At 37.7% G+C, this 144,179-nt stretch overlaps 2 protein-coding genes and 1 pseudogene across 5 annotated transcripts; 2 read left to right on the forward strand and 1 right to left on the reverse strand.

Moving 5' to 3' along the window:
- The first annotated feature begins 36,186 nt into the window (after positions 1 to 36,186).
- Positions 36,187 to 103,560, forward strand: KIF2A (kinesin family member 2A). Of its 3 annotated transcripts, XM_065874715.1 has the most exons (21): positions 36,223 to 36,286; positions 70,539 to 70,633; positions 71,026 to 71,145; positions 78,674 to 78,728; positions 79,714 to 79,836; positions 80,402 to 80,502; positions 82,263 to 82,358; positions 84,051 to 84,105; positions 84,495 to 84,657; positions 86,734 to 86,824; positions 86,924 to 86,987; positions 87,569 to 87,660; positions 88,026 to 88,168; positions 88,472 to 88,676; positions 89,418 to 89,528; positions 90,555 to 90,622; positions 93,928 to 94,041; positions 95,025 to 95,175; positions 98,421 to 98,522; positions 100,961 to 101,096; positions 103,381 to 103,560. In XM_065874715.1, exons 1-21 carry the CDS (start codon positions 36,223 to 36,225, stop codon positions 103,464 to 103,466), a joined length of 2,235 nt encoding a protein of 744 aa, XP_065730787.1. In that variant the 3' UTR covers positions 103,467 to 103,560. The 3 variants fall into 3 exon arrangements, with proteins under 3 accessions (XP_065730789.1, XP_065730787.1, XP_065730788.1); XM_065874717.1 differs by lacking the exon at positions 93,928 to 94,041 and having other exon boundaries at positions 36,187 to 36,286; positions 79,714 to 79,779; XM_065874716.1 differs by lacking the exon at positions 93,928 to 94,041.
- LOC136120488 (poly(A) polymerase alpha-like) lies at positions 73,773 to 75,913 on the forward strand (annotated as a pseudogene).
- Positions 103,561 to 106,061: 2,501 nt separating the features above from the next.
- Positions 106,062 to 117,309, reverse strand: DIMT1 (DIM1 rRNA methyltransferase and ribosome maturation factor). Of its 2 annotated transcripts, XM_065873293.1 has the most exons (12): positions 117,109 to 117,309; positions 116,681 to 116,754; positions 115,455 to 115,541; positions 113,636 to 113,697; positions 113,456 to 113,549; positions 113,317 to 113,366; positions 111,565 to 111,688; positions 111,336 to 111,428; positions 110,404 to 110,468; positions 109,477 to 109,540; positions 108,117 to 108,223; positions 106,062 to 106,597 (listed from the first exon to the last, which is right to left on the reverse strand). In XM_065873293.1, the coding sequence occupies exons 1-12, from the start codon at positions 117,185 to 117,187 to the stop codon at positions 106,555 to 106,557; spliced, it is 942 nt and encodes a 313-aa protein (XP_065729365.1). In that variant the 5' UTR covers positions 117,188 to 117,309; the 3' UTR covers positions 106,062 to 106,554. The 2 variants fall into 2 exon arrangements, with proteins under 2 accessions (XP_065729365.1, XP_065729366.1); XM_065873294.1 differs by lacking the exons at positions 106,062 to 106,597; positions 108,117 to 108,223 and adding an exon at positions 109,269 to 109,304 and having other exon boundaries at positions 117,109 to 117,187.
- Positions 117,310 to 144,179: the final 26,870 nt, after the last annotated feature.

Here is a 144,179-nt window from a genome sequence, read left to right on the forward strand (position 1 = left end):
TACTATACATAGAGAATCCTAAAGATGCTACCAGAAAACTACTAGAGCTAATCAATGAATTTGGGGGGGGGGGGGAGGGGGACCTTGAAGATGGCGGAAGAGTAAGACGCGGAGATCGCCTTCCTCCCCACGGATACACCAGAAATACATCCACACGTGGAACAACTCCTACAGAACTCCTACTGAAGGCTGGCAGAAGACCTCAGACCTCCCAAAAGGCAAGAAACTCCCCACGTAACTGGGTAGGGCAAAAGAAAAAACAGAGACAAAAGAATAAGGACGGCACCTGCACCAGTGGGAGGGAGCTGTGAAGGAGGAAAAGTTTCCACACACTAGGAAGCCCCTCCGCGGGCGGAGACTGCGGGAGGCAGAGGGGGGAGTTTCGGGACCGCGGAATAGTGCACAGCGACGGGTGCGGAGGGCAAAGCGGGGAGATTCCTGCACAGACGATCGGTGCCGACCAGCACTCACCAACCCGAGAGGCTTGTCTGCTCACCCGCCGGGGCGGGCGGGGCTGCGAGCTGAGGCTCGGGTTTTGGTTTTGGACGGAGCTCAGGGAGAGGACTGGGGTTGGCGGCTTGAACATAGCCTGAAGGGGTTAGTGCACCACGACTAGCCGGGAGGGAGTTCGGGGAAAAGCCTGCACCGGCCGAAGAGGCAAGAGACTTTTTCTTCCCTCTTTGTTTCCTGGTGCGCGAGGAGAGGGGTTTAAGAGCGCTGCTTAAAGGAACTCCAGAGACGGGCGCGAGCCGCGGCTGAAAGCGCAAACCCCAGAGACGGGCGCGAGCCGCGGCTAAAACCGCGGACCCCAGAGACGGGCGGGAGACGCTAAGGCTGCTGCTGCCGCCACCAAGGGGCCTGTGTGCGAGCACAGGTCACTCTCCACACCCCTCTTCCGCGGAGCCTGTGCAGCCCGCCACTGCCAGGTTCCCGGGATCCAGGGACAACTTCCCCGGGACAGCACACGGCGGGCCTCAGGCTGGTGCAACGTCATGCCGGCCTCTGCCGCAACGTCATGCTGCCTCTGCCGCCGCAGGCCGGCCCCGCACGCAGTGCCCCTCCTTCCCCCATCCCCCAACCCCCGGCCTGAGTGAGCAGGAGGCCCCGAATCAGCGGCTCCTTTAACCCCGTCCTGTCTGAGAGAAAAAACAGACGCCCTCCAGCGACCTACACGCAGAGGCAGGGCCAAATCCAAAGCTGAGCTCCTGTGAGCTGTGAGAACAAAGAAGAGAAAGGGAAATCTCTCCCAGCAGCCACAGAAGCAGCGGATTAAAGCTCCACAATCAACTTGATATACCCTGCATCTGTGAAATACCTGAATAGACAAGGAATGATCCCAAATTGAAGAGGTGGAATTTAGGAGCGAGATCTATGATTTTTTTCCCTTTTCCTCTTTTTGTGAATGTGTACGTGTATGCTTCTGTGTGACATCTAGTCTGTATACTCTAGCTTCCACCATTTGTCCTAGGGCTCGATCCGTCCATGACTTTTTTTTAAAAAAATTCTTTTTCTTAATAATTAAGTTTAATTGTAATAACTTTATTATACTTTACCTTCGTTCTTTATTTCTTTCCTTCCTTCCCTCCCTCCTTTAGACAACGAATCACCCCAAATTGAGGAGGTGGTCTCAGGGAGCAGGATTTATGATTTTTCCCCCTTTACCTCTTTTTGTGAAGGTGTATGTGTATGCTCCTGTGTAAGATTTTCTCTGTATAGCTTTGCTTCCAACATTTGTCCTAAGGTTCCATCCGTCCCTTTTTTTTTTTTCTAAATATTTTTTAATTCAATAACTATATTATACTTTATTTTATTTTTACTGTATCATCTTTCTTTCTGTCTTTTTTTCCTTCTTTCCCTCCTTCCTTCCTTCCTCCCTCCCTCCCTCCCTCCCTCCTTTCTTTCCTTCTTTGCTTCTTTCTTCCTTCCTTCCTTTCCTCCTTTCCCTCTTTCTTTACTCATACTTCTAGTAATTCTCCCTACTTTTTCTCCCTTTTATTCTGAGCTGTGTGGATGAAAGGCTCTTGGTGCTCCAGCCAGGAGTCAGGGCTCTGCCTCTGAGGTAGGAGAGCCAACTTCAGGACACTGGTCAACAAGAGACCTCCCAGCTCCACATAATATTAAACGGTGGAAATATCCCAGAGACCTCCATCTTAACACCAGCACCCAGCTTCACTCAACGACCAGCAAGCCACAGTGCTGGACAACCTATGCCAAACAACTAGCAAAACAGGAACACAACCCCACCCATTAGCAGAGAGGCTGCCTAAAATCATAATAAGGCCACAGACACCCCAAAACACACCACCAGACGTGAACCTGCCCACTAGAGAGACAAGATCCAGCCTCATCCAGCACAACACAGGCACTAGTCCCCTCCACCAGGAAGCCTACACAACCCACTGAAACAACCTTAGCCACTGGAGACAGACATCAAAAACAACGGGAACTACGAACGTGCAGCCTGCAAAAAGGAGACCCCAAACACAGTAAGATAAGCAAAATGAGAAGACAGAAAAACACACAGCAGATGAAGGAGCAAGATAAAAACCCACCAGACCTAACAAATGAAGAGGAAATAGGCAATCTACCTGAAAAAGAATTCAGAATAATGATAGTAAGGATGATCCAAAATCTTGGAAGTAGAATGGACAAAATGCAAGAAACAGTTAACAAGGACCTACAAGAACTAAAGATGAAACAAGCAACGATGAACAATGCAATAAATGAAATTAAAATCACTCTAGATAGGATCAATAGCAGAATAACTGAGGCAGAAGAACGGATAAGTGACCTGGAAGATAAAGTAGTGGAAATAACTACTGCAGAGCAGAATAAAGAAAAAAGAATGAAAAGAACTGAGGACAGTCTCAGAGACCTCTGGGACAACATGAAACGCACCAACATTCGAATTATAGGGGTTCCTGAAGAAGAAGAAAGAAAGAAAGGGACTGAGAAAATATTTGAAGAGATTATAGTTGAAAACTTCCCTAATATGGGAAAGGAAATAGTTAATCAAGTCCAGGAAGCACAGAGGGTCCCATACAGGATAAATACAAGGAGAAACACGCCAAGACACATATTAATCAAACTGTCAAAAATTAAATACAAAGAAAGCATATTAAAAGCAGCAAGGGAAAAACAACAAATAACACACAAGGGAATCCCCATAAGGTTAACAGCTGATCTCTCAGCAGAAACCCTACAAGCCAGAAGGGAGTGGCAGGACATACTGAAAGTGATGAAGGAGAATAGCCTGAAACCAAGACTACTCTACCCAGCAAGGATCTCATTCACATTTGATGGAGAAATTAAAACCTTTACAGACAAGCAAAAGCTGAGAGAGTTCAGCACCACCAAACCAGCTTTACAACAAATGCTAAAGGAACTTCTCTAGACACGAAACACAAGAGAAGGAAATGACCTATAGTAGCGAACCCAAAACAATATATAAAATGGAAATAGGAACATATATATCAATAATTACCTTAAATGTAAATGGACTAAATGCTCCCACCAAAAGACACAGATTGGCTGAATGGATACAAAAACAAGACCCTTATATATGCTGTCTACAAGAGACCCACTTCAGAACTAGAGACACATACAGACTGAAAGTAAGGGGATGGAAAAAGATATTCCATGCAAATGGAAACCAAAAGAAAGCTGGAGTAGCAATTCTCATATGAGACAAAATAGACTTTAAAATAAGGACTATTAAAAGGGACAAAGAAAGACACTACATAATGATCAAGGGATCGATCCAAGAAGAAGATATAACAATTGTAAATATTTATGCACCCAACATAGGAGCACCTCAATACATAAGGCAAATACTAACAACCATAAAAGGGGAGATCAACAGTAACACATTCATAGTAGGGGACTTTAACACCCCACTTTCACCCATGGACAGATCATCCAAAATGAAAATAAATAAGGAAACACAAGCTTTAAATGATACATTAAACAAGATGGACTTAATTGATATTTATAGGACACTCCATCCAAAAACAACAGAATACACATTTTTCTCAAGTGCTCATGGAACATTCTCCAGGATAGATCATATCTTGGGTCACAAATCAAGCCTTGGTAAATTTAAGAAAACTGAAATTGTATCAAGTATCTTTTCCGACCACAACGCCATGAGACTAGATATCAATTACAGGAAAAGATCGGTAAAAAATACAAACACATGGAGGCTAAACAATACACTACTTAATAATGAAGTGATCACTGAAGAAATCAAAGAGGAAATAAAAAAATACCTAGAAACAAATGACAATGGAGACACAACGACCCAAAACCTATGGGATGCAGCAAAAGCAGTTCTAAGGGGGAAGTTTATAGCAATACAAGCCCACCTTAAGAAGCAGGAAACATCTCGAATAAACAACCTAACCTTGCACCTCAAGCAATTAGAGAAAGAAGAACAAAAAAACCCCAAAGCTAGCAGAAGGAAAGAAATCATAAAAATCAGATCAGAAATAAATGAAAAAGAAATGAAGGAAACGATAGCAAATATCAATAAAACTAAAAGCTGGTTCTTTGAGAAGATAAACAAAATAGATAAACCACTAGCCAGACTCATCAAGAAAAAAAGGGAGAAGACTCAAATCAATAGAATTAGAAATGAAAGGAGAAGTAACAACTGACACTGCAGAAATAAAAAAAATCATGAGAGATTACTACAAGCAACTCTATGCCAATAAAATGGACAATCTGGAAGAAATGGACAAATTCTTAGAAATGCACAACCTGCCAAGACTGAATCAGGAAGAAATAGAAAAGATGAACAGACCAATCACAAGCACTGAAATTGAAACTGTGATTAAAAACCTTCCAACAAACAAAAGCCCAGGACCAGATGGCTTCACAGGTGAATTCTATCAAACGTTTAGAGAAGAGCTAACACCTATCCTTCTCAAACTCTTCCAAAATATAGCAGAGCGAGGAACACTCCCAAATTCCTTCTACGAAGCCACCATCACCTTGATACCAAAACCAGACAAGGATGTCACAAAGAAAGAAAACTACAGGCCAATATCACTGATGAACATAGATGCAAAAATCCTCAACAAAATACTAGCAAACAGAATCCAACAGCACATTAAAAGGATCATACACCATGATCAAGTGGGGTTTATTCCAGGAATGCAAGGATTCTTCAATATACGCAAATCTATCAACGTGATAAACCATATTAACAAATTGAAGGAGAAAAACCATATGATCATCTCAATAGATGCAGAGAAAGCTTTTGACAAAATTCAACACCCATTTATGATAAAAACCCTCCAGAAAGTAGGCATAGAGGGAACTTTCCTAAACATAATAAAAGCCATATATGACAAGCCCACAGCAAACATCATCCTCAATGGTGAAAAACTGAAAGCATTTCCACTAAGATCAGGAAGAAGACAAGGTTGCCCACTCTCACCACTCTTATTCAACATAGTTTTGGAAGTTTTAGCCACAGCAATCAGAGAAGAAAAGGAAATAAAAGGAATCCAAATCGGAAAAGAAGAAGTAAAGCTGTCACTGTTTGCAGATGACATGATACTATACATAGAGAATCCTAAAGATGCTACCAGAAAACTACTAGAGCTAATCAATGAATTTGGTAAAGTAGCAGGATACAAAATTAATGCACAGAAATCTCTGGCATTCCTATATACTAATGATGAAAAATCTGAAAGTGAAATCAAGAAAACACTCCCATTTACCATTGCAACAAAAAGAATAAAATATCTAGGAATAAACCTACCTAAGGATACGAAAGACCTGTATGTAGAAAATTATAAGACACTGATGAAAGAAATTAAAGATGATACAAATAGATGGAGAGATATACCATGTTCTTGGATGGGAAGAATCAACATTGTGAAAATGACTCTACTACCCAAAGCAATCTACAGATTCAATGCAATCCCTATCAAACTACCACTGGCATTTTTCACAGAACTAGAACAAAAAATTTCGCAATTTGTATGGAAACACAAAAGACCCCGAATAGCCAAAGCAATCTTTAGAACGAAAAAAGGAGCTGGAGGAATAAGGCTCCCTGACTTCAGACTATATTACAAAGCAACAGTAATCAAGACAGTATGGTACTGGCACAAAAACAGAAAGATAGATCAGTGGAACAGGATAGAAAGCCCAGAGATAAACCCACGCACATATGGACACCTTATCTTTGATAAAGGAGGCAGGAATGTACAGTGGAGAAAGGACAGCCTCTTCAATAAATGGTGCTGGGAAAACTGGACAGGTACATGTAAAAGTATGAGATTAGATCACTCCCTAACACCATACACAAAAATAAGCTCAAAATGGATTAAAGACCTAAATGTAAGGCCAGAAACTATCAAACTCTTAGAAGAAAACACAGGAAGAACACTCTATGACATAAATCACAGCAAGATCCTTTCTGACCCACCTCCTAGAGTAATGGAAATAAAAACAAAAATAAACAAATGGGACCTAATGAAACTTCAAAGCTTTTGCACAGCAAAGGAAACCATAACCAAGACCAAAAGACAACCCTCAGAATGGGAGAAAACATTTGCAAATGAAGCAACTGACAAAGGATTAATCTCCAAAATTTACAAGCAGCTCATGCAGCTCAATAACAAAAAAACAAACAACCCCATCCAAAAATGGGCAGAAGACCTAAATAGACATTTCTCCAAAGAAGATATACAGAATGCCAACAAACACATGAAAGAATGCTCAACATCATTAATCATTAGAGAAATGCAAATCAAAACTACAATGAGATATCATCTCACACCAGTCAGAATGGCCATCATCAAAAAATCTACAAACAATAAATGCTGGAGAGGGTGTGGAGAAAAGGGGACACTCTTGCACTGCTGGTGGGAATGTGAATTGGTTCAGCCACTGTGGAGAACAGTATGGAGGTTCCTTAAAAAACTACAAATAGAATTACCATATGACCCAGCAATCCCACTACTTGGCATATACCCTGAGAAAACCAAAATTCAAAGAGAGTCATGTACCAAAATGTTCATTGCAGCTCTATTTACAATAGCCAGGACATGGAAACAACCTAAGCGCCCATCATCGGATGAATGGATAAAGAAGATGTGGCACATATACACAATGGAATATTACTCAGCCTTAAAAAGAAATGAAATTGAGCTATTTGTAATGAGATGGATAGACCTAGAGTCTGTCATACAGAGTGAAGTAAGTCAGAAAGAAAAAGACAAATACCGTATGCTAACACATATATATGGAATTTAAGGGAAAAAAATGTCATGAAGAACCTAGGGGTAAGATAGGAATAAAGACACAGACCTACTGGAGAACGGACTTAAGGATATGGGGAGGGGGAAGGGTGAGTTTTGACAGGGCGAGAGAGAGTCATGGACATATACACACTAACAAACGTAGTAAGGTAGATAGCTGGGGGGAAGCAGCCGCAAGGCACAGGGATATTAGCTCGGTGCTTTGTGACAGCCTGGAAGGGTGGGATGGGGAGAGTGGGAGGGAGGGAGACGCAAGAGGGAAGACATATGGGAACATATGTATATGTATAGCTGATTCACTTTGTTGTAAAGCAGAAGCTAACACACCATTGTAAAGCAATTATACCCCAATAAAGATGTTTAAAAAAAAAAAAAAATCAATGAATTTGGTAAAGTAGCAGGATACAAAATTAATGCACAGAAATCTCTTGCTTTCCTATACACTAATGATGACAAATTTGAAAGTGAAATTAAGAAAACACTCCCACTTACCATTGCAAAAAAAGGATAAAATACCTAGGAATAAACCTATCTAAGGAGGGCTTCTCTGGTGGCACAGTGGTTGAGAGTCCGCCTGCCGATGCAGGGGACATGGGTTCGTGCCCCGGTCCAGGAAGATGCCACATGCAGCAGAGCGGTTGGGCCTGTGAGCCATGGCCGCTGAACCTGCACGTCCAGAGCCTGTGCTCCGCAACGGGAGAGGCCACAACAGTGAGAGGCCCGTGTACCGCAAAAAAAAAAAAAAAAAAAAAAAACCTACCTAAGGAGACAAAAGACCTGTATGCAGAAGATTATGACACCGATGAAAGAAATTAAAGATGATACAAATAGATGGAGAGATATACCATGTTCTTGGATTGGAAGAATCAACATTTTGAAAATGACTATACTACCCAAAGCAATCTACAGATTCAGTGCAATCCCTATCAAACTACCAATGGCATTTTTCACAGAGCTAGAATAAAAAATTTTACAATTTCTATGGACACACAAAAGACCCCGAATAGCCAAAGCAATCTTGAGAAAGAAAAACGGAGCTGGAGGAATCAGGCTCCCTGACTTCAGACTTTACTACAAAGCTACAGTAATCAAGATGGTATGGTACTGGCACAAAAACAGAAATATAGATCAATATAACACGTTAGAAAGTCCAGAGATAAACCCACGCACATATGGTCACCTTATCTTTGATAAAGGAGGCAAGAATATACAGTGGAGAAAAGACAGTCTCTTCAATAAGTGGTGCTGGGAAAACTGGACAGCTACATGTAAAAGAATGAAATTAGAACACTCCCTAACACCATACACAAAAATAAACTCAAAATGGATTAAAGACCTAAATGTAAGGCCAGACACTGTAAAACTCTTAGAGGAAAACGAAGGCAGAACATTCAATGACATAAATCACAGCAAGATCCTTTTTGACCCACCTCCTAGAGAAATGGAAATAAAAACAAAAATAAACAAATGGGACCTAATGAAACTTAAAAGCTTTTGCACAGCAAAGGAAACCATAATCAAGACCAGAAGACAACCCTCAGAATGGGAGAAATTATTTGCAAATGAAGCAACTGGCAAAGGATTAATCTCCAAAACTTACCAGCATCTCATGCAGCTCAATATCAAAAAAACAAACAACCCAATCCAAAAATGGGCAGAAGACCTAAAGAAACATTTCTCCAAAGAAGATATACAGATTGCCAACAAACACATGAAAGAATGCTCAACATCACTAATCATTAGAGAAATGCAAATCAAAACTACAGTGAGGTGTCACCTCATACCAGTCAGAATGACCATCATCAAAAAATCTAGAAACAATAAATACTGGAGAGGGTGTGGAGAAAAGGGAACCCTCTTGCACTGTTGGTAGGAATGTCAATTGATACAGCCACTATGGAGAACAGTATGGAGTTCCTTAAAAAACTAAAAATAGAACTACCACACGACCCAGCGATCCCACTACTGGGCATATACCTTGAGAAAACCATAATTCACAAAAAGTCATGTACCAAAATGTTCATTGCAGCTCTATTTACAATAGCCAGGACATGGAAGCAACCTAAGTGTCCATCGACAGATGAATGGATAAAGAAGATGTGATACATATATACAATGGAATATTATTCAGCCATAAAAACAAACGAAATTGAGTTATTTGTAGTGAGGTGGATGGACCTAGAGTCTGTCATACAGAGTGAAAGAAAGAGGCAAAACAAATATTGTATGCTAACACATATATATGGAATCTAAAAAAAAAAAAAAAAACGTCATGAAGAACCTAGGGGCAAGATGGGAATAAAGACGCAGACCTACTAGAGAATGGACTTGAGGTTACAGGGAGTGGGAAGGGTAAGCTGGGACAAAGTGAGAGAGTGGCATGGACATATATACACTACCAAACGTAAAATAGATAGCTAGTGGGAAGCAGCCGCATAGCACAGGGAGATCAGCTCGGTGCTTTGTGACCACCTAGAGGGGTGAGATAGGGAGGGAGACGCAAGAGGGAGGAGATATGGGAATATATGTGTATGTATAGCTGATTCACTTTGTTATAAAGCAGAAACTAACACACCATTGTAAAGCAATCATACTCCAATAAAGATGTTAAAAAGTAAAATAAAAATAGGGCTTCCCTTGCGGTGCAGTGGTTGAGAGTCCGCCTGCCATGCAGGGGACATGGGTTCGTGCCCCGGTCCGGGAAGATCCCACATGCCGCGGAGCGGCTAGGCCCGTGAGCCATGGCCACGGAGCCTGCGCGTCTGGAGTCTGTGCTCCGCAACGGGAGAGGCCACAACAGTGAGAGGCCCGCGTACCACAAAAAAAATAATAATAATAAATAATAAAATAAAATAAAATAAAAATAAATGAATAAAAGAGACCCTGAAAGCTTCCTTGCCCCTTCTGCCATGTGAGGTTATGACAAAAAGACAGCCATCAAAGACGCCAGCTCTCACCAGACACTGAATCTGCTAGTGCCTTGATCTTGGACTTCCCATCCTTCAGAAATGTGAAATTTCTGTTGTTTATAAGCTACCAGTCTCTGGTACTTTGTTATAACAGTACAAACAGACTAAGAAAGTAATGTATTACAGAGGTAACTTCACTCTGATAATAACTTCTCTTCCTTTTAAAAACTAGATCAAGAACATATTCTTCCATACTTTTCACATTCAATAGTCTTATATTTTCTATTTTTACTATAATAACCACATTTGTAATGGCAGTCTTAAAACCTTTTAGAGACACTTTCTTTTTTGCCAAAGTACACGAAACAAAAAAGATTAGGTAGCATCAAAAAACATTTGCGTTTAAACATAGGCATTAAACTCTCTGATGCTGAAGTCAGTTATTAGCAAATCTACTACTGTTGTCACCAAAATCTTAGAAGGAAGTACGTGTTATAAAAGCCATCTGAATCCTCCATTATGGCTAAATAATGTAGTTAAAGCTGTAATCTATAGTTAATCTCTTCCTACGCCTTCCTCAATACGTCAGCAAAGGAAATTAAAATCTTAATTAAACCCTTTTCATTACATGTAGCAATGCAGACAATGCTTTCACCCTGGCCAGGACAATGTTGTAATAATGACCAGAACATGAGAAATGTTACCCTGCCTCAGACCAAGATTCCAGCCAATCATTTCTCACAATGACACTGAAACTATCTTGTGATTTCATATCAAGCTCCAGAGACTGTGTTGGACCTTGAACAAACTTCGTGTTTTAGAATGAATATGTCATCTCTTAACATTTAAATCTTCATGGAACAGATACCTATTGTTTTGTATACCCAGGAGCTATTTTCCAGGAACTGCCCCCACCCCATTGTCCAACCTCTAGGGTTACAGTAGGTTTTGCAATATTTTTATAACGTGACACTGCCCCCCAAGCATGATCAGTTAGCTTTGGGAGTGGTCACTTGAACTTAAATGAGTCTATTGGTCACTTCCCAGGAATTTTAAAACTGAAACCGAGAGGAACAGATCATCTCTCTCTAGTGGCTGCACTATAAATGCTAACTTGAGAACTTTTCCTACTGGCATGTGGTTTGCAAACAAGAAAACTGGTCTACACTGAGAAAGTGAAGCAGATGTAGAGAGAGAGTAGAGATAAGGGTCACAAGGAGAAGAATTTCTGGGTTTCCTTTTGTGCTACAGTTAGTGTTTCTATTCTTGAGGATCTGGTGCCTCTTGGATTCCATTAACTACTCCAGTTACTTTCCAATAAATCCACCCTCTTTTTATTGTTAAGCTAGTTTGAGCTGGCTTCTGTTCCTGGCACCAAGAAATAAAAGTCCCAACTAATGTTCATTTATTCAATAAATTGTATTTATTTAATATTTAACATAAATTATTCATACCTTGGCTGTTCTACCTTTTGAATATACAAGTTTCAAAAACTTTTAACTCATTTCATCTAAAGAGCATGTCTTTAAATTGTCAGGAAATGCCTTCTAATTTGAGATTTGATGTTAATTTTGTGCTCACCCTAACCATATCTTTAATTATTTAAGAACTTTGCTCATGTCCTCATCTGTTTAGTTCAGTTCAGTTCACATATATTTGGTCATCTACTTTGTGCCAGACAATGTACATGGTGATGTAAACTCAAAGATGAAGGAAGAGATCTCATAATCTAGTAGTAAAGAAATATTTGTAAATTCATGATTGGGATGTACTATGCCAAGTGGTACCACAGAGGTGCATTCAAAAACTCTCTTGTTCAAGGGAGTTTTCAACACTGTGACTAGTAATCGACACATCTTTTTCCCAGCATTGTTCCCCCAATTTTTCTAGATATTTCTTCTTCACCTTCTCCATCCACATAGTGCCTCTTTTCTTCCCTCAAAGGAGTTGAATGTTTTCACATGATCTCATATTTTATCTTCATTCTGGCCATATAGACTAGGAACCTAATGCAAGCTGTGAAAATTACAATGCCCTTGGGATCCAGCCCCCCAGATTACCCCCAGTGAATTTCACCTCCTGTCATTCACACACTTGTGTAGTCTCCTCCCACACCAAATGAGGATGACCTATATAACTATTAGGATATTAAGGAAAAACAGAGTATGACTTCTATGTCTAGGTCATAAAAATATTACAGCTTTATAATATATATTATTATATATATTATACCTCAATAAAAATAAATAAAAAATAAATTAAAAAAATGAAAGTGTTACAGTTTCTGTCTTGCTCCTTTAGATCATTAACTCTGGGGGAAACCAGATACCATGTCATGAGAACATATATATACATATATATATATGTATATATATATATATATATATATATAGAGAGAGAGAGAGAGAGAGAGAGAGAGAGAGTGAGAGAGAAAGTAATAAGATTTTGAAGGATAAAAAGGTTTTCATGAGGTGGAAGAGAGGTGAGCGAGGAAAATGCTCCAATCCAAGGAACTAGCATATTCAAAAACAAAGAAGTATGAATCGGCTTATTAGGAAACATGTGTTTCCTAGACCACAAATGGCAGAGGTGGTGGTAGGACAAAAAAATTAAAGAGACAATAGAAGCCAAATGTTAAAGAGCCTTGTATACCCTGAAAAGGATTTTAGACTTATCTTACAGACTAGCATTCACACAAAAAATTTGTGCATAAAAACCACTTTCTAAAAATACAAGTTAAAAATGCAGACTTCAGGGTTCCATCCCCAGAGATTCTAAGTCTTCAATAAGGCCTAAGAATTTGTATTTCTAATATGCCATCCAAGTGATTCTAGTCAAACGTGTTCTAAGGACCACATTTGATAAACACCATAGTATAGTGGGGAGCTGCTGGAGGGTTTTAGGCAGGAGTATCACTTCATGAGGTCTGAATTTTGGAAAGATTATGCTAGATGCAGTATGCAAAATGGATTTGAGGAAGGTAAATCTGGATATAAAGAGATTTATTAGAAAGTTGTTATAATAATCCAAATAAGAGGTAGTAGTAGCCTCAACTAAAGCAATAGAAATAGTGATGAGATTCTGGAGAGAAGTAAAATCTAAAACATAAAATCTGGTGATTGGGACAGTGGGGAGGCCAAGGAGAATCCAAGATGATTCCCAGATTTTTTTTCCCTGAGTAATTAGGTGGATGGTAGATTTTAAAAAAATACAGTTGGAAATACAGATTATGAGATTGGAATGTATTTGAAAATAATGAGTTCAGTATGATAGATTTTTAAGTTCAATATGCCTATGTGGGCTTCCCTGGGGGCGCAGTGGTTGAGAGTCCGCCTGCTGATGCAGGGTACACGGGTTCGTGCCCCAGTCTGGGAAGATTCCACATGCCGTGGAGCGGCTGGGCCCGTGAGCCATGGCCGCTGAGCCTGCGCGTCCGGAGCGTGTGCTCCGCAACGGGAGAGGCCACAACAGTGAGAGGCCGGCGTACCACAAAAAAAAAAAAAAAAAAAAAAAAAGCCTATGTGACACATTTAAGTGAAGTTGTATAGTAAGTAGATAGTTACATGTAAACTATTAATCAGGAACATTTTTCCCCCACACTTGACGTTTCCATGCCATGGAAGTTCCATTAGAGTAACACTTCAGTCCTCCTTTTTCCTCATCACTCACTGCCTTCCACAGAGGAGAGAGGCACCTGATCAATGAATTTGGAGGAAGAAATTAAAGTATGTGCAATTCAACCCTTCTTTCCTCTTCCTCTGAGATCTGCCTGCCTGTAGAATGCAAATGTTGTACGAATGTTCAATTAACATGTAGAAAATGTAATATTGAAGGAGCCTTGAAGACAGAAGCTATAAGGCTGTCCAGGCAGCCACCAGCTAAAACAGGTGATGTTCTTTCAGAGACAGTCTTGGGAGTTATCCTATTCTGCTCAGACTGCTGTAACAGAATACTATGGACTGGGTGGCATGTGAACAACAAAAATTTCCCACAGTTCTGGAGGCTGGGAGATCTTGGGAGGTCCAAGATCAAGGCACTGGTAGATTTGGTGTCTGGTGAGGACCTGCTTCCTGGTCCATAGCTGGCCATCTTCACATTACATCCTCACATGGTGGAAGGGATGAGGGAGCTCTCTGGACTGTCTTTTATAACAGCACTAATCCCACTCATGACTGCTCCACTTTCAAGACTGAATCACTTCTCAAAGGCCCAACCTCCTAATGCCATCACACTGGGGGTTAGGATTTCAACATATAAATTGGGGGTGGGGGACATAAACATTCAGCCCTTAACAGGAGTAGAGGATGAAAGAGGTCCTTACCATCAGAGGGGGCCAAGATGACTCTGAGAAGTACCCAGAGAAAATCTTACCATTTACAAAGCAGAAGCCATTATCTGGCAGAGTCCAGCTACAGAGAACAAGTCCAGACAGAGCCAGAGGAAGACCAGCTTATACAAGCCAATCCTACCTTTCCTCCTAGAGAACTCCCACCCAGTGAATGAGAAGAGAGAGGGGAGGAAGAGTCAAAGAGCCGACTTTGATGGAACTTAGACCATGGGTCAAGCCTCAGTTGGTGGAAAAGTGGAAATGTGGTTAGAGTTTTAAGTGGAGTCCACTGCTGTTTAATAACTGAAACAGCCTAGCAAGCTGTGGGCTCTTCCTGACACACCATGAAGGACCTATCTAGCAAGGGAGAGTTGATATAACATAGCTGAAGACAGAGATGGGAGAAAAATAACATCTGTAATGTTTGTATTCCATTAAGTTACTCTATTCAGTAAATTGGTGATGTTTATATGGACATTTTTCTGGGGTTTAAGGTCATCATATTCTCAAAGAGTTATATGAACCAATAAAGGAAAAGAATGCACAATGATTCATTGTGAAAAGAGAAGAAGACTAAGGGCAGAACCCAGGAAGAATCTCAACTTTAAAGAGTCAAGAATGGGGGGCTTCCCTGGTGGCGCAGTGGTTGGGGGTCCACCTGCCGATGCAGGGGACGCAGGTTTGTGCCCTGGTCCGGGAAGATCCCACATGCCGCGGAGCGGCTGGGCCTGTGAGCCATGGCCGCTGAGCCTGTGCGTCCGGAGCCTGTGCTCGGCAACAGGAGAGGCCACAGCAGTGAGAGGCCCGCGTACCACCAAAAAAAAAAAAAAAAAAAAGAGTCAAGAATGGGAAGAAGAGCCAGTAAAGAAGATTGAAAAGTCAGGAGAGGCAAGCCAAGGGAGGGGATCCAGAAGGAATTAGTTCTATAGTAATTTATGCTGTATTAATACCTCCCGACTGAACCCAAGCCCCACCAGCCCACGGATACAAATCTTTTCACATTCATTCCCAGACTTCACAGGCCTGATCCTTTATCTGTATAGCTGCTATCACCCTTCTCCCCTAAAGTCTTCTTTTCTATGAGCTCTTCAAGATAATATTGTCTCTTTGCTGCCTCACAATTCCCCAATACCCCAGATCATGAAATCCCAAATAAGCTAAAAGGACTGCATTTCATTTACTCTTCCATGAGGTGAAGCCACATTCTCTTCCCTACAAAAATGGGGAGTATGATAGTAGCAGAGACTGCTAATTGTACTTTGATATCCCTTTTGCCTGTTTGTTTGCTGTCCTAGTCCACCAAGAATAAAGGCTACATAACCTAGCTTTCCTTGAAGCTAGATGTGGCAGTGTGTTTAGATTCTTTCAACAGACTGAGCAGAAGTAGCACATGCAACTACCGGGATATTTCCTTTTCATTCTCTCCCTTTTCCCAGCTGGTTGGAATACTGGAATTACATCAGCCGTCATGGACCACAGGTGACCTTGGGAATGAGGAGGCCACGGAGACTGATACTGAGATGTACCTCCCAGCAACTTCTTCAATGAATGCTGCTAGGAGTGATGGCAGTAGATAGCCCACAACTCTCAGCCCCCTCAGCTGCAGAGAGCCACCTTGCTCAAGGTCACAGCCATTCCAGGGTGGCCCACATCCATTGACAGATCACTGTGGGAGTATAAAGGCCTGACCATTTTGGCCTAACTCAAGACATCTCTGAGGGATTGGCCACAGCTGCATCACAGCTGGACTTGTTCCTCTGCTCACTCCTGCTCTTCCTCAAACCAACCAGACAGGCCTTCGTGTGGCTGCTCCCTCAGGCTGCGGTGCTCTTCGCCCACGTAGTCACAGAGCTAAATTCCTTAATGTCTTTCTGGTCTTTGTTCACAACCTACTATCCCAATGAGCCTTGCCCTGACTCTCCTACTTAATCCTGTAGACTATCTGCCCCACCAACACTTCTGATCCTTTTCATCCTGCTCTACTTTTTCTTTTTTCCGTATACCTATCACCCTCTAATATACTATATCACTTAGTTATTTATTATGTTTTTATCTATTTTCTTTACAGTAGGATGTAAGATCCCAACAGCATGAGGACAAGGATCTTGGTTTTGTACCATAATGTGTCCCATGCACCTACAATAACGCCTGGCACAGAGCAGGCATTCAGTAAATATTTGTTGAATAAGTGAATAATTCTCAAGGAGAATTTTTCAGAATTCACTCTTCAGGACCCCCAATTCCAGAAATAGTTTGAAAAGAATTCCTTGGCAGCAGATTCACTAATATTATATATTCTATACAATCCAATAAGAAAAAATTGGTCATGTATTTTTATGGAGTACCCTAAATCACTCCTTTTATAGTTTACATTCATTAGCATTTCATATACACACACACACACTATCTCTCTCTCAACACACACACACACACATCTATAAAGATTATAATGCTTTATTTAATATGTAAGGCCTGTGATTTCTGTTCCAATGAGATGACCATTGAAAAAGATTGATTTTCCCGAGAATAGGAAACTTAGAAAAAGCAAACCTGAATTTCTCAAGTGTGGTAATCCAGGACAGTTTGCTGGGCTACATGATAGGGTATAGTTACTTCTAACAGGAACCGTCTGTTCTCAAGTACAATTCATTGCAGCTGAGTTTGGAAACTTTGTTTTGCTTCATATTACCAGCTTCTGAAAGAGGTCAGTATTTGTGAGGTTTCAGGAAGTTTACTTTGAAGTCAGCACTCCAATAGAAACATGAACTAGATCAACTGAGCACCCATGGAGTTGGCCTGAGGATTTATTTCTGTAGCTCTGAACTCTTAGGGGGCTTTCCTCTCATGGGCAAGTTCCCACTTTTTCATTTGTCTTAACAGTTAGCAAAGGTTATCTAAATGTCATTGTGTGAATTAGAAAGATAGTAATGGGGTTATGATTGAGTATAATTTAAACCAATCATTTTTATAAAAAAATAAAGAACAATTTTAAAACATTTGCAAGTAAAAAAGATCTTTGACTATGAATAAAATACTAATTGTTATTATTTACTAATTATTAGTTATTAATAAGTGGTGGTGAGTGTTAATTATATTCTCTTTTTGTTTGGGGTGGGTATGTTAATAACTGAGGAAAAAGGTAGATACTCCAACACGGCAGTTCTTTTGTTACCCCTGGAGTAATGTTGCCCTCGATCAATCTAGCCCTCACTCATTCTGGCTTTGTGAAGCAAGTAGAGATTGTAATTTTAAAACATGAGACTTAACGCTCTAAATGGAGTTTATCTTTGGGCAACTTTTCTACCCTTTCAAGACACTGTTCTGCAACAAATAATAAAGATTCATTAAGAGAAAGATTGCCTTCTTTAAAAATGTATTATGAATCAAGATTTAAAGACCTCACTGAACCCCTGTTTTGATCATTTTAATAGCCTCCAACTGGTTTTCAATGAGACTTGATAATTATCATCAAATAGATAATCAGAAAGTCAGTGGAGGGTAACAATTAGAAGCTGTATTTTAGTTCATGCAGTTATCTTTAGCCTGGTCTCTCTCTTGGTTAAAACCGCCAGGAAGATTCTCTTACTTCCTCCATCTACCATCTTCTGGCATCTTAATATTATTTTCTCAAACTCCTTGGCATTCCATACAGACTTTACTAATCCCTTGGCCTCAGTAGGTAGTCTTCTTCATAAACAATAAATAGCTCCTTGGCCTATTCATTAAAAGCATATTGCAGGGCTCCCCTGGTGGCGCAGTGGTTAAGAATCTGCCTGCCAACGCGGGAGACATGGGTTCGAGCCCTGGTCTGGGAAGATCCCACATGCCGCAGAGCAACTAAGCCTGCGTGCCACAACTACTTGAAGCCCATGAGCCTAGAGCCTGTGCTCCGCAAAAGACTAAGCCACTGCAATGAGAAGCCCCCACACGGCAACAAAGAGTAGCCCACACTCTCCACAACTAGAGAAGGCCCGCGCACACCAACGAAGACACAACGCAGCCAAAAATAAATTAAATAAATAAATTATTTTTTAAAAAAAGCATATTGCTACTCACAAACCAGCTCCTGGAATATTCCTGAAGTGGGCATGTGTTGCACTGCCCAGACGCATCTTTAAAACCAAGGCATTGGGCTTCCCTGGTGGCACAGTGGTTGAGAGTCCGCCTGCCGATGCAGGGGACGCGGGTTCGTGCCCCGGTCTGGGAAGATCCCACATGCCGTGGAGCGGCTGGGCCCGTGAGCCATGGCTGCTGAGCCTGCGCGTCCGGAGCCTGTGCTCCAAAAACCAAGGCATTAGTTTCCCCAGTTATAGGAGTGTTGGCTACTGAGGACTCACAGCTGAATTCCTCGTCAGGCGCTGCCTCATCTAACATCTACTCCCCTCCCCCAGGAGTACCCATAGGCAAAAATTGGCCCACGTAAAGGGGTACAATTGCTCCCTCATTTCAACTTCAGAAACTTTGAAAGACTATCCTAGCTCTAAAGCTATCCATGCAATTGCAGTGGCCTTTGTTGTCACCGCATCACAGTTCAACTCTCCTTCCACCCAGTTCCGTTTCTTTCACTCCCCCAAAGGTATTGATCCCTAAGCCACTTCCCAGTAAATTTCCTACATGCTAATATCTATTTCAGAGTCTGCTTCCTAGTAAACCTGTGACCTGTGAGAATTCTCTTGGTCATAATCAAACCACCACTTTTAGTTATCATTTAATAAAATAAAATTTTGATGGTGACTTGTGTATTAGTCATAGCAGACTAACTTCTGTAATAAACAATCTCAAAATGTTAGTGGCTTAACCCAATAAAAATTTGCTTCTTACTCATCCCATGGTGCATTGCAGTTCAGTGGGGAGAGGGACAGTCATTCAGGGATCCAGACTCCTTCCAGCTTTTGGCTCCACCCTTTTCTAGGAGTTCTGTCCTTCAGCTGACAGATGAGGAAAGAAAATGAGAAAAATGCATAGAAGGTTTGATGGCTTGAAAGAGTGCACATCAATTCTACTAACATTCCATTGGCCAGAACTCTGTCTTATGGCCACACGAAGACAAGGAAGGCTGAGGATCACTAGCAGCCTCTGCTACTCATTTAAAGAACACCTGTGACTTTCAAATCTTCCATTTTCCATAACATGTGACATTCTTGTACCAACCTCCAACCTGCAAGGACTGAAAATTCCATCTTTATTAAAGATCTTAAAAGATTCATGGTCTCTCCACTTTAATAAAAGTCTCTGGGGCTTCCCTGGTGGCGCAGTGGTTGAGAGTCCGCCTGCCGATGCGGGGAACACGGGTTCGTGCCCTGGTCCGGGGGGGGTCCCACATGCCGCGGAGCGGCTGGGTGCGTGAGCCATGGCCGCTGGGTCTGTGTGTCCGGAGCCTGTGGTCTGCAACGGGAGAGGCCACAACAGTGAGAGGCCCGCATACCGCAAAAAAAAAAAAAAGTCTCTGTAGGGTTGTGTGTGTGTGCGTGTGCATGTGCGTGTGTGTGTGTATCTTTAGCAAATAAGGGATTTTTTAAATATGGGATTTTTAAAAAAACAGAACAGTGATATCATTTTCATACCCAATAAAATTAATGACAATTCTTTAATATATCTAATATCCAGTATGTGTACACATTCTGATTGTTCCTCAAAAGTCTCTTTCTGAAGTTCTTTTAATTCCTGGACAGGTACTGATAGTTATGTCATAGTTCCAGCAACTGACCATGACAACACTCCACCTAAACATTCCTAAAACTCCTGAAGGATCCACTTACTTTTTCTCTTTGAACTGCTCTGACTGCCTTTGTCACAATCACAGCCATGCCTGTTTCAAAACCATAAACTAAACCTTCATGGATTCTCTGACATCAACTGATGTTTTATCAATACTTGTATTTTCTTTTCTTTTCTTCAGATAGTCTTCATTTTCTTAGTTATCACTCTTTTAACCATGGCGCTGGCTAGCCCTTCAACAGCAACTCTTACAAATACCACAAGGCTTGGGGCCACTCCTGCTATCATTTCTTCAGGACTAACATGATTTATAGGAAACTGCTCCTACATTCTGAGAAAAATCATTTCTTTAAAAAGATTTCCCAAATCTTCAAGTTCAATAATAAGGACATATGTTTACTCAATGACTGGTTCAAATAGCACCTTATATCTTCAGACTGTAGTTGGGATCTTATGTAAAACCAAGTGAGTTGATTTCAAAATGAAACCTTAAATTTCTCATTTTTTTACATCTTTTAATGTAGCGCAAATACTTCTTATCAAGAGATTAGAAAATAAACTAAAATTACCCAAACTGCTTTACATCTTTAGCCCCACCTCTTCTAGTACTTGTTTAAATGGTAAGCTGAAGCTTGATAGGAGATTTCTGAAAATAATTTCTAGAAGCCGACTGGTAATAAATCTACTGAGACTATTTTAACTTCTGCTAAAGATTCTATATCCCTTTGGAAATGTGCACCTTAGTGACTTCTGCTTCTGCTATAAACTCTGTCAAAGCACAAATTCAAACCCTAACCTGACATCCATTTCCTGTACATAAGACATGATATTGACAAAGTCCTACAGAGCTCAGAACAAGTACCCAGTTTCTCTCCCTCAAAAGTTTGGCTCTGCTTCGTCAACGTTGACTCCATTTTTACCAGGTCCTCACTTTCTGGTCACAAAGATGGTTGTTAACAACTTTGGAGCTACTTTCTTCAGGTCCATTTTCTAGCAGAAAAGTGAGAGTTTGCTTCCCCAATTACTCAAACCAATTCTGAGAAAGGAGACTCTTTGCACCTTATTGGAATGTTTTCATCTATGAACCAATCATTGAGTCAGGGGGATGAAATACACTGACAGGCTTACGCTAATCAGGGCCTACCCTTGGAACTGTTGGAGGAGGGGTCAATCCCACTCAAACCATATAATTGAGAAATTCAAGGTATTACTAGGAAGAAAGAAGAGATTATTGAGAAGGAAGCAACAAATGCTCACTGCAGTACTGAATCTAAAGTGACTGACTTGGACATTCTATCAAAATAAAATATAAAGTAAATTGTAGCTTTAAATAAATTGCTTTTTGCTTTGTCATACCTGTCCTCAAAGGAATTCCCACCGATGTCCCTACCAAGGGTGAATGTCTCTGCATGGCGTTCAAAGCCCACCATAATGATATCCACCTAAAGATTTTTTTAGTTACTTTCAAGCAGTACATCTCTTATCAGATATGTATCTTCAGTCTCCCTCCCATAAACATTTGTGATCCTACATTTTTGCGAAAAAAATCTTGGTTATAAAAACAGTACATATTGGGACTTCCCTGGTGGCACGGTGGTTAAGAATCCGCCTACCGATGCAGGAGACACGGGTTTGAGCCCTGGTCCAGGAAGACCCCACATGTCGCAGAGCAACTAAGCCTGCGAGCCACCACTACTGAAGCCCATGCACCTAGAGCCTGTGCTCCGCAAGAACAGAAGCCGCCACAATGAGAAGCGTGTGCACTGCAATGAAGAGTAACCCATGCTCACTGCAACTGGAGAAAGCCTGAATGTAGAAACGAAGATCCAACGCAACCAAAACTTAATTAATTAATTAATTAATTTTTTTTTAAGTCTGAAAAAAAAAGAGCAGTACATGCTAACTTAAAGGTCAAGCAATATAAAAGTAACTAAAGTAGAAAATGGAAGTCCACCATATTTAGAGTGAACATTAGAGGTAGAATACAGGTTATAGATGTCTGGTTGCACACATTACTTGGATTTAAAAAGGAAATCGTGACTTTTACATTTTAACTGGGCTGTCCTACCTGGCATCAAAATGGCTTCATCAAAGTGGTCATGTGAAAAATTCCCTACTTCCATTTTGTTTGTTTGTTTGTTTGCCATGTTTGCTTTCTTCTCTGCTAGCTGTCTATTTAGATCTCAGTCATCTTTCAGGGCCTACCTGAAATCACACCTCTTGATCCCTACTCTCTTTTTAAAACTGAACTTCTTCAATGCTTATAAACAAAACATAAAAACAAAAAGAGCATTTAAAAAATCTTTCCTAACTGCTCTAGTTCTCATTGACTTTCCTCTCTACTTGGAGCCTACACCACACAATTAGCACATAACTACAAATTGTTAATATTGTTTGTTATTGTTCCATATGTATAAGAGTAGGTGAGAAGGATGTAGGTGGAATTGTTTTATGGAGTCCTGGGCTGGGGTGGGGACTTACAGAATCATGATATAGCAATGAGTGCAAGGGAGGCATGGAAACAGCTAGCCCTGGAAAATTGGGCTGTGAATTTAGAGCAGGGGTCTGGAGCAACTCCTGAGGCAGGCTTTGTACAAAAGCTAGAAGTCAAAACAAGGCAGTATGTCAAAGCCAAGAATTCGGTTAGAGATCTACAGGAATGAGAGAGGGTATATCAGGGCATGGATTAACAATAAAAATGATGATATACTATGCTTAGTTCAAATAATGTGTGAAATATAATTGATGTGTAACATCAAAAACATCAAAATAACATCAAAACAACAAAAAAATTGCTCAATTTTACCAAAATTGTAAACGTAACTATCCTTTGGCTCAGCAAGTCCACTTCTAGGATGTTATCCTAAAGAAATATTCACACAACTGTACAAAGTGAATGTACTAAATACTGTTGAAAAGAGCAAGAGATAAAAATGGAAGCAACCAAAATAGCTATCTAAATGCCAGTTTGCTTACACTTTCCTCTACTATTCACATATACAGTAGAATAATAACCAGCTATTAAAAGAGAGATAGATCTATGAACACTGGCATGGAAAGAGGTCCAAAATATATTTTAAAAGAAACGTTCAAAATAGTATATACAGCATGATTTCTTTAAAATATAAATTACACAGGTATTATTACATATATTTAATGACATTTTAAAAGAATTTTTTTGAAGCATTATCATCTGACTATTTGTATAAAAATCACCTAGAGTACATGTTAAAAATACATATTCCTGGACTTCATACTAGATCAACTGATCTACTACATCATACAAGATCTGCTACTGAACTAGTATATTAAACCTTACAGAACCACAATCTCTGGTGATTGAACCCCAGACTCTTCATAACAATCAGCCCACATGAATCTTGTGCCCAATACAGTTTGAGGATTATTGGATTAATACAGTATTAACAGGGGTTCCACCCAGGCCAGGGAAATTGAAGGGCAAGCAAGGGTGGGGGAGTGTGTGAGGGGTGGGTTGGTGGAGGACCGGGAGTTTTCCCTTTCATTTTACTTTATACTCTTATGCATTTTAAAACTCTTTATGAGGGAGAGACCTTCAAGATGGTGGAGGAGTAAGACGTGGAGATCACCTTCCTCCCTACAAATACACCAGAAATACATCTACATGTGGAACAACTCCTACAGAAAACCTACTGAACGCTGGCAGAAGAACTCAGACTTCCCAAAAGGCAAGAAACTCCACACACACCTGGCCGTGTGGCTGACAGGGTCTTGGTGCTCTGGCCGGGTTTCAGGCCGGTGCCTCTGAGGTGGGAGAGCCGAGTTCAGGACATTGGTCCACCAGAGACCTCCTGGCTAAACATAATATCAAACGGCGAAAGCTCTCCAAGAGATCTCCATCTCAACGATATGATCCAGCTCCACTCAACAACCAGGAAGCTACAGTGCTGGACACCCAATGCCAAACAACTACCAAGACAGGAACACAATCCCACCCATTAGCAGAGAGGCTGTCTAAAATCATAATAAGGTCACAGACACCCCAAAACACAACACTGGATGTGGTCCCACCCACCAGAAAGACAAGATCCAGCCTCATCCACCAGAACACAGTTACCAGTCCACTCCACCAGAAAGCCTACACAACCAACAGAACCAAACTTAGCCACTGAAGCAGACACCAAAAACAATGGGAAATACGAACTTGCAGCCTGCGAAACGGAGACCCCAAACACAGTAAGTTAAGCAAAATGAGAAAACAGAGAAACACAGAGCAGATGAGGGAGCAAAGTAAAACCCCACCAGAACAAAAAAATGAAGAGGAAATAGGCAGTCTACCTGAAAAAGAATTCAGGGTAATGATAGTAAAAATGATCCAAAATCTTGGAAGTAGAATACAGAAAATACAAGAAACGTTTCACAAGGAGCTAGAAGAACTGAAGAGCAAACAAACAATGATGAACAACAAAATAAATGAAATTTAAAATTCTCTAGAAGGAAACAATAGCAGAATAACTGAGGCAGAAGAATGGATAAGTGACCTGGAAGATAAAATAGTGGAAATAACTACTGCAGAGCAGAATAAAGAGAAAAGAATGAAAAGAATAGAGGACAGTCTCAGAGACTTCTGGGACAACACTAAATGCACCAACATTCGAATTATAGGGTTCCCAGAAGAAGAAAGGGGCTGAGAAAATATTTGAAGAGAATACAGTTGAAAATTTTCCTAATATGGGAAAGGAAATAGTCAATCAAGTCCAGGAAGCACAGCGTCCCATACAGGATAAATCCAAGGAGAATACACCAAGACACATATTAATCAAACTATCAAAAATTAAATATAAAGAAAAAATATTAAAAGCAGCAAGGGAAAAACAACAAATAATATACAAGGGAATCCCCATAAGGTTAACAGCTGATCTTTCAGCAGAAACTCTACAAGCCAGACAGAGTGGTAAGACATATTTAAAGTGATGAAAGGGAAAAACCTACAACCAAGATTACTGTACCCAGCAAGGATCTCATTCAGATTTGATGGAGAAATTAAAACCTTAACAGACAAGCAAAAGCTAAGAGAATTCAGCACGACCAAACCAGCTTTACAACAAATGCTAAAAGAACTTCTTTAGGCAGGAAATACAGAGGAGGAAAACACCTACAACAAACTCAAAATAATTAAGAAAATGGTAATAGGAACATACACATCGATAACTACCCTAAATGTAAATGGATTAAATTCTCCAACCAAAAGATATAGACTGGCTGAAGGTGTACAAAAACAAGACGTGTATATATGCTGTCTACAAGAGACCCACTTCAGTCCTAGGGACACATACAGACTGAAAGTGAGGGGATGGAAAAAGATATTCCATGCAAATAGAAATCAAAAGAAAGCTGGAGTAGCAATTCTCATATCAGACAGAATAGACTTTAAAATAAAGACTATTATAAGAGATAAGGAAGGACACTACATAACGATCAAGTGATCAATCCAAGAAGAAGATATAACAATTTTAAATATTTATGCACCCAATATAGGAGCACCTCAATACATAAGGCAAATGTTAACAGCCATAAAAGGGGAAATTGACAGTAATGCAATAAGAGTAGGGGACTTTAACATGCCACTTTCACCAATGGACAGATCATCCAAAATGAAAATAAGTAAGGAAACACAAGTTTGAAATGATACATTAAACAAGATGGACTTAATTGATATTTATAGGATATTCCATACAAAAACGGCAGATCACATTTTCTTCTCAAGTGCTCATGGAACATTCTCCAGGATAGAGCATTTCTTGGGTCACAAATCAAGCCTTGGTAAATTTAAGAAAATTCAAATCATATCAAGTACCTTTTCCAACCACAACGCTATGAGACTAGATATCAATTACAGGAAAAAATCTGTAAAAAATACAAATACAAACATGGAGGCTAAACAGTACACTACTAAATAACCAAGAAATCACTAAAGAAATCAAAGAGGAAATCAAAGAATACCTAGAAACAAATGACAATGAAAAACAAGATGACCTAAAACCTATGGGATTCAGCAAAAGCCGTTCTAAGAAGGAAGTTTATAGCATTACAATCCTACCTCAAGAAATGAGAAATATCTCAAATAAACAACCTAGCCTTACACCAAAAGCAATTAGAGAAAGTACAAAAAACCCCCAAAGTTAGCAGAAGGAAAGAAATCATAAAGATCAGATCAGAAATAAATGAAAAACAAATGAAGGAAACAATAGCAAGGATCAATAAAACTAAAACCTGTTTCTTTGAGAAGATAAACAAAATTGATAAACCATTAGCCAGACTCATCAAGAAAAAAAAGGGAGAGGACTCAATTCAATAGAATTAGAAATGAAAAAGGAGAAGTAAGAATTGACACTGCAGAAATACAAAGGATCACGAGAGATTACTATGAGCAACTATATGCCAATAAAATGGACAACCTGGAAGAAATGGACAAATTCTTAGAAATGCACAACCTTCTGAGATTGAACCAGGAAGAAAGAGAAAATATAAACAGACCAATAACAAGCGCTGAAATTGAGACTGTGATTAAAAAATCTTCCAACAAACAAAAACCCAGGACCAGATGGCTTCACAGGTGAATTCTATCAAACATTTAGAGAAGAGCTAACACTTATCCTTCTCAAACTCTTCCAAAATATAGCAGAGGGAGGAACACCTGCAAACTCATTCTATGAGGCCACTATCACCCTGATACCAAAACCAGACAAAGATGTCACAAAGAAAGAAAACTACAGACCAATATCACTGATGAACACAGATGCAAAAATCCTCAACAAAATACTAGCAAAAAGAATCCAACAGCACATTAAAAGGATCATACACCATGATCAAGTAGGATTTATCCCAGGGATGCAAGGATTCTTCAGTATACACAAATCAGTCAACGTGATAAACCATATTAACAAATTGAAGGAGGAAAACAATATGATCATCTCAATAGATGCAGAAAAAATTTTCAACAAAATTCAACACCCATTTATAATAAAAACCCTCCAGAAAGTAGGCATAGAGGGAACTTACCTCAACATAATAAAGGCCATATATGACAAACCCACAGCCAACATCATTCTCAATGGCAAAAAACTGAAACCATTTCTTCCAAGATCAGAAACAACACAAGGTTGTCCACTCTCAACACTATTATTCAACACAGTTTTGGATGTTTTAGCCACAGCAATCAAAGAAGAAAAAAAATGAAAGGATTCCAAATCGGAAAAGAAGAAGTAAAGCTGTCACTGTTTGCAGATGACATACTATAGAAAATCTTAAAGATGCTACCAGAAAACTACTAGAGCTAATCAATGAATTTGGTAAAGTAGCAGGATACAAAATTAATGCACAGAAATCTCTTGCATTCCTATACATTAATGATGAAAAATCTGAAAGAGAAGTTAAGAAAACACTCCCATTTACCATTGCAACAAAATGAATAAAATACCTAGGAATAAACCTACCTAAGGAGACAAAAGACCTGTATGCAGAAAACTATAAGACCATGATGAAAGATGAAACAAACAGATGGAGAGATATACCATGTGCTTGGATTGGAAGAATCAACATTGTGAAAATGACTCTACTACCCAAAGCAATCTACAGATTCAATGCAATCCCTATCAAACTACCAATAGCATTTTTCACAGAGCTAGAATAAAAAATTTCACAATTTCTATGGACACACAAAAGATCCCGAATAGCCAAAGCAATCTTGAAAAAGAAAAACAGAGCTGGAGGAATCAGGCTCCTGGACATCAGACTATACTACAAAGCTACAGTAATCAAGACAGTATGGTACTGGCACAGAAACAGAAATATAGATCAATGGAACAGGATAGAAAGCCCAGTGATAAGCCATGCACATATGATCACCATATCTTTGATAAAGGAGGCAAGAATGTACAATGGAGAAAAGACAGCCTCTTCAATAAGTGGTCCTGGGAAAACTGGACAGCTACACGTAAAAGAATGAAATTAGAACACTCCTTAACACCATACACAAAAATAAACTCAAAATGGATTAAAGACCTAAATGTAAGGCCAGATACTATAAAACTCTTAGAGGGAAACATAGGCAGAACACTCTATGACATAAATCACAGCAAGATCCTTTTTGAGTCACCTCCTAGAGAAATGGAAATAAGAACAAAAATAAACAAATGGGACCTAATGAAGGTTAAAACCTTTTGCAAAGCAAAGGAAAGCATAAACAAGACCAAAAGACAACCCTCAGAATGGGAGAAAATATTTGCAAATGAAGCAAGTGACAAAGGATTAATCTCCAAAAATTTACAAGCAGCTCATGCAGCTCAATAACAAAAAATCAAACAACCCAATCGAAAAATGGGCAGAAGACCTAAATAGACATTTCTCCAAAGAAGATATACAGACTGCCAACAAACACATGAAAGGATCCTCAACATCACTAATCGTTAGAGAAATGCAAATCAAAGCTACAATGAGGTATAACCTCACACTGTCAGAATGGCCAACATTAAAACATGTACAAACAATAAATGCTGGAAAGGGTGTGGAGAAAAAGGAACCCTCTTGCACTCTTGGTAGGAATGTAAATTGATACAGCCACTATGGAGAACAGTATGGAGGTTCCTTCAAAAACTAAAAACAGAACTACCATATGACCCAGCAATCCCACTACTGGGCATATACCTGGAGAAAACCATATTTCAAAAAGAGTCATGTACCACAATGTTCATCGCAGTACTATTTACAATAGCCAGGACATAGAAGCAACCTAAATATCCATCGACAGATGAATGGATAAAGAAGATGTGGCACATATATACAATGGAATATTACTCAGCCATAAAAGTAAATGAAACTGAATTACTTGTAGTTAGGTGGATGGACCTAGAGTCCGTCATTCAGAGTGAAGTAAGTCAGAAAGAGAAAAACAAATACCATATGCTAACACATACATATGGAATCTAAAAAAAAAAAACTGTTCTGAGGAACCTAGGGGCAGGACAGGAATAACGATGAAGACATAGAGAATGCACTTGAGGACATAGGGAGTGGGAAGGGCAAGCTGGGACAAAGTGAGAGAGTAGCATGGACATATATATGCTACCAAATGTAATATAGATAGCTAGTGGGAAGCAGTCGTATAGCACAGGGAGATTAGCTCAGTGCTTTGTGACCATATAGGGGGGTGGAATAGGGAGGATGGGAGGGAGACACAAGAGGGAGGAGATATGGGGATATATGTATATGTATAGCTGATTCACTTTGTTATAAAGCGGAAACTAACACACCATTGTAAAGCAATTATACTCCAATAAAGATGTTAAAAAATAAAAAATAAGATGAAAATAATAAAAAAAGGAAATCAGCTATATTTTAAAATGAAATAAAAATTAAATTAAAAAATAATATAAAATTCTTTATGAGAATTTATTACTTATGTAATAATCTATACCTAGTAGAGATTTTGAGATTTAGAAGATGGAAACATTAAATTTTGATTTTCTAGGTCATGTAAATGAGGAAATACATTACCAGTTTACCTCATTCAAGAAAAGACTATCGAATCAAAGAGTATAAATTTGACAACATAAAACAGAGTTAAACTTTCTTAATTTATTCAACAAATATTTGCTGAGCATCTGTGTTCCAAGTACTGTTCTATGTGCTGAAGATGTAACAAAGAACATTAGACAAGGTTCCTACCCTCAGGGAGCTTACTTTAGAATCGGGGAGGAGACAGATGAAAAAGTAAGTAATGGAGCAAGGTAATTGCAGGTGGTGTTAAGTTACAGAGTGATAGAGAGTAAAGTGGGGGTGAGGTGGAGGGTAAGGGAAGACATTTTTCAGGAGGTGCTTTTTGACTAAGACCTGAAAGATAACAAGAAACAATCATATGAAAAGTTGAGCAAGAGCCACAATGTTGATCTGGGGAAGAGCTTGACATATTTAAGGGAAAGAAAAGAACTCAGTGAGGCTAGAGCAGAATGAGCAGGAGTGTGGTACCCGACAAGGGTGGAGAGGTAGCCAAAGCTAGATCATGTATAGTTCTGTAAAGAATTTAGATTTTATTCTAGGAAGCTGGTGATTGATTTTAAGAAGGAAGTGAAGTTATCTCTTTTATGTTTTAAGTATAACTTTCATATCCTTTGACCTGATATTTTCATTTAGAGGAATTTTCCCACAAAAAAGGTTTACAAAGATGTTCATAATTAGAATTTTATATTGAAGATAACCCAACAATACAGTGAATGTGTAAGCAAAAAATGATTTAGAAATATATCAAATAGTATGGGAATTCCCTGGCGGTCCAGTGGTTAGGACTCTGTGCTTCCACTGTAAGGGACATGTTTGGATCCCTGGTTGGGGAACTAAGATTCCGCATGCCATGAAGCAATGTCAAAAATATACATATATATGGAATAGTATATGGCTATTAAAAATTATAAGTATATGGACATATGGACTATAAAAACACACTGAAATAGTCATAAGAAGTGAAGTCAAGCAAAACAATTATAAATCTATAATGAAAAATGTCTTTATTTCCACTGTTGTAAAATGTATTTACTATGGCCTAGCTAGGCTCCACTCACAGTATATAACATATATTTTCAATTTAAAGAAGGAATTCAAACTGCCATAAAAGTAAGTATGCATATTAACAAAGATTAGGGAAATAAGGTATGTTTGGGACCTTAATATTTACTGGAAAATTTGCTTTCTGTTAAGTTGATTACATCAAAACAGCAACCAAAAAATCAAGTGCTGTCCTTTAACAACAAGAAATATTTCAGGGAAACCTGTTCTCTCTAGTTATACTTGACTTAGACTGAATACACTGAAAAAACTAACACCGGCCATAGTTTTTTAAAATAATGAGAATGTGTAGCACACCATCAGTCATTTTGTTTTACATCGCTGATGCTCCATGACAACTCTATAAGAGTTTACTAAGCTCCCGAATTAATAAGAACTATGTAAGAATATATAAATCATTTTCAATTTGGATATATTACTACAAATGGTAAAAAGACCACCTCCTGTTACTTATGAGTTCATACTCATCAAATTACTAAAAATCTGGTGTAAGGGGAAACCTCTACACTTCCTACACTTGAGAGGAATTAGTTATGTAAATGAAAATTAAGGCAAATATTTGATTAATAAGTATAAAGATTAGGAATACCTCAATGTAGACAATGATGGACTATGACACCACATTATTTGATATTTCTATATAGATCTAAATTCAATATGGACCTTAAAAGGCTTTGTAAATTAGCTTTGTACCAAAAGCTTACTGTTAATACAATCCAATACACTATCAAAAGGTATAAGTGAAAGTACACTATCAAAATGAGTTTGATAAGTAGACTTTCAAAAAGTATACATGAGGGCTTCCCTGGTGGGGCAGTGGCTGAGAGTCCGTCTGCCGATGCAGGGGACACGGGTTCGTGCCCCGGTCCGGGAAGATCCCATATGCCGCGAAGGGGCGGGGCCCGTGAGCCATGGCCGCTGAGCCTGCGCGTCTGGAGCCTGTGCTCCGCAACGGGAGAGGCCACAACAGTGAGAGGCCCGCGTACCGCAAAAAAAAAAAAAAAAAGTATACATGAAAGAATTATAATGAAGAAGGTGGACTAGGTAAATAACCAATCAGTGTCTATTCAGTACTCAGTCCCTACATGGGCAATGTATAGAAAATATCAAATTATGGAAATTCAAGGGTAATCAACTGGTTCTCAACCAGTTATATATACACCTCAGAATCTCCTGATGAGTTTTTAAAAAACAGACCACATGGGCTTCCCTGGTGGCGCAGTGGTTGAGAGTCTGCCTGCCAATGCGGGGGACACAGGTTCAAGCCCTGGTCTGGGAAGATCCCACATGCTGTGGAGCAACTGGGCCTGTGAGCCACAAGTACTGAGCCTGTGCGTCTGGAGCCTGTGCTCCGCAACAAGAGAGGCCGCGACAGTGAGAGGCCTGCGCACCGCAATGAAGAGTGGCCCCCGCTCGCCGCAACTAGAGAGAGCCCTCGCACAGAAACGAAGACCCAACACAGCCAAAAAAAACCCAAAAAAACAAAACAAAAAAAAGAGACCACATTAAATTCCCCCCTGGAAATTTTAAACTGTTAGGCCTGGAGTAGAGTTTGTGCTTACATATTTTTAGTAAAATATTTCTTAAGTGCTTCTGATGATCATGGCTGGGGGGGGGAATCACCCAGATAGGACCGTCATTATAAATTAGATCGGGTGGAGAAAGCACCATAAAGAAGGGAGACTACAGCTGTGCCTTGCCACATAGAAAGCCTTTAAATAGAGCAGAGTAAGGGACTTCCCTGGTTGTCTAGTGGTTAGGACTCTGTGCTTCCACTGCAGGGGCCATGGATTCAATCCCTGGTCAGGGAACTAATATCCCCCAAGCCATGTGGCACAGCCAAAAATAAAAATAGAGGTGAGTAAATCACTTACTATATGAGCAGAAACTGAGGCAGGAACGGTATTGTTTGGGAGAGAGCAGGTAGACCGTTCTTCAATGAATTCAAGGCAAATAAAGATTTGCCTTGTAGTGTAGCGGGAAAAGCAGGGCGGGGTGGTGGTGGTGATGGTGGTAGTTGTGGGATGAATTGGGAGATTAGTATTGGCATATATACACTAATGTGTATAAAATAGATAAGAATCTGCTGTATAAAAAATAAATAAATAAAATTCAAAAATAAGATGGTAGTGTATACTGAATGAGGTAATTACAAGTAAATGTTGACTTAAAAAATATAATTCAGTAGAGGATTAAATCCAGATTTAGGGGTTAGGAAATGAATGAGTGATGGGGAATCAAGGTAGTGGGTATTTAAAGCAGTCATTTGAGAATTTGGCAGGGGAAGGAAAGTAAAAAATAGAATGGAATTTAAATAGGAAGAGAAGGATCAAAAGATTTTTTTCCAAGACAAAGGAGCCTGAAAATGTTTGCAGGCAGGAAGAGAAATCCAACAGAGAAGAAAAGAGCAAATATTCAGAGCGGGTAAAATTGGGATTTATATCTCCCAGGTGTTTTTAATGTATTTGTTTAAGGACTAAAATATATTACAATAAAATTACACCAGTTTAATTAGAATTAAAATTTAAGTAAATTTAATGGGAATGGGAAACACTGACAACCGAAAAGTCTCCAAAACAGCACAGGACAGAAAGGAGACAACAAAGTCGAAGAGTTTCTGTCAACTGCATCCATTTTCTTCATTTGATCCTAGATCCACAAACTTTGTGTAATTGAGAATAGACTAAACACTGAATGGAAAACTTCAAGTAAGAAGATGTAGACACGTATGTATAATTTGAGCTAGAACTGGAGCCAAGTCATGCCTCTGCTCTTCCCCAGAGGAGCAGGTAACTGGTTAAGGTGAGTGTTGGCTTCTGCTTCAAATCCTGCTCACTGGCTTAACAGCCTCTTCCTTGGAATAATCTCTTAACGTTTATGTACTAATGACCCCAAAGTAGAGAAAAAAATTTTTTAATCTAGGCCTTATAAAGAGATTGGCTTGGCTCGATGACAATAACTATGATTTTTTTGAAATGGTTTATCAACTCAGGATAGGGTAGGACAACAGCAGCCACTATTAATAGGATATGACTTGATGGAAATTATCCTTAAGCAAGATTATTCTGTCAGTTAAGTTAGGATGGACTCGAGTGGGTAAAAGAATATAGACAGGTCTGTAAAGCTCTTGCTATCCTCTCAAGTGTGAGGTGATGAGGGCCAGAGGCAAATTGCAAAGTGCGTTTAATTTTACATCATTGGATATAAAATTTGAATTAATCATTTGAAGATTACAGTAGAGTACTAGGTTATTTTTTGTAGGGTGGTTTACTTTGTTTTTTAACTTGGTTATAGATATAAAGTACTATCACATTTTATTTCACTTGACCCTCATGAAAACTTCCCACAGGGTGCAAAGTATGTGTCAGCAACCATGATAAAACATAATATTTTATGAAGCAATTTTAAATTTAATAGGTGCATAGCTTGATTTCTTTGTATTCTTTAAAGAATTTGCAAGCAAATAAATAGATGCTGTATACCTCAGTCATCGAGACATCAGGGAATGAGTTCTACTAGACAGAAGCTCAAAGAGTTCAGAAAAAACTCTCAAGATTATTTTTAAAAAAAACCCTGAATCTTGGTCAAATCTTATTTTGAAACAGAGGTCCTGAATTGAGATTTACAATAATGTCATTTCTGGAATGTAAAAGCCGGTTATTTTCTAACTTGTCTACCCAGTGTTTTGTTTTGTTTTGTTTTGTTTTGTTTGTGGTACGCGGGCCTCTCACTGTTGTGGCCTCTCCCCTTGCGGAGCACAGGCTCCGGACGCGCAGGCTCAGTGGCCATGGCTCAGGGGCACAGCCGCTCCGCGGCATGTGGGATCTTCCCGGACCGGGGCACGAACCCGTGTACCCTGCATCGACAGGCGGACTCTCAACCACTGCGCCACCAGGGAATCCCTACCCAGTGTTTTTTTCATAGACATTATTTTTACTTTAGATTGGATCTAAGAAACTTTCTTTTGACAACTATGCCTTTAATATATTCAACTTACAAACGTAGTCTGAATCTTTCAACAATTCTTTTAGGATCTATTTGACTTGATTACTTATATTAGGTTGAAAACTCTAGCCATTTGCATATATCCACACACGCACTTAACACACATATATCCAGTTTCCAATTTTTAAATTTTAAAACTGTTAAGTTTTTAGTTAATATTACAGGGAGATTAACAATGACTAGAGAAAGCAGGGCACGATAAGTGTGTTTCCTCCATATCAAGTCCTAATACTAGAAGCAAAAGTCACACGTTTGGAGGTTTGTTTTACACAGTCCTGTAAACATAGTTTCTATGGTCCCTGTCCACATGGCCTTCCTGCTCTGCCAGGATGAAGAATCCCGCTCTCCACATGCTGATGTGGTCAGACGAATCAAGTGACTGCAGGAAAGGCACCTTCCTTAGTCAACCTTGTGTCTGCCCTCTGTCCTTGAATCATAGTTACTGGTTTTATGGTCCAGTGCAAATAGTCTTGAACCCTACAGCAGAGACAAGACACCAGCATCGGATGCATCATAAACCGAGCAGTCAAGCCCCCCGCCCCCGCCCCCATACCACAGGGTTTCTTTTTGAGTGGCCATGAGCTATAAGTCAAAGCCATGAAAAGAGGACCTTCATTCTGACCTAGGGTGGGTGACTCCTCAAGGGTGTTTCTTCTTTTCTTCCACAACTGGATGGGAAACCTTGGGACGGTTACTTGGACAGGCCACCTCTAAGTAGCAACAGAGGTGACACTCTCAGACTGAACCCATGCTGTCAATGGCCGACCCCTAAATTCATCCCTCAGCCACGCGCTCCAGCCGGAACGCCCAGAAACCACAGGGTCCTTAATCCATTCCAGCAAGAGCGCCAATTTTTGGATGCCAGAGAGGCCGGATGGCACCGGGGCGCGGGTTCCTGCCTCTTCCAGGCCGCACGCCGAAATCAACAGAGACGCAGTCTCGCTGCGACCAGTAGAGCCAGCGTTCCGCTCCCTCTGCCGACCTCACTGCGGGCGGGGCAGTCTCGAGGCAGCGGGGAAAGACAGGCAGACGAGGAAGAGACGCGGGAGGAGCGCTCTGCGCAGGCGCGCGGCGCCCCGCCTCCCCAGCGTCTGCTCCAGGGCGGGCGGCGCGGGCCCTCCCACTTTTGCCCGCGCCGCCTCACGGCCCCGGCCCTCGCTTCACCCCGACGCCCCGGCGTGTGCGTCCTCCCGCCGGCCTGCAGGCCCGGGGCCTCCGCCTGCCAGCCCGCCGCTGCTCTTCGCGGCCCCGGCTCGCGTTCACGCTGTCGCCCGGGCCGGCGCGGCCGCGGGCAACCGCTCCCCCTCCCACACCTACCCCGACCCCTCCCCGCCTTTTCCGCCCTCGCGTCCCCCTCCCTCGGCCAGCCGCCGCTGCTCCAGATGAGGTGATGGCAACGGCCAACTTCGGCAAGATCCAGATCGGGATTTACGTGGAGATCAAGCGGAGCGATGGTGAGTCTCGCCGCCGCCCCTGCCGCCCGGGCCCCGCATTTGGGCGTGCACGGAGGAGACGCGGGCGCCGGCTGCCTCATTGATTACTCCGCCGCGCAGTGGGGGCGGGAAGGCGGCGGCGGCGGCGCTTTTGTGTGTGGCGTGTGTGCGAGTGAGGCCAGCTTGGGGTCCGCCCCGGGTGCCGCTGCAGTGCCGGGGCGGGGAGGGACCCTTCGGGGGGCTGGGCCCGGGGAGGCCGGCGGGGAAGGGCCCGGGTGTAGCGGGCTGCGTCTCTGGGGGCGTCGGGCGGGCGCGCTGGCGGGTCCCGGGCCGGGAGCCCTCGCTCCTCCCGCGATCTCCATCCTCCCCGGGGACGCCAGCCCGGGGGGTGGGGGCAGCGGGCTCCGTTAGGGTTGACCCAGCCTTGCGTCTCACCCCGGCCTTTTCATTTTCCGGCCTCATCTCTGCGGGGGTGGGGAGAGCGTGAAGACCAGAGATTTCAGTATTTAGGGAACCGACTGCTGGTTCCAGGCTGAGGTGGGGGAGAAAGGCCAACCCCGCTGGTTTAAAGTGTCTGGCTGTCACGTTTATTCGTCAGTCGTTTCTCGAGCATGCCTCTTTCTTTTTTGCTAGTTCCTTCCTTGGAAGAAGGATGCGGAGCTTGTCGTGCTCAGGCATGAATAAGGGTGCGGGTATAAATGGGGAGAAGTATTCGATAAGCTTCTCAAAGGTGATGAGGCTGAAAGGGAAGGAGCGGGATGAACCTAGTCAGTGCGAGGCACTACTGGGAGGGTGGGGCTGGGGGACCGTCTGTTGATATTTTCACACCCTCCGGAGAGGTAACCTAGAGGAAAGTGTAAGACGAGGCACGGGCTTAATTAAAAAAGCCTAGAAAGCCCTAGGCTTCTGTATCTTTCTATAGGTTTCTCTTGGGGAAAATGTTTTATGTCACTAGCCAGCCAGGCTTGGAAATAATTTATATTGTAAAGGAGAAACCGCATGGAGGGGGATACATTATTTTCTTTCAATCCACGCATTGAAGAAAGTAGAGGTGTGTTATATCGAGAGGTGTGCGGTGTTCCTTATACCATACCTTTAATTTGTGGCTTATTATCATTTAGCCTAGTCGGTGGTAACTGTCGCTGGTACATCCACACCCTCTTGGTTTCTACCAGGTTTGACCAAGTTATGTGAAGCTGAGATTGACTTTCATGTTATCTATGTGATGTATTGGAAGACCTTGTATAGCTGATGATTTTTTCCCCTTCGTTATATTTGACATAATTTGTGTTAACAACTGGAAGCACTATTATCCTGTATGTGAAAAGATGAATTATACCGCTTAGAGCTTTAGAAGTTACCAGCAACACTAGTGGGAAAGAGATGTCTCTTTTACTTGGGTTGGGGTTTCTTTATATTTTCTCTTCAAATAACTTTTCTTAAGCAGTGCTGTTAACTGCAGTTTCTTTTTGAGGTAAATGCACGTTCACCGTATACTAGCAAAAGTAGGGTTTATATGTTATTTTAAATTTGGGGGAGGGGCATAAAAATGTGTAAGTTCTTTACATTCTAAGCCTTTAACTATGATTATAGATGTTACTGTAGAATCTATCAGAAGTATCATGATATTTGAAAGGTTTGGATAATTTTATATTTTCTGGGGTAACACCTTTTTATTTAAATGTATCGGACTGGAAACAATTTTGGTTTGGGTGGGTGGTTCTAGGATAGAGGCTTTTAATACTCTTTCTGCCTTAACCTTCTGCCTGTACTAGAAACCCAGACATTTAAGAGCTTTGTGTTCTTACATAAGTGCAAGTAACCTAAAATCACATTTCAAAGCAGTTTGTCCTTGAGAAATAATGGAAATCATTACAGTGTATATCATCTCAACTTATAGTACATATTTATGCTCCTCAGATGCATGGTAGAGTTGAAGGTAACAGGTAAGCAGAGAGCTTGAAAAGAAGGGAATGATCATTTGCATTGGGTGGTGGTGTTTCACAGTAGAAATTGATGTCTGGGAGACGCCCCCCCAAGCTTTCCCTTTTTCACTTTAAAGAAGCTGTTTTGTTTCTTCCCATTTCTATAGCGTAAGTGTTTTAGATAAAAACAATAGTGGTCATTGTAACAGAAATAAACTTTGTAGTTTGTTGAGCATGAATGTAATGCCTGAGACAGTGGAAACCACAGGATGAAGAAGGGCTGCTAGACTGCTGTTAACTGGTGACTTGATGTTTTTCTGCATGCTTGCTAATGGTGATCCTTGTCCTTGTTTCCGAGCACGCTTCTCCCATCCGTTATGTTATATTAAAAAATATATATTCCCAGGTAACTAAAATAGACTTGTTACTCTCTTTCAATACCCTGCTCAAAACTAATCCCTGCTAAGTCTTCATTGATTACTAAAGCTGGATGGCCAGTCAGCCACTGAATTCCTAAGTCATTAGGAGACTCGTGAGACAGCATATTTCCTTAAGCATTAATATTTGGGTACATTTTTCTTAATATTATATTTTCAAACTGACCAGACAAGAGGTAGTATGGAGAACGCAATTGAGGGATGGCAGCCTCCCTGTGCTCACTTCAGCCAGAGCCAGAGCATTAAGGAATTTTAAATTCCCTGAATTCATCTGCGTATCCAATCATGTTCCTAGCTGAGGTCCTTGTATTTAGTTTTTGAGCAAATCATTCATTATTGGATTTTGGTTTTCGAACATTATTTTAATTAACCATTAAGATGAAGTCTTACCTGGAAGGGAGACCCTTGCCTCTGTGCTCATCCTGTGAGCCACTTCCCTCTCTACCCCCCATGCCCACCACACCTCATACAGGCCTCTTATTCAAGACTCCCAGAGTTGATTGAAACTGAGTGATCTGTGAAGGCTTGCTGACTTTTTTGGTATTCTAAGATTAGAAGTGACAGAGATTAGGCTTGGACTCCTCAGATTATCCCTAGCCACAGGAGATAACCTGGTGTGAAATTGGACTGGTTTCTGGAAATGAACACTCATGTTTATTTTCTTGCATGTGTCTTCCTATTATCTTTCTGATTCAGTTTCTTTTTGGAATCTAATGACCCTGAAAACTGCAGTCTTAACTGTTGTGTAACTAGGTAGTTTTCACTGGGAGATGCCCCCCCCCAAAAAAAAACAAAACACCGTGCACTGTTAAAACATTCCTTATTCGTTCTACAGTAGCTGTGACTATTGTTTGGGGGCTGGGGGAGTGATGAGATATGTTTTGCATATTTTGAAGCTGCAGCTATGATGGGATTGTTCTTTGGGGTCTCTTAGTTGCAGGATTGATAAATGTGATCTGAAGAGAATCATACACTATTTCAACCAGACAGATCCTTGGAGATGATCTAGTTCTCATTCTTATAGACATGGAAACTGAGTCCCAAGTCACTATAAGTGACCTGTGTAGATTCGTACACCTTCATACAGTGGCAGCCAGGAACCTGGCTTACATAGCATAGAAACCATACTATCAAGAACTGTGACAGTAGAGGAAGAATTCTCTATTATTTGGGAACCATATACAGCTTTCTACAGCCCAGTAAAGACGTAGGAAATTGCTTCTCACTCATGGGAAAGCCACTAGAGAGCAGTATTATAGAGCCCAATTGTAATGATCCAGTAAAAACTGTTATGGTATGTTTACTAGAAGGTCACAAAACTCAGAATTGTGGGAGAAAAAATATTCCTGTGTCTTAATTAAATGCTGAAAAGAGTGCTTTAATTGAGCATCTGAAATCCAGAGGAAAGTGAAGATTTCAAAGGACCCATCAGGAGTCTTTGAGTTTGGGGCAGGCAATCTTTAGAAAAGATTTCAATGACTTAATTCTCTACGTACTTTGCCACATATATTCTTCTGCTAGTTCATCTTTACATGTCGTTATATAGGCTTTTGGAGAACAGACTGAATTTAGGTAATAAAAATGAACCACATAGCAATATAGTTCCTTTTGGTACAGTTATGTGATTTTGATTATGAAGTGGGTAGAATGGAGGAAATTGTGGACTAGTGATTTCTTTTTACACGGTGATTAGCATGATGGTGGTTCCATATATATATATATATATAAATATATATATATATATATATTTTAGGTCTTCATAGTTTTCCAAATAGGTTATCTAATTGGATCCTCACAGAAACCCTGTGAGGTAAGTAGGGTAGGTGGTGGCAGATTCATTGTTTTATAGGTGAAGAATCTGAGGTTGGGTTACTTGCAAGATCACATGGTTAATAAGAGGCATAGCCTGGACCAAAACCGAAGTCCTTTTACTCCTAGCTCTCTTCAAATGCTGGCACATGTTTGCTGATGATGGTATGAAGTTGATCACTTTGTGTACTTTGATTTTCTTTTTTTTTTCTTTTTTGAGATATGAAAGCCCCTTTTGCTCAGATAACCTACAATTAATAATGTTGCTTAAATTTGCCCTATTGGTGAGATCAAATTGATGTCTGATATTTTATTAACTATAAGCATTAAGATTCAGCAATCTAAGGCTTTAAAGCCCTTTCCAATAGTCAATCACTTGTTGCTTCCAGAACTACCACAGAAAGAAATCTATATTCATTGCCTAGTCACTTGATTCTTATGACAGAAATTTTGGAACTGTGGGGAAAGGCACGTTAACAAGGTTAACTTGTTTGTGTGTCAAAAATCTAGAGAAAATAGCAAAGAGCCAGTTAAGCTTGTGTCCCTTCAAATAGGGAAGGAGGCACAAGTGTGGAAAATCCAGAAAACGATTCCTTGAGAGATCATCCAGACCCATTCTTTCTAATCACAAGTATACTTGTTGTTAATATTACATTAAGTTTTTGCGAGGCTTAATTTTTGGAATTAACCACCAACTTTGCTTTTAACACTTCTATCCTGTAACCTAAAATAATCTTTTAAGGTGTTTATTTGTTTTGATATTGTATTTTTGAGCTTGAGAATAGATAAAATTTTTAAGCCCCGAGTAAAACCAATTTTCGCTCTTCTGGTCCAATTGTGGAGCAATTGTGGGAAGGTTGCTCTTCTATCACACAATAGCTCTTTTAATTAAAGTAGTACTAATGGTATTGTAGTGCCTAAGTGAAAATAGACATTAGAACCTCACCATATTAAATATTTAAGTGCTTGATTACACATAGTGGATATTGTGCCATGTATGAGAACTAAATACAAGTTCATGGTGATTGGGATTTGTCTAGTGAAAACTTATGCAAAATGAAATGGAGTATCATTTCATTGTTGGTTTAACTTTTTGCTTCTATCTCCCAAGAGTAAAATGAGGGGAGAGGTGTCCCTTTTAAAAGTTGTGCTTCTAAATCTAGTCCTGGGCTTTCCCATTTTGGGTACTGCTTGTTTTTCTCACCACCTACCTACTGCAATCAAGCTTGCAGTTCAAATGGGCATTTATTAGGGTGTGAGAGTATTTTGGTATATAGACCTTAAGTGATTATGTCATATCACAAAATAATGTGATCTCATAATTCTCTGTTTTCTTATTATAGAGTTAATTAAGTATACTTTTGTTAACAGTCTGTTAAATATAGATCATTCTGATGCATGTTGGAGATAAAAAAAGAATAAGATACACATACTTCCTGCCCTCAGAAACAAATGATTGATAACATAGTGTGATTAGTACTGATAGAACTATGCCATTCTGTGTGTACATCATTACCACTTACCTTTTTAGGTTTAGACTTTTTAGACTCTTGAAGTTATGAGTCTTCTGGATGGAAAATACATGTCATACATGCTGTCCTTTTCACCTCCTCTTCCCATGACCAATATCCATTATCTCTCGTGGCATGCTTTCCTGATAAACCCATATATTCAGTCTCAGAATTCTTCTTAAAAGACAGCACCACCAGTCCTGGTAGCCCTTGTCAGTCAATTGAAACTGGCATTATTTGTCATTACTGGCCTATTTTCTGTTCTCTAATACTCATTTGAGTTTTGACTTTATAACTTTTAACCTTTGTTTTGATACTTAAAGGAATAAGGTTTATTCCATTTTAAATTTCTGGCAGAACAGTCCCTGGCAGCAGATTCCTCTCTAGATATCCTGTGTTGGGGTCTTGGAAACGCAGGGACCAAGGAAGCAGACAGAGCCAGCTGATGGTGCTTCTGTGTAATTTGGGAACAGCCTCTTCACACAGTGTGGCCAAGGGGCTATGAGAATCAGGCACCTCCCTGGGCTATATTTTACTTACTTTCAAAGACTTTTTCTCCAGGTTTCTATTGGTTTTGGCATTAATTTTAACCAGATTTCACCTATATAAAATTTTTTAAAGGAAGGGTTGGATCAGGATGGGATACACTTCTGGTGAAATTTGTTGAGTGTCTACATTATGCAAAGAATGACCCCTTTGATTAGAACTCTTGGCCAGGAGCTATCTACTCAGCCTCATCCAGATAGCTTGTATCTTCCATACTGCCACTTGAGTTTTGTTTCTTTCTTAAAAAGTGAATCCAGGTGTTAATCTTGATACCTGAAGGGATTTAACATTTGTGTCCTTATAAGTCAGTTGCTTTGCTAAATCCAATATCTTGTTTGACTTTCATGACAACCCTATAATGTAGACAGTATCTTCCCATCTTACAAGAGAAACCCTGTGCTCAAGTGTATAAACTACTGTAAAGTGTTTAAGCCTTATGAAGGAGAATTTTAGATATTTACAGTATATATATTGGTCAAGGCTATGTGGTAAGTGTATTTTTGGGATGTGGGATATGGATATATTTAGAGAACATATTGGATAAATGTTATGGGAGTTCTGTTTCTAGCCTGGGTAGGATTAGTGTAGTGGTTCACAGCCCTGACTGCTTATTAGAATCACCTGTGGGGCTTTGGAAACAAACAAACAAACATAAACAACTCCCCACCTATCACTACTGGTATCTGGGTCCTTTGCCTAGAGATTCTATTTTAATTGGTCTGATATGGAGCCAGGGCCTCAGTATTTTATTTTAAAACATCCCATACGCTGGTGAAACTTAACTTCACACACTGGTGATTTCAGTGTGCACCCAGGATTGTGATCCATTATTTTAGAAAAAGTAGCATCTCCTAACAGTAATCTGACAAAACCTCATGGCAAGTGAAGTTTTAATGATGGGAGGAAGATGACCAGTAGATTGCCTTGGGGGGAAGGAGGCATTCTAGGCACAACATGTGAGCTGCAAATGGAGGGCTGTCAGGTAAAGGGCATTTAAAGCAGACATACCAGAGGGTGATAGATGAGGAAAGGTAGGAAGGAGGAGTAATCTGGGACACCTTATTAAAGACTTGGCAACGAAGGTAAGGTAAGGCATCTTGGAATTAATTTCTAGGACACTTGGAAACTACTGTAGGACTTAATCTCCTAAGAGCAGTAATAGGAGTTAGCTAGTGATTAGTGATAGATTAGAGGGAGAAGTACTGAAAATGAGAGCTAGCAAGGATAAGATTGCATTAGTCAAGGAGGGTAAACAGTGGTTAAGGAACAGATGAAATACAGAACACTGTAAAAAGAATTGGTGGTATAGTCAATATATCACTTGTGCTGAATAAAGGGCAGATGTGTTGAAAGGAGTGGACTTAACATTTGGGAAGGCTGAGTGTCGGTTATAAAATTTCTTCAATCTGTTTAATCAAGCTAATCCTATTCACGAATACAGCCTAGAGGACTGCAGAGCCAGTGTACAATGTGCTATCAAATATCAAAGAGCATCCAACTCAAGACTGTTCATAGTTTTTGCTATTAGTATCTTAAAAATAAGTGAGTCTAAGGTATGAGTCATTTCCAATAAATGTTTATATGTAGATCAGGAATTTACTTAAGCTGTAACACTTTGCCTACTTAAGAAGACTCAGTTATAGTATGTTAGCCAAGACCCTCTCAGAACTCCTAGAAGAGAATGGGAAGGAAAAACAGTACTTAAAGGATCTGGCTTCCGGTCTTTAAGGGATGGAGTGTTTTGATTCTTAAAATGCAGCTGCTCTCCTTTACTTCTCCTTTGCTCTTATTTTTGGCCTATTTTTTTCTGCCCTGGCTTTTGCTTTCCCTTTTCATCCTCAAGATTCTGAATGTCATTTCAGCATTTAGAATCTCTTAAGTACTATTTGCAATTTAGGGCTTAAAAATGGGTAAGCAAAGGATGAGTAGACAGAGCCCAGTGGATTTTTAGGGCAGTGAAATTATTCTTTATGATACTGTAATGGTGAATACATGTTGTAAATTTGTCAAAACTCAAAGAAGATACCCCACCAAGTATGCACTGTAATGTAAAATATGTACTTTGAGTATTAATGACGTGTCAGTATAGGTTCGTTGATTGTAATAAGTGTACCCCGTGTGGGATGTTGATAGTATGGGAGGCTGTGGGTATGTGGGGACAAGGGATATATGGGAAATTTCTGTACCTTCTGTCTAATTTTGACACAAACCTAAAACTGCTCTTTAAAAAAATCTACTTTTAAAAGGGAGGGAGGTATGCAAACTTCGGGCGTTAAAAGTCAGAGCTACTCTCAAAATAATGCCAACTAGTGACAAGAATTTATAATATTTTAAGAATCAGGATCAACCCAGTAGGGTTGCAGTTAAGGTAAATTTTTGCTCTTCATTTTTGTTATGCTTAGTCTGTTGGCCAATATGAGATACTTAGGGTTTGCTGACAAAATTTTTAAATGAGCTGTAGTGCAATGAGAGGATTCAGATAAGCTTAGCAACTTTACCTCCATCTCTTTACTTTGGCCCATGGACATTTTGAGTTTATAGCTCAAATAGCATGACAAATGTCCAAGCACTGTATTAGAAGCTTCATCCTTGAAATTGGTCAGGGTTTAATTTAAACAAGAGTTTACCTGTTCTAGTTAAACTATAAGTAATTCTTGATGTAAGATATGCATATGAAATCTAATTATGTCATCCTATGAAAAGTGAGTTGGGAATGCAAACAGCATTAAATTTTGCGGGGTGGGGAAGGTAGTATTTTTAAGCCTGTAGTTTACTATGGACTGCTAAAGAGAAATGGATATAGTGATTTATCTATATGGTTTTTAGGAAATTAGAACCAATTTGAGGTCCTAATTAATGAGGTAAGTCACAGAATTTAACCACAGACAGGTCTCTGATGAAATACTGCTATTGGTCAAAACTTGCTTATATTTCTACAGTGAGGAAATTGACTTGTCCAAGGTCATACATAAAGTAGCAAATATGAGATCAGAACATAGATTATCTGCCTCTAAAGTCCTGTACATTCTAATTCCTTTAGAGTTCTTTGTGTACTACGAATGTTCCAGGCATTGGAAGTCAGGTCATTAATTAAATACTTTCTTTTTTTTTCTATAGTATAGATTGCCCTCAGGTGTTTTTATTAATCATTTGCAGCATGACCATTATTATGAGTCCCTTCATCTGATGCCTTTGAGGGAATAGGTACAGGACTTTCCCCTAGAAAAGGCTACTTTGTCAGTTACAACAGAATATTAAATAGCTATTGTACTCAGTGCAAGTACTCTGGCTATATAATTTCTTTTGAAAAAAAAAGTTCTAGGGAGCTTCCCTGGTGGCGCAGTGGTTGGGAGTCTGCCTGCCGATGCAGGGGACACAGGTTCGTGCCCCGGTCCGGGAAGATCCCACATGCCGCGGAGCGGCTGGGCCCGTGAGCCATGGCCACTGAGCCTGCGCGTCCGGAGCCTGTGCTCCACAACGGGAGAGGCCACAACAGTGAGAGGCCTGCGTACCGCAAAAAAAAAAAAAAAAGTTCTAGGGACTTTCCTGGCGGTCCAGTGGTTAAGATGCTGCGCTTCCAGTGCAAGGGGCATGGGTTTGATCCCTGGTCGGGGGACTAAGATCCTACATGCCGCGCAGCCAAAAAAAAAAGTTCTAGACTATTCGAGTCTGTCTGCATTGCCCAAGTTTAGGCCCTCGCTCCCAGATTTTACAGAGTTTGGACAAGTACGTACGCTAGCATGTGAAAGAATGCTTCTTATTAGATGAGCAACTTTATTGTCAGGAAAATACAATATTAGACCTACTTGCTAGGAGTCCACTGGTATTATTGATTAATTGGGGGGCCTGTCTAGGTTCAGTGATCTTTATTTTTATGAAACTGTTCTTTGAAATTGTTTTGGAATAATATGTGTGTTGCATTTTTACAAATTGTTTTCCAGTTATAGGTGATATTGAGAGTTGATTACAACATGGCCCTAGACGTTGGGATGTAGTTTTATTGAGTGATACACATCAGAAAGTCTACAAACAATAAATGCTGGAGAGGGTGTGGAGAAAATGGAACCCTCCTACACTATTGGTGGGAATGTAAATTGGTGCAGCCACTATGGAAAACAGTATGGAGGTTCCTTAAAAACTAAAAATTAACACAACATTGTAAATCAACTGTACTTCATTTTAAAAAAAACAAAACGAAACTGAAAGTAGAGTTACCATATGACCCAGTAACCCCACTCCTGTGCCTATATCCAGAAAAGGCAAAAACTCTAATTTGATGCATCCCAGTGTTCATAGCAGCACTATTTACAATAGCCAAGACATGGAAGCAATCTAAGTGTCCATAAACAGACGAATGGTTAAAGAAGATGTGTGTGTGTGTGTGTATACACACAATGGAATATTAATCAGCCATAAAAGAGAATGAAATATTGCCATTTGCAGCAACTTGGATGGACCTAGAAATTAACATACTGGGGAATTCCCTGGTGGTCCAGTGGTTGGGACTCAGTGCTTTCACTGTGGTGTCTTGGGTTCAATCCCTGGTTGGGGAACTAAGATCCCACAAGCCATGTGGCACAGCCAAAAAAAGAAATTATCATACTAAGTGAAGTAAGTCAGACAGAGAAAGACAAATATTATATGATATCACTTATATGTGGAATCTAAAAACCAATACAAATTAACTTATTTACAGACTCACAGACATAGAAAAAACTTATGGTTACCACAGGGGAAGGTAGGGGGAGGATAAATTAGGTGTATGGGATTAACAGAAACACATCACTATATATAAAATAGGTAAACAACAAGGATTTACTGTATAGCACAACGAACTATATTCAGTGTCTTGTAATAAGCTATGATGGAAAAGAATCTGAAAAAGAATATATATGTATGTATAACGGAATCACTTTGCTGTATACCTGAAACTAGCACAATGTTGTAAATCACCTATAGTTCAGTTAACAAGAAAAGAAAAATTCTTGGTGTAAAACTAAAATGTCACTACGGTTTAAAAAAAAAAGATACATTTCTTTTAACCTTACATGCTCTTTTGGGTTTAATTAAGAGCCATTTCTTAACTAAATTAAAATTAAATAAAACTTTTTTTCCTCCTACCCCTCATACCTTTCCTTCTTAATCTATGCAGTTGCATCCTTATCTCTCCATTTTCTAAATGTTGGTGTTTTTCAGGACTTGGTCCTAGCCCTGCAGTACTTCTTGCACAGTATTCTCTCTGGGTGAACTAAATGCTTCTCTTCACTTCCGGCTAGTTGAAGACACATACTATTTGTATGTCTAATGTATTACTAATTATCTCCACTTGGATAGCTCATAAATACCTCAAATACAGCATGTCCAAAATTGAACCCATTACCCATTCCCCAAATCTATTTCTTCAGTATCTCTCATTACTTTCATTCACCCTGTTACCCCAATTAGAAACCTAGATGTCTTCCTTGACTCCTTGTTCTGTCTTGACCTCGTTTCCTATCATCAGGTTCTCTTCACTGCTCAAGTACCTCTTCAGTCCTTACATTTTTCCATCCCTCTACTATACTTTGGTCAGGCTAGCATTATGTCTCATCTGTACTGCTGCAATAAATTCCTAATAAATTCTTAAGGTCTCTCTACCTTTGGTTGGTTACTCTTTCAGAATAACCTTTCAAACATGATCACCTGCTTAAAACTTTCTGATAACTTCCTTTACCTCTCTTACCCTTTGGATAAAAAAACCCAGCTCTGTAACATAGGTTACTGTAGACCCTCAACAATCTGACTTTCCTCTCCAGTCTCATTTCTTGCCACTTACCTGAGGCACTCCAGACACTGAGCTCTTAGAACTTGTACCTAACCTGTCTAACTGCTGTTGCACTTTTTTGTGTCTGTTAAACACTTCATCCTTCTTTGATTCCTAGACCAGGATGGGTCCCCTGCTTTCTGTTCTCTGCGTCCCCTCTATTTACTCTGTCAGAACACTCATGGGACAGTATTATGTGTTTAATTGTCTCTGGTCAGACTCAAGTTTCATCATATCCCCAGTGCCTAGCAGAGGATCTCTACACCCTTAATACATTATCTGTTTGCTGAACCAGTGATTAAATGAATATCTAGCTGTGCTGTTCTTTCACTACTCTGTCTATTCAAATTTTGACATTCTGATAAAAATTGATTTGTGTTCATCCTCCAGGCATCAAGAGTATGACATAACAAAGTATGTGTCATTGCTTTTAACATATACTTTCTTTTTAAAATTTAATTACCTGTTTTGAATAGCAACGTGTGTAAATGTGTACCTTTTCCCTACAGACGGCATATTGTACACACTGGTGCTTCTTAATTTCATTTTCACTTAATAACAACAATATCTTGGAGAACCTTTGAGTACATAAATAACAGTCTCATTCTTTTTCTTTTTTTAATTTTTATTTTATATTGGGAGTAGAGTTGATTAACAATATTGTGTTAGTTTCAGGTGTACAGCAGAGTGTTTCAGTTATACATGTACATGTATTATTCTTTTTCAAATTCTTTCCCCATTTAGGTTATTACAGAATATTAAACAGAGTTCCTTGTACTATACAGTAGGTCCTTGTTGGTTATTTGTTTTAAGTATAGCAGTGTGTACATATCAGTCCCAAACTCCCAATCTGTCCCTCCCCCCCTTCCTCCCTGGTAACCGTAAATTCGCTCTCTAAGTCTGTGAGTTTATTTCTGTTTTGTAAATAAGTTCATTTCTATCATTTTTTTAGATTCTGCATATAAACGATATCATATGATATTTGTCTTTATCTGACTTACTTCACTTATTCTTTTTCATAGCTGCATTTTATTAGTGATTATATATGCCACAATTAAGATTATGTCCATTCTGTAGCTACTGTACAGCTAGTACTGTACTGAATAATCTTGAGCTTATGTCATTTTTTACATACATGACTACATCTGTAGGATAAAGTCCTAGAAGGAGAATTGCTGGGTCAGAGAATTGTACATTTTAAATTTTGATAGATCTTGCCAGTTTGCTTCCATAGAGAGTGTGTGAATTTACCGTCCTATCTGCAGAAGTGCCTGTTTCCTCATACACTTGTCCATACAGTGTACAAACATACGTTTTTGAGGTTTGTTAGCTTGGATTATGAAGTTCATACTGTGCCTATAGAATTTTTTTTTTTTTGTTCTGAAGCTAAATGGCCCTTAAAAGATAACAGGTTTGGGGTTCCCTGGTGGCACAGTGGTTAAGAATCTGACTGCCGGGCTTCCCTGGTGGTGCAGTGGTTGAGAGTCCGCCTGCAGATGTAGGGGACACGGGTTCGTGCTCCGGTCTGGGAGGATCCCACATGCTGCGGAGCAGCTAGGCCCGTGAGCCATGGCCGCTGAGCCTGCGCGACCAGAGCCTGTGCTCCGCAACGGGAGAGGCCACAACAGTGAGAGGCCCGCGTACCGCAAAAAAAAATAAAAAAATCAGCCTGCCAATGCAGGGGACACGGGTTCGAGCCCTGGTCCGGGAAGATCCTATGTGATGCGGGGCAACTAAGCCCCTGCACCACAGCTACTGAGCCTGCGCTCTAGGGCCCACATGCTGCAACTACTGAAGCCCTCGTGCCTAAAGCCCGTGCTCTGCAACAAAGAGAAGCCACCACATTGAGAAGCCCGCGCACTGCAGCGAAGAGGAGCCCCAGCTCGCCGCTACTAGAGAAAGCCTGCATGCAGCAAAGACCCAACGCAGCCAAAAATAAATAAGTAAATTTATTTAAAAAAAAAAAGATAACAGGTTTAATTTTTAAAGTGTTTATGAGGTCTGGACATATAATGAAAAACATTCAAGTTCTAGTGTGTGATTATGAGAAGAAAGTGATTTTTTTAATTAAAAAATTTGAAAAATGGACATTATAGTTTTTAACCTAATAAACTTGAACAGCCTTACTAAATAATAGTTTAGATTGGGAGCTTTGAGACTCTGAATACAGTTAAATAGTTTATGCTAATGAAGTACTTGCCTGTATTTCTATCAGTTTGTACTTAGTTAACTCCCTTAAGTAAATTGTCTCGCTATTGAGGGCAGAATCAATAAACTTAATCTCTATAGAGACGGAAAGTAGATTAGTGATTGCTTATGATTGTTAGTGATTATTGGAGGAAGGGGAGGGTAATAGCTCAAGGATAACAGGGTGTCTTTTTGAGGTGATTAAAATGTTATAAAATTGACTATGGTAATGTTGTAAATATCTGAATATGCTAAAAACATTAAATTGTATGCTTTAAGTGATTAATTGTATGTTATGTGAATTATACCTCAATAAAGTTTTTTTTTTAAAACCTTTTCTTAGGTCAAAATGATGAATTGTTACTTAAATTTGCATTATTACTGGTAAAGGTGAAGTTGTTTGTTTGTTTTTTTTTTTTGCAAATTGTAATCTCCTATTTCTAAAATGGTTTTCTTGGGCTTGATTATATGAGTTCTCTTCTTTTTGAACTATTCTTCTCAATCTCCTAAATTCATGCTCCTATCAACTTCTTAAATGTTTATGTTTCCCAGAGTTCTGTCATTGATCATCTCCTATTTCCCTGTGTTCTTTTTAGTTAGTTACCTACTTTTGCAAAAAATTGAGGTGTAATTCACATATCATAAAATTCACCCTTTTTAGGCAACAAAACAAAAGTAAACAAGTGGGACTACATCAAACTAAAAACCTTCTGCACAGCAAAAGAAACCATCAACAAAATGAAATGACAACCTACGGAATGGGAGAAAATATTTACAAACCATATATCTGATAAGGATTTAATATCCAAAATATTTAAAGAATTTAATAGCAAAAAAGAAATCTGTTTAAAAAATGAGCCAAGGATTTGAACAGACGTTTTCCTAAAGAAGACATCTATATAGATGGCCAACAGGTACATGAAAAGATGTTCAGTATCACTAATTATTAGGGAGATGCAAATCAAAACTACAGTGAGATATCACCTCACCTGTTAGCATGACAGTTATCAAAAAGTCAAGAAATAAGTGTTGGTGAGGATGTAGAGAAAAGGAAACCCTCGTGTACTGTTGGTGGGAATGTAAATTGGTGTGGCCACTATGAAAACAGTATGGAGGTTCCTTAAAAAATTAAAAATAAAACTACCATATGATCTAGCAATTCTACTTCTGTGTATTTGTCTGAAGGAAACAAAATTCTATCTCGAAAAAAATATCTGTATCCCTATGTTCATTGCAACATTTTACAATAGCCAAGGCATGGAATCAACTAAAGTGTCCATCAGTGGTTGGATGGATAAAGAAGATACAAGGTGTGTGTGTGTATATATACATAATGCACAATGGAATATTACTCCACCATAAAAAAAGAATGAAGTCTTGCCTTTTGCAACAACATGGATGGACCTTGAGGGCGCTATGCAAAGTGAAATAAGACAGTGAAAGACAAATACCATATGACTCACTTATATGTGAAATCTAAAAACAAAACAAAGCAAAAAACCAAACTCGGGTGCCTAAAACAGATTGTTAGTTGCTAGAAGTGGGAGGTGGTGGAGTATGAGGGGGTAGGTGAAATGGGAGAAGGGGATCAAAAGGTACAAACTTACAGTTATTCAATAAATGTCATAGGATATAATGTACAGCATGGTGACTATAGTTAATAATACTGTATTGTATATTTGAAAGTTGCTAAGACTGTAGATTTAAAAGTTCTCATCACAAGAAAAAAAATTTGTAGCTGTGTGTGGTGGTGGATGTCAACTTATTGTGGTGATCATATCACAATACGTACAGATCATTATGTTGTACACCTGAAACTAATATAGTGTTATATATCAATTATATCTCTGTAAAGAAAAAGAAAAAAATAAAATTCCAGATGAGGGGAAAAAATTCGCCTTTTTAAAGGGTACAATTCAGTGATTTTAAGTATATTCCCAAAGTTGTGTGACTATTATCACTGATCTCAGAACACTTGCATCGCTCCAAAAAGAAACCCATACCCATTAGCAGTCACTCTGCATTCCTCCTTCACTCCAGCCCCTAACATCTACTAATCAACTTTGCCTGTTCTGGACATTACATATAGGTGGAACCATACGATACGTTACCTTTAATGTCTAACTTCTTTCACTTAGCATAGTCTGTGCTCAGAGTTTATCCATGTTGTAGCATGTTTCAGTATTTTATTCTTTTCTGTGCCTGAATAACAATCCATTTTACTTATTCATTCATCAGTTGATATTTGAGTCGTTTACAGTTTTTTTGCTATTGTGAGTAGCATTCACCTACAAATTTTTGTGTGGACATATGTTTTTTAGTTTCCTTGGGTGTATATATATATACCTAGGAGTGGAATTGCTGGGTCATGTAACTCTATGTTTAACATTTTGAGGAACTGTCATACTGTTTTCCATGGCTACACCATTTTACGCTCTAACCAATAATATGTGAGGGTTCCAGTTTCTCCACATCCTTGTCAAAACCTGTTACTGTCTTTTATTATAGCTATTCCCATGGGTGTGAATGTGCTTACTAGCCATTTGTATATCTTCTTTAGAGAAATGTCTCTTCAAATTCTTTGCCCATTTAAAAAATTAGGTTATTTATCTTTTTATTGTTGAGCTGTAAAAATTCTTTAAATATTCTGGAAACTGTTTTATATGCATTGCAGATATTTTCACCCATTGCATGGGTTGTCTTTTCTCTTTCTTGATTAGTATCCTTTGAAGCACAACAGTTTTTAATTTTGATGAAGTCCAATTTATCTTTCTTTTCGTTTGTTGCTCTGCTTTTGTTATATCTAAGAAACCATTGCCTAATTCAAAATGTGATCTACTTTTATGTCCTTTTACTTCTTTAGTCCTTTCCATGACCTATATCACCTAAAATATTTACATATGTTCTTCCTTGATCCTAACACCCATTCTTGACCTTTGAACATAGAGAGCAGATTATTTTAGCATTGTTAGCAAGTATACTGCAGTTTTTTGATAACAGGATTAATAAGGCTTTGGGATGTATTGGAATCCTAGTTGTGAAGTCATCTGTCTTTGTTACAAGAGTTGAAGGATTCCTATTATATGTGTAGGTGTGCATATGTAGTATATGTCTGGGATTTAGAGGAACCATAGTAAGACAGCACAAAATCAAGCATAGAGAGCTACGTGGGAAGTAGAGTTTTAACTTGAATTATGGTAAAGATGATTTATTTTGGTTTGGTTTCTTTCATGATCATATCCTCAATATTATTTTAAAACAGATCAATGGCATGTAGTTCAGTTTATTAAGAACCCTTCCAGCTATACTAAATTGTCTGGGAAAAGAGGAAAATAAATTCATAAGAAGGTATTTCTTCTTAAAAAGAGAATGTAAAAACCCCGTAAAATTACATCTGCATACATACTGAAAAACATGGATGAATTGATATGATATCTGGGATTTGCTTCAAAGTAATACAGTCGTGGTGGGAGGAATGGCAATAAGATTGGCCATGTGTTAAAATTAATGAAACTAAATGAAGAGTATTTGGTATTTATAGTATGTTTGTAATTTTCGTAATAGATTTTAAATTTTTAAATAAAAACTTTTTTAAATGCCCCCTCAAACCTAATCTTTCTCTTTAGTTTCAGATCCACCTTCTAGATATTACCACATGGATTTCCTGCTGGTATTTATAATTAAACTCATCAAAATGGAATCCATTGCCTTTATCTCCAGATTTCTATATTTTCTGTGTTCCTTATATTGGTTAATGGAAGCCCCATATACCTGGTTTCCCAAGATAGAAACTTCAGACATTGCCAACTTCCCTAATTCCTTGAAGATTTTTGCTCCTGACTCACTGTTATTCTCTCCTACCCTATTCCTATCATATTTTTTGGTAATTGCATCATTCATATATAGATGATTTTCTAGTACCCTCTCCTCTCAGTTCTTTGAACTGCTTTCCTCCCTCCCTCCTTCACTCCCTCTCTCCTTCACTCCCTCTCTCCTTCACTCCCTCCCCCTTCCCCCCCCTTCCTTCCTTCCAGTGATCTTACCCTTGGCCTTAATTAGCTCACTATATTCCTGACATCTTCATAATCTCAGTTTCAAGCATCCCAGTTTTCAGTCACCATTCTGTCTTTCCAGCAAATTCCCTCTAGTATCCTGACTCCACTAATCTTTTAACTCCACCAGGATTTATAATCCTACTACTTTTTATTGTTCCTGTCTTTCCCTCATGAACTCACTTTCTAATAAACCCTCCCTTTATATGTGTAACTTGAACTCCCTTGCCACCTCTCTTGATCGGCAAAACCTCAGATCACTCCCTTCTACATGTTTTAAAACTCATTTCCCTTTCTAGGTTGTCTGAAAATGACTGGAGGGAAAAAATCATAATTATGCTTACTGGTCACAATTTAAATTCATGGCTACTTTCCTTGAATGAGCAATCGTATCTCTAGCCCATTCATTCTTTCCTAGCTGACTTTTGTCATAAAATCCTTAGTGTTTATTTACTCACCCACACTCTCAGCAGATGACCTTGCTTCCCTTTTCCCCACTGAGAAATATAAGCAATCAGAAAAGAACTTTTACAAATTTTCTGTATCTAACCAAGTACCAGTATCTGCACCTGTAAATCTGCCTGCCTTACTTTGCCATGGAGAAACTTTTTCTGTTCCCATTTTAGGCCAATTTCCTTTACTTGTTCACTAGATCCTATGCCTTTTCACCTGTCCAAAATTACTACTTCATCAGTTCTCTCTTTGTGCTGTATCAATATTTTCTTTTTTACTGAATTATTTCCATCGGCATATTGGAATGTTATTTCTCTCATCTGAAAAAGTGATAACTCTTAATCGCACTTTCACTTTTAGACATTGCTTTTATTATACTTGATCTGTTAACAGCATTTGACACAGTTGATTCATTCTCTCTTCCTTGAAATACCTTCTTCATTTGACTTTTAGGACTTTACTCTTTGGATTTTTCTTATTTTTCTCTGGCAAGTTCTTGATCTTCTTTGCTGGTATCTCATTAACTCCCTGACTCTATACATTGAAGACCAGGATGTCTACCCTCATTCTCTTGGTGATCACATCCACTCTCCTTGCCTTAAGTACTGTCTATATCAGTGTTTTTTCAAACCTTTTTTCATTATTGCCCTTCTCCAAAGAGCTGTTTTAAATTTTTTCCCCTAATCACACTGTCCCATGAAACTTTGATACTACATATACTCTGTATTTGTTTATGTGTTATGTGCTTCTATGACTCTACTTTTCTTTGTATACCTTTTGCTCTAGCCACACTGAATTTGCTATTTCACATTTTACCTTAGTGGTAAAAGGGTTTAAAGGAGTGATTATCTGTTCTCTTAATCCACACTGGCCAGGCATTAAAAGTAGAAATTTCTCTGGGTTAGAGCCACTACCATCATAGGTTTCCATAGTAGAGTGGAGATTGGTTGTGATGACAGATTCCTGGGAGAAGTAGTGACATTGCAATCATGGACTGAGATTTTGGCACAGGACGGGGAATGTGCCCTGTTTATCTTTGTATTCTTACTTCCTGATTATGTCCTCTACTATTTGAAAGAGGACATATTAGTCTGCATAGGCTGCTATAACAAATAATGTTATAATGCTTTATAATGTTATAATGTTAAATAATGTTATAATGTTTTTGGCAGCTTTCTGAGTTATGTTTAAATTTTGTTAATAAATATATGCACAGATCTACATTACCTGGGTTACTGCTGTTGGAAACGGTTGAAAAACATTCCAAAATACCCCTAGCTCTTGTTAGGATGTATTTAAGCATAACAGAAGATGATATGTACATGTAGATATAAAAAGTTCACAGAAAAATGCAGCTATATTGGTATGGAATTCCCTTTTGAGTAAATAGGAATTTAAGCCAGAGAGCAATTAGATAGCATTGCTCAATGTATGCAGCAGATATCTGAAAAGTAGTTCTTCAAAACATTGGATTAGTGCTTGCTTCGGGAGCATGTATCCTAAAAGACTTTGGACTGTCAGCAGCATGTTATTTTAACACCACCACTATAAAACTTTGCAAATCTTTTATCGTTAAACAAATGAATAAAGGTGTATTTGGGATATTCTGTCACCTAGGAGAATGATCTTTTAATTAAAATGTATTGAGATTTATTTAATTATTAAACTTTAGTTAATAATGAAGTTTTTTTAAGTGCTGTTTTCTAATGTTGGTTGGTTTGTTTACATTTTCACTAGTTCAGCTAGAACCCTAATCAGATAACTTATGATTTTAGAAATTCAGTTTTTATGTTTTCTTTACTAGTGGTTTTGAACACTTTTTAAATCCTCTCTTCCCCCAACCCCAAATATGCATAATAATATCAGGAAACTACAGTGATTTAATACTTTTTAATGGGATCATGGCCCCTTTGTGACATTTTTTTATTATCCGTGTAGGTAAATAAGGATGGAAGTTTTCTTAAAAGCTGCATGATGGGCCCTTCTAAATGATAATTTTACCCAAATTGTTAGCGTGCAGTGTGGTTCAATCATTGCTGTAAAAACCCAACAAGATCTGAAGTTCCCTGTCGGCCCAGAGAAACTGGGCAGTATTGAATTTTCACATCCTTTTTCAAAACAATGGACATACGAGTTAAGACTTCGAAAATGTGTAGTTTGTTTACAGTATTAATGACGTTTGTCCCATTTTTAAGTTGTATTTTCTTCGTGAAAATTCTTAGCCGTACCATTCCCATTTTTCAGAATTCCAGCTTTGTATTTAAAGTGTAAGAAAGGAAATGCTAAAACTTTTAAATTTAGTTATAAACAGTAACATCTTAAATGTGATAAACCAAAACAAAAAGGTCTCTATGTTTGGCAAAGTCACATTCCCCAGGGATTTACTAAACAGCAACAGCACTGTTAACCACTGTCAGCTGAGGCATTATTTGTGCCCTTCTCTAATGGCTCCTTGTTCCACCAGAGCTGTTGAAGAAGGTGTGACGCTTACATAGTCCTCGTTAAGGATTCTTTTCATCACTGCTTAGATTAGCTAACAAAACCTGGATATCAGAGTTCGGGAGTGTGACTTCTACTGGATCTGCTGTAATGATCTCTGAAAAATCACCAGATTATTGTCTGTCCTCATTTATTGGTCAGTGGCATCTAGGAACATGGACATTTACTGTTGTAGAGAATATAAATTATAAACAGCTTTGAGGTAACTGGCAAGACAAAAAATAATGTATGAATATTACTGTGTATTTAACATTTTTCATTTTCCAAAGAATGCTGGTAGTAACATCCTTTGATTGTCATATTCTACTTTAAAGCAGCATTGTGGAAATCTCCATTTTCCCCAGTTTTTTTCCATTGGAATATCTTCATATTCTTGAATGAGCATCCTTTTAATAAGTTGAAGAAAGGAATTGTATGTTTTAAAAGACAGCTTTAAAACAAACCTCCTTAGACAACAAAAGTTAATTAACGTAACACATTTTGCTATGACTCCACTTGGAAAGATGCACTCAAATTTGCATTCTACACTGGCACTGGTTCTTTTTTTTTTTTTTTTTTTTTGCAGTGTGCGGGCCTCTCACGTTGCGGAGCACAGGCTCCGGACGCGCAGGCTCAGCGGCCATGGCTCACAGGCCCAGCCGCTCCACGGCATGTGGGATCCTCCCGGACCGGGGCACGAACCTGTGTCCCCTAGCATCGCAGGCGGACTCTCAACCACTGTGCCACCGGGGAAGCCCGTGGCACTGGTTCTTATAACTATACAGTTGATTTATTTTACTGGAATCAATATTTTATACAAAATTTAAGAAATAATAAGCCTATTTAAGATGGATTTTAATCACATGAAATGAAGTTTTAAGAGTTTTGAGGTTAGTGTGTTTTAAGAAAATTTATCAGGATTCTCTTCTGGTAGGAACTGACTTGGAAGAAAGTGCTTCTTTCAGATATTTATTTACCAACTACTTTGACTTGAGTAAGCATATGTATTTTACTCACCCTCTGGAAGCAACATCATGCCAAGCACTTCTTCTGAATGTGTGATTTTATAATTCAGAGTAATATTTAATTTTTTGTTCTTCCTAGTATGGATGTTTATACTTTTCCTCTTAGTCCCTGTTTGCAGAGAGGAGAAAACTAGTTTTTATTACCGTTTTTTAAAAAGTCAGTTAAAAAAAAAAAAAAGCCTTTCAAATTATGCAGTGGTATTCTGATTGAAAACTGAGGTTACTAAATGTTTTATCAAGAATAGATATACTAGGACTTCCCTGGTGGCACAGTGGTTAAGAGTCCGCCTGCCGATGCAGGGGACACGGGTTCGTGCCACGGTCCAGGAAGATCCCACATGCCTGGAGCGGCTAGGCCCGTGAGCCATGGCTGCTGAGCCTGCGCGTCCAGAGCCTGTGCTCCGCAACGGGAGAGGCCACAACAATGAGAGGCCCACGTACTGCAAAAAAAAAAAAAAAAAAAAAAAAAGAATAGATATACTAGAGAACTATTTATTTTAATTTATTAGCATATAATCTAGATTTGTTTTCCTTGCATGGCTATATGCACATGAATGACCAGTGACTACTGGTTTATCCAAAGTTTGTGTAAAAAATTTTTAATATTTTTAGCTAATGATATTTATAAAGCATTGATTTTTGTCAGTGTCTTTAAATTTATCAAACTTTAAACAAAAATAGATATTAACTTCTAAGGGTTTGTAAATTGCCATTATAAACAATCAATTCAAGTTTTATTTTCACTAATCATTTTAATTGTGTTATTCTTTCATGTTTCAGTTTTGAAAACTTTATTTGCATCTTACTATTTTAGAAATATGAAAAGAAAATTTTATGGAAACAGCTCAAGAGGGACTGATAAAAATAATGTTTACTTTTTAGGAAGACTTGTTGCACGTATGCTTATGTATACCTCAACTCTAGGGTAATTAGAAATAGAAAAAAAACATGGAGTTTGTAATCCTAGATATGTCACAAACAGCTGCAACCTCTGTAAAAACAGCGTGGGTCTGAAAAGAATTGATTGTCACTTTTTCATATTTTTCCTTACCTTCTACCACTATATCCTTTTAATAATGTACATATATTTGTTAGCATTTTAAATATTCCGACTTTTAAATACTTGTAATGATATTTTATTAGTATTCTTGACTGCTTTATTTTAGCTCTTGCATTCTGCATTTGCAGCCAAATTATACTTTATATGCTAGACAAGGTTTATGCCAGCCTAATTGGTTGCTGGCATTTCTTATCCTCACAGCTGCTGTGAATTCAGCTGTGAACTAGGAAACATATAATAGGATCCTGTTTTCAAAGACCAAAGGCAATTGTCAACATGTAAAAGTGTTTTTGACAGCTAAATAAATAGATGAGATTTTATGGCAAGTTAAATAGCACCAATAGCAATCTTAAGTAGCCGTCTTAATTTTAAAGATTAGAAAGTCCTGAAATATAGAATGCATATATTTGTTATTTTTGTTCCCTGGGGCAAAGGTGGCTTGAATTCAGGTGTTTGTTCTCCTGTTCAATCATTTGTGGGGATTTTTCTTTTTAAAAAATCACTTGTCTTACTATTTACTAACAGATTTTTAAAATTTGAGATATGAACTTTCTCCCTTTGATTTCACCATAACGAAAAGTTGAGGCTTAAATGATGTAAAGATATTTCTTAAAGTGAACTAAACATAAATGGCTTTGAAATAAAGATTATGATTTCAAAATATTTTATATATTTACATTATTTGATTTAGTAGATATTATTTTTATAAATTATCTGACATCTAAATTTGGGGTGAAATTTACATTTCTCTTAGGTTTAACCATATGAAATTGTCATTTTTTTTAGGTTATAAATGGTCAAATATAGACTCTTGATTTTTTTCTTCTTATAGTTACGGTGGTTCTCATATGATTTAATTACATGTAAAAGTCTGTTAGTTCTCAATAGTAGAAACCAAGAGGATCCTGTTTTTAAACAATACATTCATCTCCCACTGAGGTCAGGAATCTGTTCCTAAAAATCAGATGTTTTATGTGGAAAATGCTGCCTGGGAATCTGTTTGCCTTTATTTTAAATAGGAAAAAATTGAAACAGTAGTCATCAACCCAAACTTCCTAACCAATTTCAAAAATGTAACAGACACTATAAATTCACCTACATATAAGTAAAATATTGTAATGTTTAACAAACAAAAAATAAGGGTAACAAATCCATTTCATATACAGTAAAATCTTTTCTTCCATTATAATTGCTTTTTACCCATCCTCAATATTTTCCTTCAACATTTTCTTAAATATTTTGGGACTCATTCAACACTGGGGAAAACAGGATGAAATAAATATAAAAGGCTGTAGAAATACATTTAGGACAAGTACACGGTCTCAGGAAGTGGCTGACACTGAGTATTATGCTTGTGTTTTGTATCACTTTGATACTTGGCATGCTTTTTTAATTGTGATTCTGACCATCTATCAGTTATATTTGGAATGTAACTCAGAACTTTTCTTTGCACACTCTTGTTTAAAATGTGAATTGAGTTTTGGCATGGACAAATATAAATCTTTTCCTATTTAAATATTGGCCAAAATATCTTACATTGAGAAATAATTTTTATGAAGTTTGTGTATTAAAAACCAAGAGGTGTTCTACTGGGGAAATGATTGGGGGGATGTTCTGCAGGATTTCTCTGTATTTCTCAAAACTCTTTGCAACTGTTTTTTTATTTCACTCTCAACAGATGACATTTTCTACACTGTAATTTATCTTTACAAGTAGGTTGAAGTAAAGCTGAAAACTTTTAAATCTGTCTCTAGATTTAAGTTTTAAAAAATAGGGTTTTGAAACTAACAGTTATCATTAATTTATATAATAGTGTTGATTTTATATTATAGTGTGAACTTAACAGTTTTCAAATCTCACTTTCATTTTCTGTGAACATGAAATAGGACTTAAAGATGAATTGGCACTTCTGGTCAAAATAGTATAATAAAGTTCATGTATTGGCATCCATCTGCCCCAGACAGATAAGAGAAAACCTTTAAAAAGGAATAGTGAGCTCAAGAACAAGATATAACCATGGAGCAGAAATGGATCAGAAATACTGAGGGATGAGTGAGGCTGAGCAGGCAAGGTTTGACTCCTGAAAAATTTGACTCCTGAAGGATGATGGGGGACTAAAAAACAAAAAGAACCAGAGTCAGGTTCACTCTTTGAAGACAAAGATTTGTGGCTCCTCTTTAAAGATGCTGATCAAAAATTCCTGCTGGTTTGCTTCCCAGAGGTAAGATTATAGGAAATTTTCCTCCATAGGAGGCAGTCCAGTGTCATTAAGGTAGAAATACAGGGGTGATACTCAGCCACTGTGCACTGGGTAAGTCATACCAATTATCTGTGGCTTTATCTGTTCTGATTGGTGATGTATCTCACCTTTAGAAACCAGTAACAGGATACCGAGAGTCAAAGAATAATAAAGAAAATTAGAAAATAATTTGAACTGCACAGTAACAAAAATACTACCTATGAAAATGTTTAAGATGCTACTAAAGCTGTTCTTGGAGAGAAATGTGTAGCTTTAATTGCTTATAAGGAAAAAGATAAAGATGAATGAGCTAAAGCATTCACCTTAAGAATTTAAGAACCAGCAAAATATGCCGATAGTAAGTTGAAAGAAATAAGAAGGACTAAATGCAGTAATTAAGTATTTAATAACATATAGTAAAGGGGCTCAACAAACCCTTGTTGTTCTTGGAAAAAACAAAATTGACAAATCTCAGGTGAGATTTTATCAAGGAAAAAAAGTTGAAAAATTAGGAATAAGAAGTGATTATCATTACAGATGCCACAGACATTCAACATAATTATGAACAACTTTATGCCCCAAATGTGAAAACTTAATATAAATATCCTAGAAAAATATAATTATCAAAACAGTAAAGAATAGAAAACTACAATAATCCTATATTAAGGAAATTGAATCATCTCACAAATAAAACCCTAAGCCAAGATGGTTTTAGCCAGTGTCTACCAAACACTCAAGTTTCAAATAATTCTTATTTTATACCAACTATTCCAGAATAAGGTTGGTATGAGAAAGAAAAACTGCTGGCTAGTATTACTCTTGATAATGATGTAAAAATCGAAAACAAAATATTCAATGCAATTCTAATCAGAATCCTAACAGGTAAGGTTTTTTTATTTTATTTTTGGAACTTGACAAGCTGATTCTAAAATTTATACAGATCTGCAAAAGACTAAGAAGATCAAAGAAAATCTTAAAGAACAATAAGGCGAGGCAGATAAGCAGAAGGAAGGGCTTTTCAGGAAGTGGTGCTGGACAAATTTGTTTTCCATGGAGAAAAAATGGAAATTGTGTTACCATACACAAAGATCAAAATGACAGTGGGTTACAGTCCTGAATATAAAAGGCTTTGGAAAACTTTATTTTAAAAAAACTTTTTATTAGACTATAGTTGATTTACAATGTTGCATTAGTTTCTGCTGTATAGCAAAGTGTATCATTTATACTTATACATATAGCCACTGTTTTTCAGATTCTTTTCTCATACAGGTCATTACACAGGGTATTGAGAACAGTTCCCTGTGATAAACAGTAAGTCCTGTAAAACTTCAGAAGAAAATATAAGAAACTGTCTTAATGACTTGAGTCTCAGGAAGAATGTTATGACATAAAAAGCCATAATTGAGAAATATATATATGTATTTGACTACATTAAAATTAAAAACTCGGGGCTTCCCTGGTGGCCCAGTGGTTGAGAATCTGCCTGCTAATGCAGGGGACACCGGTTCGAGCCCTGGTCTGGGAGGATTCCACATGCCGCGGAGCAGCTAGGCCCGTGAGCCACAACTACTGAGCCTGTGCGTCTGGAGCCTGTGCTCCGCAACAAGAGAGGCCGCGATAGTGAGAGGCCCGTGCACTGCGATGAAGAGTGGCCCCCGCTTGTCACAACTAGAGAAAGCCCTCGCACAGAAACGAAGACCCAACACAGCAAAAATAAATAAATAAATTACTAAACTTCTACCCCCAACATCTTAAAAAAACAAACAAACAAAAACCATCAAAGTCATCAAAAGACACCATAAAGAAGCTGAAAAGATAAGCCACAACTTTGGAGAAAGTATTTGGTACAACATATAACAGAAGATTATTAGCAAGAATATATAGAGAATTTTTGTAGAGAAGTAGTAAAAAAATTAAAAAACACATGAAAGGCCCAAATGGCCAAAGGAACTCAAAATAGGCATAACCTCATTTAGTCAGATAAATTAGAACCACAATATGATATATTAAATCTGACAGATACTAAGTATTATTGTGAATGTGAAGTAATTGCTAGTTGGATTGCAAATCTTTGCAGTTACAATAGGAGACATCATAACACTAACTAGAAAAGTTATAGATGTTCCTACTCTGTATTTCTTCTCATTGTATATTCCAGAAATACTTGTGTATTTGTATCAGTACACATGTATAGGAATGCCTACAGCACCATTTTCCTAACAGCAAAAACATAAAAACAGATGTCCATCAACAGTAGTAGAATAGATAAATTTTGGCATATTCATATATAGTGAAAATGAGTGAACATAAACGAGTAAACATAAATGAGTGAACAGCAACATAAGTGAATCTCGGAAAAATAGTGTTGTCCGAAAGAAAGAGGTCTTACAAGTAGTGTCTATTTATGTACAGTTTAAAAGTAGGCAAACTTTAAATTTTTGTGTGTGTTAACATTTATAAATGAAAAAACTATAGAGAAAAGCCACAGTATGATTATCTCAACTATCAGGGTATTGGTTACTTCTGGTGGAGGGGAAAAGGAGAGGGAGTGGGAGGTTCACTTAGGGAGAGGGACATACGGGGTTTCAAAGGTATTGTTTCTTAATCTGGCTCATGGTGGGTACACAGGTGTTTGCTCTGTTGTTTTTTAAAGTGTAGATGTGTGTATGATATAACTTACAATAAAGTCGATGGAGAATCAGAGTCAAAGGACAACAAATTAGGATGGAGTATAAGAATTTTCTCAAATCAGAGAAATAGGATAGTATTTGGAGGGCCACATGGAAAGATTGTCACAGGTTCTAGGGAAAGGTATTTCTAACACTGATTAGAAATATTTCTAACTCTGAGCTTGTAATTCTGTATCTGTAGTTGTCTTAATAACACCAGTGCATGATTGTAATTAACAGCATAGACTCAGGAGAAAGTATATCATTGTTCCACCACTAGTAGCATCCTTTTCCCAGTCATCCAGGCTCAAAATTTTCCTATAATACCTGTATGTTATTTATCACTAAATCATAATGATTTTTTTCCTTTGAAAAATCTCATATCTGTCCCTTTTTTTATTTTATTAACACCTTTGTTAACAGGTGATTACCATTTGACTTTTGAAAAAATCAAATTGTAAATTTTTACTACAATTAAAAATGAGATATTTGAGTATCTCAACTGAGCCATATATAAAACAAACAAACAAAAACCTTTAAAAGCATATTGGGAAAATTCAGTCTTAGAAATTTTTTTTCAGAGACATCATTTGGTAAAAATAATAAAGCCTTCCATGCTGCATAGGTTCTCCGGATATTTCTAGTTACCTGATCCCCTGGCAAAAAGCAAACACTTAACACTTCATTTGTTCATTCAGATCCAGGCTTTTTATTCATTTCTTATTGCTGGAATTTCACACTCATTTCTTTTTTTAACATCTTTATTGGAGTATAATTGCTTTACAGTGGTGTGTTAGTTTCTGCTTTATAACAAAGTGAATCAGTTATACATATACATATGTTCCCATATCTTTTCCCTCTTGTGTCTCCCTCTCTCCCACCCTCCCTATCCCACCCCTCTAGGTGGTCACAAACCACCTAGCTGATCTCCCTGTGCTATGCGGCTGCTTCCCACTAGCTATCTATTTTACGTTTGGTAGTGTATATATGTCCATGCCACTCTCTCACTTTGTCACAGCTTACCCTTCCCCCTCCCCATATCCTCAAGTCCATGCTCTAGTAGGTCTGTGTCTTTATAATTCCCGTCTTACCCCTAGGTACTTAATGACCTTTTTTTTTTTTTTAGATTCCATATATATATGTGTTAGCATACAGTATTTGTTTTTCTCTTTCTGACTTACTTCACTCTGTATGACAGACTCTAGGTCCATCCACCTCAATTTCACAATCTGTATGGAAACACAAAAGACCCCGAATAGCCAAAGCAATCTTGAGAACGAAAAATGGAGCTGGAGGAATCAGGCTCCCTGACTTCAGACTATACTACAAAGCTACAGTAATCAAGACAGTATGGTACTGGCACAAAAACAGAAATATAGACCAATGGAACAGGATAGAAAGTCCAGAGATAAACCCACGCACATATGGTCACCTTATCTTTGATAAAGGAGGCAAGAATACAGTGGAGAAAAGACAGCCTCTTCAATAAGTGGTGCTGAGAAAACTGGACAGCTACATGTAAAAGAATGAAATTAGAACACTCCCTAACACCATACACAAAAATAAACTCAAAATGGATTAGAGACCTAAATGTAAGGCCCGACACTATCAAACTCTTAGAGGAAAACATAGGGAGAACTCTCTATGACATAAATCACAGCAAGATCCTTTTTGACCCACCTCCTAGAGAAATGGAAATAAAAACAAAAATAAACAAATGGGACCTAATGAAACTTAAAATCTTTTGCACAGCAAAGGAAACCATAGACAACACACTCATTTCTTGTTGGTTGAGTAAACTGGACTATGGTAGAGATAAGCCAACATTTTCTCAGTCCTGCCCTACTAGATGTCTAGAGCTTCATCTTAACTGGTGGATCAGCTGCTTTTGACTCTCCTGACTTGTGGCTTAAGGCTTTCTGGGTGTTTGCATTAGTAATGGAAGTTGTGGAGATACCATTGTTGAGAAGACTGCTGATACTGGGTATTATCTCCGTGATTTTCTTTATCCTTTTCCTTACTGATCTCTCTAAGGCTGTCTTTCGAGATTAAAGTCCCTGTGAAATTGTAATCTGTGATCCTAATACAGACATTGTCCCACTGGTCTGCCTCTCCTCACACACTTAGTATCAGTACACTAAGTCACTTCTCCCTCCTTAGGAATGTTGGAATATTGTGTTAGATGCTTAACGATAAGAATGGTGGTGTTGGTCTTGCCTTTTGAAACATGCATGTGCTTTTCTCTATTCTCATTATTGTGGTAGTTCTGTTGGGAATTGCATGGAGACCTCTACCTGTACTCTTCAACAACCTCAACCACAGCCTCTCCATTTCCTATTGGAAGTTATTCTTTATGGTAGTCCATTGTTCAAATGCATCTTCTTTGGAGTCATTTCCTATTGATGAAATCGTGTCAATGTGTTATATTAAACCACTTCACTTTTCCCAAAACCTTTGTAGCAATAATCTTCTTGTCCCTACTAGTGGGTGTTACTGTTGTGAGGCTGCCAAGGGTGGTGGGGTGGGGGAGGAGTGGCTGTTGGGTCTCAGCCTCACTACTCGTGTTATGGAGATGGTAGCTCCTCTTAGATTGTGATGCTGGATAGCAGGGCAGCTCATGGCTCTCTGGGGTCTACTCTCTGCTTCCATTACCAGTTAAACTCAATCTTTCTCTTGTTCACATCCTGTGGCAATCATAGATACACTGCTTGGATCTCCCTTTGAAAAAAACTTCTTCAGTTTCAGGGAGTACATTTAGCTGACAGCCTCAGCTGTTAATATCGTCAAGGTTCCATAGTTTTTGAGCTGAGGCCTTGTGTTTCCTGGGAAACCTCCAGCTAGTGACTGAGCATGGTGTGAGTACTAGGCCCAGTGTGGCACTCCTCTAATGGTCAGTCTTTGCTCTGGAGCTCCCTGATGGGTTGGCCAAGACTGTCAGATCCGCATCAAGGTCTGAGGCTTTCTTTGCTCAATCCTGCTTTATGTCCCCTTTCTTTCAGAGGTTTCAGATAGGCATCATGGTCTGAAAGTTTTCCATGACCAGTCCTGTTTCCTTCTCCTTTTATCTTTCACAATAAACCTCTTGTCCTCATAGCTGTCTCAACATCTGCTTCCCAGAGGACCCAACTGACATATACTATTTGTACTGGTTATTTACCTGATTTCTGTCCAAATCAAATTTCAGTGAGCATTATCTGATTTCCCTTTTTTTAATCCTCTTCCTTGAATCTTCTCAGTCTTTTCCAGCTCATCGTTTCCCCACCCCCGACACTTGCTTCTCTTCTAAGGTACACTTAATCTGAGTAAATGGCACCGCGAGTTTCTCAGTTGCTTTTACATTTGTCTTTCACATTTTAGTCCTTGACCCACTTAGAACTATTTTGGAGGGAGGGAGAATACTGTGTGAGATAGGGATCAGTCAGTAAAACTGGAGAATTACCATAGTCAGGGATGAACGAGGTCACAGAGGTAATGAGGGGTCAGATCATGTAGGTCTTTGTTATATGACATTAAAAGGCCTTTGGCTTTTACTCTGTGTGAGATGGGGAGCCACTGGAAAGTTTTGAGCAAAGGAATAATCTGACTTAGTTTTTACCAGGAATGTTTAGGCTATTCTATGGAGAATAGGCAGTAGGGCAAATCTGGTAGAAGAGAGAGAGTAGTTGGGAGAGAATTGCAGTAATCCAAGATCAAGGCCTTGGTGGCTTACAACAAGGTGATTTCCGTGGAACTGGTGAGAAATGACAGTATCTGGGGGTAAAACTCGGGCATCATCATTTTATTTTGTAAAAAGTCTCCCTAGGAGTTTCTGGTGCACAGTGAGGGTTGAGAGTCTATGCTACAGTTAATGAATTTTTACAGGGGTATTTGGAATTTTAGCCACACAGGCTTCTTCCTCATCAGCTTGATTTAGGAGAGAAGAGAAGCATAGTAATAATAGCAAGTGCTTTTGCATCTGACTGAGGTTCAAATCCGTGTTAGTTATTAGCTGTATAACCATGAGCTTCAGTTTCTTCATTTTAAAAAGAGAGGTAGCCACTTCATAGGTATGTTTGTTATGTTGAATGAACCAATGTAGATTAAATGAGCCAGTCTCTGACATATATGTGCTCACAAAGTAGTAGCTTAAAGAAAGATCTAGTCTATCATGTTGGTAAAAGTATTTTAAATTGATGATGCTCAGTGTTGATAGGGTATGGAGGAATAGGTCCCATTGTTGATGGGCATATAAATGGAGAGCAATTTTCAAATATCTATCAAAATTTCAATCTCCTTAACCCAGTCTGCTTCTAGAAATTTTATTTATGAAAACAGTCACACCTATGTACATATACTCAGTGCAGCATCTTGTAATGGCAAACAGTTGGAAACAATTTAAATTACTTCTAGTAAAGGAATAAATTATGATGCATTCCTTTTATGGAATGCTATGAAGTTGTTAAAATTAATGTTGATCTGTCATGGAAAGATTGCCAGTACATATTTTAGCTTTTAAAAAAGCATCAGGGCTTCCCTGGTGGCACTGTGGTTAAGAATCTGCCTGCCAATGCAGGGGACATGGGTTCGATCCCTGGTCCGGGAAGATCCCACATGCTGCAGAGCAACTAAGCCCGTGCACCACACCTACTGAGCCTGTGCTCTAGAGCCCACGAGCCACAACTACTGAGCCCATGCACCACAACTACTGAAGTCCACATGCCTAGAGCCCATGTTCCACAACAAGAGAAGCCACTGCAGTGAGAAGCCCGTGCACCACAATGAAGAGTAGTCCCCGCTCACTGCAACTAGAGAAAGCCCACATGCAGCCACGAAGATCCAACTCAGCCAAAACTAACTAAATAAATTAAATTTATAACAAAACAAACAAAAAACATAAAAAAGCACCAGTATTAAAGCTGAGAGTATGTACTTAAATCTTCAAAGTTTGAATTTTTAACAAGATTATATTTATTTCTTCTTCAAATTTTTATATGAGCCCATATAGAAAAAATATTGATTGACAGTAACTTCATACATAGACAGTAATACTTATAAAATTATTAGTATTCATATTTTCTTTAAAGATACCGTATGCCTTGTTATTACAATAACATTGTTTTATATACTATATATCTGGATTTTAAAAAGATTTTAGAGCTGTAAATTATTCTAAGATAAATTATAGATGCCTCAATGATTTCATTTAGGAAATACATATGAAAATTCCATATGTTCAGCATTTTATTATATAATATTGAAGATGCAGATATATAACAAATAGTTCCCATCCTTACTTGACTAATAATCAAATGGGTGGGTAAGATGAAAACAGATGAAATAAGTGAAAAAATACACATATACACGCAGTACTCATACTCCTGTGTGTATATGTTTATATATCTGTTGATCTGTGCGATGACAAGTGCATGACAGCATGTGCAATAGTATTTTTTGCAATGTTTATAATAGTAAAAAAAGTTGCACAAACCTAACTGACCATCAATAGGTATTAAATAAGTTGTGATAAACATAATGGAATATTATGTAAAAATGTAAAATATTTAAATCTATAGTTATTAACAGGTAAGATCCACAGTCTATTAGGAGAGGGAAAACAAGTTTAATACATAATATATAATGTCTTCTCTGTATAGATGGTAAATACTGTAGTCGTCAAAGAAAGTAAGGAGTGGAATGGATTTAGAGAACATTTTTAATTAGTATTTCCCAAACTTTTTGGACTCAGATTCCTTTTCTTAATAATTTTAAAACAATTTGATCAATTGTACAGTATTTGATAGTGAAATTTAAAACTATTTATATCTACATAGTATTAAAAAATTGCTTCATTAATTTTTGTTCTGTGTTCTTCAGAATCACTGTTGGCTCCTAGTGAGTTCCTGGTCTTGACAATTGGCAAATTGATTTATGGTCCCATAGATAAAATCCATTCCCTAATCCTGAGAATCTGTGGAAATCCCTTGTAAGGAAAGTAGTATCATAGTTTTGTAAGTTTGTAAATTATAAAATTGTTTTTGACAGTGTTTAGGAGTACCATAATTTGTGGCATTTTAAAAGTGTATTTTTTATTCTCACTTAGGCCGAATACATCAAGCAATGGTAACATCTTTAAATGAAGATAATGAAAGTGTAACTGTTGAATGGATAGAAAATGGAGATACAAAAGGCAAAGAGGTATGATCACTGGGTTGAATTTTATTTCTAGTCTTATAATCAAGATTCTGAATATGAAACAAAATAGAAAACTGTATAGTTTAATATAGTGCATGTATCCTTTATCATTCTTGAAAAACTTTCAAGTGATTAAAAAATTTCACTGATAAAAAGGTAGATTCCTCCTGCATATCTTATGTGATTGGACATATGATCAAGACAACAAAGTACTAACTTAAGAGAGATTCTTTTAAATATATGTGGGTTATAATTCTAGATAATTTAATTTTCAAGGTAATAATGTTCCTTAGGCTGAAATTGTTTAACATTTATTCTCTGTGTATAAATTTATTTGAAAATGAAAGGTTAATTGTCCAAATTCACTCTCAAAATATATGCATTTTATCAAACAGATTGACCTGGAGAGCATCTTTTCACTTAACCCTGACCTTGTACCAGATGAAGAAATTGAGCCCAGTCCAGAGACACCTCCACCTCCAGCATCCTCAGCCAAAGTAAACAAAATTGTAAAGGTTAGTGATGCAAATTCAGAGCAGGGTGTGTGTGTATTTTGGTTTGAAATGGGACTGTGAAGAGTATGTTTAAGTATTTGTTTGCTTTTTTAGTAAAACAATTCTTTCTGCCATCTACATGCGTGTATATACACACATACTTTCAAGGATCGAACAGTTGTCTAATTCACAATTATGACGATCATTAGGTAAGATCCTAGAAATTCCATGCCTGTTTAGGATTTTTCCTAAGACTAATTGTTTCTTAGGAGACATGGGTCGAAACCATTTGCTTGCTAATAATATTTGTTGAGTGAATACATATGACTTTGATTAAAAAAAATGAGTTTCTTATTCATAATAAATTCCCATTCTAGTAGTCTTTTGAAATAGTAATTCTGCTATTTACATTTATTAAAAAAATGGGAAATGACAGATTGTAGTGTAACTATTTCTGTATTATCTGTGAAGAATAATTTATTTATAAATTTTAAAACCATGCTATGCCCCCCAACAGTTTTATCTTCACAAAAATAAAAGGCATGTGATTTTTATTATTTTAAAAGATAATTCCTCTTCCTCTCTATTGAAATGTCTCTGTGTTAAAACTTTGTATCAGAATACAACTCTTTAAATCAGATAGTCCCTTGCAGTTGTTAAATCTGCAATTCTTTGTGTTCAAAATTCTTACTACATGGACTTCCCTGGTGGTACAGTGGTTAAGAATTCGCCTGCCAATGCAGGGGACATGGGTTCGAGCCCTGGTCTGCGAAGATCCCACATGCTGCGGGGCAACTAAGCCCTTGCACCACAACTCCTGAGTTTGCGCTCTAGAGCCCGAGAGCCACAACTACTGAATCCACATGCCACTACTGAAGCCCGCGCAGCTAGAGCTTGTGCTCTGAAACAAGAGAAGCCACCGCAATGAGAAGCCCACGCACCACAACGAAGAGTAACCCCCACTTGCTGCAACTAGAGAAAGCCCGGGTGCAGCAACGAAGACTCAATGCAGCCAAAAATAAATAAAATAAATTAATCAAAAGTTCTTACTACATTGTTGATTTTATCTTCTACAAAGATTAATATGACATGACTTTAGCCCTATAGGAACTCACTATCTTGCAGGGAAGGCATACATATAAGCATCCACATATAATATGATATAAACTCAACAATATCAACAAAACATTGTGCTTTTTAAACCATGCATATGACCATAAGACAGATTTTCAATGTATATAAATTCAACATATTGAGAGTCACTACTTACAGGTCATTAGTTAGTTACCCCTTGTTAGTGGACTGTTTTTCATACTTGGCTTCACAACCTTGAATGATCATCATAGTTTATCCTTCTTGGAATAAGCAACTTTTGGTGTGCATTAGAATCACCTGGAAATTTTTTAGAATATATTGATTCCTAGACCCACTCGCAGAGATTCAGTTTTATTTTATCTAAAGGGTGGCCCTGGGATTTCCCTGGTGGCTCAGTGGTTAAGAATCCACCTGCCAATGCAGGGGACACGGGTTCGAGCCCTGATCCGGGAAGATCCCACATGCTGTGGAGCAGCTAAGCCCATGCACCACAACTACTGAGCCTACGCTCTAGAGCCCATGAGCCACAACTACTGAAGCCCGTGTTGCTAGAGCCTATGCTGTACAACAAGAGAAGCCACCACAATGAGAAGCCCTGCAGCGAAGAGTAGCCCCCACTCTCTGCAGCTAGAGAAAGCCCACCCGTGCACAGCAATGAAGGCCCAATGCAGCCATAAAATAAATAGATAGATAGATAGATAGATAGTTTAAAAAAAAAAAGGGTGGCCCTAGCATCAATATCCTTTTAGCAGTACCCATCTGATTTGAACGTGCAGTTAGCATTGAGACCCACTGCATTATTTGATATCTTTTTTTTAGGTGAATAAAATAAAGTCTTGGTAAATAAATAATAGAACCAAAAACTTGCTGCCCTATCTATGCAATGTTGAAGTCTTTGAAAGTCTAATGAAACCTTTTAGTAAAAACCGACAGTGTGCATTTCATAGTATTTTGATGTTTCAGTTTAACAATGGGCTGTAAGTTGTCTAAAACTAGTATTTTGTTATTTACCCCTGACATCCAGAGATGAAGTGTATTACATGATTTTGGCAGGATAGCATGATGATTAAAAAACACACACTTTAATGAAATTACTTAATCCTTCTTTGCTTCACTTTCCTCATCTGTGAAACCAGAATAGCAATAATAATGATGTCACAGGGTTGTTGTCAAGATTAAATGGATTAATACATATAAGGTCCTTAGAACAGTGCCTGGCTCGTTTTCATTCCTGAATATTTTGGGGCAGTGGCGGGATACTCATATAAAAAAAACTTGAATATTGATGACATTAGTGATAGTTTATCAGAAGATAATTTTAGTTTTTCATCATTTATTTTTTCCCTTTTTTTCATTTAGTTTTATATTATTGTATGTCTACCCACTTATGTTTAATTAAAGGAAGCTGAGGCCATGTTAGGATGAAGGGGAAGGAGGAGAAGTGCTTAAACATCCCCCCACCCCCCAACCCCGCCTCAGTGGATCTTGCCCAGGATGGCAGCGGTTTCAGGGGGGTGGGGGGGGAGTGACTGGGCGTTGCCACCTCAGGAGACATGCCAGTTCCAGTTACAACACAGGGATCACCGCAAACACAGCCGCCACAGAAGCACTGTGGCATTACCTCTCCCATCAGCTTAGCAGCCCCCAAGGAGACTGACTCCCTACTTACACAGAAACTGTTTGAGACTCTGAAGCCCTCTAGCGTTTTTGAAGAGGAAGAGGAGCTTTCTTTTTGAAGAGGAAGAGGACTTTAATTTTGGGAAAATTAAATAACCTGGTAAAAGAGTGGATATGAGAAATCAGTGAAAGCAAGACTCTTCCACGATCTGTAGTTGAAAAGGTTGGTGGAAAAATTTTTACATTTGGATCTTATAGATTAGGAGTACATACAGAAGGTGCCGATATTGATGCATTGTGTGTTGCACCAAGACATGTTGATCGAAGTGACTTTTTCACCTCATTCTATAAGTTGAAATTACAGGAAGAAGTACAAGATTTAAGAGCTGTTGAAGAGGCACTTGTACCAGTTATCAAACTGTGTTTTGATGGGATAGAGATTGATATTTTGTTTGCAAGATTATCACTGCAGACTATTCTAGAAGACTTGGACTTAAGAGATGACAGTCTGCTTAAAAATTTAGATATAAGATACACAGGAAGTCTTAACGGTTGCAGGGTAACCGATGAAATTTTGCATCTAGTACCAAACATTGACAACTTCAGGTTAACCCTGAGAGCTATCAAACTGTGGGCCAAATGCTACAACATCTATTCCAATATATTAGGTTTCCTCGGTGGTGTTTCCTGGGCTATGCTAGTAGCAAGAACTTGCCAGCTTTATCCAAATGCAATAGCATCAACTCTTGTACATAAATTTTTCTTGATATTTTCTAAATGGGAATGGCCAAATCCAGTCCTATTGAAACAGCCTGAAGAATGCAGTCTTAATTTGCCTATATGGGACACAAGGGTAAATCCCAGTGATAAGTACCATCTTCTGCCTATAATTACACCACCATACCCACAACAGAACTCCACGTACAATGTATGCGTTTCAACACGGATGGTCATGGTTGAGGAATTTAAACAAGGTCTTGCTATCACAGATTAAATATTGCTGAGTAAGGCAGAGTGGTCTAAACTTTTTGAAGCTCCAACTTCTTTCAAAAGAACAAGCATTATATTGTACTTTAGCAAGTGCACCAACTGAAAAACAATGCCTAAAATGGGTGGGCTTGGTGGAATCAAAAATCCAAATCCTGGGCTTCCCTGGTGGCTCAGTGGTTGAGAGTCCACCTGCCGATGCAGGGGACACGGGTTCGTGCCCCGGTCCAGGAAGATCCCACATGCCACGGAGCTGCTAGGCCCGTGAGCCATGGCCGCTGAGCCTGCACGTCCGGATCCTGTGCTCCGCAATGGGAGAGGCCACAACAGTGAGAGGGCCGCGTACCGCAAAAAAAAAAAAATATATATATATATATGAATCCTGGTTGGAAGTTTGGAGAAGAATGAATTTATTACACTGGCTCATGTGAATCCCCAGTTACTTCCAGCACCCAAAGAAAATCCTGACAAGGAAGAATTTCGCACAACGTGGGTGATTGGGTTAGTGTTTTAAAAAAACAGAAAACTCTGAAAATCTCAGTGTTGGTCTCACCTACGATATTCAGTCTTTATAGGCAAGCAATAAACAGCAAGATGTTTGAGGTGGACATGAAAATTGCTGCAATGCATGTAAGAAGAAAGCAACTCCATCAACTACTGCCTAATCATGTGCTTCAGAAAAAGAAAAAGTGTTCAACAAAAGGTGTCAGGTTGACACCTCTGAATGACAGCAGCCTTGACTTGTCTATGGACAGTGATAACAGCATGTCTGTGTCTTCACCTACCAGTGCTATGAAGACCAGTCCATTGAACAGTTATGGCGGTTCTCAGGGCAGAAACAGTCCTGCTCCAGCTGTAACAGCAGCATCTATGACCAACATACAGGCTACTGAAGTTTCTGTGCCACAGGTAAATTCCCGTGAAAGCTCAGGGGGTACATCAAGTGAAAGCATTCCTCAGGCTGCCACACAACCAGCCATTTCTTCACCACCAAAGCCTACGGTCTCCAGAGTTGTTTCTTCAACACATCTGATAAACCCACCACCAAGACCTTCAGAAAATGCAGCAACAAAGACACCTAATCCTATAGTAGGAGTCAAAAGGACATTCTCACCTCATAAAGAAGAGAGTCCCAAGAAAACCAAAACAGAAGAGGATGAGACAAGTGAAGATGCTGTCTTGCTTTGAGTGGGCATGATAAAACAGAAACAAAGGAGAAACTTGATACAGAGACAAGTACAACTCAATCAGAAACCATTCAGATTGGGCTTCCCTGGTGGCACAGTGGTTAAGAATCTGCCTGCCAATGCAGGGGACACCGATTCGAGCCCTGGTCTGGGAAGATCCCACATGCGCAGAGCAGCTAAGCCCGTGCGCCACAACTACTGAGCCTGCGCTGTAGAGCCCACGAGCCACAACTACTAAAGCCTGTGCACCTAGAGCCCGTGCTCCGCAACAAGAGAAGCCACCGCAATGAGAAGCCCATGCACTGCAATGAAGAGTAGCCCCCGCTCACTGCAACTAGAGAGAGCCTGTGCACAGCAACAAAGACCCAACGCAGCCAAAAATAAAAAATAAATTTATTAAAAAAAAAAAAAGGAAACCATTCAGACAGCGGCTTCTCTGTTGGCCTCTCAGAAAGCATCCAGTACAGACCTTTCTGATAGCCCTGCTCTCCCTGCAAATCCTATTCCTGTTATCAGGAATTCAATAAAACTGAGATTGAATTGGTAAAAACAACCTCAGGGGTCCATAAACAATATCTGCCAACTCAACCTGTTGTCTTCAAATGCTAAGAAAGGAGAATGGAGGGTACAAGACTAGACACGACTGAAAATGGATTTAGGTTTTTTTTGTGACCTCCCTTACTGGACTAATCAGCACTTGATCAGAAGTCCAGGTTAGTATGTGAAGCCAGGAGTACTGTGATTATTGTGTTAGCAACAGTTGCATTAACTATTTCAAAAAATTACTGCCTTTAAAAAAAAACCTCAAGCTGTATTTGTATTCATAATTGACATGTGGACTGGGTTTATGTTTGCTGCATTGTTTGGAAAATTTGCAATACAAGCTGGCATAAGAATTCCTTATTCCGATGATGCACTTTTATGTATTTTTTTTTATTAGAAAGTAGAACTAATTTTAGATTTTCAGCTTGACAGATTTTCATTTTTTCCTGAAGAATTTCCTTTACCATTAGTTTTCAAATTGGATGCCATTGTGCAGTGGTGTACTGTTGTACTTCAGAGAAAGGATAAGAGTACATCTAGTTCAGTCCCTATGAGGTAGCTGTAACTTTTAAAAATGAAATGTCAACTCTAGGGTATATATTTGACATTGAAAGAATAATTAGGAGATACTTCGTTTTGATGGGGTCATGATTAAGAGATGCTATATTGGTTTTGTTTATAGAATTGTTTAGAGTGCATCCAAATCAGGCATCAGCCAGCGAATATTTTTCTTTGAGCTTGTTAAAGCTCCACATTCTTTTGCCTTCAGTATCTTGTCTTTGAAACAAAGGTTTTGCTCCCTCCCCGTTCTTTTTCTTTTCCCCTTTTTGCTTGTATGCATAAGGTAGGACTTCTTTCATAAAAAACGAAATGCCAGTATTTTCTTAAGCCATGATGTGAAAGCAGTGACCCTGTGGCCACATGGCACAGAACACTAACTTTTGGTCCCATGGCTGAAATTTTAGGGTGACTAAAAATAATGCCTGTGAAACATGATATCTATCTTGGATGGCCATTTGATCTCTAAATATGAGGAATTTTGTACGCTCCACAAAACTCCTGTCTATAGTAGATTTTCAATTTTAAACATGTGGGCAAAAAGGCATTTTCTCCAAGAATTTTAAACAAATTTTGATTTTTAAATGGTTGACTAAAATTTGTCAGTAAATTTTACATGTAGAAACGTTTAAGAATCATTTCTAGCAAGCACTTGACATCTAGTCAGCTCTCTACTCCTTTTTTCATTTTGTTTTATCCTATCAATAAATAATTCCACATAAGTAAGCAGCAGTGCATTCATCTTTACAGAATATGAGGGATGCCAGATGTTGATAAGCTTAGTTATTCTTTCTTAATCTGGACAAAGCAAACCCAACAGATTTTTCTGATGAGCATGTTTTATGAATCTTCTATTGTGTTCCATTCTATCACCCGTACATTTTTCATGTTAAACTGTAATTACTTAAACTCTTCCCCTATCCTTCTAAATTAACTTTCCAAAGTTGGAGTGTAGTCTTTTCCCCCTTAGACTATGCATTAATTGAGGCTTTCTTTTCACCATACTTTATAATGTCTAGTATACAGTACTTCTACGTCCCACATCTTTGCTCTGCAGTCACCTTGCCCTTCCTCCTACCATCTAAGAAGAAAAGATGGTCAGACTAACAGGTGAAGTCTACAAGGTGTCTGTGTGTTCTGTGTAGCTTCAGAGTTAGATTGAAATTGCCAGGTACAGATTTAGTCTTGTCATTTTGTTCACACATTGGGGAAAAAGAATTCAGTTTATTAAACATTTCATGTAACCGCACCCAAGTTTTGCCAAGCTGGGAACTTGGACCTTTTCTGTGTAGTGACTTTTTAATTCTAGTTTTCATAACCTGGAGATCAGACTGTTGGTTTCGCATGATGTACGTAGTGTCTCATGACTAGAGTTTGCTTTGTTTTATAGTATCTGTACTCCTTGTATTTTTCAAGAGCTATTTTGTGAGCAGATGATGTATTTCTCCATTGAAACCACAATAAAAAAAAACAGCAAAAAATAAATAAAGGAAGCTGATTATGATAGACATATATATGAGGAGTAAAGAGAGAAAGTAAAATGAACATTTTCTTTTCTATAGAATCGACGGACTGTGGCTTCTATTAAGAATGATCCTCCTTCAAGAGATAATAGAGGTAAAAATTTACCTATTAATTTTGCCTATTGCCCTGACAAGGTAAATCAAAAGTGAATATTACCCTTGACGTTATTATTCATTTAAACTTTACATAGCTAATTTTAAGATTGATATCGTCTTGATTTCCCAACACAATAGTGTCAGTGATATAAAAAAAATGATTTATAAAGGTATGTGATGAATGTGAAACTCCATGATATATGCCATTTTGAGGCATCTTATTTACCCAATAATTTTTCAGATTTGAGGAGAGTATTATGAGAAAGAAAGGAATGGGGTAGTAGTTAATTGATTTCACAAGGGTAAGTTTAGTCATTGTGATATTTTTACGTTATTTTCTGGCTAACAAACTTTCAAAAAATGTCATGGGTAACTTAGAAGACAAGTCGAACAGGTATCAATTGCAGTTAATTTCAGGTCTCTCATATGTTTTCAACTAGGTGATATAAAGCACAGTTCATTTCTTTTCTACTATTCAGCAGTTCAGAATGGTCCTTTCTCATAGTGATGTTTCCTCTGTATGTATGGATGCTGAGGCAGGACAGGTGTAGGTATTAGAGGAAAGATTGGAGGTAGAGGGAAAGTCCTGCACTTTCAGCACTATTCTTTGAGTCTTGTGAAAATTTATATTTCTTTGTAAAATGTGATATTTATATTTAACTTAATATTGCTTTTTCCACTTTTGTAACATCCACAGTGGGAAATTCTCTGTTGAGGATTTGCATATTTGACAAGCAAAGAGTGGGATTTAGAACAAAAGGAGGGTTGCAGGACTTTTATGTTTTTACTTGCTGTATTTCTGAATTGTGTAAGTTTTTCAAAATGAGAATATGTATAAAATCTGTATTTTGCACACTTACTTTTTAAAAATTATTATTTAAAATCAAGCTTGGCTTGGTTTTTTACAAATTATTCAGATTGAGTTTTATTTATTGAACATAATTGATTATTACATATATTTTGAAATTTTGTTTCACTTTCAGTGGTTGGTTCTGCACGCGCGCGGCCTAGTCAACTTCCTGAACAGTCTTCCTCTGCACAACAGAATGGTAGTGTTTCAGATATATCTCCAGTTCAAGCTGCAAAAAAGGAATTTGGACCCCCTTGTATGTAAATCATGTATCGAGGATTCAGTCATTTTAGGCATACATGTATTTTCTCTTGGTCAACTTTATAAGTCCCCAAATTACAAACTTAATTGCATATTTTATTTTTACCATTGTGGAAAATTTTTTTTGTTGTTAGTTTAGTCTGTTAATTGGGTTTTTAAATGTATATTTTGGAGGAAACAATTTATAAATATAAAACTATAACAATGTTTCAGTTGCTTTGAATTTAAAATTATGGCCAGATAATTTTGACAGATGTTATAAAAGAAATTCTTATGCTTCTTGATCATTTCCAATTCAAAGATCTTTGATTCTAAACCAAGAGATGACATGTATCAATATGTTAGAGTCATTTTTCATGACTCTTATTTGTATATTGTCCTGTTCCTAGCTTTGTTAAAGCAGCTCATAAGTAAAGTTCACATATTTGTCATAGGCATGTTTTGTCACTGTGTACCTTTTTTTGGTGTGTGTGGTAAAATTTCATACATAAAATTTTTGTGTATAAGTATGGTACTCTAAAAAGAAAACTAGGCTTCTACAGCTCATCTATTTCTTCCAGCACGTAGAAAATCTAATTGTGTGAAAGAAGTAGAGAAATTGCAAGAAAAACGGGAAAAAAGGAGACTACAACAGCAAGAACTTAGAGAAAAAAGAGCCCAGGTTTGTAACAGAAACATATTTTGTTTATGCACCAACCAAAGATTAGACTGTGTCAGTGAAAGTGATTGGCTTATGAAAAAATAATTGAGGCATTCATTTAAAGATTCCAATACAGTTCCTTAAATTGATATTGAGGAATAATATAAACTCTTGGGGAAATAAGTTATCGTAACAGATTTTTTACTACATAAACTTTTCAAGTTTTAGTGGGTATGTGTTAGTCCTAAAGCTTGTTCCATTTTGAATAGTAAGCCATTGTGTTACAGAATTCTAATAGATGTATAACATTGAGAATAATAGGATTTGGGCTTTTTAAAAGGACTAAAAGTACATTCAGAAAAACATCAAGTTAAGGTATATGGTTATACTATCCATTTTATTGTTTTTCCATGGTTAATAAGTTCAGCATATCACAATGAAAGGGTGGAAATTCGTTGTGTGTTGATTTATACTAGATGTTGAGAGTATCTCTTATGTGCCCCTCTTCTCACGTTTCCTTTAGATAGTAGCAAAACTTTACTAGCAACAGAAAAGTTGCTTAGAAGACTGGTCTTTTATCTCTCTACAGGTCTTCACATATTAGAAATTATGCTATTGTACAAATAATTCCTCCATTGTGCTTGCATTGTATCTATTATATTCTCAGAACTTGTTTCCTGTAATAAAATACCAGGATTGTTTCCTTATTTAGGAGTATGTTCAAATGCCCTTAATCATAAAGATGTTGTGTTGTGGAATCAGTATAATATTCAACCTGAATAAATCAACTTATATCTGAAAGTAACCTGAGAATGACCAGTTGGGTTTTGAAATGAATAATACTTGTATCTACTGATACTTAGTACAGATGCCACCTGGTGTTTCCTGTGGGTACTTCATAATATTTTTACATCTCTTTGTGACCTCTTCTTTACATTCTGCTTCTCGGTTGACATAGTTGGTGTTATTTCCCAAAAGGTTAATTGACAGTATGTTACATTAACAGTTTTGAAATTTAGTTGTACTCAAAGCAAGTCTGCATATAGTATATGGGAAAAAGAACCTGACCTAAAATGTTTAACAATTTATACTCATAGCTAGGAGAGGCTGTTAACTGTTGCTATTTGTATCTTAATCTGAATTTTCTCAGTTGTGAAGCAAAATAGTAAATTGCAGTTAGCATGCAGTAGTTTGAATTTTAAAGATTTAAAAAATTATCTTGGCTTTTGATTCCTTTAAATTCTATGTCCTATTGATTTGGGGCTGTATTATACCATGCCTTAGTTATTTTTTAGAGAGTCATTAATAATAGGAAATGAACATAAATGAATCCATAGTTCTACTTTGCTGAAACACTGAATTAGGAATTGGGAAGAAGAATCTGATTAAATGCATTTTTCTAAGAATTTCGGCTTTTCTAGAGTTCTTTATTGATGTTTAGGATGAACACTGTTTTTGTTTTGCTCAGTTTTCTAGGAGAATTAAGGTATACGTATAACATATTTGAAATAGGTCAAAGGTGGTTTTAATAAGGAGTATTTTGTTTGTTGTTAACAGAAGGCATGTAGACTAACAGAATTGTGTTTTTGAATATGAAAGTGATTCCTAGGCATACTATTAATCTTGAACTCTGAAACTATATCACATCTCAGGTTTGAGTTTGGGCTTGGCTGTTATAAATGACACAACCTATTTAATTTTCAAACCATATATAACATAAATGCAACAAATACTACATTATTGTAATTATAATAAATGATGAATTCTCTGTCTTCTTACAGGATGTTGATGCTACAAACCCAAATTATGAAATTATGTGTATGATCAGAGACTTTAGAGGAAGTTTGGATTATAGACCATTAACAACAGCAGATCCTGTAAGATTCTTTATTAACAGTTGCTCTGGAACTTTTTATGCTGTAAATAAAAACATGTTTGATACCCCCTAAGTTAATACTGTATTTAGTTCTGTAATTTTTTCTCTCTTTATGGGTGCTCCTTCTCCTTCTCTATTTTAAGAAGATCAAGAAACCGTTGGGAATTCCCTGGCGGTCCAGTGGTTAGGACTCTGAACTCTTACTGCTAAAGGCCCGGGTTCAGTCGCTGGTCTGGGAACTAAGATCTCACAAGCCACGTGATGCATCCAAAAAAAAAGAAAGAAAGAAACCACTCACACTTACCCTTATTTTCTCATTATTTCCCATAATTTGATACGTTAGACATGCATCTCACAAAGATAATCCACTTCAAAGCAAGCCTCTGTGTCCTTGGTAGGACAGAGCAACAGTCAAGGATGATGTCAGAAGACCCACTTTCCTTTCTGACCATCACTTATACTTTTATCTCAATTCCAAGTTTGTTTCCTCTTGGGTTGGGCTGTAGATCCCACCATCATTCCAACTTACTACTAATTTATTTTAAAATAAATGTTACTCTGGCTTTTAACAATAAGTGATGGCTGTTGAGGACTGCTGTAAACCAGAAATCTAGTGCTTGAAGAATGTTCTGTCTTATGCACCTCCTTTCCTATTGAAGAATGGGAATTTATTGAACAGGGAATACTTTTGTAATTTGTTATTTATGAAAAATAATCCATCTGACCTAGTGTACACAGAATGAATTGGGTACACAAAATACATCTGACCTAGTGTATACGGAATGTATTGGGTACACAAAATACATATAATACACCTGTGTTAAGGCAGGTGTATTATATATGATTTAATAGAGTAGTTCATAACATTTGCATCTCATATATTTTACTCCTTGCTACCCTTTCATTTGTTTAACCTACATCTGAGCTCATACTTTATGATAGTGACTGGAAAACTTTTTCTGAAAAGGGCCTGATATTTTTGGCTTTGAACTATATGGTCTTTGTTACAACTACTCAATTCTGCCTTTGTAGTATGAAAAGCAGCCATAGACAATACATAAATGAATAGGTATGGCTGTTTCAGTAAAACTTTACAAAAGTGGGTAGTGGCTTGGATTAGGCTTTCAGGCCGTACTTTGCCAATTCCTGCTTTATACTAAATATCATTAGAAGGCAAGTATTGGGAACATTAATTTTATGAAAAAATTTAATGTCTAAGAATTGGCATATTCTAAAATTGTTCAAATTATTTTGGCCAATAATCTTCTGAGAACTGTTTCTTGTCTACAGCTAGTTATCTTTGCCTATAATTTTCCCTATAATCAATCTGAAAATATGCCACTTGGTAGGAAATTTTACTTTTGTCGTATACAGCACATCTTGAAGTGAATAAGGTAGTTTCTTAACGTGAACCTATTGCTACTAAGAGTGGTGGTGTCCTCTACAAAGTTATTTCCTAGTGGTTTACCAAATGACAAAATAAGCGAGTTTCCATTATACTTAGAATTTTTGAAATAATTGTGTCTGATGGCTATTAAAATTTCTTCAAGCTAATTTGTTTTTTAAGCTTACTTATCCTATTTATGCTATGCATAAATTGCTAAAACCTCGGGAGGAAATATTACTTTTTAATTAACTTTTCAGTGTTTTATATACCACTGATAATCACTGGAAAAAAATATTTTATTTCTAGATTGATGAACATAGGATATGTGTTTGTGTAAGAAAACGACCACTCAATAAAAAAGGTATGCTTATTGAGTTCTAATCAAGGGTTCATTTTTGTCCTGTTTGCAATTTATTTTGATAATAGCAGAAATCAGATTGGTTTGGAAGAGTTAAATGTAAATCATTTCATTTGTACATAACCATTATACAGATTTCTATGGTTAGGTCTGTTGATGTGATACTGTTCTAAGAATCTTTGCCATTCCTGGCTTTACAGAAATCTTGATTTTTTTTTTTTTTTTTACTTTGTTGTTGAAATATTCTGTTTACTTGAATGGCATATTTATGGATATTTATATTTACAGGACTTACTACTTTTATCGAAATTCTTACTACTTAAAATAATTTTTGTGCATTAATTCAAATACTGTGAAAATTACTGGGCACTGATTTTCATTTATTCTTTTAGAAACTCAAATGAAAGATCTTGATGTAATCACAATCCCTAGTAAAGATGTTGTGATGGTACATGAACCAAAACAAAAAGTTGATTTAACAAGGTACCTAGAAAACCAAACATTTCGTTTTGATTATGCCTTTGATGACTCCGCTCCTAATGAAATGGTTTACAGGTAGGTAAATTTGTTTTAAATCAGAATTTTGTTCTTATACTGTGTGTTTACCACCACCACTGAAACTTATGTTGATCTTGGCATATCTCTCCAGAGGTGTAATATCCTTTTCTTTCCCCCTGAGTTTAAACAAATAAGAATATTTAATAAACATGATAATGAATTTTAACACTTGTTTTCTTTAATGCTCCCCAAATCAGTTTTCATTAATGATTAACTTTATACACTATATAACATACCATATGTATGGATAAGAAATTTCTAGAAAACATTTTCTGTACCTCTAGAGATGGGATGTGGCTATTTTTTACTTTTTGATCTCTGCAGTAGTGAAGAAATTTGAAATAACTATTATACATCCATCACTTATTTGTCTGAATCTTTATTTAGCACATATGGCCACTTAAGGAAAAAAAAGTTCTGTAAATCTACTTGCATTTCCCTAGTTTTATCATTTCTAAGCTTTGGAATAGTTTTAGTACATGAAATTCTTGCATGTTCACATGTTCAACTTACAAACAACTCAAACTTACATGTATTGTGCATTGATATCCCACATCTTTATCCAAATTTAGATTTTTATACATAGTTTGTAAACATTTACTTCTTATTATTTAATAGGTCAGTTTTAGCAGCATTGTTATTTCAGTCTATATTAAATTGTCTTGAGTTACTTGATGCTATGTTTCATTGCCCTTTTATTTTATAAATTTGACTGGAAAACAGAAAGTTAAAGGGTTAATAAGAATCCTAAGAATTGAAGATGTTATAAATGAGATAAGACCAACTCCACTGGTCTTAAGCCAGTAAACTGGGAGTTCAGCTGTAAAGAAAGAGGACAAAACTAAAGAACATGTGAATGCTAGATAGAGGTATTGTGAAAAATTTGTTTTGAAAGGGAATTATAAATTGTATATTTTTTACTTTTTTGAGAACTGAGTCCTGTCCTCCCCCCTCACTCCCTTCTCTGCTTCCATTCCTGTCTCATAAAATGTCTGTCTGACTTTGTAATCATTTTCAAGAAATCACTATAAATAAAAGTATGTTTCTGTGTATGTGCTAGATTTAGTAAACATTTTGTATTTCACCCTGTATTTATGCTTCTTAATTTTGCCAATATTGATTCTCTCCCCTTTCTCTTATCCTTAACTTTTATGGATTGAGAAGTTAGCTTTTTTTTTTTTTTTTTTTTGGTCTGATCACTCTTCGGACTCATTTCCAGTTCTTTTTGATTAGAACATTTTTCTGTTTCTTTTGTTCTGTACTTTCTCCAGTTGTGCCTTTAAAAAAAAAAATCAATAGAGCTGTATAAAGTGTTCTACATATATTCTTTTGAAGACTGTGTAAAAAGTAGATTTGTTTTCTATCATGCTTTTAGGACTCTGCTCAATGAAGTATTTTTTTGTCCCTCCCTACCTTTTTATTTTAACTCCAGCAGTGATTATACCAGTACATAATATTTGGGCATCCTTTTCCTGAATCAAGACTATCAGTTCAGAATTCATTGTCTTATAAGCATAATTTATATTTACTTACATTCAAGGAAATTTTACCACTTTTATACTTGTTTAGATAATGTTTTTGTACTTTTTTCCCCTCTAGCTTTTCTGTATTGAGATTACCACTCTTGATTCTGTTTCTGTTGAAACCATTGATACTTTTTTTGGGTTGGGTTGGGGTTTTTAGTTTTGGTTTTGGTTTTCATATCTGTCCTACTTGTCTGGCTGATATTACCATATTTTGTTGTTATTTTTTAAAACTTTCCTACTGTCTTCTATATATTATGTCTTTAGCTCAGTTACTATCAGGTTTTTTTCCCTGTCCATTATTATTGTGGCCCTTGTTTATTTCGGAATTATTGCTCGAAAATATGCTTTAAAGAGCTTTAAGCAATTCTAGGACATGGGTATTTAAAATTTTAAATCAGTGGTCAATTGTGGCCTCGCAGTTGATCCCACTGGTTTGTTAAAAATCTTGGTAGATTTGCTTATAATAACACTTGATATTAGTTTTATTGTTTATTTGTTTAATTTAAATATTAACTGTATGTTCTGACTGGTACATTTTATTTTTAAGGTTTACAGCTAGACCACTAGTGGAAACTATATTTGAAAGGGGAATGGCTACATGCTTTGCTTATGGGCAGACTGGAAGTGGAAAGACTCATGTAAGTAATTCATTACAGTTACATCCTGGTATGAAGCCAGTTTACTTTCCTTATAGCTTAATTCTAAGACCTAAATTCTATTTTCTTTTTAACATATAGACAATGGGAGGTGACTTTTCAGGAAAGAACCAAGACTGTTCTAAAGGAATTTATGCATTAGCAGGTAACTCCCCTTTTTGCATATTATTTATAATATTTTTCTTGAATATTATTCAGGTGGCTTGGAAATAAGATTTGGAAGTACTGTCCAGAATTTTAAGGGTAACTAATGCTATACTTACTATATATTATGTCAGTTTTAGATTAGCAGACTGTTTTGAAAAGAACTGTGCTTTGGGGGCAAAAATCTTGATTATGTTTGTGTTGTAATCTCGCACATTGTTGGAGCTTAGTGTTTGTTGTTGAATAACTGCTTTGTGAAAAGTTTCCATTTGGTATGATTATGAAAGTAACCTTATTATGACCGCCTATAATTTTATGCTATTTATAAAGATAAGTAGTAGCATTCTCTTCTTGAATATGAAGGAGAGTGGCCTCTAAACTTTAAATGTAGAGAAACTATTGCTACTATTTTTTTTGAAAATTAATATCCACTTTAATCTTCATTTTTCTTATTGATACTGTCATTCTAGGTAAACATTAGTTGATTTGAATTGCTTTTTTAAAACAGAAAATTTGAATTGCTTTTTAAAAACAATATTTATTGCATCTTAATAAATTTTCTCCATATGCAATTATTGACAGCTCGAGATGTTTTTTTAATGCTAAAGAAGCCAAACTATAAGAAGTTAGAACTTCAAGTGTATGCAACCTTTTTTGAAATTTATAGTGGTAAGGTAAGTGGAAACTTAAAAAAATAATTTTTTGTTTTTTAGTTTTTTAAATTATGGTTAAAAAATGCTTAACATAAAATTTACCATTCTAACCATTTTTAAGCGTAGAAGTTCAGCAATATTCACATTGTTGGGCAGTCATTGCCACCACATAATTGTTATATGTATTTGGAATATTATGTTAAAGTTCTGTGATGAGATTTTTTAAAATTCCCTTTGAAACTCTTTAACTTCAGTATCGATCATTATTATTCTAATAACATTATTACTAGAATTCTCTGAAATAATTTTCGGACTCTGAATGACTCATTTTTATAGAACTATTCTTTTTTTATTTTTAAAGCTAGCTTTCTTTCTTTTTTTTTTAGGTTTTTGACTTGCTAAACAGGAAAACAAAATTAAGAGTGCTCGAAGATGGAAAACAGCAGGTTCAAGTGGTGGGATTACAGGAACGGGAGGTCAAATGTGTTGAAGATGTACTGAAACTCATTGACATAGGCAACAGTTGCAGGTAGCTCTCATTTTAATTAAGAAAGCAAAACAGTTTCATGATCAGTTTTAGATACTTTCAAAAGCAAAGCAAGGATGTTATTCAGCGCATTTTGGACGTAAAATCATTACTCATAAAAACTTTTGAAGTATGCCAGATTAAATTGTATTAATCTGGTTATGTTTGTGTTGTTAATTCAAAATGTCTCTTTTGTATTTAAATAATTAAAACTGAATAGTTTTTTCTTTTTTTAATGAAAATATTGTGGTTTGCACATATAAATTGAACTTTTTACATATCAGAATGTTCTTAATTACATTGTAGAACATCCGGTCAAACATCTGCAAATGCACATTCATCTCGGAGCCATGCAGTGTTTCAGATTATTCTTAGAAGGAAAGGAAAACTACATGGCAAATTTTCTCTCATCGATTTGGCTGGAAATGAAAGAGGAGCTGATACTTCCAGTGCAGACAGGCAAACTAGGCTTGAAGGTGCTGAAATTAATAAAAGCCTTTTAGCACTCAAGGTAAATAAAGTGCATTTAATTGTGAAAAGTCTTTTACTTTTGACTTCATTTTTGTTTACTCAGTTACAAAATTATACTATTTGTTTTTCCTCATAAGTAAGAGAGGTATCAAAATTTAGTTGTTTATGTTTGCAGTTATAGATTTATATTGTACCCAGAAATTTTCTTTACACATATTATTTATTCTTTTTAAGGTAGATAAAGATCTGTTAGTCAGCAGGCCAATTCCAATGCTGCTTAGGGAGATTCCAGAGGGCCTTCATCATTAATCAGTCTTTTTTCTTGAAGGAGGGCAAGGAACCATAAAACTGAGCTAAGAAAGTTTCTCAGAAAAATGTGGAATGGCTTTCAAAAAGTTAGGCCACTATTATATATCTTCCTTGACTAGCAAAGCAAAGAAAGCATTCTGTTTTTTTCTTTTGTAGTACCACTTTAAAAGTTTAACTTTTTACAGTTATCCTACTGCCTGTTACTTCTAAACACTAATCATAGTCTCCAGAAGAATCTTTTGGAATTAATAAAGTAGTCCTTTGGATTGGGTTTTTTTGTTTTCCAAATTTCATTTTCTTGAATTAGGATTTATAGGAACATTTCTACTATGCTGTAAATCTCTTAATAGAATTTTCAGAGCTGATCAGATCTTAAGTGTTAGGGTTATGGTAAGAGGTGTTTTAAATATGTTCATTAAGATTACTGTTTATAAGAAGTAAAATCTATGAAATTTGCTTTCTTAATTTTCAGGAGTGCATCAGAGCCTTAGGTAGAAATAAACCTCATACTCCTTTCCGAGCAAGTAAACTCACTCAGGTGTTAAGAGATTCATTCATAGGTGAAAACTCTCGTACCTGCATGGTAAGTTTGTTTGTTTTGTTTTAATCTTAAATGAATAATTATGTAGTATATATGGGAAAATTATAAAATACATTAATGACAGTCATTTAAAGTCTATTGTGAGAGATACAGTGATACTTGGAAATGTGGTCCCTGCCCGTCTGATAGGATTATATTGTAGTTATAATGCATTCTACTAATTCCAACATCTGAGTCTTTGTGAGATTGGTTTTCATTGATTTCTGTTTTCCTTGCATATTGGTCACACTTTTCTATTTCTTCATATATCTAGAATTTTGGATTATATAATTTTCATTACGAATGAATATTTTATGGATACTCTGGATTCTGTTATGTTCTTCTAAAGGTTATTGATTTTGTTATTGTTGTTGTTCTTATTTTAGCTGGAAGTTAACTTAGCTGAACTCCAAACTCTTGTCTCCCCAGCTGTGGGCATCAACTGACCTTGAAATCTCTGTTTAGCTCTTTTAGACTTAGCTATGTTTCTTGCAGTCAACCTTGTGTTCAGGGGTCAGCCAGAGATTTGGGTAGTATAAATATATATGTAGAATATGAGTTTCTTCCTCTGTGGTTATTTCTCTTCTGGGACAAACTTCACTTCCCAGCTGCTATGGTGCCTACCTCCAAACTCCGTCCTTTAGTTTAACCAGTGAAACTCCAGATTTCTATTGAAGTTTTAGTTGTCCTGTGTAACAGCAGCAGAGTTTGCCCTTAGGCAAAAAAAGTTATCAAAAGTAGGGGCGGACAGTCACTCAATGTTACTCCCTTCTTCTAGGTGTTGACCTCCATTTTCTGCCTGATATTTGATCATTTTGTGGTGCCATCAGAGTTGTTTATATTTTAACTGGAGTTTATAATTATTCTTTGATTATGGGTATGAGATAGTGAATTATCTTGGAGCTAAGGTATCATTAATAACTCTTTTTTTAGATGACCATATTAAAATTAGACCTGACTGAGCCATATGTCAGTATTACTTGTCATCATTTATAACATTTTCTTTACCTTTGCATTTTCCCCCCATAGATTGCCACAATCTCTCCAGGCATGGCATCCTGTGAAAATACTCTCAATACATTAAGATATGCAAATAGGTATGAGAAATGGTTATTTATTTTGAAATTTGAAGGGAATAGAACAATATATGGTTTGATTTAATATCTGATAGGGTAAATCTTACTGCATTGCTCTTTACATTTTCAAAAAAAAATTTGCATGTTATTCATTGAAATGATGTCTAGAATCATTTTGTCATATTCTAAAAATAATTGGAAATGTGTTGTGTAATTTAGGAAGACACATTTTTAGTAGAATAGGTCTTAAAATCATAGAACAGGATTGTATTTTTCCATTAACCAAGTTACATTTCATAATATTTTACTATATTTAAATCATGAAAATTCTTATTATTATATTAAGACTCAAAAGTGAGTGAGTATCAGGAGCCAGTCCGTATTTCTTAAATTGTTTTGCATATGCTGAAAATTATTTCTGATAATCTTAAATATTATACATGGGGAAGCTAGGGTTTAAGTAGGGATAGCACAGTTCTTTCTGGTGTTCTGTATGGGTTACATTTTATTATTTATGGCAATAGTGTTACAGACGTTAATAGACAATTGCATTATTACAAATGAGAGGATAAAAAGCGTTACACATTATTAAAGCAGTTTATTCCTTATAGTCACAAAATGCCCTTGGAATTTTGGATTGTAATAGGCATGTTTATATTTGTTCCAGAGATTTGTTCCCATTGCTCTTGTTTTGAATGACTATATATATAGTTTTAAATTTGTATTATCACATATTGCATTTGTGATTTTAACCTAGAGATAAAATTCCTCTTTGTATTCCATTTCTAGTGTGGAGAATCTCTTAATTTTGCTAAACATGAGTATTTGTACTATTTTTTTGTTTTAATCACTATGGAAATTTTATTTTTAATCTTTCATTAAAGTATGAAATACATATGCATACAGAAAAGTACCCAAAACACAAGTGAATAATTTAATGAATATTTACAAAGTGAAAATTCCTGTCATCAGACCAAGAAATAATACATTTCCAGTCCCCCAGAAAATTCCCCATGTGTCCCTTTCTAATCACGAATCCTGAATAACATGCCTAAATCCATTAATTTCTACCCCAAGGTAGCCATTGTCCTGACTTTTGTGGAATAAATTTCTCAATTTTCTTTCTCTCTTTTTAAAAATAGTTTTACTACCTATGAATGTATCCCTGAACAATATAGGTAGCTGTATTTGAACTTCACATAAATGAGATCATACGCTTTGTTCTTTGGTATTTTGCTTTTGCTTCAACTAAAGAGATTTTTAAAAATCATCAGTAAAAACTGTTGGAAAGTATAAACTTATTGACCTTTTGTAAAGATATTAAAAATAATAACTTTTAAAAATAATTGAACTTTATTTTTAAATTTAATACCCTTTAAACTTTGAATTATAAGATTCTAGCTATGAACCTTTATAGTACTTTTTTTTTTTTTTTTTTTTTTTTTTGGGGCGGTACGCGGGCCTCTCACTGTTGTGGCCTCTCCCGTTGCAGAGCAAAGGCTCTGGATGCGCAGTTTCAGCGGCATGGCTCACGGGCCCAGCCGCTCCGCAGCATGTGGGATCTTCCCAGACCAGGGCATGAACCCACGTCCCCTGCATCAGCAGGCGGACTCCCAACCACTGCGGCACCAGGGAAGCCCCTATAGTACTTTTAATCATTCTTTGTAGTGAACATTTTTGGTATGGTGGGGTTTTTTTCATTAATTTAAAATGCTTCTTGTTTCAGAATTGTTCATGGGAGAGATGAGGAACAGCTTAGTGTAGTAAAATGATTGCCGTGTTGTAGAATTAAAACCCTCCATGTCTTCAGACTTCTGGCTGCAAAGGAATCCCCCTAATGTGAAAATGCTGTATCTGGTTATTCCTCTAGTTCATTTAGGTCCAAGTAAAATATTTTAATTTATTATCACGTAATGTGATTCATTTGCAACCATTACTAACCATCTAGGACAAATAATTCTGTCTTTTATTTCCATATCTCTGGGAATAAAGATTTTCAACCTCATTTGATAGCTCATTTGAGGAATATAATTCCTGCGTATAGAATAGTTTAGGTTGGGCAAGAGAGCTTTGAATAGAGGAAAAATGTGTGGTTAGGGGCTAATAGGTATCTAAATTAGGAGATTCTGAAAGAATAAGTAATGGGGTTGGGAGTAAAAAGAGTTATTAAGTCAGTATTAGAAATTTAGGTTTGTCAGCACGTGTGTAAATAAGCTTTCCAAAAGGATAAAGGCAAAGGAATCTGGTATTCAACCTTTCAGAGTAGATATTACCAATAGGTCAAAGAAAGATTCTAAATAAAAGAAATTATTAGTTTGATCTATGTGACTATTTTTGATGTATAACAATAGTAATTTCATTTAGTTCAACCTAAGAGAAGTAATGAGAAAAACAGAGAATATGGTTAGTATATTGAAGTGTTTAAACATAAGGTTCGTACTCACAGCTAGGTTTGAACCTCAGTTATGCCACATTCTCACTGAATGAACTTGGGTAAGATACTTTATTGCTCTGAACCTATTTCTCATCTGTAAAGTGGTGATAATAATATCACAAAATTGTCGTAATGATTAAATAATATAATGTCTAAAAAATATTAATCATAATATCTGATACATAGGAAGTAATTAATAAATATTGCCTACTGTTATGAAATGGGATTGGCCTAAAGAGGACATAGGGAGTCACAAAAATTGGATCATAAAAGCCATGATTTAGTTAAATATAACTGTTAGAGACATTAGCAAAAGCAATTTAAATTCCATTGCTAAAGGATTTTTTTCACCATTGTTCGTCACCTGAATCTCCAAACACAGGAAATTATCTGAGTGACTGTTTTCTCAGTTTGTTCGAGGATTGCTTTATAGCTAATACCATTCTAGGTGCATAGGAAAGAAGTTAATTAATTATAAATGGTGTATGCCATTAGGACTTAATTCTCTTGTGTCCTGTTTGAAAAGACTGCAAGAGTGTTGAGGACTCATTAATGCTAATAAAATATTCATGGTATTGACTACACAAGGAAATTAGACATGAGTGGTCATGTAGCTAAATACAGGGCATTTCAAATTTAGGTGATGGGACTCGTTAAACTTCTAGAAAGATCATGAGAAAAGGAAGGACTATGGAGTAGGGAGTCAATAGAACAGAGGGGTTCAGAAGCCTCTTCACATTGATTATTTTTAAGATAGTGTAAATATATTGTCATAACAACGTTGATCCTTTTCTAAACAAATTAAACTGAGTACTAAATGCAAACTTGAAATGTGCATTGCTGTCTTTACAAGAGCATTTTCTTTTAATTTGTTGCTGTTTTGGTGCTGCAGAGTAAAGGAGTTTGGAATTAGTCCATCAGACATTCCCTTCTCACAGGGTAGTGGCAGTCGCCCTGATCTCTCTCCTTCTTATGAGTATGACGACTTTTCTCCTTCAATTACCAGGTCTACTTCATTCTATACATAAGATGTTTATTTTAATAGTTTCTTTTGGATTGTGCTATGTATACATGTTTTATAGCATTTACTTTCATAGCATATACTTTTGTCCTGAGCCATTTTATTTTTCATTTTCATTTTGTTTGGCAGGTGGTGGTTATACTGCATGATTTTCATTTTTATTTACTTTATTAATTTGCTTTAAAATGTTGATGATTTAGAATTCAGGCTTCCTTTTCCCCTCTCATCTTTTTAAGGATGATGTCATCTTTGCATATTTACCATTGAAGGATAAACTGTCTTATTTAAAATGAATAGTTTACATTCTTTCTGTCTGCAAGGAAATCACAAGGCTCCTCTTGACTTAAAAAGTGTACCCTCTCCCAAATATGTAAATTGAAGTTTAAGGGGTGAACTTTTTTTAATGATAGAACTTTACAGCTTATAATCTTTATAGATTAGAAATATTTCACATGTAGCTATTTTAATTGAGCCTTCTAACTACCAAATCTGCAAAGTGTATTAAATTCTTTGATTTGGGGGGACTTCCCTGGCGGTCCAGTGGTTAAGACTCCACGTGTGACACATGGTGCGGCCAAAAAACAAAAAAAACCCTGATTTTTGACTGTGATTTATTTATTGATCTAAGTGCCACTGTTAGCATTTTTCTATTCAGCAATTTAGTTGCAACAAGTGTCTCTTATTTATTTTGAAATACTGAATCTGCATACTTCGTTGATTCTCAATTTGTAATGCACAGTAATTATGTTTGAAGTAATTGTAAAATTATATACCTAAGTAAATTCCTAAAGCTTCACAGCTAAACATACCTTTAGTATTTCAACAGATTTCAGTTAGATTTGATCTGGAAAGCTGACATCATCAATATTAATATGTTTATTGAATTGCTTTTATATTAAATAGGTTGATATTTCTTGTTCCTCTGCATGAATCTTTGTTAATTATAGATACCTCTTATGTGTTTATAGGGTGAAAGAATTGACTGTGGATCCAACTGCCGCTGGTGATGTCCGTCCAATAATGCACCATCCACCAAATCAGATTGATGATTTAGAGGCACAGTGGGGTGTGGGGAGTTCCCCTCAGAGGGATGATCTAAAACTTCTTTGTGAACAAAATGTAAGTGACATAATATAGTTGTAATTATCTAAGTCATTTCATCCATAGCAGAATAAGTGAAAACTATCATCTAAATCAGGGATCAGCAAACTACAACCTATGGGCCTGCCATCTGTTTTTACAAATAAAGTTTTGTTGAAACATGGCCCTGCTCATTAAGACCAGAGGTGACAAAGATTGTATGGCTCACAGCCCCAAAATATGTACTAAAGTTCACTGACCCCTGATCTAACTATTCTTTTTTCCAGATTTTATACTGATGTTAAAATTTGGGGATTTTTAAAGTAATACAGGGAAAAAAACAAGTTTAAGAATTGTACATACAATATATCACATGTATAAAGCTTAGAAACAAGATTATGGACACATGCACATGCATTAAAAGGATTCATGAACTGTATCAAAAATGGAAAAAATCTGACATTTGTTAAATCTGGTTGCTTTCTGTATTTTTGAATGTTTGGTGACATTTCATAAATTTAAAATTTTGATTCCCCTGTTACTTAAAAATAATAATATGTGCCCACTGCATAAGGACAATGAGGTATAAAGAAAGAACAAAAAAGCACAAACACATTTTCACATAGTTATTTAAATTCATTTTTTAAATGTATAATCTATATAGTTTTATATCATTCTTTTCCCACTAAGAATCCTATAGTGGCATTTTCTTATAATGATAAAGGTAGCATTTATTAGTTGCTTACTTCATGACATATATTTGCTAGGCATCTTATGATCTGGTATAGTCCTCACAATTCAGTGTGGTAGGTGCTATAATTATCCCTGTTTTTAACTTGCCTAAGATCATACAAGTAGTAAGTACTGAAGCCCAGCAGGATTGAAATCTGGGTCTTCCTTATACCAGAGTGAAATCTTAGGTCAGCTAAATTGATTGCTTGCTGCAATAAGATATTCTTTGGAAACAGTATAACTTAAGTTCATGTTTTTATACTTTCCAGCAGGTATTTTAAAGTCCAAAATATTCTAGAGTAAACAAACGGATATCCTACTTTTTGTTATCATGTTTCAAAATACTCTACAAAGTAGGACTCAATGCAGCAGTTCTCAACCAAGAGTGACTTGGCCCCTCTCCAGAGAAAAATGTATGGAGACATTTTTGGTCGTCACAGGTGGGATGGTGTTGCTAACATCCAGTGGGTTGAGGCCAGGGATGATGCTAAACATCATACAATGCACAGGGACAGCCTTCCTCCTCCCCCCAAAAATGTCTGTTAGTGTCCAAGTTAAGAAACCTGGTTTAAAATAAGAGTTCTGGGCTTCCCTGGTGGCGCAGTGGTTGAGAGTCCGCCTGCCGATGCAGGGGACACGGGTTCGTGCCCCGGTCCGGAAAGATCCCACATGCCGCAGAGCGGCTGGGCCCGTGAGCCATGGCCGCTGAGCCTGCGCGACCGGAGCCTGTGCTCCGCAACGGGAGAGGCCACAACAGTGAGAGGCCCGCGTACCGCAAAAAATAAAATGAAATAAAATTTAAAAATAAAATAAAATAAGAGTTCTGAACTTTGAACCATAGAGGATAAAGACCTAAAAATGAAATCCTGGCGTTAGTCTATCCCCGGTCCCCAAAACGTTTGAAAGAGACTGCAGTTGCTTTTTAAATCCTTAAAGCAAAAAAAAAAAAAAAAAAAAAAAAAAAATTCCTTAAAGCAAACCCTGCATTGCTCCTAGATACGGTGCTTCCAAAGATATGGAAAACCAGAACAAGATAGGCACTCCCTATAGCAGATCTCTCACATTTTATTCTTGCATCTATTGGGTCTTTGCAGGACCTTAATTTGGAGAGGTTGGCTAGGTGACCAGAACTAATCCAGAGGCTTTAAGCATGACATCATAGGTTCTTGCAACCTCCCTTATATATGAAAGAGTGTGGATTTCTTTCAACTTTGCCTTCCCCAAGGAACTGTCTTGAGATGGTTCAGCATTAGCCTTTAGTTAAGTATTGGTGCATGTGTACATATTCTTATTGCTATATTAAATTTTAACAAGGTAGATTAAAATGGGATAGTGTCCAGGACATGCCCTGGAGATAAAAGTAATACAGGTAGACAAACTAGAGGATAACCAAGTGCATTAGAATTCCATAAGTAGTTGTATAGACAAAAAGTATTCTGAGTGGGCTGCGTGGAAGTGATAGGAATTTGCATAATATCTTGAAGCAGAGAAAAGACAGGACGTTCTTGGCTTGGCAGGGAAGTGGGCAGACAAAATGAGTAAAGGTGGTTGACTGTGTGTTTACCAGAAGGACAGAGAATATGAGAGAATCATGCCTGCATGTCCTGATTAAAAGCAGATGGCTCTTTTCCCAAAGAAAAAATAAAAAATTCTTTAGCCAACTTGATTATATAAACTTTTAGGGATGGCAGCTTATTGATGAAAGAGTCAAATAAGTCAAAGTCTACTTATAATATTTAATTTAACGAAAATACATACATATATTTAGAATTGTGTATTTTATTTGAAAAATGTTGCTTTTCCTACTGACATTTTATAAAACAATTTTAAGGGTACTTCTCAATCACTACAGCCACATTTTGAGGAAATAAATCATTAGATGTTAGAGTTGGGAAGGAAGCTCAAAAAAGAAAGCAAGGCCAGAGAAGTTTGACTTGATGTAGGACCAAAATATATGTTGCATATACATATGTGAGTTTTTGTTGATAAAGTTGTGAATTGTCCATTAAAATTTCTGTAAAAACCAGTAAGTAAATTGTAGAATGCAATTCAGAAATTAAAATTTAGTAAGAGTTGAATCCTTCAGAATACCAATTTGATAGTCACAGTCATGAAAGATACTATGTTTACGTCTCTCTTCTAGTGAAAAGAAATTTAAGACATATATGTGAATTAAATTGTTAGGGAAAGTAAACAACACTGAGGAAATATTTCAGTATATTTCTAGCCTGTGATAAATGTATTTCTGAAAAGTTGCACTCCAAAAGAGATTGCTTTTTTACAGTAATTCTGCAGTGAAGCTTGGGATAAGTGAAAACTGTCTCTTACTGATGTGTTTAAGTTTGTCTTACTGAGTGTTATGTTAAATATTTTTGACCCATAAAAAGAAATTGTGACTTTGCCTTTCATGTTTTGTTTTAGTTGTCTTTAATATTCAAGCATCCTCAATTTCTAAGTTGCATTTTTGTAGGTGACACAGAAAAACTACTTTTTTATTATAACATTTAAAATATAAACTTATGTCATAATTTTTAAACTATTTTTATTTTAAGGAAGAAGAGGTTTCTCCACAATTGTTTACTTTCCACGAAGCTGTCTCACAAATGGTAGAAATGGAAGAACAAGTTGTAGAAGATCACAGGGCAGTCTTCCAGGTAAAGTAAGACAGAATCTTTAATCAAATGTTTCTCTAGAAAAATTAACTACCAACTCTTGTAATTCTTTGAGTATCACACTAATTTAAAAATAATACTTGTTTATGTGTAAGTATATGTGTATTTGTAGGGCATATGACACAGTACGTTTTAAATAGAATGAATGATCACTACAAACAAACTTTCTTTGCAACTGTGATGGAAAGATCTACTTTATTTCTTCTGTTCTCCCACTTCATTTGCTTTTGTCAGTTGTCCATTTATAGAGGAGTTGAACTTCTACCCTCCACTAGTCGCTTTCTTCATGGTAGGCCAGTTTGTTTGACAGCAGTAGGAAAAACTCTTCTAAAGGGTATCAGAACAATTGAGGAAGAGTCAGTCTTTGTAGAAAAGGAGGAGTATTTCAGGAGAGTTTACTATACTGACTGAGCTGTCAGTGGCAGATGACTGAGGGGTATTATATCCCTTCCTATAGCAGTAACTCCTTAGGTATTTATCCCATTGTGTGTTAAACCTATTTAAAAAAACCTTTTACCATACGATCCTCCCCTCTCCCTTTTTATAAACAAGAAAATATTCTGGGGACTTCGCTGGTGGCCCAGTGGTTAAGAAAACGCCTGCCAATGCAGGGGACACGGGTTTGAGCCCTGTCTGGGAAGATCCCACATGCCGTGGAGCAACTAAGCCCATGCGCCAAAACTACTGAGCCTGCACTCTAGAGCCCATGAGCCACAACTACTGAGCCCGCACAAATAGAGCCCGTGCTCCCCAACAGGAGAAGCCACTGCAATGAGAAGCCCACGCACTGCAACAAAGAGTAGCCCCTGCTTACCCACGCATGTAGCAACGAACACCCAATGCAGCCAAAAATTAAAATAAAATAAATTTATTTTTTTAAAAAAAGGAAATATTCTGGAGGTTGATGCCTTTGAGGAAGTGAAGATAATTTTGAACATATTTATGGAGACTGTATAGTCAGGTTGCCCCCCCACCCCCTTCCCACAGTATATAAATCCTTTGTCCTGTTAACCTATATTCCTTCTCTGATGTTGAAGAAATCTTCATTTATCTGTAAACAGACATTAACATTCCTCAGCTCTCGCCATTCAAGCACTTGGATGAAGGTCTCAAAAACATAAGAGAACTGTTTATAACTTCAGAATAGCGTATACATTGATTAAAACTGTTACAGTTTAAAAAAAAAATTTTTTTTTTAATTTTAAAAAAAAACTGTTACAGTTTTAGTCAAATCCATATTATGGGAATCTCTTCAGAGGCCCAGGTATTTAGATTAAATCAAAAAAGGACACTTGTAATTTAAGAAAATTGTTAGAACCATATGGACAGCCATAAAACTCAGTCAGGTGAGGCTTTCAAACTCGAATTTGTACTTGATGTGTCAGAACTAAATTGGTACATTTATAGAACAGTTGTGTGTGCAGCACAATTGAACTGTCCTGGAATCCAGCAGTAGACTTGTGAATGCCTTGTTACAACGAGGTATGCGCCACAACTGCTGAGCCTGTGTGCTGCAACTACTGAAGCCTGCGCACCTAGAGCCCATGCTCTGCAACACGAGAAGCCACCGCAATGAGAAGCCCGGGCCCTGCAATGAAGAGCAGCCCCCGCTCCCTGCAACTAGAGAAAGCCCGCACACAGCAACGAAGACCCGACGTAGCCAAACATAACTAATTATTTTTTTAAAAAAGGAATGGTTTCCTTGAAGCATTTATGAATAGTAGTAAGTAAGTAGCTACTGTTTAGTGGTTCATTTGACTCTTCTAAAACGGGCTATCCTGGGAATTCCCTGGCAGTCCAGTGGTTAGGACTCTGCGCTTTCACTGTGGAGGGCGCGGGTTCAATACCTGGTCAGGGAGCTGAGATTCTGCAAGCCACACGGTGCGGCCAAAAAAAAAAAAAGGGCTATCCAGTGTTCCCTTACAGTCGATAATATTGAAGAGCTAGTGTGTAGAATTTAGGATTACCTCTTGGCTGAACCACTGTGAGGCCCCAAATAGATATGTTAATTCCAGATGATTTACAAGTTCTGGGCTCCCATAGGCCTCATCAGATTGATCAGTAACTTTATTATTACACCCGTTGTCTCTCTGTTTTAGGTACAGCTGTTGAAGTTTGAGATTTACTATGCTCATTGATGTGTGTGTGTGTGTGTCTGACTGATTCATTCCCTCCCCCAAACCCCAAAGTAGAGTAATAAAAGGAAAATGAAGTCATCTTACTTGGCCTGTCACAGTGGTGTTTGTGTTCAAATTTAAGGAAATATTTCTTAGTTTTACTCTATAATAAAGATGTTTTATGGTTATTAATATTTTAGAGAATACTATCTTGAGTATGTTTGATTAACATGAAATTTATTAATTGGTTTCTGTCTTATAAATAGCCTCATTGGATTATTTTTTTTTTCTTGGTCATTTCAGGAATCTATTCGATGGCTAGAAGATGAAAAGGCTCTCCTAGAGATGACTGAAGAAGTAGACTATGATGTAGATTCATATGCTACACAACTTGAAGCTATTCTTGAGCAAAAAATAGACATTTTAACTGAGCTGCGGGGTAATTCTTTTTTCATTTTAGTGTTTGAAATCTGCCTAATATTTGTATGTAATTAGTGGGAGGATTTCATATTGCAAGAAGACATCTGAAGTGAAAATTATGGGTACATTTAACATCTTTCTAGAGGTATTGAAGACCAACGAACCATTCTGATTTTTCTAAAAATGAAACATGAAAAATCATTTCAAGTGCTCTCTAGTCATCTTTTTTTTAGTCTTTGGAGAAGGTAAAGACATCTTATGATTAAAGAGGGACAATATATTTTAACAAGTTTGTAAATTTTGTATACCCATTCAGAGTTTTAGTTTGGTGGGCCGATGCTTTTCAGAATTATTTTTCTTGGTTTAGGTCTATTACGGGTCATCTTTCTATAGCCTCCTATGTGCATCTCCTTTCTGTGCATATTGTCATGTTTTTCCTTTGAACACTTGTTTTAAAAAATGAAGGGGAATGTTTCAAAACAACTCTTTCTACTTTGCTTATGAAGGGAGGCATGTGGTTTACCTACATGCCATGGCTCCTTTCTTGGCTTTTTAATTAGCTTATCTCTGCAGCTTCAGATAAGCATGTATTGTATGTGCTTTCTTAGGTTTTGGCAAATTAGCTATCTTCATTTATATGCAAGTAGGTTTCTTTGTGTGTGCATGCAGTGCAACATGAAACCAGACTGAAGTTGCTAGTTTTTAGCATCAAACAAGCTGCTTCAAATTTTTTAAACTAGGTTCTTTGTAAAGTTGGTTATTTGAAATCATATCTTATAGAGTCAGCAGTGACCGTTTTGCCAATTTAGAATTGTTTGTGCAGATGCAGGGTTTCTAAAATTTGCTGTTTTTCATGTTCTTCATATTCAAGCCTTGATTTAAAGTGTTTTGATCATTTTTCTAGTCTGTCATAATGCACAAGCAGCTTTTTCGGTATGCATTTTATTCAGAAGACAGATCACAATGCATCCTAATTTTTTTTCTTTGTAAGATGTAGCTTTCAACTTAGTTCCTTTCCTTAATTGTCTCAGGATTCATGTATAAGCAAGCAAACTTTGAAGAAATTACTACCTAGATATTATATTATTCAGTCCTTCCTTAGAAAAAATTTTTTTTACCATCCAGAGATAATTTTGTTATTAACATAAGAAGTTTGAGAGCTATTATCTTGTATTACCAGGCATCAAATCCAGAAGTCCTTAAATTCCTTTCTTATTTTTTATTATTTTTGGCTGTGCTGGGTCTTCATTGCGGCATGCGGGCTTCTCTCTAGTTGCGGTGCAGGCTTAGTTGCCCTATGGCATGTGGGATCTTAGTTCCCCAACCAGAGATCTAACCCGTGTCCCCTGCATTGGAAGCCAGATTCTTAGCCACTGGACCACTGGGGAAGTCCCCTTAAATTCCTTTCTAAATTTCAGAAAAGCCAACTTTTTCAACATCGTTTTACTTAGGAAGAGGGGAAAGAAATTGAGATACCAACTTTATATCTCTCCTTTTTTCTGAAAGCCATAATCTTTGCACATTTTAAGTTGGGAAACTGTTGGAAGGTGCTGTCTCTTGTGCATTGTGCGATGCTTACAAATATCGCTGGTCTCTATTGACTAGATGACAGTAGTACCACCCCAATGTGACAATCAAAAATGTCTGTAGATGTTACCAAATGTCCCCGGGAGGGGAGCGAAAATCACTCCCAAATTGAGAACCACTGTTATAGAAAGATTTCTCATCTTCACACAGCTATTATTTGCCTCCTCCAATTTTTACTTACGTATTTCTTACTCTTAAGTGACTGAATCAGTACACAATAGACAGTAGGACAGAATTGTAAGGCCAAGAAATGTCCTGTAATTTCCCTTCCCCATCATGCCCTTTTGCAATCCCTGATAAGGAAAAAATGACATGTCTTCTTAAAAACTCAAATAATCTTAAAATTTCATAGCTTAAAAAGGTAAAATAGGAATTGGGAATAGACATTTTCTAATATTGAGAGAAGAAATGTCTACTTTACACACATATATAGCCTCTTTACACTGCAAAAAGGAATTCAAATAAATTAAAATTGAATGCTGTAAAATGTGCCAAATAGAACAGAAATCTGTTGAAGATAACAAAAAAAACCCACAAGTATTTCCAGGAATCTAATGAGTCTGTTGCTATAGTTGAGCACTGTTCTGAGTTTCTGGACAACAAAGAAGGAAAAATCCTGAGTTAATTAAGAGAGCTGATTTGATAGGACCCATAAAGTTGTGTGCTGCATTGCATGTAATGCAAAACTTATTTCCTCGTTCTTTTCTTTTTCCAAGATAAAGTGAAGTCTTTTCGTGCAGCTCTACAAGAGGAAGAACAGGCCAGCAAGCAAATCAACCCGAAGAGACCCCGTGCCCTTTAAATCAGCATTTGCTGCTGAAGGATTCCCAGAACCCTCACTACTGTAACATACAATGGTTCAGCTGTAAGGGCCATTCGAAAGTTTGAAATTTTAAGTGTCTGTGGAAAATGTCTTGTCCCTTCAACCTGAATGACATTTCAATTTTGTGAAACACTCCTTTGTCTACAAGATGCTTCTAGTCCAGGAGGCAAAACCAAGGTTTGGGAATAGTGAAGCATTTTGTTTCATTTACCCACATAGTGATTTACTTTTGAAGATCCTTGCCAATTTTATTTTCTGTATGATGAAGTAAGATTGTGGACTTGATCCAGAGGTGAATAGTAGGGGGAAGCCACAGCATTTCCTTTTAACTCAGTTCAATTTTCATAGCAAGACTGAGCAGTTTTAAATCCTTTGCGTGCATGCATACCTCATCAGTGATTGTACATACCTTGCCCACTTCTAGAAACAGCTGTGCTCACCTCTTCCTGCTTTGTGCCTTGACTAAGGCTACTGACCCTAAATTTCTGAAGCACAGCCAAGATAAATTACATTCCTTATTTGTCATTGTAAATTACCTTTACTGTGTGTACATTTTTACTGTAATTGAGACATTTTTTGTGTGTGACTAGATTTGCAGGATGTGCCATATCAATGAATGGAACTAAAGTCTGTGACAGTGGACATAGCTGCTGGACCATTCCATCTTATATGTAAAAAAATCTGGAATTATGATTTTAAAACCATATAACATGTGGTTATAATTTTCTTAGCATTTTCTTTGTAAAGAACTAAAATATAAACTAGTTGGTGTATAATAAAAAGTAATGAAATTCTGAAAAGAGTTTTATCTTAGGATAATACATATATATGCAGTGTGTGTTCCAGTGTGGTATTAACAAGACTAATAGTGCAATTTGATCTTTACCAATACCATTACTTAAGTTGAAGTGTCCATTAGCACCCCAAAATGAACCTTTTAAATGGTACTGTTAAAGGAAATTGGCTTCTGATGCATGAATATGTACATGTACATTGAAAGTAGTCCATAATAGAACTGTTAGTTTAAGCCAAGAATAGACAGTACATAAAGTCTCTTGAAAAAGAATTTAAGCTAAGAAAGAGATGACTTTGCCTTGAAAGGCACATCTGACCCAAGCTCCACCCATTACCTAATGTATGATGTTTCACCATTATTTGATGAGAATCACTAAATTCTCACCGATCAGTTCATCTAGGGCATGCTGCTTTTTAAATGGTGGCACTTATTTTTACAGATTGCTATTCCAAGGAAGAAAACTGGCCACTTTTCATGTAAATATTTTGTTAGATTTATATATCTCTCTAGGAGTTTTCCCTCAGTTCCCAGGATAGTGTCTAGGAGTACGTTAACAACAAAAAAGTCTACCAAGGGTGGTTTGTTTTGATTTACTCTAGGGAACTACCAGCTCATTCATATGGGCTAATGGGAAGCTATGAATAGAGTCACATGAGCCAGATTCCCTACTTCACTGTCCACAGAACACAGAAGGCCGCCGTGGGAAATCCTAACACCATGGTGAAAAGCTCCTCTGTAAACTTGAAATCTAGAACAAGTGTAGATTTTCACAGTGTGCTTATTATTAAATCTATGGAATGATCTTCAAAGGACATAGAGATATGTGAATTTACTCATTTTAAAGCACAACAGATAAGTCTTAATTTATTATTTAAATTAGAAGGGTACTATCTCTGGAAGGTCTCCTCAATTTGAAATGTACTGCCTTATACTATAATGGCTTCATTCTGATTAGTATTCAAGGTATATTAAAAATCAGTACCAGAAAAGATCTTGGTAGTATAATCCATTCCCTCAGTTTTACAGATAGAGAAATCTGAAGGTTATAAAAGGGACTGAAACTCAGCAGTCCATAGGAGGACAGGGAAATAAGAGGGAAAGCTGAATTAAATCTTAAATTTAAATTTTCCTTTAAGGATAGAGATGGTACAAGTGAACTTTGCTAATTAAGTAGTTTTGTGAGATTAAAAAAACCTACTCTTAATTATGTAGTATTTATGTAACAAAAGTGGCTTTGTGCAGTTATTATTTAAAGAATAACTTAAATTTTTTGGATCTGGATTAAACATTCTTTACTTTCTCAGACTTGAAAGCTGATATCCCTATTAATAATTAACTAAAAATATACATTGTTTTAGTTATATAGGAATGTTTTAATATATCACTTTGAAGCCAGATTTCTAAAAAAATCTGTTTATGCAAACAACCTATCTTTTCCTTCTAGGTTCACTCAGTGTACCTCTGTTAAAATTTGGATTTTAACTTTAAAGCCAGTGTTGATTTATAAAACCCTTTGAAATTTTAAATCTATGACTATCTCCCCAAGAAAAAACACAATCTTATAGTTCATTTCATTCTAGTTGAGCATCCTCATTTACAAGTAAGAATGCCTAGAAGTAATATGCCTGGCACCATGTGGTGGCAGTAGCAGACTCAGGCTTACCTAGAACCCTAGCCTATTATGCTGCAGGATTGCTAAAGGGGTAGGCAGTGATAGAAATTATATAGGATAAACAGAGAAAGAATGAGAGAAGCAAAATAACATTTTAGGAAACAAGGACACAATTGCTTTACTGTACACATGAATAACAAGAAGAAATGGTATGGGGAATATGTGACTAAATTAAGCATATTTTAACTTTCTTATGACTGGAAGAACAAAGGCCTAAAGAGCTAAAATCCTAAAAAAAGGTTCTCGCAGTAATATATAACATAGAAAATATTAGTGTAACATCTTTATATAATACACTGTTAGAAATAACTTTTAAGTGTAAAGTTGTGCGTGTCTGCGGCTCTTAAACTTGAAGAGTATCATGTATAAATTGGACCCTGCCCTATGTTGCATATTAAAATCAAACCAAAACCAAAAAAAGAAACCTGTATAGTTAGAATTGACTTACTTCCTTAAAAATTCAGAGTAATAAATGGTGACAACAGTAGTAAATCAAAAATAGTCAAGCACATAGTGTCCAAGCATAGTTCATCTTCTCAAATTATTAAGAATATATAATTCTACTTTGTTGAGTTTGGAAACTTCTCTTCTGCAGATACCTAAGAAAAATGGATACCTTCTGCATTGAATCCATGTAGCAATCTGAAAAAAGAAACCAAGATGGGATGGTATTGAAATGCTAGTTTGTAGCAATAGTGCATACATAGTCCCTATACCATGAATTCTAAAACACAAATACATCAGCAAACCTGTGAAGCCCACCCACTCCTAACACTAGTCAGTAAAGAAACTTTATTCTTCAACTAAATTTATGAGATATATATTGGTTAAAACCACATCATTTTGGTGCCTCTTCTGTCATAGCCTGTATGTCTTAAGGCATGATGAATTTAAAATGATCTTAGACCTACACTATCCCTGGCCTAAGAGGACACTGGCCCTTGTTCCATTTCAACCTGGTAAGTGGATGTGAAGCTGTTTGGAATTAGAGGCAGGAGAGAGATGAATGGCTAATCTCATGTGTCCATTCTTCCTCTCTGAGTTCACTGTTACTGAGTTTCAAATTAAATACTGCTTCTCTCTGGATACCTGTGTACTTATTAGATCCTATTTAGCAAACTGCATGTTTAGTAACCTTGAAGAAGATTAATAAGAATGAAGGAAAATAAGATGAAATATTTCTACTTAGACCTGCCTGAGATTATTTTCAGAATGGCCCATAAGAACCATCGAGATGGGTTAAGATATCTGAAAAAGGAAGATAGGTACTTATGAATAATGTTCAACTCCTAGGATTAACATCTAATAAAGACTCAGTAGTACTGCTAGCCTGCCAATAAAATATAAGCTCCATTTGTCTCAATTACATACAACTATGTTTCTAGCATAGAAAAGTCAAACCAATGACTTTTATAACAATCTACCCTCTTTTTTATCAGCCTCTAGACCATGGAAGCTTTAAAAATGAATTGGATAAACAGGAAAAAAATTATGGTTTATTAGTTAGGAAATCAGAGTGTTAGTGATTAAAAACAATGAATACAGGTTAATAATTACCTGGGTAATTTGACGCCTTACTCTGCTTTGCTAAGACTTACTTGCTTAATCCAAGGAAAACAAATTTCGGTCTATATTGCCCAGTTAATTATGACACCCTTCTTTTGCTTCAGGTGTGTGGAACTTGCCTCAGTCCACAAAATAAGTTACTGAACCAGTTAGAAATGATAACCAGATATGATTGTAACTAATATTATTTCATACTTAAAAGCTATTCTCAATAAAAAAAAAAAGACCCAACTATATATATTATGATTCTTTTACCTTACAGGCTACTTTGAAGAGACAAACTGTTAAGACTAACTGTGAATGGGAGTTGGGGGAGGAGGCTAGAGGGGAGGAGCATGCACACCACCACACACATTGCCACAGAGGTTATCTCCAGGCTCGGACTGTTCTCCACCACTGTTCTTACAGAAAGTGTTCATTCTGCTGCAGCTAACTAGCCTCCGTCTTCTACACCAAATACTCTTCCATACCATGGAAGTGCTATGCAATAACTCCCAGGTAGCACCTTATACCACTTAAAAGCCTTTAAATTTCTAAATCTGAAGGTGTCACAGTAAAGATATGTAAAAATGTAGGAAAAGGAAAATGTAGTTACCTAATGAAATCATCTATGTCCATGGAACGGGCCCGCTTGTCACTAAAACCTGTGCTGGTTAGGATTTGCTGTATTTTATCTGCTATGCTGAAATCTTCTGGTATTATCTATCAATATAAGATTCAGAATAAATGAACAACATATCTTTAATGAAGTCACTTTGACTCTTTTTTTTTTTTTTTTTTTTTAGTTCAGTCAGTCATAAACAGTCACCTTATCTGTTCATGATAGTTTTGGAAAGCCTGTTTGTGCAGATTAAGACTTGGATCTCTCATTAGTTAAGTGGTTGATTTTTTTAGCATATACCAAATACACAGAAGACCTTGAATGAGCTAAATCATGTATATTGCCCTTTTTCTTCTTAGAAATTCTGAAATAGTTGTTTCAGGCGTCACAAAGTACTTCATAACACATAAAATAATTAAAGCTATAAAATAAATTTTACAGCAATTGTTACTTCTTTAAAAGTAACATATTCTTGGTACAAATTTCATTTTACCAGCTAGTTAAGTTTTTCTCATAGATGGCCTCTCCAACCCTTGAAAATATTTCATACTTTACATCTTTCATCTAAAAATTTGTCTTAATCCAGCATAATATTTCCTACGTAGGTAGATGTACAATGACTTTATTCATAAAATGGAGGTAGCAATGTGGTACATTAAACCATGTAAGATCTGAGTAAAAAAATACAAAAGAAATTTGCTTTTATCTGTCCGCTCCATTTAATTAGCTTGAAAGAACTAAAAAGTTATCAAACATCACAGTCATTATATATATGGATATGTCTATGTGTGCTCACACACACAACTAGTTAAAGAAAATGCTGCACAGATAATATAATACAGAGACATGAGGTTCACAACCAGAAATCTGCTATTTATCTCATACTTTGTTCTAATTATTTCAATTTCTGGGTATTAAAAAAAAGTCACTGAGAAAATAGTAACTTTAAATTTGTAATTGCTACGTAAGCAACAAGCAAGAAGGGACGGCCACAATTCAAAGGCTAGCAAACGGTACACAATTATTTTACGCTGAGTAAGTTACACAAGCTTAAAACTTTGAGAAAATTATGATTCAACTGAATCTTTTTATGGCAAAAAAAAAAAAAGTCAGTAAAAGAGGATGGAGTGGAGTATTCAAGGGTGTTCAGATATGTTCTGCAAAATACATAGCAGCACTGACCTGTTAGAATTCAAGTTCTAGTGCTAGTTAGACATGACATACTGTCTTTTAAGGATCCTAAGGAATGTTCAAAATTAAGAATCTTGTAATGATATATGAAACAGAATAGGAAATATAGGGACATTTTAAAACAGAACAAATTATTGAAACAACAGAAATATTTTCTGCTTACGATATTATGGACCGAACAGTGAATTCTGTAGTTTTTTTCCAGTAGCTGTTGCACTGCACTTGACCTGTATTACATAAAGACATGATATCACTATTATTCCCAAGTCAGATTATAAATAATTTCCTTTATGTTTATTATAAGATTAAATTTACGTTCCATATGGCGAAATTAAGGAACTAAAAAAGGTGTTGAATATTTAAACTTCTGAAATAATCACAACTACTAATATTTAAAAAGTAAGTCCTGATAAACATCTCTCACATTCTTAAAGAAGTTCTAGACTCCACAAAACATCATCTACAAACATTTTTTTTTCATTGTGGCTTTCACCTTTCTTTTGACCTTGGGCCCCAAATTGCTGTTATATTTTTCCAAGTTAAAATGCCATAAATCTTTTAAAAATGTGGACGGGGTCCATCATCACCTCATCTTTCCAAGGAAAAACTAGGCAGGATGTGTGGTCAGTTTTTGGTTATTTCCCATTTTGCAAACAAAAACCTGATATAATTCCCAAGTCCAGGAACTTTTCTTCATTAAGTTCTCCTGCCTCACCAAGTACAAAATTAAAAAGATAGGGCTTCCCTGGTGGCGCAGTGGTTGAGAGTCTGCCTGCCAATGCAGGGGACACGGGTCCATGCCCCGGTCCGGGAAGATCCCACATGCTGCGGAGCGGCTAGGCCCGTGAGCCATGGCCGCTGAGCCTGTGCATCCAGAGCCTGTGCTCCGCAACGGGAGAGGCCACAACAGTGAGAGGCCCGCGTACCGCCAAAAAAAAAAAAAAAAATTTAAAAAGATAATAATGTGTCTGGACATGGATCATGTTTATGCTTTAGGGTATCTGTTCAGGAAAAAGGACCAAATTCTAGCACTTAGCACAGTATCTGAAGCACTGATCCCTCATATATCATAAATTAGTAAAATACTTACTTAAATGCAGCAGACAGTGTCTTGTTTTTCCTAACAAAGGTGATCCTTACTAGGCCATCCCATTCCTGAAACAGTAGATGGATATTTTCTTACAGAATATTAAACCTGCCTATACCTACTAGGTATTATTTTGTGTTAATATATAAAAATAAATGGAGTGATGGAGTGATGAAAATGTTCTATATCTGGAGTGATGAAAATGTTCTATATCTTGATCTGGCTGGCACACATATGCAAAAGTAAGGTGCATACTTGATTTTCACACTTCTGTGCACCTCACTGAATATTTTACCCTCAATTTTAAAAATAGAAGAAAAATACATATTTGTTCCACATCTGAACAAAGAACATGGCATTTATTAAAATCAAAGTATCATTTTCAAAAAACTCAAAACAGACATGATTTAGAATATAGCCTGTACAATACACCTAAGTAAACCTTGCAGGAATAACTGACAACCACTCCACTGCCACCAGTTACTGACCACATAAGCAATCACGATTTTATACCATGTGATTGCAGTAAGGTTTTACATCACATCATCTGGCTTTCTTCTCTTTTTAAATGGCAGAAATTAGAATTTTGATTAAAAAGTGTTACTCATACTATTTAACACAACTATTTTCATTTTATCTTGTTTTCCATGTCTTATTCAAATAGATACATGTTTTCCATAGCTATAATCTTCAGCAAATTGCAATGGCATTCTAATCTTTTTACCTTTTGCAAACATTTCCCATGCTCTTGAGGTCCTCAACAACTATCTTGTGTCAAACAATTCCATCTACTCCATCACAGGGATGTATCATAATTAACACTCTCCTGTTTAGACATTTAGGTTGACTCGTTACCTTTCTGCTGCTACAGACACACATCTTCCAGGTTGGACTTTTTTTCCCTTTACTGAATGACCTAGTTATTTTAACCTCACCTGAAAATTGATAGGTGGTGGTGGATTCTTAGGTTCTATCCTTACGACACTGGATTCCACCTTGGGCGGTGGTCTGAAGTTATTCTTTCCAACCTATTAATCAGAAAATGTTTAAGGAGTCCTCTCAAAAACAACTTTAAATAGTAATCAAATATGCTTTCCTCCCAGAAGGCACAGCTAGATGCTCAAGGATGAGTTAAGCCACATTATTTCAACAACAGTCACGTACTTTCATTAGATGGTCCACACGTGCTAATAGCTGTGTATTAATTGACAGTCTGCAGTATAACTTATCCCCAGGTTTTGCAACCAGTCGGAGAGCAAATTCTCTTTGAAACATAAGTACAGCACATCTGAAAAGACAGCAGAAAGGAATAAGGAACAAGGTCATTTTCAACTATAAATGTATTTTAACTGCAATGACTTTTCTTAAGTGGGAAATAGAGCAAAGCAATATCTGGGGTTAATAATTAGTCCAGCTGGCCAGAAGGGAGGAGAACACTTTCAACCTGAGCTTTATTACCACAAAATGATCCAGCTGCCTTTGTTTTTCATTGTGTAATGGCCGTAGCTCCAACCCCTTGCAAATGTAAGCCCTCAATGATCAGATGAGAAAGTATTTCAGATCAGCACTAGTCCATAAGCCCCTCTAGGAAAACAAAACCCAGGGACTCCCCTGGTGGTCCAGTGGTTAAGACTCTGCCTTCCAATGCAGGGGACGCAGGTTCGATCCCTGGCTGGGGCACTAAGATCCCACTATGCCACAGGGCAACACTACTAAGCCTGCACGCTCTGGTGCCCAGGTGCCACAACGAAAGAGCCCACGTGCCTCAACTAGGACCCGACACAGCCAAATAAATAAATAAACATTTTAAAAAACAAAACCCAAACGAACAAAATTGGTTCAGTAGCCAAACTGTATTCATGGGGCCGTAAACATCCCTGTGGAAGAGCGGAGGCAGATTGTGATATCAGTGTCCTCCTGGTGTAACAGGTTAAGGAAAGTGGACTTTTTATTCAGCAAGCAAGGGGGAAGCTCCTGAACAGGAGAAGAGCATCTTCAAAGCTGGGATTTGACTTTCAAACTTTTTTGACAATAAGTCACACTAAGAAGTACATTTGACGTTGCAACACCTGCCACAAATCTCTCTCTATATATATGTTTAGGGAACTCAAACAAAAAGTTTCATGAAACTATGATCACCTTGATGACATGCACTGAATGCCCTCTGATACATTCTATTCCGTGTCATTTTTTTCTAAATGACAGTCATGGGGCTTCCCTAGTGGCGCAGTGGTTAAGAGTCCACCTGCCAATACAGGGGAAATGGGTTCGAGCCCTGGTCCGGGAAGATCCTACATGCCATGGAGCAACTGGGCCCGTGAGCCATGGCCGCTGAGCCTGCATGTCCAGAGCCTGTGCTCCTCAACAAGAGAAACTACCGCAATGAGAGGTACTCGCACCACAACGAAGAGTGGCCCCCGCTCGCCACAATTAGAGAAAGTCCACATGCAGCAATGAAGACCCAACGCAGCCAAAAATAAATAAATAAAATTTTAAAAAATGACAGTCATGGCTCACTATTTTATAACTACTAAGGAGTTTTTGACCTGTGATTTGAAAACTACTGGTACAGACTGTACTAGAAACCAGTTAGGAGGCCACTGTAAGAATCTAGACATAAGGTAATAAAAAGTTTGACCTGGGCTAATGGCAAGAGCATGAAAAAATAGGGAAAGGCCACCTGGTCTCAGGAGCAGGACTTAGACCACACCTCCCCCAAGTAACTCTGGCAATTGAAAAAGAAAGAGAGAGAAAGAGAGAGAGAGAAAGCAGCACACAAATTGGTATTTTCTACAAAACAAATTCTCCAGTAGTTTTTCAACTGAATTAACCTTAATCTTTGGCTGTCTATGTTCATGGCCTAGACTATCAATTTTCCTAAGATTTGGCAGTAACTTTGCTCTTCTTGTCACAAACCTGAAAAAAGGTCGGTGCAGCAACAGCTTGAAGACAAAAGGAGAAGAGATCTGTAAGAGAATTAACTAGTTAGTTCTGGGAAAGACACACCAGAAAACAATTTAGTATATATAATGTTCCCTACATTTTGAAAACATACCTGATAAGGCAAATTTGCCACACAAGCATCAAAAAATGGCAAATCTGTTTTCAACACATCACCCACCATTACTTGAAGTTTGCTGGCCAGAGGCCTGATAATAAGAAAAGAAAAGCAATTAAAAAGAATATTGTTTCATGAGACTGAAATGCACTTTAATTCTATTAAATGTATACTCACGTGCCCTGAACTCTTTTGTGAAGTTCAGCTACTAGCCTTAGGTCAAGTTCACAGGCTATTACCTAAATTTAAAAAAAAAAACTTTTTTAGGTTAATTATGGAGTATAAATCTTTTCCTGTTATCTCAATGGAAACTCTTACATGATTTAAATGAATTAAACTCCTTTTCCCAATTCTACCATCAATATTCCTTCAATTGTACTCTACCAGCATATTTTAAAGAACTTATTTAAGAGAATTTAATGAAGAGAGTATTTACAAAATGTGGGAATGGGGTTAAGGGAACAACAACAAAAACACCACCCAGAAAAGTAGACAACCGGACTATGTGAGCTTTCTACCCAAATAATTGACAGAAGTATTGTGGTCATATGGCTCCACGCTTTGTAACTCAACTGATGACGAAAAAAATACACAATATGTCTTTGTAGTAAATGTTCTTAGAAGCACACAAAGCAACTGCTCCTGGAATGAGTATATCACTTCTCTCATCTACTGAGATCCAGAACATACAGCACAGATAACTTCTCAAGTAAATGAAAAGGGATGCCAGATAGGCTAAAATTTTAATTTTATTTCAATATAAGCTGAGGTTTTACTGACTTCCAGGAAGACCACATCTACAGAGTAGATATATGTGCCGTTTAGTCTGTTTAGCTCCCAGGTCCATTCTCCAGCTTTCTCTGTGCCTGTAGGGTCATACAGTTCAGCTCTGTTGCCCTTTGACTTCTGGTTGGGATTGGCTACTGAAAGGCAACGGCCTGATGAAAGGCATTACCGGTGCAAGGGGCAACGTTGAGTATTTCCTAATGTCTGGCTGTGCCTTGCACAAGGTTTTGGCAGCGGCTGTGTTCTGCTATGAGTGGCCCCTGTTCGATGGCTCCTGCTCTTACTGGGCTCCGGTAACACACTTCCCTCCTCTTGCCCCTTGAGGTCTTTGGATAGTAACTATTTCCTGCTGTTGCTAGTTCCTAGGTTTTTCACTAATGTTTACTGGTTCCCTTAACATTCCCACATTTTGTCAATGGTCTCTTCATTGAGCTCTCTTCAGATAAGTTCTTTAAAACGTGTTGTCTACTTCCACCAGAAGACACAACAGTGGTCTAATTTAACTGGAACTAGGTAAGCCAAGACACAAAGAAGGTACCAGCAGTGGCCAGGTGACACCCTAATCTCAGAGGCCTGTGCTAGATCTCCTCCAAAGTCCTAAGGTCCAATAACTCCAATTGCTGTGCTTTTTTCCCCTGAGCCTAGAGGTGGTAGCTGCTCTCTGTAATTACTACTATTGGGTTACCTCAGTGTTCCCATTTTTTCTCTTAGTCCTCTAGTAACCATGTAACCAATTCCCTATATTAAATTCCCTGTATTGAAATATCCAATGTGGTTTGTTTTCCTGATTGATATACCCCATATTTTCTTTTTCTTTTAATCCATTTTTTAAAACTGAGATACAATTGACATATAACATTACATTAGTTTCATGTGTACAACATAATGATTAGGTATATGTAACATTCATGACCACATAATTACAATTTTATTTTCTTGTGATGAGAATTTTTACTCTCTTTAGCAACTTTCAAATATACTACACAGTACTGTTAACTATAGTCACCATCATGTCCATTACATCCCATGGCTTACTTGTTTTACAACTGGAAGTTGGTACCTTTTGACCCCCTTCACCCAGTTCGCTCATATTTTCTAAGATAGTTTCTAGCAAAGGAGCAATTAATTAAATAGATCTGTAAGCCACCTGAGCTTGCTCACATAGTAATTTCTGATACCAAACAAGAGGATACCAAAATCCTCTTTTTACCTTTTTCGCCTTTTCTAGCAACTTTACAGTCATATTGCCAGTTCCAGGTCCGACTTCCAGCACCACATCAGTTGGTCTTAAGGCAGCCTACAAGCAAGCACAACCACTTTACCTTTACAGGAACATCTGTAATAATTTAATTTACATCTGAATATCTTTACTCAAAAGTGCTCAGTTAGATCTTATCCTGACTCCCTTTTTAGAAGATTCCTTCATGATCTACGTGCTTAACAAAATTATCTCATTAACATTAGGTGCAAGTGGAAATCTAACACCTCTCCTAACTTGGGGCAATAGTTAGGAGTAAGAAAAGCAGGAAAAGCAGTTCTTTCTGAGAGTTGCATTCTGCTTTCTACCTTTGAAACGATTCCAACAGCATCTTGTCATCAACTCTGTTACCACCAAGTTCAAACTGGAAAGGTCAAAATGATGACCTTGCCTGAGAACCATAACACGCTGTACCAGTATTTCTCAATTCTACATCCATGTATGGTTTCAGGGATGCAGGAGTATCCAGAAATTTTACACAAAACTCGGTGTCTGTATGCACACAGCTGCAGTTCATAGCTTTCATCAGATGCTCAAAGGAATCCATGAGCCAAAAAGGTTAAAAAGCTAGGCCAACTCTCATTCTGTAAACGACACTAAGTCGAGATTACCTATGTAATGTTCTTTCTACAGCTCCAGGATGCTTCCTTTGCAATCCTGAAAGTAATTTGCACCATCTGTGTTTCTTGTCCTAGCACCCAATCATCCAAAACAATAAGAGAACATCAATAGACCCATACAGGAAGAATACTCCAAAGAGTTTATATGTGGCATTGGCTTATACCATATAGGTTTCTCTGGGGAACAAACTTCCAAAGGTGTCTGTTTAGACATAATTTTAGGGTCTGGAGTAAATAAAAACTAACAGTGATAGATGGTGCCTAGAAAAAGTGATTGGGAATAAAATAATAATCTGGAATCGAACAAGCAGAAATGTTAAGCTAAGAAGTAAATATCTACAGAAAGATAAAAGAATTTGGAGCCTGGAGAAACCGAGACCCACAGAAGGAAGCAAATCATATTGAAGACAGTTTATGAATCCTACACAGTTCCTCAATTCATTCAACAAGTATTTATACAGCATCTATTTTGTGCCAGGCATCCTTTCTATGCTTAGATATTCCTAAGAATAAAATCAGTAACCCAATAACTCTCTCCCTCTCCTCTTCCACACCCACCTTATCGATAATACTGTTAACAATGAGAGGATTTTTCAAAACGTGCTGCCCAATCCCCGTGTTGAACATGAGTCCTGGAAGAAAACATGAAATAGCCTTAATTTCCCAACTAAAATCAAATATTGGACCATCCCAGAGAAGAAAGCAGGATAGTTGGGTTAAAGTATGTGCGCCAACGAGAGCTACCAAACGTCACGCTTAGAGCCGGGATGACAGTTTCAGTTCACCCCTTCTGCTGGACAGGAAGCCAGAGGCTGCGCGCCGGGCCTGCGGCCCGCGCTCCGGGAAACCCGGGACTTGCGCGGCTCCCAGAGCACGGGCCACGCCTGGTCTCACTGTCCCGGCCCAGAACTCCGTCCTCACCCCGGGTTCGGTCCTGCCGGAAGACCCAACCCGACTGACCCCAGCTCCCTCCCGCCTGTCCCCACCTCCTACGCTCTTCAGCTCCCGGCGTTGTTGTTGCCGCTCGCGGCACCGGCCGCTCGCCCCTGCCTTGATCTTCGGCATCTCTGCAGGCAGCAGGCCCACAGGCCGGTGAAGTTAGAGAGGACCGGAGCCTGCAACCGCGAGTCTCCGAACCACGTGGGAATCGCCGGCCCGCACCAACAGCACAGGTTCTGCCCAAGTCTGGGAGGGGCGAGGACCCGCCCCCTGGTTTGCTCCGTGGTGCGCCCCCAGAAAGAGGGCCGACCTTGGGGCCCGCTGGCCGCCGGGAACTGAAGTCATAAGCTGGGAGAAAGTCTGGTCTCGGAAGCCTACATATCCCAGAAGACACCGCGCTACCGATTCTGGCAGTTTGGATTGGCTAATTTGGAATCGGGGGCGGGGCCTCGCCCCTACCCACACCGAATGGGTTAAATAGGTTTTGGTGTGGTACCTCAAGGTTGTGGAGGAAGTTTAAGTTATATTAACGTAGTTAGGCCTGTGGATGCTTCATCAGGCCAGGTTCTGGAATCGCTGAAATCCAAAGAAGGTTTCTTTTTGTTACGTGCCTCGCTCCTGTTTCCCAGCCGATCGTGGGGTGAGAATCCCAGGAACTTGGGAAGAGGAGTGAGTTCTCCGCTGCTTGAGTTGTGGAAAGTAACTCTGAGAATGTTATTTTCTAGTTCCACTAGAGCTACTAGTTGCTTCGCTTCCTTCTGTGCCACGTCATTAATTTCCTAAACTTTTCCATATTGAGCTCTAGCTGTGTATTAAACACTATTGGGTGCTAGAGATTCAAAGTTAAATGGGAAACTGCTCTTCTCAAAGTTTATTCTACTGAGTTAGACAAAAAGTCCGAAACTCTGTAAATGTGGTAATTGTTATGCATTGGGTATTGTGATAGGACAATGTATCCGACTGTAAGTTCCATGAATACAATGTCCATGTCTATTTTGCCTGCCATTGTAATGGTTCTCAGTTTTTAATGTTTCTGTGTGTACCTTATTTCCTTGAAGAAACAATCTTTTTATGTTTTTACCAAAGCAGACTTTCTTTCCTGCACAATTGATTGTGAGCATTCCCAAGCCTTGCTCTTTCTTTGCTGTAATTCTAATTTAGGAAAAAGAATTTGTATACCCTAGTAGCATCTTCAACTACCTCTTTAATTCCACTGATCATTAATTTATTCCACAATTCTGGAGAATCTACAGTGTGTCAGGCACTTTGTCAAATGTTAAGAATTTAAGAATGAACATGACCTGATTCCTGCTTTTAAAGAAATTTCTAACGATAGAGGAAGACATAGCACCATTTGCTGATATCTTATTTCACCATTTCAAACAGTTCTCTAAAATAGGGGCTTATCGTTGTGTTCATTTTACAGATGAGGAAACTGAAGGATAAAAAAAAATGTTAAATGTCTTGCTCAAGATCACACAGTAAATGACAGCTGCCTCTTGAACCTAGGTCTGTATTCCAAAAACAGTGTGCTTTAAAAGAGGCATGATCTTAGCACTATGGCTAATACTTGAGGAAACTGGGGAACATTTTCAAAATATAATATTTGAGCTGAATCATTAAAAGAGAACCAAAAATTAGCCAGGGAAAGTTTGAGAATTCAAAGGGAACGGTACTAACAAAGTCAAGATATAAGGGTATTTAAGGAAGAAAAAGAAACTTGATGTAGCTGAGAAGTAAACAGGTAATGTAAATAGAAACTTAGGGTGAAGGGCCTCAAAAGTTATCCAAAGGAGCAATGGTGGTCACTGAGGAATCAAAATATCCATTTTCCCTCTCCACTCCTCTCCAGCTGTGAGAACTGCTGGAGCTCACACAACAGTACCTGTAGGAGACATTCACGGGCTCCACATTTAGCTGGATTCTGAATGCTGCCTAGCCAGCTCTTCTTGAACTCCCTCTAATCTTCCTCTCCCATTCTCCATAAAGGATCTTCAAATCTTAATTCTTCTCAGGCCTCCTGCCCTACCACCTCCCCAGCTCCTTCTCAGCAGAAAACCTTGCTTTTTCTTTTTTTTAACATTTGTTATTTATTACAGTGAAATTGCCTAGTTTCCTTAGTTCAGTCACCTTTCTTCCTTTCTTCCTTCCTTCCTTCCTTTCTTCCTTCCCTTCCTTCCCTTCCTTCCTTCCTTTCCTTCCTTCCTTCCTTCCTTCCTTCCTTCCTTCCTTCCTTCCTTCCTTTCTTTCTGCTGTGTTGGGTCTTCATTGCAGTGCACAGGCTTCTCATTGCGGTGGCTTCTCTTGTTGCAGAGCACGGACTCTAGGTGCGTGGGCTTCAGTAGTTGTGGCACATGAGCTCAGTAGTTGTGGCACATGGGCTTTGTTACTACACGGTCTGTGGGATCTTTCTGGACTAAGGTTCAAACCCGTGTCCCCTGCATTGGCAGGCAGAGTCTTAACCACTGTGCCACCAGGGAAGTCCCGACCTTGCTTTTTCTTGACAGAAGGAATGCAAGATCACCTCCAGGACACTCTCATCTTCCTGGGTCACTGTTCTACACACGGGGGTGTGTACAGTGAGTGGTGAGCAAAACAAAGTGGAGCTTACATTCTAGTGAGGAAAAACAGATATTATGTCAGGTGATGATAAGTATGAAGAAAAAAGTAAAGTAGAGGAGAAAGAGATCAACAGGGTGGGTGGGAGAGACTATTTTATGTAGCATGATAGACAATAAGGATGGAAGCCAAATGATAATTTTCTTTAGGAGTGAAATAGCAAGACCCTCCTGGAAGCTGTCACAAAATAAGCCACATAAAACTAAATGACTGAGGTGAGTGTGCACATTTAGCTTACCTATAGACTGAATTGGTGTTTGTTTAGGTATGAACCTTGAGTCACCTATATCCGAAAAACTAGGGCACATGTTACATAGTGGACTGTGTTTCCCCAAAATTCATATGTTGAAGCCCTAAACTCTGGTACTCAGAATGTGACTGTATTTGGACATAGGGCCTTAAAAGAGGTGACTAAGTTAAAATGAGGCCTTTAGATTGTGACCTAATCCAATCTGACTGGTATCCTTATGAAAGGAGGAAATTTGGACACACATAGACACACCAGGGATGTGTATACACAGAGGAAAGACCGTATGAGGACACAGCCAGAAGGTAGCCATCTGCAAGCTAAGAAGAGAGGCCTCAGGAAAAACAAACCCTGCTGACACCTTGATCTTGAGTTTCTAACCTCCAGAACTGTGAGAAAATAAATTTCTGTTATTTAGGCCATCCAGTCTGGGGTATTTTATTATGGCAGCCCTCACAAACAAATACCACATGTAATGAAAATTCACATTCCCAAGGCCCACCCTAAACATTCTGGATCAGAATAGGATTTGGCCCTGGCAAATGCATTTTTAACAGACCCTCTAGGAGATTCTGATGCACACTGCAGGTAGGGGTTCACTACTTTCTGCACTAAAATAACATATTTAGTTGAGGAATTTCTACAGAACTGAAAAAGGATGGGAAGGGCACCCTCATCAGTACAGGAAAATTGTTCTAATAATTGGTATTGCTTATTATTCTCGCCAAATTCCATCCAATTGTTGGGATTTATTTTTCTGTTAGTACCAAGGTAACATTCAGAAGTGAGACAGTATTGGGTGCAGCATGGATCCATGAGCCCTAGGGAATGTGTGATGCTGGGATATGAGCTGCATTAAAGAAGTGTGTATGTAAGTTATGCTGGAATGTATTTGAGTTATCTTTGCAGCTATGAATGGCTTTGTAATTGTAAAAAATAATTTTATGCTTCTCCGCTTCATATTTATATCCTTTGTTAATTAAAAATAATTATTTTTCAGTTTGGGTGTGCACAATTGATTACTGCCATTCTTATAGTGTTTTTTGTTAACAAAGTGTATCATAACTTGAAAAATAATTACAATAACATTTGCTTTGGTAGAAGAGCATTATTTAAATTCACAGCATGCTTGAAATGATAACATTCTTAATGTGCCAGGGAATATAATAAAGAATAAAAATAAAACATTGTGAGCATTGTCTTGTATAAATTATAGTTCCTTGCAGACTTTTAATATATTTAGAAGTCATAAAAACATTAAGAATGTTTGAATTTCACACTTTTAACATGGATTTATTAACTGAAATACTATATTTCTATGAAAAATTAATTCACCTGGACAAGATAAAACAAAATCAAATTGAAATTTACTTAATATCAAGCTGTTTAATTTGATTAGAACAAAAAAAATATTGTGCCAATATCCAATACTAAAATGAAGTGCTACCTTACAACGTAGGACAATTTCAAAGAGTACCTAGAGACAATTTCTACTGTGCTGTCTAAATCTTAACAGAAAAATGTGATGAAATTTGGCTGAAAGAAGTAATATACCTTGAATACTATGAGCAAGAGTCTTCTATAAAAAATGTTCTAATTTTTTTCAGATTATTAAAATGCTATTTTAAATTAATACAATTAATTAAGAAAGAAGACTTTGGTCTCTGTTTAATACCAGCATGATGAGTCTAAGCATTGTCAGTGAATATCTAATAATTGTTAGTGAAAATCTAATATCGAATCATTGATACCTACCAAAAGCATCTGTCAGATAAATGTGTTCATATCATTACCATAAAATAATATATATTCTGTTGCAAAATGAAGCACTTTGAAGCTTTCCAAATACAACAGGAAAATTATTGTACTAAGAATTCTATTTGTGGATTATTATAGAGCCTATTTCATATTATATTTTTAATATTTGTATTTATATATTATATTTTCATATTGCATTTTATGGGTTTCAAAGTACTTTCCACACAATTAGATTTTCAATGAAACCCTGGGAAATTGTTAGGGCAAGCATGCTTATGCTGTTTTACATATGAAGAAACTGAGTCTCACAGAAATTAAAGGTACTTGCTCAAGGTCTTTCAGGTAGTTGGCAGCAGAAGTAGGGCTGGAAGCCTGTGCTCTTGCCACAGCAGGACACCAGCTGCCTTTTGTGGGCTCCTTTGGTCTCTACTTCTGAGTGTTGCCATCATAGTCAATTCGCAGGTTATGCATCCGTGGATACAGAGGACCCAGTGTACTAGGCCATCTTATGCAAGGGACTTGGAGGTTCGTGGATTTTGGTATACAGGAAGGGTCCTGAAATCATTCCCCGTGGATACCAAGGGATGACTGTACTCTCATCACTGGTGGAATGGCAGGAAAGCAAAAGATACTAGCTGAGTCATTCTAGATACAATTTAAATTAATTTCACTCTTCAATAACAAGCTAATGTAAGAGTCAAGTGAATTCTAAAGTATGGAGTTAAAAAATTAAATCTTTGGTTACCATGAATTTAAGAATAAACTGTGTACAAAGTAACAATTAATGACAGATATAGTAAGTAAAACTGGTTTTATTTTCCCCTTTTATGCGTTTCCTGGGCCCCAAAGATACGACAACTACATTGTAAACGAAATAACAAAACCAAAAACTTAACTTGCAAAAATCCTGGAAAATACAGAAGGTAGAAAGAAGATGAAAAATGTACGTCTAATCTCACTATTCTGGGATAACGTCTGTGAAGGTTTTGACACACACTGTTTTCTCCTATTGTTTTAGCAATACATATTTTTACATAGTTGAGATCATATAATTTACTGTTTTTTTTCTATAAAATACAGTAACATAAAAAGCACTTTTCCTAGTTTTTGTACAATCTTGATAGTCAGTATTGAAAGCTGCTGCAGAAGATTTCATCTCGTGACTGTGTAAGAATTCACTAAATCATTCCTATACCACTGTTGTAAAAAATAGAGCCATACACATTTTACTGCATTTATGAAAAATATTTTCTGTACTTTGGATTATTCCCCTCGTAGAGATTTACAAGAATGGAGTTATTTAGTCAAAATATATGAACATTTTAGTCTCTGAATATATACTAATAAATTATTTTCTAAAACAGTTGAATCAATTTTCATTCTTACCAGGAGAATATGAAAAAATGCCGTTTCACCTTAAGAGATACAAAGCTACATGGTATTCTTATATTTATTTTTCCAAAGTAGAAATATTTTATTTATTATATTTCTTTGATTATTAAAGTAATACTTAAACATTGCAAAAAATTTTAGATAGTACAAAAAGATTTTGGAAAGTGAAACCTATCACTCAGAGTTCACCTCCATTAAGGTATTGATATTTTCCAAGACTTTTTGGATATAAAAAATTCTTTTAACCTATTGTTCTTACCTAACTAAATATGATGGACATCTTTTAATGTTAATGAATATAAATCTATATCACCACTTTTAACAGGTAGAGAGTATTTCATTGTATGAACATACCATAATTTATGTAATCAATCCTTAGTGAAAGACCCTTATACTGTTTCAAATTTTTTAAAAATTGTAAACAGGGACTTCCCTGGTGGCGAAGTGGTTAAGAATCTGCCTGCCAGTGCAGGGGACACGGGTTCAAGCTCTGGTCCGGGAAGATCCCACATGCCACTGAGCAGCTAAGCCTGTGCGCCACAACTACTGAGCCTACGCTCTAGAGCCCACGAGCCACAACTACTGAAGCCCGCACGCCTAGAGCCCGTGCTCCGCAACAAAAGAAGACACCGCAATGAGAAGCCCGCACACCACAACGAAGAGTAGACCCTGCTCGCCGCAACTAGAGAAAGCCCGCGCGCAGCAACGAAGACCCAATGCAGCCAAAAATTAATAAATTAAAAAAAATATAAACAAAACTGAAGCTGCTACAAAATTGTATTACCAAGGGCAGATCAGTTAGTTTCTCAAAGACTTATTTTCCCAAGCTGGTAAGCTTCTAATGAGTTAATCTATAAGGAGCTAATGAACTATATTATAGAGTTGCCCGAGACCCAATTTTACCTAAGTTACAATATTAAATGAAGTGTAGCAAATTCGAAACCTTATGGTTTTGGAGCACATATTGGTTTTCTATTGCTGCTATAAAAAATTGCCACAAACAGTAGCTTAAAGCAACACAAATTTATTGTCTGAGAGTTCTGAAGGTTAGAAGTCTAAAGTCATCTGCAGGACAGAGTTTCTTACAGAGGCTGTAGGGGAGAATCCATTTCCTTGACTTTCCCAGCTTCTCTGTGCTGCCTGTATTCATTGACTCATGGCCCCGTGTCGCTGTGACCTCTGCTTCCATGGTCACATCTCTCTCTCGGATACTCCTGTCTCCCTCTTATAAAGACCCTTGTGAATACATTGGGCCCACAAGATAATATTTCCAGCTCAAGATTCTTAATTTAACCATAGTAGCAAAGTCCCTTTTGGCATGAAAAGTAATATATTCACAGGTTTCAGGGACTAGGATTTGGCTATCTTTTATTCTATCTACCACAAAGCAAATATCTAAATTTGAGTCTGTGCTTCTCCAGTTAAGAATTTGAAATTACTTAATTCACGAGCATCATCTTCTAATCTGTAAAATGAGGGAAAGAATAATCTCCATATAGGGTGGTGATGAGGATAATAAACTACATGAAATGTCTACAGTTCAATGTCAGGCACTTAAAAAACAGAACAGTAACTGGCACATAGGGAATATTTAGAAGTTAGCAATCATAATATTACTGAGGCAAATAATTTGCATTGTTATTATGTATATCTGTTTTTTGGAACCTACTTGAGACTGAGGGGTGAGGGAAGCTAATGTTTCTTTAACTTATCATTTGCTCCATCAATTTTCTGCTTTCTCTTTTCAGTTTTCAACCATTTTGGGGGGAAAGCACTGAACATATATTTATATTTTAAATATGATCTGAACAGCCCAATGATCATGTAATTTAAATTAATTTAATATTTGTCTTTTTCTTCAAAGAACGTGAGAATATAAGAATATAGCAACAAAATGCAGTCATATGAGATTTATCCAGCTGTACATATTTGTTTTGTACATACTATATTACTAGATTTTACATTCATGGTAGCTGAAGCTAGGACCTCCAAGTGCATCTTAATTTGGTGCCCTGAAACTGTAGGCAAAATTTATGTATGTGTATTTTTCTAAGTTACAGGTTTCCTTCAATATCTGACGAACCCATTATTCCAAACAGAAAAGATCCTTCTAAACAAATTTTTTCATTTTAATTAAAATTAGGTAATTTTTTCCTGCTTTATTGCATATTCCTTACAGCCTTGTTACACAACGTGTGATCTGTGAAGAGCAGCATTAACTGGAAACTCATTAGAAATGAAGACTCTCAGGCCCCACCTCAGACCAACTGAATCAGGTTCTGTATTTTAACAAGACCCCCATGTGATTCTATGCACATTTAAAATTTGAGAAGTATTACCTTTCAGTAAAATCAGAAGATACAATCAAACAAAATAAATTAAAAAATAAAACATGCCCATAATACCATCCAACTAGTGACAAACCCTGTTAACATTTTCGCATATACTTATTCCAAAAATGTAACCATACTGAGCATATTGTTTTGTAACCCACTCTTTCCCTAATGCATTGTGAACATATCAACATAATTAAAAATTTTTTTAATTTAATTTTTATTTTATATTGGAGTATAGTTGATTTACGTTTTGTTAGTTTCAGGTGTACAGCAAAGTGATTCAATTATACATACACATATATCCATTCTTTTTCAGATTCTTTTTCAACATTATTTTTAATGGCCAATTTGTATTGTATTATATATGCATGTGTCATGATTTAGTCATTCCTTTTGGTCATTTAGGTAATTTTTATATTTTTACTTTCAAAAATAGCCCTTGTGTGATGAGCATCTTGTAATGCAAGGCTTATGATTGCCTGGTTCAAACCTAACACTGCTAGTTACTACTTACTAGCTGTGTGAATTTAGGCAGGTTACTTGATCTTTCTAATGTTTCAGCTTCTTCAACCTCATAGGGTTGTTTTAAGGATTTAAATACATGATTCATCTGAAGATCTTAGAACTGTATCTGGCACATTCTAAATGATTAATGAATGTTATCTATCATTTTTATTAATCTTTATGAACACTAAACTATTTCCGTACAACTATTTTTTTCTAAATGTAAGAAAACTTACGTCACTAAGCTAATTAGAAGCAGAGGCAGAGAGAACTGGATTTACTCCCTTTTAATCTTTCCACTCTTGCTATCGTTCTGGACTAGAGCGCCGAGCAAGTTTAGGACCTTAAAAAAATAAATATTCGTGGGAGGGCTGATTGCTGAGAGTAGGATTATTTTAAATAATTCTTCTTTACCGAGACAGATCCGTAAAACAATGCAGTTTGGCAGCTGATATCTGGAATAAGAAAGGGAAAATGATTCTGACTTAAGCTTCAGTCAACCCAGGACAGTTGATTTTCCCAGGAGTGGGGTAGAGCTGAACTATGGTTTCCATGGTTACAGGTCGCTCAGCGTCCGGTGGGGTCCCGGCTCTCTATACTGCGCAAGCGCACAGAGCTGCCTTAGACGCCCGGCGCCTTCGGTTTCGAAGGGAAAGCTCCTCCCTCTCCTTTCGCCGTTCTCCTATCGTCTTCTGTCTTTGCCTAGTCCACGCGCTCCGGGTGTCTGTGACGCAGTATTCGAGCGCCTGCGTCGTTTGGAGCCGCGACGCGGAACATGGCGCGTTACTAGAAGCGGCTTTCGGCATCAGTAGGCGGCGGCGTGTGGACTGGAAGCGTGGGGCGCAGGACGAGGTGACGCCGCTTCGTGTTGGAGCGTGGAAGCGGGAGAGCCGGGCCATTCCGGACCGAACCAAACGGTGAGGCCCAGCCCTGAGAGCCCCAGAGCGCGGGCGAGCGGAAGGGAGGAGTGGGCTGGGCAGCGGAGACCCGAGAGGTGAGGGAAGAACGTGTGGCTAGTGGGAGGCCAGGCATAGCATTAGCGGGAGAAGGGCGGCCTGCAGGCTTGGCTCTCCGTTACCCCAAGGACCCCTGGGAGCTCCAGGCTGCCCCAGTCAGCCCGGGAGCGGGAAGCATGGTCGCGGAGGAATCAGGGCGCGGGGAGGCAGGGACTGGGTGCCAGAATGAGGACGTAGGGTGCTCATTGTGGCTGCGTTGCGGGCTAGGGTGGTTCATTTGCCCTTGGGGGATCGGTGGTGCCCCTTTTCAGAGAACGTGGTCATCTTTAGTATAAAACCACTGTATGTTGTTATTGCACCCACAGTATTGCTACTAACAGTAATACTGTGAAAGCTTTAATTGACCATTAGACCCTTGCTTGACTTTAACGAACAAGTGAAGGAAGTTATACATGTTCGTAGAGGACTTACTTGCTGAGGTATGGCCGACAGTGCTCGAGCCCAGCGACTTCTGCAGCTTTATAACTTGAGGGTATTTGTGATTCAGCAAAACTATTTTGAGGCCCATTGCATTTGTCATTTTTAAAAAAAATCCTTTTGTGACATGGTGGTGAATGAGGGAAGTCTTATTTTTTCAGAGTGACTTGGCTAGATAGATAGGACTGCTAAATTGCCTCCTGGTACCAAGGTTGCAGTTGATCTCCCCTCCCCACCCTATTTGAACGGGCTCGATTGTAGTGCGCTAGTGCCCTTGCGATTTGGTTATTCTTCAGAAGGGAATAAGGAAGAGTAGTTTACAGTCATAATATTTTTAAATTTTTTCTTGGATAGGGAGTTCCTTACTTCGTTTTCACGTTATTTCAAACTTCTTTGTTCAGTACAGAGGTTTCAGGTTAAAGGCAGAGTGACTCTACGATATGAGGCATCCATTTCATGACATTTTTTCTTAGGTCTTTTGTCACTGAAGAAGATTTCTGTGAAATTAGATTGAAAATCTCTCCCTGTTGGTTGTGATAGGATTGTGGAATTTACCTCCTGTAACCCCTGGCACAGGGAATAGTAAAAAACGATTTAATTATAGCAATGATTTGTGGCGATATATTATAGCCCTAGGGCAGCTGGGCTGTCTCTGCCCTAGTTACACTTCCTAAAACAGAAGAGAATTCTCAACACAAACAAATTTAGTTGTGATAATACAATTGGAGGTTCTAAACAAATAGGTGAAGATTATTTGGGAATTAACATAAAAATCTTTAGGTTTTAAAAAAAACAACTTTAGGTTTTGTGACACTGTAGAATGTGTTTGCGTTCAGGATCAAACCAGAATGCAAAAGAATCTTTGTAGACATGTGACAGTTAAAGTATACTGAAGATTTTTCTAGAGATAAATACATGTGTTTTTCCAGAAATGTTCATATTTTGAGAAAGAAAATGTATTTGATTAGATAGGTTTTAACCTTTGTGTTGTATATCTGTGTACGTGTGTGTGTTTGTATTTAATCTTGGGCTTCTCCTAATTTAGTGTTATTGATGGCAATTCCTTTCTTTTCCTATGATTCCTTTCTTTTCCTGTCTGCACCAAATGGGGACTATCAGTTAATTTCAGAGTGTTTCACGGAATGGCAAGACATTTCGTGCAGGTGTGAGTCTAGAATGTTTTTCCTTGGTTTTCTAAATATCAGGCTGATTACAGATAAGCCGATAATTATAAGCTTTATAGAACTTGAGCTGGATCAGTGTTCTACACCCTTGCAGCTCAAAATATGGTGTAGGCATCACCTGAAAGTTCGTTAGAAATGCACAATCTCAGGCTTACCCCCAGGTCTACTGAATCAGAATCTGCATTTTAACATGCTCTCCAGATGATATGAATGTACATTACAGCTTGAGACACACTACTTTGGTTGGTAAAAGTTGAAGACCAAGGTCATGCACAAACCTGCATAAACATTATAGCACTTCTTATTTTTAATCTGAGGTGATCTTATGCTGATTATCAAGTCTGGTTTGTCTGGTTGAAGAAACTTAAGGCCCAGAATGGTAAGTGACTTGTACAAGGTCACATGTTATCTAGATTTTTAAACCAGGTTCTGATTCATTGCAATGCATTTCTCTTACTAGTTACTGCTAGAGTTCAGCGTATTGAAACTGAACTAAAGCATTCATGAATGACACTAGGTAACAAACATTTACTGACTAATGGAAAGGCAGCCTAATAATCCTCTGTGTCTTTAGTAACTACTCTTGTTTCCCATGGTGGTTATTAGCCTACCACCTCCTTCCTTCCTTACTCTTTCCTGGATAATGTTGTCTTCTGCTTCAAAGAGGAAATGCAATACATTGGTGGGAACTTCATTGCTTTTTGCCCTCTTTCTCTTGCATACTTGTCTACCTCTATCTGTTCATCTCTAATTGTGTTCCGAGTTTTTTCTCCTCAAGGACAGTGTTTCCTTGGTGTATTAGTTTGCTGGGGCTGACATAACAAAAAGCAGAGACTGGTTGGCTTAAAGAAGAGAAATTTATTTTCTCACAGTTCTGAAGGCTGGAAGTCCACAATTAAGGTTAGGGCAGAAATAGTTTCTTCTGAGGCCTCTCTCCTTGAGTTATAGATGCCCTCTTTCTGCCTCTTTACATGGTTGTACCTTTGTGCACTAGAACCTCTAGTGTCTCTTTTTCTCATTAAAACACCAGTCATATTGGATGAGAGTCCACTCTGATGGCCTCATTTTAACTTAATCACATCTTCAAAATTCTTATCTTCAGTACTGGGGATTCTGAGGGTTAGGGCTTCCAACATGAATTTTGGGGAATACAGTTTAGTCCATAACACTTGGTTATTCCTTTTACTCTCAACTGGTACTAACTTATCAGGATTTAAATGCACTTGTCTTAAATACACTCTTTTCACTCTAGATTCCTCTTCAATTTTATCTGTAATTATTTCCTTTAAGGTTCTTGAAAAAGTTGTCTATGTTCATTTTCTCCACCTTCTTCTTATTTATTTATTTTTCAGTGTGTTGAAGTCTGCGAATCCACTGCAGTCACTGAATTTGATGGGGTGATGGTCACTATTGATTCCCTTATTCTGAAATCTAATGGAATCTTTTTAATCATTTAACATTTTGACTAGTCCTTGAAATCGTTTCTGTGACACTGTAGTCTCCTTATGTTCCTTCCATGTCTTGGTCAGTCTTTCCTTATATTTTTCTCTCTTCTCTGGCCACTCTGGCCACTTTAAATATTCATTTCACTCTATCTACTATCTTCTCCTCTCTTCTGCCTCTTCCTACTCTCCTTGAAGGCTTTCATCCTTTATGAGTTCAACTTCTATATCTATTTTGATGACTCCCAGATCTGTTTAGCACAGATCAACTCTGATACATTGTGGTTGTATTAAGATACCTTAAACTCATGTCAAAAAAATTACGTATCTCACCCTTTCTGAAGTTGCTTCTCTTCTTCCTGTGATTCGTGCATGCAGCTCATCACTCAGTCAGAGACACTAGAATCTTAACTCTTCCCTGTTATTACCCTTATGTGCTAACCTTCCCGCACTTAACTATATTACTGTTTACCAAATCTTGTTTTACCTCTTTTGTCTACTTTTTCTCTGTGGCTACTGCCTTGGTTCAGATTATCATTATTATCTGGACTTCTATGTAAACCTTCTAAATAATTTCCATGCTTCTGAGAATGCATACCATCCCTCTGTACCTTTCCTTTTTCTGTAGGCAGATGGTGCTGTTATTCTGCAATCCTTCTATGCAGACTTTCAGATAAAAATCCAAACTACCAGGCCTTGGAAATAGGGATGTTAATGATTTGAGCCTTGCTTATTTTTGCTTTCACCTTCTGTTATTTCCTGCCTCACATTGTTTTGTCATGCTGAATTGTTTACAGTTCTTCAAAAGTGTTAGGATGTTTTTTAAAATTGAGGCACTTTTATGTTGTGTGTCTTCTGCCTAGAATGTAGCCATCACCTATCTGACAAATACCCATATTGTGGTCATCTGGATAACTTCTACTCAGGACAAATGCTGCCTTGCTCCCCTCTGGGAAGCCCTCCCCAGCCTTCCTAGGGTGAGTTAGGTCATCTTCTGACCTCCTTCCATAACAGCTTATCATAGCGCTTATACTATATTGTAATTGTCTTTTTTCCTCTCTAGACTTGAATGCAAAGACTCCCTTATTTATTTCTCAGAGTAGTGCCTGGCCATGAGAAGCTGCTTCATTGCTGAATACTGTGAATGCAAATTGAATTGCCAGGGAGTTGAAAAAAATGTGGAATGTTATATACTCTGGAGGTTATATAACCACTCAGGTTATATACTGTGAATGGGTTTGAAAAGTCAGAGACTTGGGTTCATTTATGTGACTTTACACAGCTATAAGCGGAGATTGGGATGTAGTCATTGAATTCATTTGTTGAACAAATATTTATTAATCACTTTCTATGTGCCAGGTACTAATTCTAGATTCTGGTGATATTCCTTTGAACAAATCTCCTGGTGTCTGGATTTTACATTCTAATTGGGATTCTGAACAATAAACACATGTGTATTAGAATGTCAGACAGTTAAAAGCGTTACGCAGAAAAATGGAAGATTAGAAAATAGAAGGAAGGATATCTGGACTAGAGAGATTCTGGATTGAAAGGTAAGATATTTTAGATTGGGCAGTCAGGGAAGACTTATTTGATTAGTTGACAATTTGAGCAGAAACTGGATTGAAGCTAAAGAGCAAGACATGCAGATATCTAGAGGCAGGAGATTTGCAGCCAGAGGGAACATATTCTGCAAGGGGAGGATAAGATATATTTTATGTATCTGTTCCACTAACGGTGGACAGCATATTGTCTCTAGCTCTCTCTTACTGTAGACAACTCCAAGACAAACACCCTTATCCTTGTCTCTTCCTTGTATGCCTATGCAGGAGTTTCTTTAGTTATAGTACCAAGTGTGGAACTGCTGGGTCATAGGATATTACCTGATCATAGAATGTACCCACACACACAAGCACATTTCATTCATGATGACAAGATTGCTCTCCAAAGTGGTTTTACTAATGTATACTCCTAGCAGTAGTGCATAAAGGTTTCTATTTACATACATTCTTGCCAGCACTGAATATTTTCAGAATTTGTAAGTTTTGCCAATCTGATGATTATAAAGTAATACCTCTTTAAAAACAAATTCCTGATAAATCTTGTTAACTTTGTGTATGGTATTTTCATTGACTTTTAATTTTGGTTTTCAATTTTGCTATAGTAAAATGTATCAGGAATATAAACTCTAGTCTTTTGATACTATATTTTGGTTGTCAGGTCTAAAGATTTTTTAAATTTTGGTTTTCAGTTTTGCTGTAACAAAATTTATCAGGAAGATAAGCTCTAGTCTTGATATTGTATTTTGGTTCTCAGGTCTAAAGATTTTAAAAAACCGGTTAATTTCATTGGTATTTGACAACTCTGTGATCAAAAGGAAAAATGTGGTAGTCAATAGAGAGTGTTGGGTTGGGATAGGAGACTTGAATTCTAGGTTTCCAGAAATGTCACCAATTTGCCTGTGTGTGACTGTACAAGAGTCACAGTTTTTCTCTTCAACCTTTTTAGGACACAGTTTCTTGGTCAGTAAAACAAAATGCTTAAATTAGATATACTTACTGTTTAGAGAACTGACGTGGATGGCTCTAAGGTGATAGAAAATTATTTTAATGACTCAGAACATAATTCTAATGATAAAATGTAGAACAGTTTCTAATTTTAGGGTGTTACTGGCATACAGCCTATACATGTTTGTTTTTTTTTGTTTTTTTGCGGTACGCGGGCCTCTCACTGTTGTGGCCTCTCCCGTTGCGGAGCACAGGCTCCAGACGCGCAGGCTCAGCGGCCATGGCTCACGGACCCAGCCGCTCCGCGGCATGTGGGATCTTCCCGGACCAGGGCACGAACCCGTGTCCCCTGCATCGACAGGCAGACTCTCGACCACTGCGCCACCAGGGAAGCCCTATACATGTTTTAATGAGTGAATTTTTATAAATTCAAGTGAGTCCTTAGGCTGAACTCTCACAACAAGAATGAGATTCTTCTAAGACGAGTTGTATGATATCCTGGATCAGTAATGGGAAACTAATCAAGGATATGTATATTTGGAGAGGACTGATGATCCCTTAACAGTTAGCAAAAAGTTTTGACTAAAATTTGGTCAGTTATTGTCTGTTAAATTTAGGCTGTGCTATTACTGCCATTCAAAGAACAGTATCTTCCCAAAATCAAGCGTACAGCTTTTCCTTCCTATTTCTTTGACATCAGAGAAGGAACTTTAAAACCAATAAGCATAATTGCTCTTCTTTAATAGTTTTTATACAGTTGTATATTTTTTTCTTTCACCTAAAGAGATGTCAGAGAAGTTGGTGGTGACACTAGTTGCGGCCTCACTGCTGACTACCTTGGTGGGTGTCACTATTGTTTAGGATAAGCTCCTTAACTTTTCCTATGAGGAGGTGTTCAGTCATGGGGGACTCTCATGTATACCAAACAGGCAAGAGACTTATTGAAGTTTATCAATGCCATTTTACTAAAAACTCCCACTACGACATGAATACTTGGGTTTATTGGACAGGACTTGTTTCACAGCCGTCTTCTGGCACTGTATACTGTAGGTAAATTATACATACTGTATAATTTACTTCTCTCTCTCCACCCACTAGCATATACTCTCCATGAGAGCAGAGATTTTTTGTCTTTTTAGTTCATTGATGTATCTTAAGTGCCTAGAATAATGTCTGGCATTGTAGGTGTTCAATAAATATTTGAATGAATGAATGAATGTGGAAGTCTAATGACAGGCCAATAAGTATCAGAAACCTGATTGAGAGAACAGGATTAGAACAGAGGATGTTAGATATTCCCAGTGAAAAGCATTGTTAGATTTTATTGGCTCAATGTGCCTCATTTCAGTAGGTGAAGATACTGAGCGAATTATTCATTCATTTATTCCTTCCTTCAATTTTTTTTTTAGCTCTTCAGCATACTGTTTACTTTCGTAGTATCTTTTATAGATATTTCTCTCTTTACTGTGATATAATTTCTGTACTTCCAGAAATATTGTTGTTTCTTTGACCTCTTTTTCATCATTTCTAAAAGCCTGCCTTCCGCTCTTAGAAATTACAGTCACGTATTGCTTTGTTCAGTTCATCAAACATTACTGAGCATTTGCTATAGCCCTGACACTCTATTAGGTGCTCGCGTGTATAGATGAATAAGACACAATATTTGCCTTTAAGTAGCTCGTGATTTTGTAGATGGGACTCAAAAGGAAATAGATGTAATAACAGAAGTATGTTCTATGTAGAAGAGTGGTGTGGAGGAAGGAGCGCTTTACTATCTAGTGCATTTAAAGATTTCCAGAGCGCCTGATGTCAGCAGCTTTAGTATTCTCTGTATCATGGTCCATTAGCTGCCACTTTAAAAAACATACACAAAAATAGACAGAATTGTATCATGAGCCCTTATCTACTCACCACCCAGGTTTAACAGTTGTCAGCTCATGGTCAATTTTATTTCATCTTACCTCCACCTACTTCCGCTCTAACTACATTGGTCATGCTGTCTAGAAGCTTGGTCATTTTCAGGTTTAACTTTTTTTTGGCAAACTGCTTTAAGATTTCTGTTTCTCAGAGTTTGAACTCTTCCCCTGGTCTTCACAGAAATTCATTTCTTTCTTGTCTTTGACACATTGTCTTTCTCTAGTTTGCTTTTGACTCCAGGCAGTTGAACAGTTTTGTAATATTTCCTATCCATAATTCCTCAAGAATGTTTTCTGCCTCTTACTGTTCTTTTCGTAGACTTGGGCTATAGATCATGATTTGACTTGCAGGAATTTAACTATCTTTGAAAAAATGACATCTTCCTCACATCTCTCTGTAAGAAATGTTCCAGTGATTCATGGTAAATACTATATTGCTCATACATTTCACCAAAAGGGCTACTCGCCATTCAAGTTTTTATCCGCCCAGTACCTGTTCTTCCAGGAGGAAATTTGGAGCTTTCAAGTTCTTATGCCACTGTCTCAATGGCTTGTATCTGGCTTTTCTTCCTCTTTCTGAATATTTGTCCTTCTGTCAAATGTCCTTCTGTCAAACTACTGGATGTTTTTCTCCTTAGGTGATTTCATCCTGCTCCTCATATCACTCTGCCTGTTCTGTTCTGCAATTTCTCAGTCTCCTTTATGCTACAATATTGCTTATGAGTATTACATTTTCTTAAGTTCTGTCATATTTATTTTGTGTAAAGCTCAAACATATTTATGTCTTCATCTCACATTTTCTTTTGCTAGAGAAGAGAGTATTTTTTGTTTTTAATAAATTTATTTATTTATTTTTGGCTGCATTGGGTCTTCGTTGCTGCTGCACAGCCTTTCTCTAGTTGTGGCGAGTGGTGGCTACTCTTCGTTGTGGTGCACGGGCTTCTCACTGCCTGGCTTCTCTTGTTGCGGAGCATGGGCTCTAGGCGTGCGGGATTCAGTAGTTGTGGCACGCAGGCTCAGTAGTTGTGACTTGTGGGCCCTAAAGCACAGGCTCAGTAGTTGTGGTGCATGGGCTTAATTGCTTTGCGGCATGTGGGATCTTCCTGGACCAGGGTTCGAACCTATGTCCCCTGCATTGACAGGCAGATTCTTAACCACTGCACCATCAGGAAAGTCCTGAAGAGAGTAGTTTTAATCTTCCTTTTGTTTTTTTTTTGGCTGCACTGCACAGCTTGTGGGATCTTAGTTCTCCAACCAGGAATTGAACCCGGGCCTTTGGCAGTGAAAGTGCAGAGTCCTAACCACTGGACTGCCAGGGAATTCCCGAGGAGAGAGTAGTTTTTTTTTTTTCAAACATTGTTATTTTAATGTAATCACCATTAACAGGCTATAGTAAAATACTATAGTCTCCTTAGTAAAATAAATTTAGTAAAATACTATAGATTTTTCTATATATATATATATATATTTTTGTGTGTATAATTTTTTTTTTTACTGGAGTGTAATTGCTTTACAATGCTGTGTTAGTTTCAGCTTCACAACAAAATGAATCAGTTATATATATACATATGTTACCATATCTCTTTCCGCTTGCATCTCCCTCCCACCCACCCACCCTATCCCACCCCTCCAGGCGGTCATAAAGCACCGAGCTGATCTCCCTGTGCTATGCGGCTGCTTCCCACTAACTATCTACCTTACGTTTGGTAGTGTATAGATGTCCATGCCTCTCTCTCGCTTTGTCGTAGTTTACCCTTCCCCCTCCCCATATCCTCAAGTCCATTCTCTAGTAAGTCTGTGTCTTTATTCCTGTTTTACCCCTAGGTTCTTCATGACATTTTTTTTTCTTAAATTCCATATATATGTGTAGCATATGGTATTTGTCTCTCTCTTTCTGACTTACTTCACTCTGTATGACAGACTCTAGGTCTATCCACCTCATTACAAATAGCTCAATTTCGTTTCTTTTTATGTCTGAGTAATATTCCATTGTATATAAGTGCCACATCTTCTTTATCCATTCATCCGATGATGGACACTTAGGTTGTTTCCATCTCTGGGCTATTGTAAATAGAGCTGCAATGAACATTTTGGTACATGATTCTTTCTGAATTATCGTTTTCTCAGGGTATGTGCCCAGTAGTGGGATTGCTGGGTCGTATGGCAGTTCTATTTGTAGTTTTTTAAGGAACCTCCATACTGTTCTCCACAGTGGCTGTATCAATTTACGTTCCCACCAACAGTGTAAGAGGGTTCCCTTTTCTCCACACCCTCTCCAGCATTTATTGTTTCTAGATTTTTTGATGATGGCCATTCTGACTGGTGTGAGATGATATCTCATTGTAGTTTTGATTTGCATTTCTCTAATGATTAGTGATGTTGAGCATTCTTTCATGTGTTTGTTGGCAGTCTGTATATCTTCTTTGGAGAAATGTCTATTTAGGTCTTCTGCCCATTTTTGGGTTGGGTTGTTTGTTTTTTTATTAAGCTGCATGAGCTGCTTATAAATTTTGGAGATTAATCCTTTGTCAGGTGCTTCATTTGCAAATATTTTCTCCCATTCTGAGGGTTGTCTTTTGGTCTTGTTTATGGTTTCCTTTGCTGTGCAAAAGCTTTTAAGTTTCATTAGGTCCCATTTGTTTATCTTTGTTTTTATTTCCATTTCTCTAGGAGGTGGGTCTAAAAGGAGCTTGCTGTGATTGATGTCATAGAGTGTCTTGTCTATGTTTTCCTCTAAGAGTTTGATAGTTTCTGGCCTTACATTTAGGTCTTTAATCCATTTTGAGCTTATTTTTGTGTATGGTGTTAGGGAGTGATCTAATCTCATACTTTTACATGTACCTGACCAGTTTTCTCAGCACCACTTATTGAAGAGGTGTCCTTTCTCCACTGTACATTCCTGCCTCCTTTATCAAAGAAAAGGTGACCATATGTGCATGGGTTTATCTCTGGGCTTTCTATCCTGTTCCATTGATCTATATTTCTGTTTTTGTGCCAGTACCATACTGTCCTGATTATGTAGCTTTGTGATATAGTCTGAAGTCAGGAAGCCTGATTCCTCGAGCTCTGTTTTTCGTTCTCAAGATTGCTTTGGCTATTTGGGGTCCTTTGTGTTTCCATACAAATTGTGAAATGTTTTGTTCTAGTTCTGTGAAAAATGCCAGTGGTAGTTTGATAGGGATTGCATTGAATCTGTAGATTGCTTTGGGTAGTAGAGTCATTTTCACAATGTTGATTCTTCCAATCCAAGAACATGGTATATCTCTCCATCTATTTGTATCATCTTTATTTTCTTTCATCAGTGTCTTATAATTTTCTGCATACAGGTCTTTTGTCTCCTTAGGTAGGTTTATTTCTAGATATTTTATTCTTTTTGTTGCAATGGTAAATGGGAGTGTTTTCTTGATTTCACTTTCAGATTTTTCATCCTTAGTATATAGGAATGCCAGAGATTTCTGTGTATTAATTTTGTATCCTGCTACTTTACCAAATTCATTGATTAGCTCTAGTAGTTTTCTGGTAGCATCTTTAGGATTCTCTATGTATGGTATCATGTCATCTGCAAATAGTGACAGCTTTACTTCTTCTTTTCCGATTTGGATTCTTTTTATTTCCTTTTCTTCTCTGATTGCTGTGGCTAAAACTTCCAAAACTATGTTGAATAAGAGTGGTGAAAGTGGGCAGCCTTGTCCTGTTCCTGATCTTAGTGGAAATGCTTTCAGTTTTTCACCATTGAGGACAATGTTGGCTGTGGGTTTGTCATATATGGCCCTTATATGTTGAGGAAAGTTCCTTCTATGCCTACTTTCTGCAGGGTTTTTCTCATAAATGGGTGTTGAATTTTGTCAAAAGCTTTCTCTGCATCTATTGAGATGATCATATGGTTTTTCTCCTTCAATTTGTTAATATGGTGTATCACGTTGATTGATATGCATATATTGAAGAATCCTTGCATTCCTGGAATAAACCCCACTTGATCATGGTGTATGATCCGTTTAATGTGCTGTTGGATTCTGTTTGCTAGTATTTTGTTGAGGATTTTTTGCATCTATGTTCATCAGTGATATTGGCCTGTAGTTTTCTTTCTTTGTGACATCCTTGTCTGGTTTTGGTATCAGCGTGATGGTGGCCTCATAGAATGAGTTTGGGAGTGTTCCCCCGTCTGCTCCATTTTGGAAGAGTTTGAGAAGGGTAGGTGTTAGCTCTTCTCTAAATGTTTGATAGAATTTGCCTGTGAAGCCATCTGGTCCTGGGCTTTTGTTTGTTAGCAGATTTTTAATCACACTTTCAATTTCAGTGCTTGTGATTGGTCTGTTCATATTTTCTGTTTCTTCCTGATTCAGTCTTCGCAGGTTGGGCCTTTCTAAGAATTTGTCCATTTCTTCCAGGTTGTCCATTTTATTGGCATAGAGTTGCTTGTAGTAATCTCTCATGATCTTTTGTATTTCTGCAGTGTCAGTTGTTACTTCTCCTTTTTCATTTCTAATTCGATTGATTTCAGTCTTCTCCCTTTTTTTCTTGATGAGTCTGGCTAATGGTTTTATCAATTTTGTTTATCTTCTCAAAGAACCAGCTTTTAGTTTTATTGATCTTTGCTATCGTTTCCTTCATTTCTTTTTCATTTATTTCTGATCTGATTTTTATGATTTCTTTCCTTCTGCTAACTTTGGGGTTTTTTTGTTCTTCTTTCTCTAATTGCTTTAGGTGCAAGGTTAGGTTGTTTATTCGAGATGTTTCCTGTTTCTTAAGGTAGGATTGTATTGCTATAAACTTCCCTCTTAGAACTGCTTTTGCTGCATCCCATAGACTTGGGTCGTCGTGTCTCCATTGTCATTTGTTTCTAGGTATTTTGTGATTTCCTCTTTGATTTCTTCAGTGTTCACTTCATTATTAAGTAGTGTATTGTTTAGCCTCCATGTGTTTGTATTTTTTACAGATCTTTTCCTGTAATTGATATCTAGTCTCACAGCGTTGTGGTCGGAAAAGATACTTGATACAATTTTAATTTTCTTAAATTTACCAAGGCTTGATTTGTGACCCAAGATGTGATCTATCCTGGAGTATGTTCCATGAGCACTAGAGAAAAATGTGTATTCTGTTGTTTTTGGATGGAATGTCCTATAAATATCAATTAAGTCCATCTTGTTTAATGTATCATTTAAAGCTTGTGTTTCCTTATTTATTTTCATTTTGGATGATCTGTCCATTGATGAAAGTGGGGTGTTAAAGTCCCCTACTATAAATGTGTTACTGTTGATTTCCCCTTTTCTGGCTGTTAGTGTTTGCCTTATGTATTGAGGCGCTCCTATGTTGGGTGCATAAATATTTACAATTGTTATATCTTCTTGGATCGTTCCCTTGATCATTATGTAGTGTTCTTATTTGTCTCTTCTAATAGTCTTTATTTTAAAGTCTATTTTGTCTGATATGAGAATTGCTACTCCAGCTTTCTTTTGGTTTCCATTTGCATGAAATATCTTTTTCCATCCCCTTACTTTCAGTCTGTATGCGTCTCTAGGTCTGAAGTGGGTCTCTTGTAGACAGCAAATATATGCGTCTTGATTTTGTATCCATTCAGCCAATCTGTGTCTTTTGGTGGTAGCATTTAGTCCATTTACGTTTAAGGTAATTATCGATATTTATGTTCCTGTTCCCATTTTCTTAATTGTTTTGGGTTCGTTATTTTAGGTTTTTTTCCTTGTCTTGTGTTTCTTGCCTAGAGAAGTTCCTTTAGCAGTTGTTGTAGAGCTGGTTTGGTGGTGCTGAACTCTCTCAGCTTTTGCTTGTCTGTAAAGGTTTTAATTTCCCCATCAAATCTGAATGAGATCCTTGCTGGGTAGAGTAATCTTGGTTGCAGTTTTTTTCTCCATCACTTTCAATATATCCTGCCAGTCCCTTTTGGCTTGCAGAGTTTCTGCTGAAAGATCAGCTGTTAACCTTATGGGGATTCCCTTGTGTGTTATTTGTTGTTTTTCCCTTGCTGCTTTTAATATGTTTTCTTTGTATTTAATTTTTGACAGTTTGATTAATATGTGTCTTGGCGTATTTCTCCTTGGATTTATCCTGTATGGGACTCTCTGTGCTTCCTGGACTTGATCAACTATTTCCTTTCCCATATTAGGGAAGTTTTCAACTATAATCTCTTCAAATATTTTCTCAGTCCCTTTCTTTTTCTCTTCTTCTTCTGGAATCCCTATAATTCGAATGTTGGTGAGTTTAATGTTGTCCCAGAGGTCTCTGAGACTGTCCTCAGTTCTTTTCAGTCTTCTTTCTTTATTCTGCTCTGCAGTCGTTATTTCCAGTATTTTATCTTCCAGGTCACTTATCCATTCTTCTGCCTCAGTTATTCTGCTATTCTTCCCATCTAGAGTATTTTTCATTTCATTTCTTGTGTTGTTCATCATTGTTTGTTTCATCTTTAGTTCTTCTAGGTCCTTGTTAAATGTTTCTTGCATGTTGTCTATGCTATTTCCAAGATTTTGGATTATCTTTACTATCATTATTCTGAATTATTTTTCAGGTAGACTGCCTATTTCCTCTTCATTTGTTAGGTCTGGTGGGTTTTTATCTTGCTCCTTCATCTGCTGTGTGTTTTTCTGTTTTCTCATTTTGCTTATCTTACTGTGTTTGGGGTCACCTTTTTGCAGGCTACAGGTTCGTAGTTACCGTTGTTTTTGGTGTCTGTCCCCAGTGGCTAAGGTTGGTTCAGTGGGTTGTGTAGGCTTCCTGGTGGAGGGGACTAGTGCCTGTGTTCTGGTGGATGAGGCTGGACCTTGTCTTTCTGATGGACAGGTCCACGTCTGGTGGTGTGTTTTGGGGTGTCTGTCAACTTATTATGATTTTGGGCAGCCTCTCTGCAATGGGTGGTGTTGTGTTCCTGTCTTGCTAGTTGTTTGGCATAGGATGTCCAACACTGTAGCTTGCTGGTCGTTGAGTGAAGCTGGGTGCTGGTGTTGAGATGGAGATCCCTGGGAGATTTTTGCCGTTTGATATTATGTGCAGCTGGGAGGTCTCTTGTGGACCAGTGTCCTGAAGTTGGCTCTCCCACCTCAGAGGCACAGCACTAACTCCTGGCTGCAGCACCAAGAGCCTTTCATCCACACGGCTCAGAATAAAAGGGAGAAAATGCAGAAAGAAAGAATTAGTAGAAGTAGAAAGAAAGAAAGAAAAAAGAAAGAAAGAAAGGAGGGAGGGAAGGAGGGAGGAAGGAAGGAAGGAGGGAAGGACGGAATAAAGAAGATAAAGTAAAATAAAATAAAGTAAGATAAAATATAATAAAGTTATTAAAAAAATAATTATTAAGAGGAAAAAAAACCAAAAAACAAAAATATGGATGGATAGAACCCTGGAACAAATAGTGGAAGCAAAGCTCTACAGACAAAATCTCACACAGAAGCATACACATACACACTCACAAAAAGAGGAAAAGGGGAAAAAATCATAAATCTTGCTCTCAAAGTCCACCTACTGAATTTGGGATGATTCGTTGTCTAAAGGAGGGAAGAAAGGAAAGAAAGAACGAAGATAAAGTAAAATAAAATAAAGTTATTAAAATAAAAAGTAATTATTAAGAAAAAAATTTTTAGAAAAATGGACGGATAGAACCCTCGGACAGATCGTGGAAGCAAAGCTCTACAGACAAAATCTCACCCAGAAGCATACACATACACACTCACAAAAATAGGAAAAGGAGAAAAAATAATAAATCTTACTCTCCAAGTCCACCTCCTTAATTTGGGATGAATCGTTGTCAATTCATGTATTCCACAGCTGCAGGGTACATCAAGTTGATTGTGGAGCTTTAATCTGCTGCTCCTGAGGCTGCTGGGAGAGATTTCCCTTTCTCTTCTTTGTTCTCACAGCTCCCAGGGGCTCAGCTTTGGATTTGGCCCCGCCTGTGCGTGTAGGTCGCTGGGAGGGCGTCTGTTCTTTGCTCAGACAGGACGGGGTTAAAGGAGCCGCTGATTCGGAGGCTCTGGCTCACTCAGGCCGGGGGGCGGGGGTAGGGAGGGTCACGGAGTGCAGGGCGAACCTGTGGCGGCGGAGGCCGGCATGACGTTGCTCCAGCCTCAGGCGCGCCGTGCGTTCTCCCAGGAAAGTTGTCCCTGGATCCCGGGACCCTGGCAGTGGCGGGCTGCACAGGCTCCCCGGAAGGGGGGTGTGGATATTGACCTGTGCTCGCACACAGGCTTCTTGGTGGCGGCAGCGGCAGCCTTAGCGTCTCATGTCTGTCTCTGGGGTCAGCGCTTTTAGCCGCGGCTCGCGCCCGTCTCTGGAGCTCCTTTAAGCAGCATTCTTAATCCCCTCTCCTCGCGCACCAGGAAATAAAGAGGGAAGAAAATGTCTCTTGCCTCTTAGCAGGTCCAGACTTTTCCCCGGACTCCCTCCCGGCTAGCTGTGGTGCACCAACCCCCTGCAGGCTGTGTTCACGCCGCCAACCCCAGTCCTCTCCCTGGGATCCGACCAATGCCCGAGCCTCAGCTCCCAGCCCCGCCCGCTCCGGTGGGGGAGCCGACAAGCCACTCAGGCTGGTGAGTGCCGGTCGGCCCTGATCCTCTGTGCGGGAATCTCTCTGCTTTGGCCTCTGCACCCCTGTGGCTGTGCTCTCCTCCGCGGCTCCGAAGCTCACCCCCTCCGCCTCCCGCAGTCTCCGCCCGCGAAGGGGCTTCCTAGTGTGTGGACACTTTTCCTCCTTCACAGCTCCCTCCCATTGGTGCAGGTCCCGTTCCTATCCTTTTGTCTCTGTTTATTCTTTTTTCTTTTGCCCTACCCAGGTACGTGGGGGGGGGGGGAGGTTTCTTGCCTTTTGGGAGGTCTGAGGTCTTCTGCCAGCGTTCAGTAGGTGTTCTGTAGGAGTTGTTCCACGTGTAGATGTATTTCTGGTGTATCTGTGGGGAGGAAGGTGATCTCCGCGTCTTACTCTTCTGCCATCTTCCGAGAGTAGTTTTAATGATGCATTATTTAAGTACAGAAGTAGAGACAGTGCTGTAAAGTTGTTGTCATGTTTTGCCTCTGTGAAGTTTTCATTTTCGTGTTTTCAATCCCATCTTGTATTCCATTATTCTTTAGGCTCCCATTCATTTCTTTCCCTCAGGAGTGCTTTTCTCAGCATTCTTTGCCCTAACTTCCTGAACCCCGAAAACACTTGCTGTAAGTTTGTCCTGTCACTTTGCAGATGGTTGTCCTGGCCAAGTGGTCACTGAGAATTCCAGTGTCCTTCTCTTCCCCTGTCGTTGATGGGAAGAGGATGCTTAGAACACACTTTTTGGGATGTGCTACTTACTTCTTACCATCAGGTGGCACTGCAGATTAATCAGTTTATTTCTACATCTTTAGAAATTGTAGATCTAGTAGGATGTTATCTTGTAAAGGAACAAGTTGATGTGGAACCTTTCATGGAAAATACTTGGAAGTGAAATTAAAGATAAACACGATATTGCTAACAAACACAAATTTATTTTCCTTTTATATCATGGAAGTGTGCAGTATATATGTATGTGAAGCTTAAAGGAAAGTAAATAATAAATCAGAATTTTTTTGCTTAGTTTCATTTTTCTCAGACTGTTAAATGTTTTAAAGTTTTGTTTTTATGAATATCACATAGTAAGAATTTTTAGAGATGAATATTTGTAGGTAAAACTGCTGTTAGAATATAAGACTCAGAGTCCCCTGCATGAGGAAGATGTCTTTTGGTAAATATTGCCATCACAAATCCCGGTAATATGGCAGAACTGTTGCTTATCAACTCTTGCTACTGAAAACCAAGTCCTGAATGTTTAT

Source organism: Phocoena phocoena, chromosome 3, assembly GCF_963924675.1.
Source record: "Phocoena phocoena chromosome 3, mPhoPho1.1, whole genome shotgun sequence".
In the NCBI taxonomy this organism is placed as follows: domain Eukaryota; kingdom Metazoa; phylum Chordata; class Mammalia; order Artiodactyla; family Phocoenidae; genus Phocoena; species Phocoena phocoena.

Coding starts and splice junctions, on each gene's coding strand:
- KIF2A (XM_065874715.1), top strand. CDS start 36,223: ATGGCAACGGCCAACTTCGGCAAGATCCAGATCGGGATTTACGTGGAG. Junction 71,146..78,673: donor AAGTAAACAAAATTGTAAAG/GTTAGTGATGCA, acceptor TCTTTTCTATAG/AATCGACGGACTGTGGCTTC. Junction 86,988..87,568: donor AGGAATTTATGCATTAGCAG/GTAACTCCCCTT, acceptor AATTATTGACAG/CTCGAGATGTTTTTTTAATG.
- DIMT1 (XM_065873293.1), bottom strand. CDS start 117,187: ATGCCGAAGATCAAGGCAGGGGCGAGCGGCCGGTGCCGCGAGCGGCAA. Junction 113,367..113,455: donor TGGCAAATTTGCCTTATCAG/GTATGTTTTCAA, acceptor ATTCTCTTACAG/ATCTCTTCTCCTTTTGTCTT. Junction 108,224..109,476: donor ACTGTTCGGTCCATAATATC/GTAAGCAGAAAA, acceptor TTATATTGATAG/ATAATACCAGAAGATTTCAG.